This window comes from Lynx rufus, unplaced genomic scaffold, assembly GCF_022079265.1.
Source record: "Lynx rufus isolate CCGP_SWC_20201006 ecotype Redwood Valley unplaced genomic scaffold, mLynRuf1.p SCAF_23, whole genome shotgun sequence".
NCBI classification, from domain to species: Eukaryota; Metazoa; Chordata; class Mammalia; order Carnivora; family Felidae; genus Lynx; species Lynx rufus.
The window spans coordinates 16,130,349-16,271,248 of record NW_025814838.1 but is presented as its reverse complement, the minus strand read 5'-3'; the positions used below and the strand labels follow the sequence as shown (position 1 = coordinate 16,271,248).

General features: G+C 52.0%; 3 protein-coding genes across 5 annotated transcripts; 1 reads left to right on the top strand and 2 right to left on the bottom strand.

The window, feature by feature from the left end:
* Positions 1 to 39,424: 39,424 nt before the first annotated feature.
* On the bottom strand, positions 39,425 to 78,432 carry TEKT5 (tektin 5). Its single transcript, XM_047087129.1, has 7 exons — positions 77,857 to 78,432; positions 74,863 to 74,946; positions 74,122 to 74,192; positions 69,335 to 69,478; positions 65,121 to 65,343; positions 43,265 to 43,419; positions 39,425 to 39,641 (listed from the first exon to the last, which is right to left on the bottom strand). The coding sequence occupies exons 1-7, from the start codon at positions 78,430 to 78,432 to the stop codon at positions 39,425 to 39,427; spliced, it is 1,470 nt and encodes a 489-aa protein (XP_046943085.1).
* Positions 78,433 to 94,689: 16,257 nt separating this feature from the next.
* Positions 94,690 to 116,208, top strand: NUBP1 (NUBP iron-sulfur cluster assembly factor 1, cytosolic). 3 transcript variants are annotated; one of them, XM_047087433.1, is made up of 12 exons: positions 94,690 to 94,728; positions 94,807 to 94,911; positions 96,643 to 96,776; positions 102,618 to 102,713; positions 103,510 to 103,578; positions 106,132 to 106,164; positions 107,201 to 107,291; positions 107,908 to 108,062; positions 110,633 to 110,743; positions 111,005 to 111,107; positions 114,327 to 114,398; positions 114,968 to 116,208. In XM_047087433.1, exons 1-12 carry the CDS (start codon positions 94,710 to 94,712, stop codon positions 115,024 to 115,026), a joined length of 1,047 nt encoding a protein of 348 aa, XP_046943389.1. In that variant the 5' UTR covers positions 94,690 to 94,709; the 3' UTR covers positions 115,027 to 116,208. The 3 variants fall into 3 exon arrangements, with proteins under 3 accessions (XP_046943389.1, XP_046943388.1, XP_046943390.1); XM_047087432.1 differs by having other exon boundaries at positions 114,327 to 114,410; XM_047087434.1 differs by lacking the exon at positions 102,618 to 102,713 and having other exon boundaries at positions 114,327 to 114,410.
* On the bottom strand, positions 115,910 to 120,526 carry TVP23A (trans-golgi network vesicle protein 23 homolog A). The gene is made up of 7 exons (XM_047087818.1): positions 120,489 to 120,526; positions 119,063 to 119,179; positions 118,382 to 118,676; positions 117,778 to 117,867; positions 117,464 to 117,592; positions 116,350 to 116,478; positions 115,910 to 115,969 (listed from the first exon to the last, which is right to left on the bottom strand). Exons 1-7 carry the CDS (start codon positions 120,524 to 120,526, stop codon positions 115,910 to 115,912), a joined length of 858 nt encoding a protein of 285 aa, XP_046943774.1.
* Between the last annotated feature and the right edge of the window lie 20,374 nt (positions 120,527 to 140,900).

The window sequence follows — 140,900 nt, the reverse complement described above, 5'->3', positions numbered from 1 at the left end:
CATGGGTTCCCTTTTCCAGCCCTGGAACAGCCTATCACCCTGCTGGGAGAGATCCAGGGTGGGACTGTCTTTCTTTAGGTCCCCAACGTCTCCACAGATGGGCTCATGTGAGCTGGACACCTGTGAAAGCCCGGTGTGCCCACTCTCAGCTAAGGTTTTGGAGCTTCATTAGTTCTGGGCTCCTTGAAATGTCTCCTATTGCTTTACTAACCATTTCTTGGGTTTGAATAGCCCCTTCTTTGCTTCTGAAACACTGGAAACCTCCCCTCGGGTGTTGAGCAATGAGAAAGGAGACAGGGGGTGGTGGGGTGGACAACTGATGAGGACAGATTTTAGCTAGGACATGGCTACTTAAGGCACGATCCACGGACCAGCGGCAACAAGATCCCATGAGAAGCCTTGAACAATGCATACTCTCAGGCCCTACCCACTTAATGAATCAGAATCTACATTTTAACGAAATGTCCAGGTGAACCCCCTGCATGTTGAAGTTCAGAAGCATTGCTATCCTAGTTCTTCATCCAACAACTACTTTTTGAGGGCCTGGCACCTCGCCCAGTGCCGAGAGGTGAATGAAACACACAGGTGAATGAAAATGACACGGTCCCTGACCCAGTGGAGGGTGCAATTTGGTGAGGGAGCCATGAGATAAATAAGAAACAAACAGTCATATAATTATACGTTGTGGCAACTGCCATTAGGAAGTAAAGAAATACCAGTGATCACAGTATAAAAAAGGTTAGAAGATAAACAACAGACTTGGGAGAGAGAGTTATAGCAGACAGGGTAGTCAGACGGATCAGAGAAGAGAAGGACACTCTGAAGAGGTATCTTTTAAGCTTGGAAGGTGGCTGATCCTGGAGGAGGAGTTGGAAGATTCTAGAATGGATGCCCACGCCCTGTCCAGGATCGCTCAGTGAGTTGCAATCTGGAGCGTCAGAGCTCAGGTTGTAAGATCCCTAGAGAAGGAGAAGGCACTGATCGTGCCTCGGGACTGGGTCATCCCTTCCCTATGCAGCCCGAGGGTCCTCAACTCACCAACATGTGGCATGGCGCCCCAAAGCCTATGTTGAAGCTCTCCAGGCTTACTCTTCTCCAGGAGTATAAAAGTCTATTAGACACCGGTGCAATGGCTTGCAAAGTTATTCCAGCGTCTTCTTCATGGAGGATCCCAGATTTGGGAGCCAGGCCACTGGCAAATGAACCTTTGGTAAAGATTAAGGAAGGAGATTTCTTCCCCCCCGAAATGGCCTCTAAAAGTCCCCGCTTCCAGGGAGACTAACCAGATGGCTCTGGTGCCTGGCGGGGACCCACGGCATCTGTTGGGCTGTGCGCATGCGCCCAGCTCCTCGGGCACCCTCCCTCCCTGGCAGCGCCATCATCTGGGAGCTTGTTAGAACTGCAGCATGTCAGGCCCTCCCCGGACCGGCTGCCTCAGAACCTGCGTTGAACACGATCCCCAGAAGGTGCGCGTGCCCGTAACACTGAGGAGCCTTGCGCTGCCCTGTGAGGTCACTGAGGGGTGGGTCCACGTGCTGAGATCTCCGAGGATGGCTGCCAGCGGTCAAGTCCAAGCAGATCAGCAGAGCCAAGCGTTGGCCCGAGGAATCTCAAGACGCTCAGCAGTAACGCGGAAGTCTAGGAGAGTCGACCGCTGGGCATCATGGGCCCATGGGCTGTCATGGACCCAGGCTGGTCCCAACTGGTCAGGTGGCAGGTTTACCTCCCCCAAAGCAGGAAGCATACACCCTGGGGGTCCAGGAGATGGTCTGAGGCAATCCCTGGGCGTGGAATTCGTACCATTCAATTATGGCAAGTAACAATGCTATTCTCTTCCCCAGTCCTGTTCAGTGTCTTTGATGAGCACAAGGAGAAAGTCTCAGTTGGGTGCTACGATGCTCCAGCACCTACAGACGGAGCGTGGCCATTACATCCAGGCTCCGCCCCTCCGTGTGTGGCCTCCGTGTGAGGCCACAGCCAAGTACCACGGACTGTGTCGCTTGCACACCGGAAATTGACTGTCTCCCGGTTCTGGAAGCTGGAGGTCCGAGATCAAGGTGTCGGTAGGATTGGCTTCTTCTGAGGCCGCTCTCTTTGGCGTGTAGATGGTTATCTTCTCCCAGCGTCCTGACATCACCTTCCCTCTGTGTGTCTGTGTCCCCACCTCCTCTTATGAGAATGTCAGTGTAAGCATATTGGATTACAACCCACCCCAGCAACCTTGTTTTAGCTGAGTTACCTCTCTAAAGAGCCTGTCCCCGAATAGAGTCACGTTCTGAGGTGCTGGGGGTTAACGACTACAACATGCAAATGGCGGGGAGGGGGGGGGCAGCCACAATCCAGCCCCTATCAACTTCCCGAGTTGTGTAACTTCCACAGATCTCTCAGCCTCTCTGTGGCTTGGTTTGCCTCGATGATAAACGGGGTGATGGCACCCACCTCACAGGGCCATAGAGTTTCACAAATTAGCAGAGATGAAAAGCTTCAAACAGCACTTGGCACCAAGAAAGCCCCACAAGGGCAACAGGCATTCATTATAATGCATGGCATACAGTTGGTGCTCAATAATTATCTGCTGCATTCAAGATGGAATGATACCCTTCTAAGGAAAGAGGTCACAACTCAGAAGTTTGGTTAGAAGGGGGAGGGATGTGGGGGGGGGTGGGGCGAAACTGGCAAAGGGGATTAAGAGGTACAAACTTCCAGTTATAAAATAAGTCATGGGGTGTAATGTACAGAAGACGGAATACAGTCAATAACATTGTAATAAGGCGACAGGTGGTAACCAGACTTACTTGGGGATCAGTTCACAACGTATACAAATATTGAAGCGCTATGATGTACACCTGAAACGAACAGGGTTTTTCATGCCAATTATACTTCAATAAAAAGTCAAAACAAACAAAAAAAGCACTTTGGTTAGGCAAGAGCACCTAGGTAGAAATGAAAACTACTTTTTTGCTTTCATTATGTTTATTTTCTCCAGCGCACTTCCTCTCACAGGTAGGGAGTCTGGTTTTCAATCTATAGCAGTGATATAGTTTCCCTTTTAAGTAAGTCTACTTAACTCAAAAACACAAGTGGAAGGGCACCTGGGTGGCTCAGTCGGTGAAGCGTCCGACTCTTGATCTGGGCTCAGGTCACGATCTCCCAGCTCGTTGAGATCGAGCCCCACATCAGGGTCTGCACCAACAGTGTGGAGCCTGCTTGGGATTCTCTCTCTCCCTCTCTCCCTGCCTCTCCCCTGCTTGTGGGTGCGTGCTCTCTCTCTGTCTCAAAATAAATAAAAAAAACCCAGAAGTTGGTGTTTTGTTTTGTTTTGTTTTGTTTTGTTTTGTTTTGTTTTGTTTTGTTTTGTTTTACAAAGCAAAATCAAGGGTCAGCAAACTTTTTCTGCAAAGGGCCAGGTAGTAGATGTTTTCCGCTCCGGGATCACAGACCTCACAGCATTTCTGACAGGAGTTCAAAGCTCTGAAGCCAATCCTAGATGAATGGGTGTGGCTGCGCTTCAAATAAAACTATTCACCAAAGCTGATGTGGGACTGCATTTGGCCCCCAGACAGAGTTTAACGAGCTCTTAACTAACAGCACAGGCAGGAGGTGCAGAAATGGTGGTGATGATCGTGATACGGAGACGACCGAATTTAGGAAAACTTGTTCTGGAATAAACCTAGGTAATTAAGAACAAGGACTCAGAGGAAGAGAGGGCGAATCTTGGGGCCTCTTCTCCCATGTAGCCCCCAGACCATTTTTCCTGGCACATCTTTTGATCCTGTCTCTGTGCAACCCACACACAGGATGTTGCAGGATCCCCAAAGACATGTTTTAGGAGTCTTTCTAGTCACCTGAAGCTTTCCTCTTTGCAGTTGTGTGAGTGGCCGCCCATTCAACACACCCAGGGCTGGATGCGGGTGCACTCCGGAGGGGTAGGAGAACCCAGGAAGTCCCGCTCGGGCCAAACTCCTTCCGTCTTCCCTCCCAGCCGCACCCTGGGCTTTGCAGAGAAAGTTCATCCGGCTTCTCAAGCTGTCACTGGTTAATATGCAAATATTCTTAAATGGGGAACTTCATTAAGCCATTAAGGTCATTATCCCATTAGCCACCATCAGCCATTAACACCTTAGCTAGAGCCAATAACAACCAGCGTTCCAAAATGATAGAATTTGGACAGGACGGGTCCATAGGGGTGGAGCCCATTCCCAAATTTCCTAGACAAAGTAAAGCTTAGCTAGGAGAAAAAGCAAGACTTAATGGGTGCAAGACGCCCATTACTTTGTACTTTGTACTCTGTACTCCTCTTTATGCTTAATTTATTGAGCTTGTACTAAGTGCTAAGCACTTTCCCTGTCCTGGCTCACTTAGCCCTCACAACACCATGAGGAAGTGGGTACTGTGATCCCCATGTTACAGATGAGGAAACTGAGGCTCAGACAGGTTAACTAAATAGGTGGCAGAGGTCTTTGAGACTCCAGACACTTAATGACCACACTCAACCCTCTTAGCGCCCCCACTGAGGTTTCTCTCCTCACTGCCTCTTCGTTTATCTGCTTATCTCGAGCCCATCTCTATGCTCCGGCTACTCCATTCCAGCCCAAATGCTTCCTCCTCGCCCTCCACCAGATGAGGCGCCCTCAGGAAGCCCTGTTCAAGTGGCCATGGCATCCTTCCAGGAGCCAGGGACTCTCTGGGTCTCTTGTGTTGATGGTCCCAGACCAGAGTCTGTGCTCACGAGCCGGAGAGCCATCGGGAGACCAGCTGTCTCCCCAGAGTGCCTCTCCATCTCCAGATTGGGGGTAGCACGGTTCACCGGCTGGCACCCTCACCAGCCCACACCCAGACTCACCCAACCAGTCAGACCACACCACCCACGTGCCAGCCGGATCTGTGTGGACGGGCGTGTGGCAGGACCCAGCTCGTCTGCCTCGTCTCCTCCCTTCTTCCCACCCCCAGGTGCTTCTCCACATGAGAATGTTTTGTGTTTCTCCCAGAGGAGAGAAGCAAAGGCTTCTTTCTTCCCAGAAGCTTGGGGAGAAGAAAAGGGGAGGCCTAAGGCCAGGGACTCCCTGCTCCTGGGTAGCTTGGCTCACGATTGTGCAAAGTGACCCCAAAGTCCAAGTACGCCATTTGGAGGTGGCTGGGGCATTTCCTGCTGTCTCGGGGAAGGAAGACCAGGTTGAGTGAGTTCTGATATGGCCTCCTCTCCCCTCACCGGCCCTCAGCTTTCCCCTCTGGAAACAGGACAACGAATTCCCTCATGAACTCGTTGAAGGATCCCCTATGAGGATTCCCTGGGGTTAGACTTAACCCACGACCACATTCATTCCTTATTCCTTGAGCCCCAACCAAGTGCCCGGGGCTTTGCCAAGCTCGGGGAGGTAGGACTCCCAGAGAAGGGCTCTCACAGGGTTTATATCCAGCGAGGGAAGGCAGACAGAAGTAAACCAACAAGTCAGCAAAATAACCTGAGCCATCATTGTGCGCCATAAAGAAGGTACAACAGGAGGATATGGGAGACCCCGGCCAGTGGGGTAGGGCGGGCGTTCAGCTGGGTGATCTCGGAAGGGCTCTTCGAGGACACCCTTGGTGGAGGCTGAAATGACAAGAGGAAGCCAGCAGGGGGAAGGAAGGTCTGGAATGGGATGTTCCTAGCGGAGGGAACAGCAAGTCCAAATGCCCTGGGGTGAGGAGCAAAAGCCCTGAGGAGTAAAAAAGTGACGTGGAAGCTGTCACTGTGGTGCGTGATGGAGAAAGTGGTAGCAAATGAGGTCAGAGGCGTCGGCAGGGGATTCTAAGGATTGCGAGTACAGCAGGGGGCTCCGGGTAAGGACGTGCACGCCCTGGGAGGAGTCTGGAAGTGGGTACTGCCTTCCTCCTCCCCTCCTGTCCCCCCCCCCGCCCCCACCAGCTGAAACTCCAGTCTGGAGAGGGGATTTGATCGGCTTAGGTTGGGTCACGTGCCCAGCAGTGGCCCGGGCAGGGCAAGGCACCTTGCCGGACGGCCACCTCCCTGCCCCTGCTCCAGTTCTGCCGGTTCAGATGGCCAAGGGGGAGTTCCCAAAGGAGAATGGGGTGCTGCCATCAGGGCCAAGGGCCGACGCCCTGCAGGCAGAAACTGTGGGTGTGCACTCTAGTTCTGACCATGCCCCCAAGTTCTGACCTACCCTCATGCCTTCCCCTGCTGTCTGAGCCCACTCGCTACCACCACCCCGCCCCCGTGCCGGGGTTTGTGTGACACTTCTGGCTGATACCCATTTGTCACTTATAGAAACGCCCACCTCCTTTGTACCTTGGAAATGGGGAAACTGAGTCTGGAGTGGCAGGAAGCAGTTTGCCCCGTCATGGGATTCTGCTGCTTCTTTGAGGGTTTTCAAGAGAATCCCTGGCTCCCCTCCCCACCCCCCTGCCCTCTGCAGCCTTATTATGGCCATGTGGGGGTGGCCACAATAGAATGGAATGGATTTCCCCGGCCCGTGCAACCAATCCAGCTAAGCAGTTTGCATCACGCCTCCTGTTTCCCCATAGACAGTACAGCATAGGGGGCTGGCTACGCCTGGGTTTGACCAGCTGGGTGACCTTGACCAGGTCGCTAACTTCTCTGTGCCTTTATTGCCTCACCTGTAAAATGTGAACACAACTTAGTAGTGTTCAACACCTCACAGGACTGTTGAGAGATTGAGCTTAAGCCCTTAGAACAGCCCTTTGGCATGTAGTGCATTTGGGACGGTGACATGTGCATTTCTACGAACACCTACGGTACCTTGCACGCACTACGTGCTTGGAGACGATGTCGGTTTCTTTTGTTCATTTATTCAGCCAAAGGTTACCGAGCGTTTTCCAGGCCCAAGAACTCACAGCAAAAAGGCCAGACAAGGTCCCTGCCCTCAAGGAGTTTACTTTCTAGGAGTAGAGAGAGACCACAAAGAAAGAAAGAAAAACTAAGTTAAAAAATAAGACATTTTTCATAGTGATGTGTTGGGAAGAAATAAAAAAAGGGTGACCTAGACGGTAATGGGGGGCAGGTATTTTAGGCAGGGTGATCTGGGACTGAAGGGTAACAGGTAGAACAGAAGAATGACCACCGGTGGGAAGAGTACTTCATATAGAGGGGATTAATAGCAAGTCCAAAGGCCCTGGGGTAGGAAGGATCCGAGTGAGGAAAAGGAGGCTGTCGTGAGTGGGAAGAGTGGGGGGAAGAAGAAATCAGAGAGGCAGGGGCCACATTAAGCAGCTTTCACGGGCTGTGGTAGGCGTTTGGATTTATCCGCCGCGCAGCAGGAAGCCCACGATCAGTTTAAACCCGGGAGTTATGGATCCAACCCCTGTTTTCCCAAGGATGCTCTGGTCGCTCTGCGGAAAACAAATGGAAGCGGCAAGATCGGAAGGGGGGAGGTCAGCTGTGAGGCTCTCAGTTGTGAGAAATGGTGAGAACAGAGACCCACCCTTAGGTCCCTACAGACCATAGACACAGCCACCCGGAAGCACGGCCCACCAGCCAGAAGCCTGGGCCTTGTCTGCAAGGCAGCATCATTCCAAGAGGGACGGAGGACTCCCTGTATATCGTGGGTGCTCCCGGCAGACTGCTAGAGCTGAGCCTTCCTGCCTGGAACTCTCCTGCGGGATCGGCCTCTGGTCAGGTCAGCCAGTCCAGCGGGGGCCCCATCCTCTTCCCCTTCCCGCCTCCGGGGAGTGCCCAGGGCAGAAATCCGGCCCTGTCCACCCTGCACTGTGCTCTGATAACCTCCCCGAAAGGGAAGCCAGTTGTTTGGAAGGAAATGGTGCAGAATGAGGCGGTGGCCACGCTGAAAACAGGGCCGGGGCCTGTTTGCAGGGCCGAGCTGGGAACCTGAGGGCGGGGATCCCAGCGGTGAGAAACCGGGAGGCCTTCCCGGGAAGGCGGAGGTCAGATTCACCTAGGCACCTGCTCCACCTGGCCTGGGTGGGGGGTCGGGGGGCTTCAGAGGACATTTACCACCGTTCGAGGAGCGCCGTGCTAAGCAGTGAGACGGCTCTTACTCCTCAGTCCTGGGAAGTGGGCTCAGGAGAAAGACCACGATGGCTTGGAGGGGTCCCTGGAGCTGACCCAGAATGCAGGCTTCCCTTCCCTGTCGCTGCTTCCTTCTTCAGTCTGGCCTTCTCGTGTCCCCATCCCACCCGGTGTGATGGGGGGAGGACAGGAAGGGGCAGTTACAATCTTGTGTCCGCACGCTGCCAACCCCTGGAGAGATTTTAAAAGGGAGCCGACCTCCATCCAATTCAGTTAGGCTCTGGGGCGGGGCTGGGCACTGACTAGTCTTTTGGGGAAAAAAAAAAAAAAAAAGGAAACAAACTCCCCAAGGGATCCTAAGGTACAGCCAAGGTTGAGAACCTCTCAGCTTTGGAAAGTTTTGATTCTGTGCTTTTCAACCCTGACGGATCTGCCCAATCTCCATGGCAGGTTTTTTAAATAAACCCACGTCTGGGCCCCACCCCGGACCAATTAGGCCGGGATCACAGAGCATAGGGTGCAGACACTAGAGTTTTCAAAACAATTTTTTAATGTTTGTTTATTTTTGAGAGAGAGAGCGAGAGAGAGAGTGCGAGCAGGGGAGGGGCAGAGAGAGAGGGAGACACAGAATCGGAAGCAGGCTCCAGGCTCCGAGCTGCCAGCAGAGAGCCCAGTGCGGGACTCGAACCCACAAACCATAACATTGTGACCTGAGCCAAAGTCGGACGCTCAAGTGACTGAGCCACCCAGGTGCCACAAGACGCTATATTTTTTAAAAGCTACCCCAGGCGGTTCCAAAGGGCAGTCAGAGTAGAGAACCTGTGGTACAGTCCAATCTCCCAGGTGAACAGATGGGGAGACTGAGGCCCAAACAAAGGTGGCTGGCCCAAGGTCACATGGCCAGCTAGCGGCAAAGGCAGAGCTCAAAACCAGGACTCCGACTTCCCAGGTTAGTTAGGTGGTGCGCCCTCACAGGGGACATCTTGGAGGAGGTCTGTGTGGACCATCCGGGACCCGCTGCTTGCCCAGGGAGGCAGCACGGAAAGAACGGCCCCCAGGGAGGGCACGTGGGAGACTCCGTGACAATGGTGAGCTCTGTGGCTCTCTTACCTCACGCGGCAATTTACTTTGAGCTCATTAAAGGGACCATTTAGCCTAACCTCATCACGAGAGCCCTTTAAAAGCAAGAAGGCTGGGGCGCCTGGGTGGCGCAGTCGGTTAAGCGTCCGACTTCAGCCAGGTCACGATCTCACGGTCCGCGAGTTCGAGCCCCGCGTCGGGCTCTGGGCTGATGGCTCGGAGCCTGGAGCCTGTTTCCGATTCTGTGTCTCCCTCTCTCTCTGCCCCTCCCCCGTTCATGCTCTGTCTCTCTCTGTCTCAAAAATAAAATAAACGTTGAAAGCAAGAAGGCTTCCCTGGCCGGCGGCAGAAGGGGAAATGGGAGACTGAGACGGGCACTGAGCGCTCCCTCTGCCGGTGCAGGCTTGGAGATGGGGCCACGTGGGAAGGAGCAGAGCGTGTCCACAGCCAGGTTCTCCTCCAGATAAGTCAACATCTTGATTTCAGACCCCCAAGGCCCAGAGCAGGGGACCCAGCCCCGTCACACCTGGACTTCTGACCTATAGAACTGGCAAGCTAATGAATGAATGTTGCTTATTGCTACGAGGTTTGTGGGCATTTGTGGGCTTTTAAATTTTTTAAAAATTTATTTAAGAGAGAGAGAGAATGCACACGAGCAGGGGAGGCGCAGAGAGAGAGGGAGAGAGAATCCCAAGCAGGCTCCGCGCTGTCAGCACAGAGCCTGAAGGGAGGCTCGATCCCATGAGCTGTGAGATCACGACCTGAGCCGAAATCAAGAGTCGGATGCTTAACTGACTGAGCCACCCAGGCGCCCCTGTGGGAAACCAACAGACTCACTACACCTGAAGAAGGAGTTGCGGAGGCCTGACCCCAGCCCCCCAAACTAGACTTTCCCCAGAGCACCTAGAAAGGAGGGAAATTCCAAGAAGAGAGACTGAGATCAAGTTGGAGAGGCCCACTGCCAGAGAGGCCGGGCTGGCAGATCGGCCAAGGGGACGGGTACCAACAGGTGGGCAAGGAGCTCGGCCAGGGCCCCCCGCCGAGGCATGCCAGGGCGCCCCCCCCGCCGCCCCTCCCCCGGTTCCAGCGCATCTCAGAACTCGTGTGGGCATGTGGCATGAAGTAAGACTGATACCACGCCGTGATCTACAGGCGGGAGGGGAAGGCGTGGGCGCGGGGGTTGGGACACTGGCAAAGGACCAGTATCATTCCATAGACCCTACCCCACGCCTCGCGCAAGATCTGGGGCCCCTACGGGCACGACCTCGCCTCCTCCTGCACTTGCAAGGTGGAGCAGCGGGGCCCCTCCGAGGTGCGAGCGAGCAGACAGGCGAGGCCAACCTTGAACTTGGGCAGGGCAGAGCCCCCTGCAAGAAGTTTCTGCTTCCTCCTCTCTTTGATCTTTCTTTGAGGGTTTCTAGGATGACTTCCTGTACCTCGTTAAGCTGTCTGAAATCCCACCACCTTTCCCCCATTTAACATCCTGCACCCCCAAGGCCACCCCGTCCACTCCCGTCCCATCATCCTGTCTCGTCCCCCCCCCCAAAATCACCCTCCCACCACCTGAAATCATCTGCTTCGTCATCTGGGGCTTCAGCGTCTCCAACCGGCCAGGAGATCATCCGCTCAAGGCAGGCGGGCGCCCGGTCAGGCTGGTCCCTCATGTAGCACTCCGGGCAAATCCTGGGACTGAATGACGGAGGCAGAAGGAGACCCCTGTGGGGCTTCGGACGGAGGGGAAGGCGATTTTGGTCGAGAGGAGACATTCTTTCCTAGCCATCCCCTCCGGGATGTCCCTTCTGCAACCCTGCCTCCAGGCTCCTGAGATTCAGCTGACAGGTGCCTGCGTCCCCCGACTTCCTTCCGCCAGGCCAGGCCTACTCCCTGCCCCTCAGGGAAGCTCTGGAAGTTTCCTGATGCTCCCAGGGACCCGAGCTCAGAGAGACAAAAGGAAGGAGGGTGAGGCACGCGGTCCTAAGCTCCCAGGGGAAGCTTTCCTGCTCTGTGATTCCCAGGGCTTGGTGCTTACCAAGCCATTTGCAGGGCAGGGCCGGTTTGCTCGTTTCCGTGGCCCATCCATCACATGCCGGTTCCATAACCTACAATGGAAACAACAGAGCCCGCCACGCGTCTGCAAAAGCAGCAGCAACGACTAACAGCTACCCGGATTTGTAAAGCTGCCCTCCCCGTGTGGCGCTCGGCTCTTTGTGGGCCGGGAGCAGTTCGTGAGGTTTGCAGGTGGACTGCGCTTTGGACGACGGCAGGGGCGGGTGGGCGGGTGGGCGCTGGGCTGCTACGAGGCCCCAGACACCCGCCCAGAGGCTGGGAACAGCGTGACGGGGGAACCGGTGAGGGGACACCCTCATGTACACACAGTCTGTGACCGGGACCGGAAGGAGCCAGGGCAGGAAGTAGGAGAAAACCCTGGGAGGCGGGGCAGGGCGGGGTGGGGGGAGGGGGGGAGGATGGAAGGATCACCCCCTGACCCCAACCCAGACTCCATCTCCGAGGCCCTTCCCCAATTCAGGGGAAGCTTCTGCAGGGGAGGGAGTGCATTTGCCATGCTCGTCTTTGTCACCGCCCTACTTTGTCCTGCAGTCCTTAAACTTCTCTCGAGTTGTTTGTCTTGTACCTTCTGCCTCGGATTCCAGTGCTAGAGGAATGCATACTAACTAGCGACAGGAAAGCAGGGTCGGAGGCCCCGTGTCTCTAGGCCCAGCCTGGGGACAGACGGCTTCATTCTGCCGGCGTTGGGCCCCGCTGACAAGGTGGGGTGGCAATACCTTCCTGCCTGGTGTGCAGGGACACGGCAGCTGGAATTGCCCTGCCCGGCCCCTCCCCGGGCTCTCAAGGAGCCCCAAGACGCAGAGGAGAGGTGACCTCGAAACTCTCCCTGCTCCTTCCAGAGGGGGCCGGCCCCGCACCCTGCGGGCTGGCCGCCACGGTTTCTGGGCAGGGAGCTCAGGAATGCCTCTCCCCCCACACCTCGCACACAGTAGGCACTCGGGGTATTTGCCCATGCCCTACAGCCGGGCCCAGATGGAACCCGGCCCCACCCGGCGTCACCTCCGAGCCTCGGCCCGCGGTGGCTGCATTGTTCCAATTCCTCCAGGTTTGGAATGTCTCTGTTTACCATCAATGTCAACCTGACTCTAGAACATTCAGCTCTGAGAGGTCTGCTGGGGTCTGAGGGGTAACAGCTCGGCACAGGGACCCACTCCGGCAGGGCACAGCCGGGGTGGGTGTCGGCCGGCGGGAGTCCCGTGGGTCCTTGCTGGTCATCGGCCCTGGCTCCCAGCCCCTTTGCTCTCCTGGCGCTTTTCTTCAGCAGGATACACAGAACGACAGCTCCTCCTCCAAAGGGCCGCCTCCTCCTTCCGTGTCTTGAATCACACAGGTGTCTCCACCGCACATGACCTCTCCCACTTCAGCCTGTCCAAACCCTCCGGTCCGTGGGAGACCTCAGGTCCTCCAGCTAGCCTAGTGGATGTGCAGCCAACCTCCACCGATTCTCACTGTGTTGCCTCGGGCAAGTTACTCAACCTCTCTGAGCCTCCGTTTTCTCGCTCGTAAAGGGCAATTTCTTGCCTTCGTGGCTGCCTTCCTCTCCACACGGCCTTCGGTCGCTGGGGAAGTGCCCGTGGTAGGAGCCCACTCAAATTTGCAGCCCCCGTGTATGCAGGACGGAGCACTAGATCATGAATAGATCAGACGTCCGTGGGAACGGGAGGGGGGCGGTTTAGTGAACTGTGGCATCGCCTTCGCTTTCGGTGAACTTGGGGTCAGAGGCAGCTGAGTCTTTGGGAACGGCAGTGGCCGGACATGGGCTCGTGTGTCCGCAGGAGCTCGGGAGCTAGGGCAGTTGAGTGTCAAAGCATCCCCCGCGGTAAGTATTACCCGTCGCGTCTGCTAGACAAACCTCGCTTGTCTCCCCAACCCTTCTACCTAATATTGTTTTTTCAGAAAAACCTTTTCTGCTCACATTAGCCAGAGCGGATTCTGTCACCTGCAAGCAAGACCTTACATGAATTCACGGGGGGGGGGGGGGGGGGGGTGATAATAACGTCTACCTCCAGGGGCAAGCGTGGAGATTAAGTACTCGCACAGCCTTGGCGGGAAATCAGGAGGAAGCCAGTTCAGCAAGGTGACTACGTGCCTTGTATCTGGGGTGCCAGCTTCACGGTTTGGGGGACAGTGTGCTCTGCCTGTGTCCCACAGCACGCCTGCGTTACAGGCCGGCTGTCCCGCCCTCCCTGGGGGTGCTGTATGCAAAAGGCCCCCATTCTCTGCGTCCAGCATTGAGACAAGACCTGTTTCCTGGAGAGGCCGGGGCTCCCGTAGCTGGGAGCAGTCCCCATCCCCACGGGGAGTTTGGTGGTAACTGAGAGGCACTGAGGTTCCTGACCCAGGGGCGTGTCCTCAGGCCTAGGAACCGCTGTCTGGAGTAGACCAGGGACCCCAGGGTTCTAGCTAGTTAGGGACTTGGCCAGCCCTTACATGTGGTTCCCTCGCCCACGGTCGCTTCCCATGGGAGGCTTAGTGGGGGCATGACTTAGAACCTCTGCCTTGCAGCCCCGAAACTAGTGTCCCCCAAACTTCCACTCGTGGGAAGCTGTCCCCCCCCCCACCCTGCCACAGCCACTCGGGGGCAGGGCGGGCCCCTCGGGCATCCTGGAGCGACCTGCTGGTCACTGAAAGAAGTGTCAGGGGTCACGCCCACGATGTTGCTTGTCCCCACCTGCCTGGTCACCTTGAGACCACCTATGCCCTACCCGCGCAGGTCCCTGTGCCGAGCTGACCAGTGTCCCCCCAAAATCCATGTCTATCCGGAGCCTCAGAACGAAACCTTATTAGAAGTAGGGTCTTTGCAGATGGCATCAGTTGGTAACTGAGAAGAGTGCATGCGGGGTTAGGGTAGGCCCTGGTGCCCCTGTAAGAAAAGGGAACTTTGGATACGCACGCGGGGGAGAAGGCCATGGGGTGGCGAGAGCCGTTGGGGTGATGCAGGGTGCGTCAAGGGACGCCAAGGATGGCCAGCCGCCAGCACAGGCTGGGAACAGACCCCCTAGAGTGTCAGCACAGCCGACACCTTCCTATCTGACTCCCGGCCTCCAGAACGGGAGAGAACGCACCGTTGCCTCTCCGGCCACCCCGCCGTGGTAACTTGGGAAGCAGCTCGAGGAGACTCACACAATTCCTTCTTTTACACATGGGTTACGGATGGCACGGAGGGGCCAGGGGAGAGGGACCATGCGTGGCATTCTTCTGACCTGGGCTCCGTAGGGAGTGAAGATAAGCCACCCATCCCTTCCTCCCTGGGATGCTCGTAACTTAAGGACGGCTCGGATACAGTTGGGACATTTTGCACAAAGGATTTGGATTGCATTTGGATTCCTTCTGGGAAGGAAGCAATCAAAATGCGGTCCAATATGGATAAAACAGCAGCCATATATATAATTTTATATTTTCTCGTAGCCACGTTAAAAATGATGAGATTAGGGGCGCCTGGGTGGCTCAGTCAGTTGAGCATCTAACTCTGGCTCAGGTCATGATCTCACGGTTCGTGAGTTCGAGCCCCACATCGGGCTCTCTGCTGTCGGTACAGAGCCTGCTTCGGATCCTCTGTATCCCCCTCTCTCTGCCTCTCTCTCTTTCTCTCTCTCTCTCAAAATAAATAAACTTCAAAAGAACGGTGAGATTAAATTTAATAATCTATTTTCTTTAACCTCACAGATCCCAAACATCATCATGGCAGCATGCTTTCGAGATACAACATACCAAAAAGATATTTTACATCTTTTTGTTTTTTTAAACAAAGTCTTCAAATACACACCAGCCACGCTTCAGGTGCTCAGGGGCCACCTCTGGCTCGTGGCTCCCATATGGGACCATGCAGCCCAATTCCTTATTGCGGGATGTAGTGTGTTTTGTCTGGCGGCGAATGGGACAGTTCCGTTTCCACGCTTGTCTGTGTGATCGCCCCAGTGGCCAGTGGGGCGGGCCGGTAAGTCTGACTGCTTATCTGCAAGCCTTTGTAAGTCATCTCCACAGATTCCTTCCCCTAAAACCCGACCCCGCCTCCCCCCAAGTCTGTTTCATCCAAACCTGCACGACAAGCAGGGAAACAGGTTCCACACGGATCTGGACCTGGCACCTTCAGCTGCACGTGGGACGTAGGGCAGGTAGGGAGGGGAGGGATGGAGGAGTCCCTAAGCTTCAGGCCCTGAAATGCAGGTGCGTGAGCCTGGAAGAAAAGCCCCATGTACAGTCTGGGTGTCAGAAGATGTTACACTGAGTCCGTTGGAGACAGATTCGTCCACGGTCACTCAAGACCAAGGATAAAAACTGAGCCTCTAAGGGCCCCTGGGCGGCTCAGTCGGTTAAGCACCGACTTCGGCTCGGGTCACGATCTCACAGTTTGCAGGTTCAAGCCCCGTGTGGGGCTCTGTGCTGACAGCTCAGAGCCTGGAGCCTGCTTCAGATTCTGTGTCTCCCTCTCTCTGCCCCTCCCCTGCTCATGCTCTCTCTCTCTCTCTCTCTCTCTCTCTCTCTCTCTCTGTCTCTCTCTCAAAAATAAATAAACATTAATAAAGAAAAAAAAACCTAAAAACCCTGAGCCTCCTGACTCCCAGGCCAGGACTGTTTGCTAGAGTGCCACCCAGTTATTCTGAGTGGCCAGAGACTAAAGCAAAGTTTCTCCAAGCATGGTCCCAGGACCACCACTGTGGTTGTGCCCTGCGTGAGTACCCTAGCCGCTTCATGCCTCGGTTTCCCCATGTATAAAACAGACATCATGATGGTCCCCACCTCATAGGGTTGCCATTAAGATGAAGTGAATTAATTTGGGGACGTGTTCATGGAGTAAGCACTCGGTAAGTAGCCGCTCTATTATTGTTGTTACCAGTAGCCAAAGCAGCTCAGAGTGGGGACATTCTGTGTCACGGGACATGCCCAATTTAGCTCACTCTGAGTCCCTCTGGAGGCTCAGCCAGTGGAGACCCTCCTGACCCACCACCAGTGTGTGGGGAGCACAGGAAGGCACATCCAGTCCCTGTGAAGACGGAGATAACATGCTCCTTTGGGGACGCTGGGACACCGCCGCCTTCCCAGACTCTATACTGAAAAGCTGACTTTGCAAACAGAGAGGCTGAACGGTTCAGGGTGGTCCCGGCTCAACAGTGGACGGAGAGGGGTCCCTGGCTTCCCAGACGAAGGGGAAGAAAGGGCTGTGAGCGAGTGAGAGGTGTGGCTGGAACAGACAGCTGGCACGGGAGGGGGTGGGTGTGATAGCTCAGGCTCTGGGCCAGCCCACCCCCCACCCCAAGGTGAACTCGCTCCGTACATCTGCTCCCTTGCTTGACATCACTCCTTAACTATTAGAGCGCTCAAAGTCCATCATCCTTAGCATTCAGGACCTTCCCGGGCTGCCCCTTCCTCTCTCTTGCCACCTCTATCCCCTGGCTTTGAACTTGACGCTGGAGCTCCCTTCCTAAGACACCCTCTGTCACATACATCAGTTTGCACCTGCTGTTTCTTTCCTCTGCTCCGGAAGCTCTTCCCCAACTCGTCTCACCTGGCTAGGATTCTTGTTCTCCTGACAGCACCTCCTCCAGGAAGCCTTCCTAGACCTCCCCACTAGGGTCAACACTCTTCTACGAGGAGGAGGCAATTTCTGTTCACTTGGCCATTCCCCCTCTCTAGGCTGTCAGCATCGTAGGGGGTACCTTGGGGTGGAGCTGAAGAACCCTGAACTCCATTCCCTACCCCCACCCCCCAACCTTGACTGTAAACAAAGATTATCTGAGACCCTCTGTCACGGGCCAGGCCTGTGAGGGATACAGGGGGAAGAGGCCTCCCTGCCTCCGGGGGGTGTTACGAGCCTAACGTGTCCTTGTCCCAAATTCATATGTACAAGTTCTAAGCCTCATCCGGTCACACTGTGACCGGATTTGGAGACAGGGACTTTGAAGAGAAGATTAAGTTAAAATGAGGTCATGTGAGAGGGTCCTAATCCAAGGTCACTGGTGTCCTTACAGGAGAGGAGATCCGGGGGCACCTGGGTGGCTCAGTCGGTTGAGCGTCCGACTTCAGCTCAGGTCATGATCTCACAGTTCGTGGCTTCGAGCCCCGCATCGGGCTCTGTGCTGACAGCTCAGAGCCCGGAGCCTGCTTCGGATTCTGTGTCTCCCTCTCTCTCTGCCCCTCCCCCGCTCATGCTCTGTCTCTCTCACTCAAAAATAAATAAATATTAAAAAAAAAAAAAAAGAAGAAGAAGAGATCCGGCAGAGAAGGGAGACATGGGGACACAGGGAGAAAACAGGTGTCTACGAGCCAAGGAGAGAGGCCTCAGAAGAAACCAACCCTGTTCCTACCTTGATCCTGGACTCCCAGCCTCCAAACTGTGAGAAAATAAATTTCTGCTGCCCAGAATTTAATTATTAAAAGTAAGTGGAAGTTACCCAGTCCGTGGTACTTGGTTGTGGCAAAGCGTTGGACGAAGCTCATAGTTCCCCATTTCTGCCTTCATAAAACAGCCAATGGTGATCCCCATCCCCTGAGGCGGCAGAGGATTGAATTAGTGAAACGCATGTCAAGCGGGACGGACGCCGACAGATGCTAGCTGCTGTCTATCATTATTGCCTTTGTCAATGTCATCCAGCTGGGACAGACAAGACTCAGCATGAGAAACAAGACGTCATGGACTCAGCCGGTTAAGCGTGAGACTGTTGATTTCAGTTCAGGGCGTGATCTCATGGTTCGTGAGTTCGAGCCCTGCGTCGGGCTCTGTGCTGACAGCATAGAGATTCTCTCTCCCTCTCTTTCTGCCCCTCTCCTGCTTGTTCTCTCTCTCTCTCTCTTTCAAAATAAACTTAAAACAATTTTTTTTTAATCAAAAAAAAATGAAAAGAGGATGCCACAGATAGGAGCTGAGGAACTGGTGTGGGTGAATTTAACAACTTCGTGTCCGCCTCCCTGCTCTGGTGAGGGAGGAAACCAAGGCCAAGAAGGGACAAGGGACCTGCCCAAGGTCCCATGGGAACAGGAGAACACCAGGGCTGGATCAGAGCTCCAGGCCGAGCTCTGGCTGCACCATCCTGCTAGTTGTGGGTTTCAGTATTAAGCAACATTCATGCAGTTCTTGATTGTTCCACTTGCCCAAGGCCAACTCGCGGGTACTGGGGTCGAGCCTTCCTCCCAGAGACACAGGCTGCAGGGAGGAAGCTGTCCGGCCCCCAGGGTGTGTGTGGGGGGTGGGGGGAATGGTGCTCCTGGCTCTGCCTCCTCTCACATCCTCCCTCCAAGGGCCTCTCCATGTGTCCAAGCAGCCAAGAACTTCCCCCACATGTGGGAGCTCTGCCCAGGATCTGGGGCTGAGCAGAGAGCAGTGGGGGGCCCTCCCTCTAGACACTGGGGGCAGGAGAGAAGAAGGGCCTCAAGGAGCTGACCTTCAGCTGATCTAAGCCACAAGGACACAGAAGGCGGGCAGGGCCCCATCCTTCCCCTGACCAGCTGCTGCCCCCTGAGCCAACACTGTGTCATGCTGGGTTCCCAAGTGGAAGAGGTGAGTCCTGCTGGGCGGGAGCCGGGGCAGCGTGCTAGGTCACCTACAGACAGACAGTCAAGGTCAGCGGCTGCCAGCACGTGCTGGGCCACTGCCCTAGGAGCTCCTCTGTGGCTAAGAGCCTCAGGCATAAGAGACCCGTAAGTCCCCAGCTCTGTCATCCTATGCCTTCCCCACTCCCCCGCCATGCATCCTCAACCTGAAGTGCTCTTAGGATGGGGAACTCACTACCAACAAAGCATTCGATCCCACTGGTGCAGAGTCCTAAATCAACATTGTCTGACAGAAATATGTGAGCACACTGATGGTGTTTCCAAAAGTAAAACGAAATAAGTGCAACTCATTGTAAAAATGCATTTTCTTGAACCCAACATATGCAAAATGTGATCAGCGTCTCACCAACATTTAAAAAAAGGTAGTGGCATGTTTTACATTCTATTTTTTGCACTGGTGTTTTATTTTACACTTATGCACTTCTCCGTGGGGTTAGCTCTTCTGGCGTTCCACGGTCACTCGGGGCTGGTGGCTATACTGCTGGACAGCGCAGCTCTCCGTCCTGGACTTTTTCCTCATGCTGAATTAAAATCTAACACCCTGCCATTTTTACACGTTGGCTTTCTTTTCATTCACGGTGCTTACAGATGGACCAGCTATTTGATAATCACTAGGAACGACAAATACACTGTTATGCTCTTAACTCTGTGCCAGCCGGTGAGCCCGGATGCCTTATGTGAGTCCCATTTAAAACCCACACAGCCTGGGGCGCCTGGGTGGCGCAGTCGGTTAAGCGTCCGACTTCAGCCAGGTCACGATCTCGCGGTCCGTGAGTTCGAGCCCCGCGTCGGGCTCTGGGCTGATGGCTCAGAGCCTGGAGCCTGTTTCCGATTCTGTGTCTCCCTCTCTCTCTGCCCCCTCCCCCATTCATGCTCTGTCTCTCTCTGTCCCAAAAATAAATAAACATTGAAAAAAAAAATTAAAAAAAAAAAAAACCCACACAGCCCAATAGCGCCATTTTTCAAAGCATTAAAAAGGTCGCATGGTTAGCCAGTGAGAAAGCCAGGACATGGCCCCAGGTCTGTGATCTATTCACTTAGTCTCTAACACCACAATGTCCAGCATGGTCGCTGCCACCATCTGTTACTGCCGAGCATCTGAAACGTGGCTGGCCTGAATCAAGGCATGCCATAAGTGTAAAATACACACCAGATTTCCAAGACATGGTATCAAAAACCAATAAATAATTTTTGTGTTGACAACATGCTGAAATATTAAGGAAAATGTGGTCTTAAAATTGATTTCACCTGTTGCGCTGTTTTTTTTTTTTTAGAGTGGCTATTGGAAAATTTAAAGTTTCCTATGCATCTGGCATTGTATTTCATTGGATAGCACTGCTCTAACCTGTTTCCTTCAGAGCTAAATATTTTCCTTTCCTTTAATGGTTCATGCATGATATCATTTCTGATCCCTTCCCTGAGGTGCTCCTTTGGATCAGTGCTTCTTGCAGTGAACAATGGTTCAGCTGACTATTCTCCTGTGATCTGCCTGTTCATATCTTTTGCCCAGTTTGGGTTTGAGTGGTCTTTCCTTTTTTTTTTTTCCTGTTGATGATCAGACTTCTTTGTAATTAGAGGCGTTTACGTGTATGTGTCCATTGCCATGTTGCAAATATTTCCCCCCAATCATTATCAGGCTTTCAATTTTTTCTGTGGTATCTTTGGCTATGTACGTTTCTGTCTTTATGCAGCCAATTTTCAAATCGTTTCCTTTGGGGGCTTCTGGATTTCGTGTCATGCAAATCCAGGGCAATCTAAGATTTTGCCCACTCCCAAATTATCAAAAAGTATTATCTGCATTTCCCTCTGCTACATTCACTTTTTAATCCTTTTTGCTTTCATCCAACTGGAACCATTTCTGTTTGTGATATGAGGAAGGGATCTGACTTAATTTTCCACCAAATGTGTAGCCAATTGTCCTATTTAGTGAATAATTCATTCTTTCTTTTCTTTATGAAATGCCATTTTAAAAAATCATCTTTAGGCTCTGTTTTCCCTCTGTTGGCAGGCAAGTCAGCCACCAGCAGCTCCAAATTTACATTTCACCAGCTCAACAAGCTCAGCAAATAAAAGTTTTCTCTAGGTAGTCCCAGCATAAGTCCCAGGGCTGACTCTCAGCGGACATCTTGAACCAACATGATGGCTGGGGATGGATGATGCTGACTGGCCAAGTCTGACCTACTTGTCTCCTGGAGTAGAAGGGTGAGGACACTTGAAAAAATGGGGAGGGTGGTTCCCCAAAGGGAAATTGGGATGCTGGTGAGACAAAAACATGCCCAGCACAGTGTGCACTCTCCTAACTGGTCACTGGGTGCCCCAGAGCCCCAGCTCCATAGACATTTTGAGAGGAGGTCCTTAGGTCTCCAGTGTTCTAGCCAGGCTTCCCCTTCAAATATCAGCGAGGGTGGTGTCTGCCCCAGGAATTGAGATCTGACTCCAGATGCACTCTTTGCAGGGGGATCCCTGTCAGTCTGGAAAATCAGCCCAGTGGGGTTGGGGTGGACTGTTTTGCCCACTCCTGCCCCAGGACCCTTGGTCAGGTTCCTTCTCCCTGCCAAAAGGGGTGGGGCTCCGGGAGGGCTGGAAGAAGGAAGGGTGACAGCAGGGCACGGTCAGTGTCTACAAACAGAAAGTGGCTCTTTCCTGCCTGTCCCTGAGAATGGTACTGTCTGGGCTGGCTCAGGAAGTTGAGCTTCTGCAGGGAAGGTCCCCAGAATGCCTCTCTGGCCTCCGTCCAAGGGCAATCCCGGGGCCACTAGGGAAGAGCCTGAGGATCCAGAGATCAGGCTCTTCTGCAGAGACGTTTTACAACACAGGCCAGAGTGTTGATCTTGGGGAGCAGAAGCCTGTGTTTCTACATAGGATGACCCAGCCCTCAGAGCATCATGCCACTGAGGTGGGCATGGCAAGCCCCACCCTCTAAGCCTACACGGGAGCAGGGCGTCAGTGGGTGAGGCCAAAACCAAAATTCTTTTGGTAGCTCCCTGTCTCCACTGAGCTCTCCAAAGCACCCCCCCTAAATAATAATCATACACTAAGCAGAACAACAGTAGCTGAAAACACTATATAAAATGAGAATAAAAGTCTCTTTAGAGAACTTTGCTCCATCGGGTGACATAAAACACATCAATTAAACAAAAGCAGGCTGCTTGAGATGCAGGGTGAGGACACCCAGGTTCAAAGCTCAGCATTGCCACTTGCTGGCTGTGGCCTGGGCAGCTTGTTAAACACTTCATGCTTTTGCTGGTTGCTCTTCAAAATGAGGCTGAGGACAGCCCTGCCTCATAAGATTGTTTGAGGGGGCGCCTGGGTGGCTCAGTTGATTAAGCATCCGACTTTGGCTCAGGTCATGATCTCACGGTCCTTGGGTTCGAGCCCTGCGTCGGGCTCTGTGCTGGCAGCTCGGAGTCTGGAGCCTGCTTTGGATTCTGTGTGTCTCCCTCTCTCTCTGCCCCTACCCTGCTTGTGCTCTCTCTCTGTCTCTCAAAAATAAATAAAGATTTTTAAAAAAAGATCGTTTGAGGATCCACAAAACGAATGACTGCAATACATGACCAACACCAGCAGCAATGTGTTGGGTGACTGTAGCACATGGGAAGGGAGATGGATGGTAGCCATGTTGTAAGGGAGGGAAGGGAGAGTGTGGACTCTGGGAAGCCATGGAAAGTGGGTTTCGATTAGATGTAAATGTATCTTGCAAAACCTCTAGGACAGCCACTAAGCAATTTTTTAAAGAAGAATAACTGATAGGCAAGGAGAGGAAGAAAAAATAGAATCATATAAAACAATTAAAAATGCTCAGCACAGGGGCGCCTGGGTGGCGCAGTCGGTTAAGCGTCCGACTTCAGCCAGGTCACGATCTCGCGGTCCGCGAGTTCGAGCCCCGCGTCAGGCTCTGGGCTGATGGCTCAGAGCCTGGAGCCTGTTTCCGATTCTGTGTCTCCCTCTCTCTCTGCCCCTCCCCCGTTCATGCTCTGTCTCTCTCTGTCCCAAAAATAAATAAACGTTCAAAAAAAAGAAAATTAAAAAAAAAATGCTCAGCACAGAGCTTGATGCAGGACTCAATCCCATGACCCTGGAATCATGACTCGAGTTGATATCAAGTAGCTCAAATGACTAAGCCACCAAGTGCCCCAGGATGGGAAGCTTTTTTTTTTTTTTAAAGGAAGAAAAAGGGCACTGAGCATTGATTTTAATCCAACTGCACCATTATATTAAATGTAAATGGGCTAAATACACCAATGAGGAAACAGAGACTGGCAGAGCAGATAAAAAATAAGACTTGTCAACCAGGGGCACCTGGGTGGCTCAGTTGGTTAAGAATCCGACTTTGGCTCAGATCATGATCTCATGGTTTGTGAGTTTGAGCCCTGCATTGGGCTCTGTGCTGACAGTTCGGAGCCTGGAGCCTGCTTCAGATTCTGTGTCTTCCCCTCTATCTCTGCCCCTCCGCCACCCATGTTCTGTCTTTCTCTCTCTCAAAAATAAACATTAAAAAAAAAACCACCCAAGACTCAACCATATGTTGTTGACAAGAAACCCACTCTAAACACCAATAAATGGGAATGGAAGGCAAAGGACTACAGAGCCAAATTGCCCAGGACTGACCCAGCTACCTCCTCAACCTCACTGAGACTGTTTCCTCTGTTGTAAAACAGGGACAGTAGTTCTGATCACATAGAGGTGTCATGAGGATTAAATGGGCTAATTCATAGGAAGCATTTAGAATGAGGACTGGCACAGAGTAAGCACTGTAAGACGATAAGGTTTTCAGCATCACCATTCTTATTATCCATGAGCAGGTTCACGACTTGTCCAGCTCTCACTTCCAACCAGCCTTTCACCGAAAAGCTTCCCCTAAATAGAAACTCTAGAGCTACCATTGTTTCCTTGAGTTTTAAGACCAGGATCAGCTACATAATTTTCAGGGCCCAGTGGAAAATGAAAACGCAGGGTCCCTGGCTCTAAATTACTAAGAATTACAAGATCATGCGCAGGCAGAACATTAAATCAAGTGCAGGGCCCTTGTGAACTTAGGGCCTAGTGAGATTGCACAAACCAAAAGGACAAAGTCAGAATCTAGGATGCCAAACACCCCCCCCCTTCCCCCTCCCCTGGCCCAGCCTGCTCCTCCCCATCCAGATCAGGAATACGGTGACCTCCTGACTCTGAACACACCTCGCCCCTTCAGACCTATGGACCCTCAGCCCAGATGTAACCCCTGCACCCATTCTGAAGCAATGCTTTGCTGCCTCCTTTCTTTTCATATCCTGGACCGACCCACGATTTCCAGGGGGCTTCCTTTCTGGACCCACCCAAGCTGGGTGTCCAGGTTTGGTAAGGGGAAGGACAGAGAACTAAGAGTTTTTCTGGGATCCTTACTTAGTGCTTGGCTGAGAATCCCTGGTCCATACAGTGCCCACCCTCAGTCACCCAGTTGGCCACTCACAGCCCCTACTCCAAGGAGTTAGGGCTGGCCGGAGACTCCCAAGGTTTTGGGTTGTGTTGTTTTGTTTTGTTTTGACCTCTGGGAGCCTTGTTTACCAGGCCTGGCAAAGTCCAGGGGCTCAGCTCACTCTGGTCCCTCCCTGCCCTGTCCCAAAGGTCACCACCCAGGGGCCCTTGGCCTTCGCGGCACTCTCAGGGCTGCCCTCGGGGATGCGGGATGCAGGCGTGGAAGAGGGGTGCCTACTGGCACAGGCACTGGCATAGGCAGCCCCGAGTGCCCAGCCTAAGGCGAGTCCCAGCAAGTGTGGGCAGGAAGCAAACAAGCCTTTAGTGTCAGGCGGCCTGCCAGGCTCTGAACGCGCCCCCTCGGTCCTGGGCGGTGGGGTCTGATAGCAACCCCTCAGGGGACTGCAGGGCAACCCGCCCCCACAGCCTGTCCCCCTCCGAGCCTGACCCCCTACACCCGCCCCTGTTTTGCACACCCATCCCTCCCAGGCTGCGTCAAGGGGGAGGGACTCCCTGCAGGCCTGGGTGCTGGCCAGCTGGGTTTTGATCTGGAAGATACCACCCATCCCAGCCTGGGCAGGGCACTGGGAAAGCCTCTTGCTCCTCCGCCTCTTTCCATTCTCTGCCCCCTCAGAAATGAACCTCCCAGGCGTCCTGCCAAGCTCAAAATCCTGAAATGCAGGCAGCTGCCTTGTGGGGGCTGGCTGCAGGGTGGGAAGCCAGGAAGGGGGAGAGCTGGGGTGGGGCGGGCTCCCTCTGATGCACCGTGATCCCTCCCCCTTACCCCTCCACTGCTGCATAGATAGAGGGGCCCCCGTTCCGGGGCGGTGGCGATGTTTTCAGAACCCCAAATCCAGAGCTCGGTGCTCGCAGGAACACTGGTGGGCAGAGAGGGCTGTTTGAAATCCGGGACCCAGCAGGGTGGAAGGCAGGAAAGAGCTGTTCGGATAGGGAGCTTGACACTTGGCAGAGGTAAGGAGGGAGGGAAGGGAGAGGAAGCGAGTGCAGGGCACCAAATCAAGGGACTGTCTCTGCCCAGCAGCTACTGGATTGCAAGAGCGGACTTGTGTAATCCCAGAACAGGGCCTAGCATCATAGGGGTGCCAAAAATGCGGACCTTAATGATTGTTACTATTCTAATTGTTGTTACCCTGGCCTGGTTCCTCGGTTCCCCACAGGTGTGAACGGTTCGTTGGCCTCCGCCTGCGTTGGGGGTATGATGCCTTCCCAGGGAAAGGGGAGGGCTTAGCCTCAGGATGGTGTTGAGGACACTTCTGTCCTCTACCGGGGCCTCAACGGCAGAGGCCGGCTCCCGCTGCCTCTATCTCGGACCCCAGCGTGGGTGTGTCAATGTCCACTCTCTCTCAGCTCACGTCCCCAGGGGTCTGTCAATCTCTGTGGGCTTCTCCGGGTGAGCTAGTCTTGTGTAGACAGGGCAAAAGTACACTTGGAATTGAATTAAAGTTGGTCACTGGAACTAATTCCATTCATTCCGCAGTCATCCATTCATCTGACAAATATTTCCCAAGGCCTGTCACCTGCCAGACGTAGCGCAGGAGGTACGGTGGTTAAGAATTGAAGAAAAACATGGTGCCCATCTCCTGGCACGGAGTCGACGAGGGGTGCAGGCAGCGACCTCCCACGGTGATGGACCAAACCACCCGAGGGGCGCAAAAAACAGCACCCTGTTGGGTTCTGATGCCAGGGCTGGGGATGGGCCCAGGAAGCTGCATTTTTAAAAGTACTTCACGATTCTCCTTATTGAGATAGTTTGGAAACACTGCCCCAAAAGAACAGGGATTCTTTTTTTATTTTCCTTAGGGAGAGAGAGGATGCGCGCTGGGGAGCAGGGCAGAGAGAGAGAGAGAGAGAGAGAGAGAGAGAGAGAGAATCCTAAGCAGGCTCCACGCTCCGCAAGGAGCCCGATGACACATAGCTCGATCCCACGACCCGGGATCATGATCTGAGCCAAAATCAAGAGTCAGGCACTCTACTGACAGACACCCAGTCGCCCCGAAACAAGAATTCTCAACAGAGCTAAGCACTGGGAAGGAAGGGAAGCCGAGAGGGCCCTGCGGGGGGCTCCTGCTGTCCTGGTGAGCTGACTGAGAGCTGGCCACTGAGGCAAAAGGCTGGTATCTGGCTGAAGGAGGGAACAGGATGTGCAAAGGCCCTGGGGGGAAAGCGGGAGGCCAGTGTGGCTTGAGCTCAGGAGGAAGGCGGAGCTGGAGAGGTGGAGCAGAGTGAGGGTTGGGGGCACCCTAGGAGCGCTGGGGAGCCCTGAAAGGTTTTGGGCAAGAGATGCCAACATGATTGGTGTTCGAAGGATTTTTCCTTCAGCTGATATGCACGCTGAGCCTTACAGGCAGATTGGCAAAATCAGGCTTCTCTCGAAATTCCCTTCTCCTGTGGGGCGCTCTAGAGGGAGGAGGGGGAGCCCAGGTAGCCTGGAGGCCAGCCTTGGCAGACAGGAAGCTTTGGACTTGGTTTTTGCTCCCACCTTCGGAACCCACCCCCAGGGGGGAGGCTCTGGAGGGAGGAGTTTGTTTTCCAGTCCCACTGCCAAGATCCACCCCCTGGCTCCCTAGGCCCTCAGAAGCCGGTGCCAGGACCAGCCAGCACCCCATTCCACCCACCTCCTCTGCCCCCCCCCCCGGGATCTCCTGCCAAGATGCTAACAGAGCACAAGGGGAACACAGAAAACCAGACCCTCAGCCCCGCAGGACACGCTTTTCCTCATCCACGTACCTACCTGACTGAGCCCCTTCTCCCACCGCCTCGGGGCCTGCGGTGTGGCTGGCAGCCAGGAGCTGGGGGGTCCCAGCCCCTCCTCAGCCCTGCAGAAGCCAGTGGGTAGGGAGGAGGCACTCGGGGAAGGTGGGCAGTGCCCACGAGGAGTGGGCTGCCAAGGGTGGTTGGCACTGAGCTGGCCTGCACCCTGTGTCCATTCAGGGACTCCGCGGAGGGGGGCGTGGCGTGGCTCATGGGGCGGGGCTACAGGCTGGGCCTTATTTGCATACAACCATGAGGGGTGGGGCCAAGGCTCAATTGTCTTCATCTGCGATCTCCCTACCTGCACAGTAGCCACACCCACGTCTCCACTGTCTGTCCAGCATCTTTGCTTCTCTGGACCAGTTAAACGTGGAGGGAGGGCAGGAATGACCCCCCCCATCCAGTGAACTGATGGAAACGCTCCGGGGCCATTTGTGGGCAAAGCCAAGTCCCCTGAGATTTGTGAGAAACCAGGATGTGGAGGCAAGGTGGGGACGCACCAGCGTTTTCTGCTCCTTCCATCCCAAGGGTGATTCACCCCCTCCAATCCCTTCCTGGGGGCTTCAAACCTGCTCCCTCTCCTCTTGTCCCAGGGGCAGCAATGAGGACCCCCTCACCAAACTTACTGTGTCCCGTATGCTAGCTAGCAAGTCCTTTGAAGGTCCCATCCCCCCGGCCCCTCCCCCCTTTCCAGCCCCAGAGCTCTCTGGGTGGTGGCAGGAGGTCCCTGACCGACAGTGGACAAGCAGGGCCAGCTAGCCAGCCCCTGCTGTGTGCCAGTCTCTGCGGCCTGCAATTCATGTACCTTATCTCACATAACCCTGGCTGAGCCCCCTGTGAGTAGAAACCATGAGAACATTGTCCCCATTTTACAGATGAGGAAATCAAGTCCCGGGGCACTGAAGACACTTGCCCACAGTCACCCAGACAGTGAGCTGGAGAGCGCAGATTTAAACCCAGGCAAAGGGGCTTTGGACCCCTTGCAGGGAGTGCTTTTAACCCTCATGCTGACTCCACCTGGCCTGTGGGGAAAGGGGAAGAGGGTGACAGGAGACAGAAGCCCAGAGCACCCGGCGAGGTGACTGGGGGCAGGGCGAGGACCAGGTAAGGCAAGCCAGGAGCAAAGGGTCAGGAGGCCCTTGGTTCCGGCACGCGTGGACCTTGTCCTGGCAGGCCCCTGAGCCCAAAGGGCCTCCTTACACTCATGTGCGTGTATCAGTTTATTATGTAAAATGTCAAGATATTTTCCAATTTTTCCATCCACACGTTTTCTTACATCTAATGGAAATGTTCCAGAGTCCACACAGACATTTACTTAGGGAGGAAAATGAGGCTGGAAGGAAGGAAAGGCCACAACTCCTTTTCCTTCTCCGTCTTGGCTGAAACCGAGGTGAAATTCACACACCATAAAATTCACCGCCTCAAAGTGCACCACTCAGGGGTCTCTCCCACCTCCACCGTGTTATGCCGCCACCGCCTCTGCGGTGCCCGCTTCAAAGGAGGCCTGTGTGCCCATCGAGCAGTCCCCCCCACCCCACCCCCTTCTCCCCAGATCCCTGAGAGCGAGGCGCACCTGAGAGGGAGCCCCTGCTTGCAGTCCTGCCCTGCTAGGGCGTGAGGGTTCCCTGCCTGCTTCTCAGTGCCCTATCAGGATGACCCCTTATTGGGACAGCAGGCCACACACCCCTTGGGAAGGCCAGTTCTCAGACTCACAACCTCGGCTGATGGGTCTCCTTTATCTTCTGAGACCACCAACAGCACTCACTCCCGCCCTCCAACCCTACACACCCTGCGGGGCCTAAACCCGCCAGCCACGTGGTGGTGGTGGGGGGGGAAGGAGTGGGGGTGCCAGCCTGGACGCCCCCCACTCAGGCTATCCTGGCCTCCGCTCCCCACGGGTGCCCACACCCCTGCCTGCTCCCACAGGAGCGCCAGGAATCCCAAGCAGCTTAGTTGGGTGGGGAGGAGGGAAGGACCAGCTGTCTCTGGGACACAGAATTCCTCCCTGGAGCCTGGCTGCAGTCAGTCACATGGCACCGGAGAAGGTAGAGCAAGAGGCTTACAGTCCAGCCCCCAGCCCAATAGAGAGATCAAGAATGTTCTGTGTGTTTTTAGGGGAGGAATAGAAGGACTTCACATAGTTCCTTCGGAATTTTAATTGTGTGCTTTGAACCTGCCTACCATTCCTTCCCCTCCGCCCTCAGCCTTCGTGAGGGGGACACTTGTCAAGAGTGCCCTGGGAACGACGGGAGCAAACAGCCAGGACTTTGTGTGATGGTGACGCACTGGCATTTCTGGGCAAGACAAACACGCAGCCGCCTCCCTCCCAGCGCCTTGTGGCCTGATGCTGGCTGCTGTGTGTGTGGAGGGGGGAGCGTCAGCGGGGAGCCCCCAGGGGGTTGGGTAGGGCCAGCTTGTCCTGTGTCACTGCAGGCGAGTGACCTAGCCTCTCCGTGCCTCAGTTTCCTTGTCTGCAGGAACTCTAAAAGATGAGAGTGGAATGACTTGGGCCAGAGGGGGAGACACCTGGCATCTCACGAGCATCAAAAGGTGATGTTCGATTATTATTACCGACGTATGTTAGCCAAGGAGGAGAAATGCTGTTCCCCGGGCAGCCGCTGGGTGAGTAAGGCTGTGGGGGCCTCTCTTCCTGCGGGACTGGCCTTTGCCAGTAGCCTTGCCAGACCCCTCCGGGACTCTCGGTCCCCCTCATTAATAGCTGGCCTTTACGTGGGAGGCTGTGGTCAGCGGTTCAGACCCTGAAGTCACACAGCAGGGCTGAAGTCCCGTCTCGGCACTTCACTACTGTCTGTGTGACCATGAGCAAGTTTCTTAACGTCTCTGTGCCTCTATTTCCGCTTCCATAAAATGACATAAATAGAACCCATGTTTCAGGGCTGAGCAATGACTAAATGGGACAGCACTTGGAGAAACTGTCTGGGCCAGAGCAGTACTCAATATATGCAAGCTGCCATTTCTTTTCTTTCTTTCTTTCCTTTCTTCCTTTCCTTTCCCTTTCTTTCTTCCCTCCTTCCTTCCTCCTTTTCTTTCTTTCTTCCTTTCCTTTCCCTTTCTTTCTTCCCTCCTTCCTTCTTCCTTTTCTTTCTTCCTTCCTTCCTACCTTCCTTCCTTTCCTTTCCTTTTCCTTCCTCCTTCCTCCTTTTCTCTTTCTTTCTTTCTTTCTTTCTAAGAGGAGTGCTTCGTGGGAAATTTATATTTATATTTATTTTTAAATGTTTATTTATTTTGAGAGAGAGAGAGCGAGCACCAGAGGGGAAGAAAGAGAGAGAGGGAGAGAGAGAGAATCTGAAGCAGGCTCCATGATGTCAGCGGTCAGCCCAGAGCCCGACACAGGGCTTGAATGCACGAACCCTGAGATCATGGCCTGAGCCGAAACCAAGAGTCAGACACTTCACCAACTGAGCCACCCAGAGGCCCTATCTGAAGTACTAGTTTAAACACTGTTTGAGATGTATGATGTATGTTTTCTGCCCATGTCTTGATGCTCGTGTGGGCTCAAGGAACTCCTCCTGGCAATGCTGAGGCTTCCCTGGGGTCCTCACAGAGGGCAGGCTTATTTATGCTGGGGGCACTGAGGAACGGAGAGGTTGGAATGGCCTGGGCTTGGTGTGAGGAGAGAGGAGGGGCCGAGGCTGTGGAGGGAGGTGGGGGCGATCACGCAGGCGTGTGGAGCGCAGTCGGAGGCCTGGGTTTCACTAAAACCGCAGGGGGAGGGACAGCAGACTACTCAGCAATGACAAGCAACCAGCTATGGATGTGCACAAACGGACGAATCTCAAAAGAGTGACGCTGAGCGCAAGAAAGCAAAAAAGAGGGAGAGTACACAGCATACGATTCCACTTGCATAAAATCCTAGAAACCACAAGCTAGTCTACAGTGATAGAAAGCAAATCTGTGCCCCGCCGGTTGAGGGGGAAGGATGACGGTGGGGGGCGGGGGGGCAGCACTTGTCAGGGTGATGGGTTCATTCGCTATCTGGGCCGTGGCTGTGGTTTCTTGGGTAAATACGTGTGTTAAAACTGATCGCGTTGAATTCCCTAAATACAGGCAGCCTGCAACTGCTCACACCCTTCCCTGAGGCTGGGGGAGGCCTCTGGGGGGGACTCAGGGGAGAAGGGAAGAGGCATGGGATGGCTGAACGGACCTGGGGAGGGGTCTGGGTTGGAGCAGCACTTGGAGGAGCTGCCCAGGCCGAGCTAAGGGCGGCTGATCCCCGCGGAGCAGGCGGAGCTCAGCTTGAGGGAACAGGAGTAAGAGGAAACCCCGCAAATTCACTTTTTCAGGAGACGGGTGCACACTTGAAGCCCATTTTTTAAAAAAATCTCACTGGACTCCTCAGGGAGACAGTATGGTCTCCCCCTGGGATGCTGACAGCAAGCTGAGGATCTGAGTCCCACGAAGGCAGGACTTGGCCTGGTGTGGTCCCTACTGGGGCTGCAAGGCCCCGGACAAGTGTTGGCATGACCCAGGTGCTCGGGGAGTAGGTCAAATGAAGATGTGAATGAATGAGTGAGTGAATGAATGAAGACAACCTCCTATGGAGTAAGGCAGCTTCCAAGGGTGGCCCTCCTGTGCATCCTAACTCCCAGCCAACTTCATTCCCAGACCAGATGGTGGTGCAACTCTTGGAGCCTTCAAGGTCACCCTCGGCAAAGACAGACACAGTCTGACCCCTCCACTGTCCTAGGGGGGCAAGAGACACCCTGTGGTTCTAAAGCCTTTGGGATCACCTTTGTTAACCAGAAAATGAAAAATCCCCAGGACTCTTGCATTGCTACTGAGGTTTTACTATACTTTTCCTGGACTCGGCTTTGCCGAAATAGTGAAACAGGACTGGGAAAGAGAATACACGAGAGCGTTCAAGTTCGTAAGCGTCTGGCCTCCTGCAGCTCTAGCCTTTGTGTCTTAGACCCCATGCTCCTTTTAATGCACCCTGAGTGGGAAGCAGACCGCAAGGCTAGTCGCTTTGGGTGTCTGGCCCAATGATAAATGATAAAACGATGCACACGGGGGGAAGCGAGGTGTGGCAGGAAGTCAACAGGACAGGAGCCAAGCCCCGTGGTCCCCACTCCAAATTGGCTTCCTCTGCAGTCGTGTGACCCTACGTGAGGTCCCTTTTCTTCTCTAGCCCCTGGGTCTCAGTTTTGTAGGTTGGATCAAAGGGTTTTTCAGGGAGCGTCAACAACCAAGAAGTAGCAAATCAGCTCCCTAAGTGGTCAGCAGGCAAGATATGGGGTGGGGGTTGGGTGGGGAGCAGGACCAGTATGTGGCAATAGGGAGCAGTGGAGATTGTGTGCTCCCAGCTCGGAATATCAGCCACACAGGGGAATGTGGGTGTGGGGTAGTCAGATAAGCCTGCGTTTAAGTGAAGCCCCCAAAATACATTTTAATGCAGAATTTATTATTTAAATGTTCGTAATGAGTTCAATACAGTTTTGAAGGCTTCCTACAAATCGAGACTTAGGTCCATGCCCATCAGCCTTGTCATCCCCTACATCTGCAATCCTGTCTCCTCTCTTGTGGCCTCTCACTTTGTCTCCAAAGTCTGCTGAATTTCTAGCACAAGCCTGGTCTTCTGAAAGATGCTAAAATGCTGGATTAGTCCACAGGGGCAGGAGAAGGCCTCGATGGTGGGCACACACATGTGCACACACACACACACACACACACACCCCGTTCAGGGAATGGTATGTCCCCTGGAGCCAGGAGGGATGGGGAAAACAAGTCGATCGGGAACCCCCCCCCCGATCTCCCAATTTGTCCCCAGACCTGGCAGGGAGCCAGCACTGGGGGTTGTCTCTGGGATTTCCCGCCCCGGGCTCCCGTGGGGAGACACCCTGCGAGGCTGCGGTCGGCGTGCCAGCTTCTGAGGGCCACACCGGGACCTCACATCACGGGGCTCTGGTGCTGCAAACAGAAGATGGACTGGAAGGCTTACCTCCCCCCCCACCCCCGGTCCAAACGCAACTACCCTTTCTCCTAAAACTCAGCCACAGGCCACAGTCCAAGACGGATATATATACATTTGCATGTGCTTTTTGGCCATTTACGACTCTCTCAAGAAAGTGTTTATGGGACACACGCTATGTGTGGGGACTGAGGGTACAGAGGTGGCTAAAATCTCAGGGTGTCGCTGTTCCTCCAGTACACCTCACGCCCCCTCACTCTGCCAAAACCAATTCTTACAGTTCATCCAAAGCCTCCTGGCACCAAGTCTGACAGTCTGTCTTTTTTTCTTATTAAAATTTTTTTTTAGTAGAATCCGAAGCAGGCTCCAGGCTCCGAGCTGTCAGCACAGAGCCCGATGTGGGGCTCGAACCCATGAGATATGAGATCATGACCTGAGCTCAAGATGGACGTCTAATGGACTGAGCCACCCAGGCACCCCAAAATGTTCTTTTTAAAAAAAATGTTTATATATTTATTTTAACAGAGAGAGAGGGAGAGGCAGTGAGCAAGTACACAAGCAGGGAAGGGGCAGAGAGAGAGAGAGAGGATCCCAAAGAGGTTCTGTGCGGTCAACATGAAGCCAGACTCGGGGCTTGAACTCACGAACCATGACATCAAGACCTGAGCTGAAATCAAGAGAGGATGTTCGATGGACTAAGCCACCCAGGAGCCCCTTATTAAAAAAATTTCATGGGGAGGGTTGATGGGGGGTGGGAGGGAGGGGAGGGTGGGTGATGGGTACTGAGGAGGGCACCTTTTGGGATGAACACTGGGTGTTGTATGGAAACCAATTTGACAATAAATTTCATATATTGAAAAAAAATTTTTTTTTTAAATTTTTTTTCAACGTTTATTTATTTTTGGGACAGAGAGAGACAGAGCACGAATGGGGGAGGGGCAGAGAGAGAGGGAGACACAGAATCGGAAACAGGCTCCAGGCTCTGAGCCATCAGCCCAGAGCCTGACGCGGGGCTCGAACTCCCGGACCGCGAGATCGTGACCTGGCTGAAGTCGGACACTTAACCGACTGCGCCACCCAGGCGCCCCGAAAAAAATTTTTAAAAATTAAAAAAAATAATAAAATCATACCTTCTTATGACGTTAAAAAAATAAAATAAAAAATAAACGTGTTCTTTGCAAAAAAAAAAAAATTTCATGGGGCGCCTGGTGGCTCAGTCGGTTGAGCGTCCAACTTCGGCTCAGGTCACGATCTCACGGTTCACTGAGTTCGAGCCCCACATCAGACTTTCCGCTGGCAGCACAGAGCCTGCTTCGGATCCTCTGTCCCCCTCTCTCTTTGCCCTTCCCTTGCTTGTTCTCTCTCTCTCTCTCTCTCAAAATAAATAAAGGTAAACAAACAAATACATAAAATTTAAACATTTCTGAACAACGAGCACACCCAACATCACTCATCAGCAGGGAAATCAAAACCACAGGGAGGTACAACCTCACCCCCATGAGGATGGGTACCATCAAAACCCCAGAAAATAACAAGTGTTAACCAGGATGTGGAGACATGTGAACCCTTGGGATGGGATTGGTGGTTCCTCAAAAGATTAAAACTAGAATTACCATATGACCTAGTAATCCCTCTCCTGGGCACATATATACCCCCAAACAAGTGAAAGCAGGGTCTCAAAGAGATAGTCGTACACCCACCCACGTTCATTGCTGCGTTACTTATGGCAGCTAAAACACGGAAGCAACCTGAGCCTTCATCGACAGATGGACGCATAAGCAAAATGCGGTCTATACATACAACGGACTGCCATCCGGCCTTTAAGAAGGAGGAAAGTCTACAATGTGCTTCAACACAGATGAACCTCGAGGATATTATAGTAACTGAAAGAAGCCAGTCACAAAAAGACAAATAATGTACAATTCCGCATGTATGAAGTAGACTCGTCAAAATCATAGAGACAGAGAAGCGCCTGGGTGACTCAGTCAGTGAAGCGTCCGACTTTGGCTCGGTCATGATCTCACGGTCCGTGAGTTCAAGCCCCGCGTCGGGCTCTGTGCTGATGGCTCAGATTCGGATTCTGTGTCTCCCTCTCTCTCTCTCTGCTCCTTCCCCATTCGTGCTCTGTCTCTCTCTCTCTCAAAAATAAACATTAAAAAAAATCATAAAGACCGAAAGTAAAATGGTGGCTGTTGGGGGCTGGGGGGGGGGGTGCTGGTGAGTTAGTGTTTGACAGCTATAGAGTTTCAGTTTCACAAACACAAAACCAAAGCACGACTCTTCGGAGAACTGGATGATTCTAGGTATAGAGCAGGAAAAAAAAAATCAAGATGAGCCTAAAACATCTTGTAGGGCCAGAAAGTAAGGAAGTGCTCAAAGATCGGAAGGCGGTGGGGGATGACAAAGGCTCACAAGAACCAACCTGAATGAGCTCCCAGTGGCCAAGGCAGGAACAATTGGAGCGGCACAGTAAATGACGTATTATTAGGTCACAAGCCAAAGCATAAAACCAACATCCCTGAGTGCATGGACCCAAATAAACGATAGGATAAATAAGGCCGAAAGGGCATATTGAGGAAAGAATTACAAATGATGTGTGTAGATACTCTCCCTCCAAGATGGCGGCCTTAGTCCCCCTGCCCTCCAGTGTGGGCTGGGCTTAGAGACTTCTAGAGCATGGGAAGGAAAACGCAGTAACACATGGTGGAGACACCTGGCGGGCACCACCTTCTGCGAGGAACGGAGTCACCATCACCGGAGTCGTCACCCACCACGTGGATGTCGCAAAAGCCCCGATGTGAGGGGACGAGAGAGGCACTCAACCTCAGTGGTCTCTCCCCGCCCCCCAAAACCTGTAATGCCAGACTCGTCGTGAGAAAAACATCAGACAAACCCCAATTCAGGGACATTTGACAAACACCTTCAAATCCCCACAAACACGAGTACTCTTCAAAATCGTCAAGGTTACAAGAAACAGGGACCACCTGAGAAACTGTCACAGAGGGAATTTTAACAACTAAGTGCAATGTGCTCGGGGCGCCTGGGTGATTTTGGTTCAGGTCATGATCTCACAGTCCACGAGTTCAAGCCCTGCGTTGGGCTCTGTGCTGACGGCTCGGAGCCTGGAGCCTGTTTCCGATTCTGTGTCTTCCTCTGTCTCTGCCCCTTCCCACCCCGCCCCCCCCCCCCTCAAAAATAAACATTAAGAAAATTTTTTTTTCAAATGCAAAGTGGTACCCTGGGTCGGATCTAAGGACAACAAAAGTCTGAACCGCAGAAACAAATTCTGGAGTTTAGTTAACAGTAACACACTAATGTTAATTTTTCTAGTTTTGGCAAATGCACCTTAAGGACAGTTAGGTAAGATGTCGCCATCAGGGCAAGGCAGGTGAGGGGTACACGGGAACTCCCTGGGTCCTCTTAGAGACTTTTCTATAAATCCAAAGCTAGCGCAAAGGAAAGTCTATTTATAAAAGCACTTCCTCCTGATTAATAAAGGAACACATGTTCACTGCGGATAATTGTTCATACAAACAAACAAGAAACCAGCGCTTGCTTAGCATTGACCGCGAACATTCCGGTGCGTTTCAATAGTCTTTTTTCCTGTGCACTTTTGGCACAATTGAGGATAGGTTAACACCACCATCTTGTGCTCTGGGCTTTCAGCCTTAGAAGCACATTCCCTCCGTATTCAAGCGTTTCGCATTTGCCGTTGTTTACGTAGCTACACCATATTCCACGCCTTGGCTGTGCCTGCTTGGCTGCTCTCTCTGCCGCTAGATAGAACAATTTTCAGAGGTCTCTTAGAGCAAATTAGCTGTGACGCGTACATCTGGGTCTGCATTTGGGATAGCTTTCTAAAGAGAGTCTTAACAAAGACGTTCGTGAGTGGAAGGGCGTAGGTATTTTTAAGGCTCTTGACATTTGTTGCCAATTTGCTTTCCAAAAGCATGACACTCAAGGGTATCCGGGCCAGCGGGATACTTAGAACACCTGCTTCTAAAGGGCTTTCTTTACCCCCACGCTTGCCTGTCCATCTGCAAGTCCCTGGACACCGTTTCCCCTGGATGTTGTTTGCCCCTCTCGGTGCTCCCCGTGCCCGTGTCCTCTCACCACCGCAGCCTTGAATTCCAGCAGTGCGTCTCTGTCTCACTCTCAGGACCTCCCTACCCTGGCCCGTCTCTTCCGGAGGCTTTGGGTATCTCCCCGGTCCCCAGACGCAGCCTCGGTTAACCTCTCTGTTGAGCTCCGAGACCACATTCCCAACTTCCCTCCCCTCCTGACTCCTCGGCACCAAGGAATTATTTCTAAAACACCAACCTGCTCACTTCACATCCCCACATTAAAGATCCTACGGCCTCCTGCCTGCAGGAGGGCCTCCTTAGATCCATGCATTCAAGGCCTTAAACAGCATCGAAACTCATTAGTAGAAAAAGGGACTCTGTCCTCTTTCAAGCTAGCTTACCTCAAGGACAGTCTCCACAGGATGGTAGGTCGTCTTTAACACCTCTTTAGGACTTGCTGATCTCCTTTCTAGAACAAAAGGAGAGACACCTTGAGACAACATCACCTTGGGCGGACAATACTTCCTGAGCCAACATCATTAGCAATATTTTGTTTTGTTCGACCCTGGGCACAGGCTCCTGTCTGCAGTCATGCCACAAACTTGCCTTTGAAACAAATCTAAGTTGGTTTTTTTCTTTTAAGTGTAACAATCTAAAAGATGGAGTGAATAGGGGCGTCTGGGTGGCTCAGTCGACTGAGCAATCGACGCTTGGTTTTGGCCCAGGTCATGATCTCATGGTCGTGGGATCGAGCCTTGTCGGGCTCCACGCTGAGCAAGGAGCCTGCTTGGGATGCTCTCTCTCCCTCTCCCTCTCCCTCTGCCCCTCTCCCCCACTCCCTCTGTCTCTGAAATTTAAAAAAATTTAAAAAAATTTTTTTAAAAGATGGAGTAACAGTAAGGGTGGTGCTTGGTCACGGCAGACTGAGCAGGTGTTACTTTTACTCCAAGGGTGGTCCTTGGACTATCAACCCCACGCGGCTGTTTGTCAGAACCTCAGGACTCAGGTTCTGCCTCAGACCCACGGCCTCCGAGCCTGCACTTAGCAAGGTCCGCGGGTGATCCGTGCACGCGCACCAAACTCTGGGAAGCACCGACGTGAATAACAAAGCTTGGGAAACACCGGCCCCAGGAAAAAAAGTGGAAACTCTTTCGAGATGATTCCCGCGCCTCTCCAAGGGCTTCTGCGCCTCGGACCATAGCTGCCTGCCTTTATTCAGGCCGTTCATCTCACCAAAAATCCCACCCTCTAACAGGACTGGGTTTTTTTTCCCATTTAATTGAGGTGAATTTCACGTGACATAAAGTTAACCACTTAACGCGAGCAATGCTATGGCATTTAGCACATCTGCAATTTGTGCCACCCCGGTATGTAGTCCCCACACATTGCCATCACTCCCAAATAAAACCCTGTAGCCACGGAGCATCGCTACCCATGCCCCTCTCCCGGGCAACCACCAATTGGCTGTTTTAGGGATTTGCCCATTCTGGACGTCTGCTATCAATGGAATCACACGATACGTGGCCTTTTGTGTCTGGTTTCTTTCACTTACCATGATGTCCCCAAGGCTCATCCGTATTCTAGCAGAGGTCAGCGTTTTAGGTGTCTTATTTTATGCAGAACAAAATTCTATTGCTTGGACAGGGTACCTCTTGTCTATTTATGGACATTTGGGTTGCTTTCACTGTTTAGTTATTGCGATTAACCTACTATGAGTATCCGTGTACCAGTGTTTCTTTGAGTACCTGTTTCCAACGATCCTAGATATATACTTAGGAGTACAACAGCTGGGTTATACGCCAGTTCTCCGTTTAACTCTTCAAAGCGATGTGACTTCTGCCTAGAGCTCTCTCTCAACCCTCACCTGCCTCTTCCTGCCCCCCCCCACCAGAACTGATTTTACCTCCTTTTTCTCCCATAGCGATTTCCAAAACACCCCACATAGCAACGCTGGGATTCACACCCAGGACTTGTGGCTCCAAATCCTGGCTTTTTGCCCGGCCCCACACAGCAGATAGCGGCCTCCACCTTGGACTGACCTCATTTTGTACATGAGGGTGCTCCGGCTGGGAGCCCGTTCAAGGCCACCCAGCTCCTAAGTGACAGCTGGGTTCTGGCCAATCTCGGCTCCGGTATCCGGTCTTCAGATCCCGTGGTCTACACACTGTGCTCCTAAAGGGACAAATGGGTTGGTCTGTTTGTTTTTTAAATGTGGTCTGTTCCATTCCCAGGGGTGCCGAGACCCTCTCAGTGCTCCGTCCCCAAGAAATCAGTCTGTCTCCTCCCGGGATCCGCTACGGGGCCGGTTTCTGCAGCAAACAATGACCTCCAACATCTTTGGTTTGGGCACATTTATTTGGGCTCTTCGTACATTTTTATATATATATATATATATAGTTCGGGGTCTTTCCCATGATAGGAGGAAAGGGAGGAAACGACACTTTATTTTATTTTTCTGCCTTTTCCATTTTCACCCTGTGCAGGGAATGGGCGCAGAGCAGGATGCCAGGGGCCGGGGGCGGCCCCTCAGGTGTAGCCCACCAGGCGCGGGGTGCAGGGGAAGGTCTTGCGCATGCTCATGCACTTTTCCTTGTCGATGCACAGCGTGTTGGCCTTGACGACCAGCTCGTGCTCCAGCCGGCACTTGGTCATTACCAGCAGCTGCAGCGTGTCCTGGGTCTCCCGCAGCCTCAGCCTCAGGGTCTGCAAGGTGTCGTCGATGGTGAATACCTCGTTCACGAGCCTGGGGCGAGAGCAGAGAAGGCACAGTTGGCACCTGCCAGGGGTCGGGAACTGTGCCAGGTGCGGGGAGGCAGCCCTGAGAGAGACGGACGAGGCTCGGCCGTCAGGGAAGACAAAGGTGGGACAGGGAGACAAGGCGGTTCGTGACAGGCGCTGCTGAGGTCGAAAAGCGCAATGGAAGACACGGAATGTTTGGGGCAACAATCTGGTGGGTCCTCATTGAGTTCAGTGTCGACTTACCACATGACCCAGCAATGCCGCGCCTCGGTATATACCCACGAGAACTGCAAGGAGACCCTTGAACAGATATTTGGACGAATACCTGTGTGGCACTAATCGCAAGAGTCAAAAGGTGAAAACAGCCCCACTGTCCTCCGACTGGAGGAATGGCCAACCGAAAGGTGGTCCATCCATATGATGGGATATTATTCAGCCCTAACACGGAGGAACAAAATCCTGCCACCTGCTATGGAGGGAGGACCCTTGAAGGCTCATGCTGAGTGAAAAGAAAGCAGACACAAAAGGTTATGTATTATGTGAATTACATGAAACTTCCAGAACAGGCAAATCCACAGAGACAGAAAGATGAGTGGTTGCCCGGGGCTGGAGGGAAGGTTTGTGGGGTGTCCTTTTGGGTGGAATGAATGAAAATGTTCTGGAGCTAGATAGTGCGTGTATCTGCACAACACTTTGAATGTTGTTGGTAGATTTTATGTTGTATGTATTCTGTTCCATTAAAAAAAACCAAAAAACTCTACTAGCTTGGCTAGCGCCATGTGGATAAAAGATGGTCAGGTGGGGTGTCCCTTCTTGGCGCCCTGCTTGGGTCCCCATTACTGGCTGGGGCACCCGTCCTCCCAGCTGCCGTGTGCACTGGCTGTACATATTGACGTTCATAGGTCCACGCTTCTCCAGAGAAGCCAACGGCTCACCATGCACCATGGTGAAGCCAACGGCGCACCTGCACCATGCTCTCTGGGCGCCACTGGCCACGTGGGGTCCGTGGGCACTTGCAATGCAGGCAGAGTAAGGGAGAAACTTGTTTTTGTTAATGGTATTTCATTTTAACTCACTGAAATGTAAATGGAGAAGCCACATGTGCAGCTGGTGGCTACCCAACTGGACAGAGGGCAGGGCTAGAGCATAGAGCACAGCAAAATCCAAAATCGAGGGGCCTGGGTTGTCCTCAGGGCCGTGGGAGGCCCCTGGGGGGTTAAATGGTGTGCGAGTGTTGGAGGGGGTGTGAGTCGCTGACTCAAATTTTGGGAAAATCTCCGGGCCACCGCCTAAAGATGAGATCGGAAGGGGCAAGAACGGGGGCGGGAGAGGCGTTACGAGGTTGTCACAACATCCCCATGGAGTGGGTTGAAGGGTGGACCCCAAAGATGCGCCCAAGTCCAAAACCGCAGGGCCTGTGAAGGTGATACCATTTGGAAATAGGGTCTTTGCAGGTGTAGGTGATCCTGAGGTGAGGTCAACCTGCATTCAGGATGGATCCTAAGCGCAAAGACGGGGCCCCTTATCCCAGGAAGGAGGGGGAGATGCAAGGCACAGAGAGACACGTGGGAAGAAGGCCGTGAAGACAGAGGCAGTGGCGGTGATGCGGCCCACGCCGAGGGCATCACGCACGCCCGGCAACACCAGAGGCCAAGAGGAGTCACGGTGCACACTCTCCCTCCCAGCCTCCAGGGGAGCCTGCCCTGCCACCGCGTCGTTTCACACATCTGGACTCCGGAAGTGTGAGCGAATACAGAAGCGTTGTTCAAGCCACCGGGTGTGCGGTGACTTGTGACAGCAGCCGTAGGGACCTGTGATAGCGGCCCAGTCTCGGGGGCTGTGCCGTGGGTCCCGCCTCTGTGCTCAGGCCCAGAGGACATGCTACCCAAAGGGCTTGAGTTGGATATCAGGGTGGGCTTCCCTGTGGCGGCCCTGGGCTAGGGACAGGTCACATAGAAGCCTGGAAACTCTTGGCTCCCTGGGCCTCTAGCCCAGCGCTGTCCAACAGAACTTTCTGCAGCCGCGGAAATGTTCTGCGCTGTCCAATGTGGTAGCCTCTGGCCACCCATTTGGACTGTGGCTCGTGGACGTCAGGAGCTGAGTTTTAGGATTTGTTTCATGTTCATTAATTTAAATGTAAATATAAACGGGTGTCCGTTCTCGGGAATGGGCATGGAAGGGACCTGAGCCAGGAGAGGGGGCCAGAGGGGGAGGGGCTACCTATAGAAGAAGCAGGAAAGAAGGCCCAGAGGTGGAGAAGGAGGGATGGGGGCGGGCGGCGAGGAGAGTAATGCATAGACGGGGACACTTCAGCTGCTGGAGAAGGCAGATGGCTTGGATCCTATTATCTGCTGAGCTCCCAAAGCCCTCGTGCACACACATACATATGTACACACGGACACACACAGACACACGTGTGAGTGCACGCACGCACACTGCCCGGGGCTACTGAGCCAAACATGGCCCACCCACGCTCCCCGTCTACCCCCTTCGGGGGCACAGCTGGTGGACACAGAGGCAGGGAGCTTGTCCCCGAGTAATGGGCCTTCCAGGACGACATCTGGTCCCTGAAAGCCCTGTTCCGTGAAAGTCCCCTGGGGGTGGGTTATCAGACACCCCTTGGCCCCAGAGGGTGCCGGAACCAACCTGAACATCTAAGAAGCGGGAACTTGTACATGAGGGATCGGGAGAGCTTCCCCCGAGCCCTCACCCGGGACCTGGACCCCTGCCAGCCCAGCTGCAGGGCGACCCCGGGCACGGCACCCACTCCCAGGGTGAAGAACTTCCAGTCATTTCCAGGCCAGCGGCAGGCTGGGGAGCAGGCAGCCAGGTCTTCAAGTTCAAAGCCTGGGGCCACTTTCCCTGTCCACTCCCGGCCAACAAACACGCCCAGCTTTTCTGTTTCCTGAATGATTATCTCAGGCTGTGCCCACATCAAACACCATCACCTGGAGCCACCCAGTGTTTTCTCTCAGAATGTTCTTCCTCCTTCCTCCCCGGCTCTCTTCTCCACATCTCGGCCCATCTAGCTCAGGAGGGGGACAAGCCACAGAGCCCTGGGGCTTTTGTCACGCAGCAGCAGCTAGCTAAGCCAGCGTCCCTAGCACACAAGGCACCCTGGTCACACAAATTTCCGTGTCTGATGGCCTGTTCCTGCCTTGCCCGGCCGTCATCCCATTCCAGACCCCAGCCCCGCGCTCCCAAACCCCCGTTTCGGGGCCTGCATGAGCTTTGCAACCCCTCTCCAAGGAGAAGGGCCTCTCCTTCACAAAGCGGGATGGGCGGGATTAAGCTATTCCAGCGTTCGTGGGTGACAACTTTACAAAGAGGGAGACGGAGACGGAGGGAGGTGTGCTGGAGCCCCTCCCAGGGGCTGGCAGGGGCACGGGGATCTCCGGCCTGGGAGGCTCCCTCTGCGGAGCTCTCAGGGGAAAGCTGGAGGGTTCCCAAAGCACAAGGTGGCAGAGACTATCCAGGGGACCAGAGAACTCTAGCCCCCCGCCCAGTGTCCTGCTGAGTAGTGGGGCTACACATCCTGACTGGTGGGAGGGGTGTCCATTTTTCAGACCCAGGTTTCCTGGGAGCTCGCGGGACCCACCCCTCCGCGTCCTGGCCTCCCCCACTCACTTGAACTGTGGGATGTCCCTGCACAGCTCCACGTTGGGGCGCCAGGTCCGGCACTCCAGCCTCGTCTGCGCCACCTTCAGTGGGCACTCCTTGGCCATGATGGACCTTTCCAGAAGCATGATGGTATTCTCAGCCTGGAAGATCTCCTGCAGCGTCTGCGGGGAACACGTGGGGTGTCAGGGAAGGAGCAGCCCTGGGCGGCAGAATGCCTCAATGGCTCTTTCCCAACCATGAGGGCTGTGGGGGCAGGGACTGTGTTCCTCGAAGACAATCTCAGGATAACAGCTGGGGCACTTCTGGTCACCCAGGACGCTGTGGACACTGGGGAGGGGCAGGTGCCAAGGCTGGTTGTGTTTTCAACCTCCAATACCCACTGGAGTTAGCCAATTAGTGTTCAGGCAAAAAAGGGACAGAGAGGGAGAAAAGCCTTTAAGCACAGTAAGGCGCACCAGGGTGGCTCAGTGATTAAGCATCCGACTTCGGCTCAGGTCATGATCTCACAGTCCATGAGTTCGAGCCCCAAGTCGGGCTCTGTGCTGACAGCTCAGAGCCTAGAGCCTGCTTTGGATTCTGTGTCTCCCTCTCTCTCTGCCCCTCCCCTGCTCATGCTCTGTCTGTCTCTCTCTCTCTCAAAAATAAACAAATATTAAAAAAAAATTTTTTTTAAAGACTAATACAATAATCCAAAACAATAGCTAATCTCTGAACCGCTTTAATCCGAATTAATCTAGGTTGTTCTAGATCTTTTTATAATCCAAAATGCACCTTTCTAGTAACTAGATCAGTAAATAAACTAGAAAGGAAGAAAAGAAAGGGAGAAGAGGGGAAAGAGGCTCAAAATTTTCTATTTATGTGTAGAAATATTTTCCCCACTCTAATGCCCTGTAGAGAAGACATCAGCTGTAGCTGGTGAAGTACAGATCCCAGGAAGGGACAGGAGAGAGGCTCCTGGGGGCCCGGAATGTTCTATATCTTAACCTGAGAGGAGTTCCATAGCTGTAAACACGGGCGGAAGACCCTTGTCAAAATTAATCAAGCTGTGCACTTCACTGGAAGACTGTCATACTTCAGTAGAAAACAAAGCTAAAATCGGAAAAAGGTCATTTGCAGGAAAAGATTGGCAAGGCGTCGACATTCGTGTTGGGGGACTTTTATAGGATTCTCTCGACGTCTGTGTGTTGGAAATTTTCCATAATAAAAAGTAACAGCATGAGAGGACGAATAAAGAACGGGCACCAGAAGGAACCTGATCCTGCCCTTGGCCGACATAAGCACACCAGAACTGAGAGTACTCAGCAGATGTCACCTCACTGCGGCTGACATGTCCACTCTCCTCCCTATCATCACCGTCAGTGGCTCCCGTTTCCCTGGGGACCCCTCCTTCCAGAAGATTCTTTGTGGGTGGGCTGCACTAACACCCCTTCCAGACTTGGCAGGGCCGGATGGCGCCCCGTTCTGACAAGCCTGCCTTCCGCTGTCTGTTTGTCCGTCTCCCCCGCTAGCACGTACGCTCCAAGAAGTTGGGGGCTTGTCCATGCCGTACCCCCATCGCCAGGAACAGTGCTTGGTGCAGAGCGAGGGCTAGCAGATAAAAGCCAGCACACCCAGTTAAAGGTGAATTTCAGATTGACAACAAAGCACCTTTTTAGTATATGTGTCAGCTACCACGCCAGATACACCTGCGCTAAAAAAAAATGATTTGTTGTTTCTCCAATATTCCTGTTCAACTGGGACAGGCTGCTTTTTATTTGCTAAATCTACAAACTCTCCTCACGGCAGGAACTCAATAAACAGTCACTTAATGAACGAATGAGTGAGTGACTGAGTGAGTGAGTGAGTGAGTTACAGGGAGCACTGGAAGCCTAGATGTTTAGCCAGCTCTCCCCCATCGTCCTTGTCCACCCTGAGGCTTGGGAACAGTGTACCCTAAACTTTATATGGGTCCGGTCCATCTCAGATTTCAGTATCGGAAAACACCACTGGCACATGAGTGTGCCTGCCTCCTGAATGGAGCAGGGATCACAAGCGTGAGACCCAGTCCCCGCCTTCGAGGACATTACATTCATATTGTTTTCCCTCTTTTTGTGAGCTAGGAAATGCTCACAAGTCATAACCTACTGACTATAACCCGATGACATAACCTGATGACTATTGTAGCTGGGCTGAGCCCGTATTCTACGGGCACAAGAAATTAAAAGGCAATTTTTTTCCAAAGAATTAAAGTCCTGACTTCCCTATCAGCTTAGGGAAAAAGCCCGGAAAGAGCGTGTTTTGCTATTTCAAGGTAACAAAAGGATGTCCTTTTCCTATTGGGGTGGAGATGGGTGGCAGGGCTATGGGGGGTCAAGGGGGCCACTGACCCTCCTTCAAAGCCCATGAGGAGGAAGGCTGGCCTCTCACCGGGTCCTCACGGAGCCACCCAGAACCAGAGTGCCACTGACCACATGTTGGTTAAACATTATCCCGTATGTTCTGTGCTCGGCACATGAGCACATGTAAACACTCAAGTGCAGAGACAGCTGTTAGAACTTGTGGGGATTTTCCTTAAAAACCTGCCCCTTTGTGTGTGTGTTGGGGGGCGGGGGAGAGGGCTGGCACAGACGTGCAAATCTCCAAAAGCACCACCCCAGCCTGGTACAGAAGAAAATCAAGCCTTCTAGAGCTGAAAAATGCTTCTTGGCATCACATTACCCCATGCAGAAAACAGCCCCTCCCTCTCAGATCTACGCGTCTGTGGCCTGTTGGCAAGGTGGGGTAAGGAGGACATCACTGAGGGTTTGGCTGCTGGGGTGGCTGCCAGCCGTGCCCCCTGCCTGAGCCCATGAGGACAGCTCCCAGGATGCTTTGCTTCCTCTTTGCTGCTGCTAAGACACCCTTGAGCTGCTCCCAGGCTGTGTTTATGTTGGTTTCTCCCGTTGGCTCTCTTTGTCCCCTGGTCCCCAGCTCAGGGCTCGGCCAGCCTCCCTGGGGGCCTGCAACTTTACAAGAGGCCTGACTCTTGAGTCGAAGGGTGGTGCTCACACTCATTCATGTGCTCAATCATTTCTTCATTCACTCATTCTTCTACGGTCTCGCCGATCCACTCGTCGACTTACCAAATGTTCACTGAGCACCTATTAGGTGCAAAGCACTTGTAGGAATCAGACACAGCACTGAACACAACAGACAGAAAACCCATCCCGGTGGAGTTTACATTCTAGTGCAGAATTCACTCATTCGTGTGCTCCTTTATGCGATAAATATTTATTATACGCAACACACACCGCTTGTGAAGCACCGACAAGGCTTTGCAACAACCGTAAGTGCTCCCTTGAGCATGGCAGAAATTCAAGTTCCTTCCACCCTCTCTCTGTTAGGAAAATATGCATTGGATGTGGTTAGTGTGCAGGACATTGGTGGGGGACGGGGCCACCCAAGGGGCCTGCACTCCATGTTCTCCAGGAACTCTCTCGCCAGCACAGCGGAGGGACAGGGACGCAGCAGCCGCACCATGAACTGAAATTCATCGATTCTCTTTCAAGCCTGCCAACCACTTCCAGGGGGTCACGCGAGCAGAGGTGGAATCCAGAGGCTTCCGCAGGCAACAGGCTGCAGCAACATTTTAACAAGTTTGCTCTACTTGCCTTATATGTATTCTTGTAGCTCCTGTCCAGTTATGGCAAGCGCCGCCAGTTTTCCATTTACACAAGGGACGGAAATACGTTTTAAATGAATGTGTTTTTAAGCCCCTTTCAGGGACTGGATTTAAACTGAAACATAAATAATAGCCCAGGTGGCCGGTGGATCTGGTGACATCAAGAAGGTGGCCCAGGAGCGACTGGATTTGGGAAACCCTGTATCACACTGTCTCCCAGGCACACGGATGCAGCAGGTGGAGCGGGGCTGGGGAGCTGGGCGGGTGGTCACAGCCCAAGTCCCCTGCCTCCCTCTGCTGGCGTTGTGGGGGTGCTGGGTGCTGAGTGTTGTTTGTATCTCCAGGCCACCACCTCCCGTGTCCCCTTTGAATTTCTTGAGCAGACCTGCTGGTGCATTTTCCAGAATAGTAGGGGTTTTCCAGAATCGGCCCCTCTAGAATCCATCAATGACTCACACCCAAAGCAAATCTGCCCAAACTGTTCCCCATAACCTGGTGTCCAGCCTCTGTCACTCACAGCCAGGGTCCTAGAAGGGAGGAAAAAGCCACACACACACACACACACACACACACACACACACACACACACACTCTCTCTCTCTCTCTCTGTCTCTCTCTCTCTCTCTCTCTCATTCTGTCTTGGGGACAGCCCCTGTCGCCCACCCCAGTCCTACCCACGTGGGCAATGACTCAGCCTCCACAAGTTTGAGGAATGTGACCTCCAAGGGCCAGGAGCCAGAGACCAAGTGGACTGACCAGGGGCAGGAGCCTGAGACACAGTGGCCTTGACCTTCATGCCCAAGAGGAAGCTAAGAAGTTGCCCGGTGCTCATGTAGGCACCAAATGCCAGCCTGGCCCACCAAGCTCCAGGTCAGCCGGGTCCTTGGACCCCAAATTCCCTAACATCCCGTGGGAGAAGAGCCCTGGGTCTAAGAGGATGACCCACATATCCCAGTATATCCCCTCCTGGGTATATACTGTGGGAACCCGAGACTGTCAGGAATAAATGTATCAAGGATGTTCCATGCGGTATCACTCGTAGTGGGCAGGAAGCTGGCAATGGATGCCATTGACCATGGAGAAGGACGAGTAAGAGATAGCAGACGGGCACTGCAGACGATTTTGGTGGCCATTAGGTGTAGACTAGGTGCGGGTAGGACCAGGGGTGGGTCTTTAAAACTACGCAAGGGGAGAAAAGAAGGCAAACGAGTGAACTCTATTACACAATCCCTTTGGAGAAAATTAAAAATCCCTGAACCTACAACGGCCATGCACATTTTGTAAGAATACATCTCGACCAAGAGGTCCACGTTCAACAGTTAAAACGGTCATCGATGGGAAAGTCGTCTATGTGAGAAAAGGAGGAAGCAGGAAGGACAGGATAAAAGGAGGGAAAAAGAAATAAGCAAGGGGCTTTTTATAAACAGGATGCACCAAGAAGTGAGGAGTATGATAAAGTCATCTCTCTTCCCTGGGGTCAGAAAGGAAAAAATTCCCACAACCCTACCAGATTTAAAGTTTCCTTTTAAAATAACTTCTGTAGTTTAGGTTTTTTTTTTTTTAATGGGAGAAAGCCAATTAAAAAAAAAATACCATCTGATAGTAAAGGGTACTGATTCTGGACTTTGGCTGCATGTCAGAATCACTGGGAGGGTTTTAATTTTTTTTTTAATATTTATTCTTGAGAGAGACAGAGATAGAGAACATTAGTGGGGAAGGGGCAGAGAGAGAGAGAGAGAGACCCAGAATCTGAAGCAGGCTCCAGGCTCTGAGCTGTCAGTACAGAGCCTGATGCAGGGCTCGAACTCACGAACCAGAAGATCGTGGCCTGAGCCAAAGTCAGACGCTTAAACAACTGAGCCACCCAGGTTCCCTGCTGCGATGGTTTTAAAAAATACAGATGCTTGGGGTGTCTGGGTGGCTCAGCTGGTTGAACTTCTGATTCTTGGTTTCAGCTCAGATCATGATCTCACGGTTCATGGGATCAAGCCCCATGTGCGGCTCTGTGCTGACGGTGTGTAGCCTGCTTGGGATTCTCTCCCTCTCTCTCCGTCCCACTCACTCTCTCTCTCTCTCTCTCAGTCAAAATAAATAAACAAACTTTACAAATATAGATAGATAGATAGATAGACAGACAGACAGACAGACAGACAGACAGACAGACGGATGGATGGGCCCTTCTGCCAGCAGTTCTGATTTCGTGGGTCTGGGTATCAGGATGTTTCAGGAGCTCTCTGAGTAATTCAAAAGTGCAGCCACAGTCAAGCCCCATTGGTTCAAGCGGTACAGAGACACATGAACATTATGTCTCCAAGGGAAGGAAGCAGGTTAATGACCACAGTCATGGACTTGGTGTTGTCAATCAAGGCTGTCTGTCTTGGCAGGAAGCCCCAAGTGAAGTCAAGTGATCAAGTTCATCCCCAACACTGACCGAGCAGGTCGAAGGTACTGTTTGAGATGTGCACGTGGGCTTGGGCTTCCAGAAAGGGGTCTGGGGAAGGAGTAGTAGCCTCATCATAAGGCTGAATCCGAAGCCAACCACTTTAAAAACCTGACACTCCAACCCCCAGCCCAGAGCTGTGCCCTTCTTTCACCGTGGCCCGGGTAATCCAGACCCCGGCCCAGGCAGGCAGGAAGCCCAGTGCTCGGGCAGTGTTTCAAGGTGGGAAGGTCTGGGCAAACCCAATACCCTGATCCCAAGGTCAGGATCCCTCAGACTCAAGGCACCTGTTACATTCATACGTGTGTGTATGTGTGCGTGTGTGCACACACACCCTCATACCCACCCACACACACAGAATGAGTGTCCCAGATACCGACACCTCCCTTTACACACCGTCCCCTCTGCCTGGATACTCCTTCCCCAGACACCCACATCGCTCGTTCGCCTCCTTCAGGTTGTGGCTAGAACGCGCAGAAGAATGCAACCCCCGACCCTGGCCGGCACTCCCAACCACCCAAACCCCTACTGTATTTCTCTCCAGTCCTTACACCTGCTGACATAATACATGTTTTATTCATTAATGTTAGTCCTCTCCCCTGACCAGGAAGCAAACTCTGGGGCGCCTGGGTGGCTCAGCCAGTTAAGCGTCCGACTCTTGATTTTGGCTCACGTCATGATCTCACGGTTCCCAGGATCGAGCCCCGTGTCAGGCTCTGTGCTGCCAGCGTGGAGCCTGCTTGGGGGTTCCCTCTCTCCCTCTCTGCCCCTTCCACGCTCACACACTCTCTCTCAAAAAAAAAATAAATAAATAAAAATTAAACAAAAAGAGGACAGACGTTGGCAGTAGCCTGCCTGACAATATCCAAATCCTAGCCCACGCTTGGTGACCTCAGCAAGTGTCCAAGGATCTCGGAGGCTTTCCGGTAAACTGGGGATGGTAATACCCCCACTGCACAGAGTGGAGGTGAGGGCACGGGGTGGCCAGCCCGGGAGGAGCTCCCAGAAACCCCAGCAGGCGTGTGAGAGCCCCCTCCACTGCCCGGCACACGGAGCCGTAAGACACACACACACACCCATCTCCGGAGCCACATGAACAACAGGGGGTCGTGACCTGCTCTTCCAAAAGCAAGCATGTGCGTGCATGTGTGTGTGTTTCTCCCACAAATATTCCTGGAAAGGACCACAAGAAAATCATCACGCCCCTTCCCCATCTTTCCTTGGCCAGGTAGAGGCATCTCTCTCTCTCTCTCTCTCTCTCCTTCCCTCTTTTTCTCTCTCCCCAGTCCCTGAGCTCTGAGGGCTTCCCAGAAGCACCTCCTCTCCTGCAGGCCTTAGGGGTGTTAACCTTTCTGCTCCCACAGAGCCCAAGAAGCAGGGGGCGGGGGGGAGGAGCTCGCGGGGCAGGGCGCAGCCTGGCTCAGAGGCTGGGCGGGCCGCCGTGCGATTGGCCCAGGGGGGTCACCCCATGGGAGGAGTCTCAGCGGCCGGGGCCCAGAAGCTGGCACACGGTTGGGAAGGAGGTGGCGACGGTGCAGGGCTCACCTCACTCTGCTCCCTAGGCCCCAGCTCTGTGCCCTGTGAGCTGCAGGCCGCCTGCCAGTGGGGGCTGTAAGGCTGAGGGTCGCGCAGCGCACGGAGGGTGGGGAGGGGCAGGTCACTTGGTGCCACCGCGCCCCTGTGCGGTCACACAGAGCCACGTTCAAATTCCAGCCCCCGACGGGGAACGGGTCACTCGATCCCCCTGTGCCTCGTGCCAGAAAGTCCCCCACGTCCCCTGAGCCCCTTCTCACTGAGCCAGACGCCGGCAGGGGCGGGGGGGGGGGCTCCTGTTCTCACCTGCAAACCAGCACGACACTAGCTCACCCCCAACGTTGCTGTGGGCATTAAATGAGATAAGGTGGGTCAAGTGGTCAAGATAAGGTGGGTCAAGTGGTCAAGATAAGGTGGGATAAGGCACTGGTCAAGTCCAGTGCCTGGCACTTGCACAACCCCCACCCTGCAATGTTCAGTCTGTTAGATTTGTCCTTTGGGATCTTTGGTCTTTTTCTTTTTCTTCTTCTTCTTTTTTTTTTTTAACATAAGACAATAGGAAACTGAGATTCACTTGACAGAATTTGGCTCTGCAGGCAACTCAGACTCCCTCAGACCTCCAGTCCAGGGCTCACACTTAACCTCCATTAACCCACTTATTTGGGCGTAAGGGGTCAAGGCAGGGGTCGCCAGTGCAAGGGAGGAGGAATGTCCTCTTTCTCAGCTTCCGGAATGTGGCTCAGAGAGGGAGCCGGTGGGAGGCAGATGGTGGGCCACACGCCCTCAACCCTCCTCCCCCAACCGAAGTTCTTTCTGTTAACCGACCCCCCTCCAGGCAGATCCCCAGCCACCAGGGTCTCCGTGCAGGGGGTCTCAGAGGTGGGAGCCCCACGCGGGAAGTCAGGAGACCCAGATTCCCGTCCAAACCCTAACACAAACCAGCTGTGGAACCAACACCCCCACTCAGCCACTGGGCTGCACTGGCGATTTCCTCATCCGGCAAATGGGGACCGGGGCCTACGCTCCTCCACCGGCTAGGATGCTACAAGGCTCCTGGACCAGGTGATGTGCGCTATACCTCAAAGCATCATGGGTCTGCCCCGTGCGCCTGGACCCACTTCCCTGAGACCCAGCCTGAGACCTGTTAGCTGCAGGTATGGCCCTCTGTGTTTTGTTTTTTTTAACGTTTATTTATTTTTGAGAGAGAGAGAGAGAGAGAGAGAGCAGGGGAGGAGCAAAGAGAGAGGGAGACACAGACCTCGAAGCAGGCTCCAGGCTCTGAGCTGTCAGCACAGAGCGCAATGCGGGGCTTGAACTCACAAATCGTGAGATCGTGACCTGAGGTGAAGTCGGACGTCCAACTGACTGAGCCACCCAGGCGCCCCTTGATTTGGTTTTTAAGTCTTCAAGTCAAGTTTTAGGTCTTCAAGCCTTCAAGTCAATCCCCTTCAGACGTCAGGGAGTCCCAGTACACAGCCTTCTGGAGCATCTTGAGGATGCTCTAGATAGTGGACAGATGTTTCCGGAAAGGTCTGTGGGGTAGGTATTTCAGGTTTTAGGAGCCACACGGTCTCTGTCACAACTACTCAACTTGGTCACGGCAGTGCAAAAGTAGCCACAGACAACACGTAAATGTATGGGGTGGGGGGGTCCTGTGTTTCAATAAAACTTTATCTACAAAAACAGGCCAAGAGGGGGCAGAGTTGGCCCCGGAGCCAGAAGTTTGAGACCCCTGCCTGTAGCCCATCACAGAGGGAGCCCCAGTCATCAGAAATGGCCCATCTCATACAAGGCTAATGCTCCTCTGAGGTTTCCTGCATTTAGAGAATAATTTCTCTACTGCTCTGCTACTCAAAGTGGGGTCTGTGTACCAGCATCACTGGGTTCTGAGTGCTTATTAGAAATGTTGGGGCACCTGGGTGGCTCAGACATCCGACTCTTGATTTCAGCTCAGGTCATGATCTCACGGTTTGTGGGTCTGAGCCCTGAGTCGGGCTCTGCGCTGAGAGTGCAGAGCCTGCTTGGGGTTGTCTCTCTCTCCCTCTCTCCCTGCCCCTCCCCCACCAAGATAAGTAAATAAACTTAAAAAGAAATGCAGGGTATAGGCCCTACCCCCGACCTACCAAGGGAATCTGCATTTTAACAAAACCCTCAAGTAATCCCATGCACATTAAAGTTTTAAGATGGCAGGACAGCGCCGGATTCGTAGCTGGAGGCAGATCTCTCTGGCCGCCATTTGCAGGGTGGACAGAGGGGACCAAGATGGCCAGTGGGCAATGGAGAGGCAGAGGACCCACATCAAGGCGGGATGGAGAGACACGGAAGTCACAAGGTCACGGGACTACTGAGAAAGCAAAGCAGGGGGCACTGGTAACGGATGGGAGCACGCCAAGGGAGGAGAGGCCAGATTTCACACACCTCAGCCTGCCCAGCCCCTTAAAATCAGTAGGAACCGCCTAGAAGACAGGTGGGGGCACCACCAGCCTGTGTTCGAATGCCCACAGCACCCTGCTGAGCATGTGGCCTGAGCAAATCGCCAAGAGAAGGAGACAGAGAATCCCAAGGAGGCTCTGCGCTGTCAGTGTAGAGTTCAACCCGGGGCTCGAGCTCACCAACAGGGAGCCGAAATCAAGAGTCAGATGCTTAACAGACTGAGCCACCCAGGCGCCCTGACCAGAGCACTTTCTGTCTGTTCATCTGTCCCTCCATGTATTCGTCTATCTACTTAATTATTTACTGCCCTTTTTTTTTTTTTTTTTGCCAAGCCTTAAGCCAGGAGACCAGGGCTCCTCAGCCTTTGCACTACTGACATTTGAGGAAGGGGAGTTAACACAAGAAAAGCCATGAGAACCCTGGCTACACACAGGAAGTTTAGTGTTTAGAGTTACGGTTAATCTTCTCTTTTTCCCTCTTGCACCCTGATGGCCAAGCAGACCGTGATCAGCCACCCTCAGCCCTTGCAGGGGAGCAGCTGAGGGCAAACCTCCCCCCCTACCCCATCCCTCCGTGTGCGCAATTGCCAGGTCCGCCTAGGCCAAAACCAACCTCGAGGCTCAGCAGAAAAGTGCCCTGATATTCCTGGCTGGAACAGAAATCCATCCAAAGGCTCTGAAAGTCGGGGGGAGGAGGGGAAGGGGTCCAACGAGGTTGTTGGCCATGTAAAACTGTCTGTCGGCGTCTTGTCTTGTGACAGCAGAGAAAGCATCTAAGGCCAGGAAATTATTTTTGATGTGGAGGAAAAAAAAATTGCATTTAGCAGTTCCAGCCGGCCTGAGGCTTCTGGATGCTTTGTGCAACCTTGCAAATTCATTGTTTTCCAAATTGCGCGAAGCCAAGAGGTTTCCAAGGAGATGCCTGGCTCAAAGGCAGCTTTCTCAGCTCAGGAAGGGAGAAGGCCGCTAGGAATCCTTTTGCTGGTCAAATGGTGGAAGGTTTTCAAGTGCAGCCAAGGCCAGGGGCAAGGAGAGTGAGGACAGGAGTGTTCTGGAGCGACCACACCAGAAACTCAGGTCGTGAAGGCTCCGGAGCAAACTCGGCACCTTGACATGCGGAGACAGATATGTCTTTGTTGTGGGGGCCTGTCCTACGCCTTGTGGAGTGTTTATCGTTATCCTTAGGTTCTACCCATTATCTGTCAGTCCCACGCCTGCCTCCCAAAACCTCTCCAGACACTGGTAAATACCACTGGGGAGGAAATTCACCCCGGGTGAAGAGCAGGATAGATGTTGACTAAGCCCTGCTCCCGTTGAGGGCTGTCCAGAGGTGGCCAGCTGCCTTCAGGCAATACAAACACCAGCTGCTGAGAGGCTGTCTGAGGTCAGGGGTCCGGCAAGTCCTGGAGGGGTTTAGACACTGGTGGAGTCTCCCTGCTAGAGAGGACACTTGTGTGAGTAGGAAAATTCATGGCAATCCACTAGCGCAGGCTTTCAAGCGTCTCCTTAACATTTATGACAATTTCTAATTAATTGTTTATTTTTTTAAAAACCAGTCTCCCCCAGTAGAACGGAAGCCCCCTTCCGGGCAGGGATCTCACCCGGTTCGCATTATATCCTCAACACCTAAAGAGTCTAGTACATAAGATGTGCTAAGTAAACAGCTGCAAAGGGAGGGGATTAACACCCATCCGTTCCACGTCTATGCCTGGGATACACCTGGAGAACTTGTTAAAACTCAGATGGATGGGCCCCAGAGTTTCTAATTCAGAAGGGCTGGAAGGGAGCCCAATAATTTGCATTTCAAATACATTATTGGGTGAGGCTGATGCCTCTGGTCCAAGGACCACACTCTGAGAAAACACCGGTCTGAACTCAGAACCTCTGGTTCTCCATCTTGGCTGGGGGTAGCTCACAAGGTTGGATGCCTGGGGCCACACCCCAACCACTTAAATCAAAATCCCTAGAGGTGAGACCCAGGCATGTGGGTGGTTCCAGTGTGCAGCCAAGCACAAGAACTGCTCACCTGCCCCTTCCCCTCTGATCTCACAGCTGGCAGGATTACTCCTGTCGCATACATCGAGACACGGAGATTCAGAGGAGTTAGTTACTTTCCCAAGATCCCTTAGCTGCACCAAAATTCATCCCTGGTCTTCTGACTCCAGATGCCATGTTCTTTCTGCCACCATGCCGTTCCTCCCTCCGGATTGGAGATCAGACTATGGTTTGTTTGTTTTTTTTTTTACCATCTTTCCAGCTGATACTCACGGGGCACCAATACGGTCACCGACACAGCTGTTTTTTGTTTTTTTGTTTTTCTCCCAAACGTCTGCCAAACATTACTGCTCCCATTCGAGAGATGGGGAAACCGAGGCACAGAGTGGTGAAGCAATCCGGCCTTGGCCATTTAGCCAGAAAGCGCTAGAGCCAGAACTCAACGCAGCCATCCACACTGCACCGTGGGGCTGACACACGGGGGGGATGAAGGATGTCGAGATGCAAGAAAATTCTGGACCTGGACAAGGCAAGCAGATGCAACAGCTAGGAGCATACAAGAGGCTGGGCGGTGGCTCCCGACCAGACAAACAGCCAAGGACCCAAGAGTGGACAAGTCACACCTTGGAAGAAATTAGGAAACCGCTAGGTGCTCTCTGCCTGGGCCAGGCTGCCTCTTACAGGCTTCCTGTCTCCGCAGAAACCAATCCCAGCGACTGCCCCACCCCCGGCTTCCAGTCGAAGCGTGTGATTGGCTGACACCAACTAAAGCTCTGGCGGTGGGAGGAGGGAAGGAATAGCTTCCCTGAGCCTTGGCGGCGCTCGCAGAGTGACCTCAAGACAGCTTCCTTTGTATGGTTCCCCCCAACGGACCCTTGCTGGTTCTGTCCCATTCTCTCCCCACCTCTCCTGTCCCATCCCTCCAACTTCCTGCGTTTGTTGGACACCTTCCCAGCTCCAGACCTCTGCTCTGTCTTCCTGATGCCAGCAGCTTCTCTCCCATTTGTTCAGTGTCAGTGCGGACAGGTAATGGGTGATACGGTCCCCCCACCCCCAACCATCACCCTGCCATTTGGCACAGGCCTCAGAACCGCCCATACCTGAGCTCTCGGGGGGGGGGGGTGCCCCTCACGCTGAGTGTCCCCAGGCACACGTGGCCCAGGTACAGCAAGGAGACCTCGGATCCCTTCTGGGGCAAAGCAGAGCATCAGGCAGAGACCTACCGCATGCCGCCCCGAGGCTTCTCCGGAGTTAACCTGCCACAACCCACATACCATCTTCACAATTATTTCCGATTTTTCTTCAAATCAACTCCCTTGACAAGCGTTACTTGAAACGGGATCTTTATTTTATTGCCACAAGTGGAAAACGAATCTCCCTGGCCATTAACAGAGGCTACCATACCAAGAGAGAAAATGGAAAAAAGCAGCGAAGTCTCACTCAGTTCTGTTGCCTTTAAAGGTTCAAAGCCTGCCCGAGACTGGATGGCTGTCAGATAGAAAGACGGTCAAGGCAAATCAGTATCACGCCAAGGCCTGATGCCCTCGGCAGGCCTGATGGAGAGACCCCGCAAAGGGAACTTTCTCACCGAGCTGCAGTGGTGTTCAAGGCCTGGCCCTTGCCCCCCCCACACCAGACTGCCCTCTAAACTGGGCCAGTTTTAGAAAGAGCCGTCAGTAGCTTGGCTGTGGGTACCCGTGCTGGACAGGATCCGGCTGCTTGCAAACCACCAAAGTATTTCCCACTCCACAATGGGTTCCAGACCTCCTTGGACAAACAGAGGGGCTGGCAGAGGGGTGAGGCCCTCACCCCTCAGACGCTGTGCCTTCCTGCCCTGGCCCGGCCTCCCAGGGAAAGCGTGTTCTGCTGGTGTTAATGACCCCTTGGAAAGCAAAACTCCACAGACACCCCAGAATGAAAGCAAAGGCTTTCAAGGTTAAAACTCACAGTCCCTCTGCATTCTGTTAAACTCTTTCCGTGCCCGGCTGCTTTATTCATCTGCTCTCCGGCATTTCCTCCCACGCACTGAGCAAAACAGGCCAATGCACGAGCCTACTGGAACCCGGGGAGGGGCCCAGATGAGCGAAGTGGGCAGTGATGGGATGCGGTGGGGACCAGGAAAATTGCAGGGCCCGGGCCCTGTCCGAAAAGGTGGCGGCCACGCAAGTCCTGCCCGCTGTTCCCCTGTGGAAACCTGAGCTCAGAGTTGCTAGAGCTACCTGTTTTTCAATGGAACCTGAACTTGAACTCACGAACCGCGAGATCACAACCAGAGCCAAAAACAAAGAGTCGGACGCTTAGCCGACTGAGCCGCCCAGGCGACCCTACCAAAATACTGAAAGCAAAAAAGCCAAAAAACAACTCTAGCAGAGTATGTAAAAACATAGGGACATGAACGTCCGTAGCACCTTTATAGGTTGCAGCCCGAACTGGAAACAACTTCACGTCCTTCAACAGGTCAACGGATAACTGCTGAACGATAAGGAGTAAACTAGGACCCTCCCTTGTGCTGAGTGAAAAAGCCAAATTAAAAAAAAAAAAAAGTGTACAGGGTAGGTGTCCCTTTATAATGTGGTCTACAAAATGCAAATTCGTCTGTACTGACAGAAAGCAGATCAGTGGTTGTGGGGGGTGGGGAAGAGATGACAGGCACAAGAAAGCCTTTCATACATTGACTACCTTGACTCAGGTGATGGCCTCGTGACATTTATTTGTCAAAACCACTCACATTGTACGCTTGAAATATGTGCGGCTAATTACGCATCAGGGATAAATAAAGCTGTTAAAAGAAAAATGTGAGGGGCCGAAGAGCAGGCCCAAGACTCCTAGTGTTTGTCCTTGGACTTAAACCACCCAGCCAGCCTTTACTTGATGTGCCGGGCGCCATGCATTTCGCGAGGCGCTACGTTGCAAAGGGGAGGGGCTGCTGAGAAGTTCTCAGGACCACAGTGGGGCAGAGCAGCCTGCTCAGGGTGAACATGGGGATCCACGGACACTGGCAGTTTCTATCCAGACAGAGGCTGCACTCTCGGGCCAAACTCCCAAGGTTTTCGGAAGAATCCAAAGCGGTTGAACTTTTTTTCAAGGTAAACCAAATGCCCTCTTAACTAGCTGCCAGCTAGTCCATGGAAAGTACCAAAGGCAAACAGGGCAGCAGGGAGGCCACAGCAGTAATCCAGGCAAGACATGGTGGAGGCTGGGCCAGGGTGGCGGCAGAGGGGGCAGAGAGAAGCAATGAGATTCTGAAAATAGAACCAACCGGATTTGCTGATGGAGCGGACGTGGGGTGGGAGAGGAAGAGAGGCATCCAAGTGGTCTCCAAGGTTTGGGATGGAGCGCCTGGAAGCACCTGGAAGCACCTGGAAGCACCTGGAAGCATCTGGAAGCATCTGGAAGCATCTGGAAGCATCTGGAAGCATCTGGAAGCCGGAGCCACAGAGGGAGATGGGAGGGCTCCAGGTGCAGCAGGGAGCAGGGTGGAAGTCCTCAGGGTGAAGCTTGCTCCTGTTTGCTGCCCTTGATGACAAGAAAGCCCACCACGCATGCAGGGAGACAGCTGTCCACGGTAAGTCGAGAAATCCGACTTCTCTCTTTGACAGCCTGACAGAGGCTGCGCTTCTGGCTTATCCTGGTCCCCCAGCTCCTGGCGTCCTCATTTGCTCCGACCACACCAACGCTCAAGATGGGAAAATGGGATTTTGACTCGTCAAAATCATGACCCACCGAGGGGTGGCAGAAACCCCAGGAAGGGCGTTTGCCTCTGACCCGCAGGAGGGGGTAAGCAGGCCCCATCCGTGAAGGGAGGGCTGACAGGGCTCGGCTCGGAAGCTTGGAAAGCAGATGCCATCAGGGCAAATCTGATTAGACTGGAGGGCCGAGGTTTGCCTTTTAGAAGGGTTTGGTTCCCCCTAGTATTGAGTCTGGAAGGGAGGAGGACAGGGAGGATGAAGAGGGAGGGAGAGAAGGGGAGGAGACGGCTGCATACCCAGAGGTCTGTTGAAGCCAACTCGCTCTATCACCTCCAGTCCAGCTATTTCCTCCTGGCAGCACTCACACCCTCGTCCCCCGCCCGCCCCAGCCTGTTCAAACCACAGACCCTCAGGCCCCTGACCTGCTCAGCCAGAATCTGCCTTTCAACAAAATACCCCGGGTACTACCGACCATTAGCGTACATGCAGAGATATTTGACACGCAGGGGTCTACACTGCTGTTTTCACCTTCCCCCTCCCACCACTCGTCACACAACAATTCTTTCTTCAAATAAACTCAATTGTTAAAAAAAAAAAAAAAAAAAAACTTAAATGCATTGATTCGAGTATAAAATTTTACATCACTATCATCAGGGGAAAATCAGCATCATCTGCCGTAAGTGCAAGTAACCATAAAAATGGACGAAACCATGGAAAACCATGTTGTTCACACTGGCCAGGGGTACCGGCCACAGTGTGAGCCACAGTCAGTTAAGCGTCTGACTCTTGATTTCAGTTTAAGTCATGATCGAACGGTTTTTGAGTTCGAGCCCCACATCGGGCTCTGTGCGGACAGTGCGGAACCTACTTAGGATTCTCTCTCTCTGCCCCTACCCAGCTAATGCATGCATGCTCTCTCGCTCTCTCTCTCTCTCAAAATAAAGAAATAAAATACACTTAAAAAAAAAACTGGCCAGACATTGCTGCCTGCCCCCAAGTTCTCAGCCGGAGGCTGGCGCTCTCTGTTTAAAACAGGCGAAGAAGGCATTCTAGCATCCGATCAGGACTTCCCTCTTGAGATCACTTAAAGGACTGAGAAAAGATGGAAGGAGGAATCACTTTCTTGCTCGTAACACACACAGCATCACCTCCCCTGCCAGGGCCTGGCTCCCATACTTCAGGATCAGTACTGTTCTATGGCAGTGTCCCCATACCTCCCCCAACCCTGCGCCTTTCCCCCATATTGAGGGTCCGCCTCCTACGAGGCATGTTCAACTCCGTCACTGGATGCAGGTGAGGACTTATGCTGATCTGGAGCCCCCGGGGGCCCCAGCTCTCAACAGCAGCAGCCTGTTCCCAGGCCATCAACTGCTTCAGCCCGGAGAAGTCACCAGCCTCTCTCCTAGCAGAGGTCAACAGGACTGAGGCACATCACAGGCCCGAAAGTGCAAGGGGGAAATTCAAGGACGGGGCCCAGAATGAGTTACAAGGGCTGGGCTGTGGCCTTGAGGACGGAACCCTAGGATCATGGTACACTGCTAAGGCTGTCTTCTAAACCCCTGTTGGACTCAAAGTCTGCATGGGGAACTGTGTAGACCTGGCCGTTCTAAGTGGATTCCTAGGACCACTTGGGCAAATACTTGCTCTGTAGCACAGGTACGGATGGGGCCCTAGAATTCTCCGGAAATGCTTCTTGCCAAAAGGAATCAGGCTGAGCTCAACAATGAACAGTTAAAACTTTGTTTTTTTAAGTTTATTTGAGAGAGTGAGCAAGCACGTAAGGGGTGGGGGGGGGGGGAGAGAGAGAGAGAGAGAGAGAGAGAGAGAGAGAGAGAGAGAGAATATCCCAAGCAGGTTCTGAGCTGTCAGCGAAGAGCCAACACGGGGCTTGAACCCACGAACTGTGAGATCACGACCTGAGTCAAAACCAAGAGGCAGACGCTTAACCAATTGAGCTGCCCAGGTACCCCAGAACAGTTATAACTTTAAAGGGAGCACCCTCAGGGGCGCCCGAGAAGCTCAGTTGGTTAAGCGTCTGCCTCTTGGTTTTGGCTCAGGTCATGATCTCACAGTATGTGGGTTCAAGCCCACATTGGGCTGTGTGCTGACTGCTCAGAGCCTGGAGCTTGCCTCGGATTCTGTGTCTCCCTCTCTCTCTGCCCTCCCCTGCTTGCACTCGCTCTCTCTTTCAAAAGTAAATAAACATAAAAAAAAATTTTTTTAACGACTATTAATAAAATTCCACATGATTGCAAAAAGTCTCTGATCAGCAGGGATGAGACTGTTAGTAATAATCCCAAACTTGCCCGGAGAAATTTAGGGAAAAGGCTGTGCTCCCCACCTCCACCCAAAAGATAGTTTTCCTTCTCCATTGATAATATAAATACTTTGAGTCAGCTTCTATCGAATGTTTACCACACGCCAAGCACTGCACACAAGACTCCACACCTTAATCCACTTTGAGTAATGTCCTCAAGGAGGAATTCTCGTTCCCGGTTTCACGGGTGAGAAACCAGCCCCTGAAACCAACCAAAAGAGCTTCCCGCGTCACCTCCAGGCCTCAGACTTTGTGCCACGAAACATGCCAACGTGCGGCATTTGACCCACAATAAAAAATGTCTCATTAAAAGAAAATGCTTGTGCAATAACCGAAAGGTGGAAGCGATCCCCAGGTCCCCCTGGAGAAATGGATCCACGGTGTACACATCTGATGAGATACTGTCCAGCCTTATGACAGAAGGACATTCTGACATGATCTGCACGGAGGGACCTCGGAGACACTGTACCCAGTGAAATAACCCCGTCACAAAAGAACAAAGGGTGTATGATTCTACAGGTGCAAAATACCCAGAGCGGTCAATTCATAACAGACGGGAAGTAGGATGGCAGCTGCCAGGGACACAGGGGACGGGGGAGTGGCCTCGTGGGCAGGGAGTTCATTAAACACGGGAGTTCTTTTCAGTTGGGGAAGATGCAAAAACGTTCCAGAGACAGACGGTGGTGGTGGTCGCACAACAATGAGCGGGAGCTTTGCACGAGTGAACTCTACACGTAATAATGATTGTTACGGACTGAACAGTTTGTGTCTCCCAAAATTCACGGCAAAACCTAATCCCCACCGTGACAGTAAAAAGACGTGGGGGTCTATGAGAAGTGATTAGGTCATCAGGACGCTCACGAATGGGATGGGTGTGCCCTGATTAGAGAGACCTCCGAGAGCTGCCTCAAAAATCCCTTCTGCCGGGACACCACGAGAAGACGATGTCTGTGGCCCAAGAACCGGCCCGCCACCAGACAACGAATCGGCCAGTGCCTTGATACTGATGCTTAGGATCATGAGGGATAAATGTCTGTTGTTTCTAAGTCTATGGTATTTTTGTTAGAGCAGCCTGAACAGACTAAAACAATTGTACATTTTTTGTTATGTTTGTTTTACCACAATAACAGGACAGTTCTTCCCGGAAGAAGGAAGGAAGGAAGGAAGGAAGGAAGGAAGGAAGGAAGGAAGGAAGGATGAAGGAAGGAGAAAGAAGGAAGGAAGGAAGGAAGGAAGGAAGGAAGGAAGGAAGGAAGAAGGAAGGAGAAGGAAGGAAGGAAGGAAGGAAGGAAGAAGGAAGGAGAAAGAAGGAAGGAAGGAAGGAAGGAAGAAGGGAGGAGGGAGGAAGGAGGGAGGAAGTGAGGGAAGAAAGAAGGGAGGAAGGAAGGAAGGAAGGAAGGAAGGAAGGAAGGAAGGAGGGAGGAGGGAGGGAGAGAGGGAGGGAGGGAGGAAGGAAGGAAGGAAGGAGGGAGGAAGTGAGAGAAGAAAAAAGGGAGGAAGGAATGAAGGAAGGAAGGAAGGGAGGAAGGGAGAAGGGAGGAGGGAGGGAGAGAGGGAGGGAGGAAGGAAGGAAGGAGGGAGGAAGTGAGAGAAGAAAGAAGGGACGAAGGAAGGAAGGAAGGAAGGGAGGAAGGGAGAAGGGAGGAGGGAGGGAGGAAGGAAGGAAAGAAGGGAGAAAGGAGGAAGGAAGGAGAAAGGGAGAAGGAAGGAAGGAAGAAGGAAGGAAGGAAGGAAGGAGGGAGGGAGGAAGGGAGAAGGGAGGGAGGGAGGAAGGAAGGAGAGGGAAAGAAAATTGAAATTAAAAGCATTATTCACGGATCATTTTTTTTAAAAAAAACAACAGAAAATTCAACCTCGTACGTTCCTCTCCTTCATCACACAAAGATCGAAGGGGTGTCTACTATGTGCTGAGAGGTACACTAAGCAGGGGGACTCCCTTGCTGAAACGGGGGCGATGCCCTGAAGAGACGCAGACAGACAAGTGAACCAACCAATACAGGAAAATCACGGCCACCGACACAGCGCTTACTATGTTCCAAGCACCGGTTCAGCGGGTTTATATAATCCTTCTGGCAGCTCGGAGGTCAGAACCATTATCATCTCTATTCTAGAGAAGGAAACTGAGACACAGAGAGGTTAAGGAACCTGTCCAGGATTGCAGAGATGGTGAAGCTAGGATTCACACCCAGGCATTCCATGCTTCTAACCCCACACTGTGGGCTGGAAGGAGCGATGATAAACTACATAAAATGCCGTTTGTAGTCAGCAAGCTACAACCAGTGGTCCACATCCGGCCCGCTGCCTCGTTTTGTAAATAAAGTTTTATTGGAACGCGGCCGTGCTCGTTTGTGTACCTACTGTCTGTGGCCCATCTACATGAACAGAACTGAGTCTGTGACAGAAACTGTACGGTCTGCAGAGCTGAAAATAGAATCGGGCCCTTAACAGAAAAAGTTCCTCAACCCTGTTCTGGAAAGATTAACAGAAAAATGTCCAGTAAAGGGGGGAGGGAAGGCATGGACGCCAACTCTGTCTTCTGAAGGTATCTCACATCTCTCCCCTCCCCCACCCGTCTGAGGCTCCCACCCTGGCACAGGCAGCCATCCCCTTGCCCCAGACGCCTTCCAGAGCCTCTTAACCATTTCCCCTTGAGCACTCTTCTCCTCTGCAGCCCTTTTTCCATCCAGGAAGGAAAGAGATCCACCTGGGGATAAGATTGGAGCCCAGTGCCTTTTGCTTAAAACCCTTCGAAGGCTCGCTACTGTTCTCAGAGCAAAATCCGGACCCCTCACCAGGACCTGCCAGGACCGTATGACCCGAGCCTGCTCCGTGCTCCAAGTTCATCCTCCACACATCCTTTGCACTCACTGCCGCTCTTGGGAATGAATAATCTTCCCAACATCCTTGGCTGCCTAACTCCCTAGTGACCTGCTCTTGATGAAACTGTCACCTGCTACCGGAGCTATAGAGTGGTGTATGCGGAGGGCTTACACCGCCCAGCAATTTCCATTGGACCTTGCCTGCAGGCCCCTCACTGCCCCCCAAATATACATACAACACACCTTTGTGGCTGTAACTATTTTATGAATGCAGGTTCAAGGCTAGTCCCCTGCCCTCCCCCCCACCACACCCTGCGATCGGTCATCCCTAAGTCCTTCCTGTGTGCACATTTCACACCGCTCTCTTCCAGAATGCAAGCGCCAGGGGGATCAGGGCATTGTTTGCATGGCCCCTCCTTTCATTCCTAGCCAGCGGCCAGCAGGAAGCATAAAATCCAAGCAGGGAGGACCCCCCCCCCCCAGAGGTGAGGGGCGGCCTGTTGCATTCGCACAGGAGCAGTGGAGAGGGCAGTACGGGGGAAGCAGGAAGACAGTAACAACATTAGCCGACCCTTCACCCCTGACGCTGGGGAAGCCTTTGAGGTAAAAGGTTACATTTGCAAAGATGCTGATGTGGGCGGAGATTTGCTCGGGCCCATTTTCTGGGCCTCTGATAACCGCACCCACTCTCACCGGTCACGTTCAGCTGCAAGGCCCCGAGATGGAGTGAAGGACCCCAGGGGCTGTCGGCAGCTTCTTGGGTGCTGTGGTGACAGCCGGGCCAAGCTCATCACCAGGGTCACAAGGAAAAGATTTATCCCAGATGCTTGAATGCCCCTGGGACGCTCAGGGACCCTCACCTTTACTGGTGGACAAGTTGGTCGACCCGGGACGGTGGGACGGGGCAGGAGGGCAGGTTGGCCAGATGCTGCTGCCGCCCTCGGGAGGAGGTGAGGATTCGGAAGCGTGGACGGTGGCCCTGGGGCGTCTCGCTTACCTTAGCCAGCTGTGTCTGGAGCTTATTCTTCACGTCTGTCACCTCGGAGATGCGGGCGCTGAAGGCCAGGTTGGTGTTAGTAAACTGCTTCCACATCTGGTCTGACAAGGTCTCCAAGAGGTTCTCAGCCTCCTCCCGCAGCCGGATGGAGTTGGCCCGCATGTTCTGTGAGTGCCTGATGTTGTCGTTACTGAACTTGGCCCAGGTCTCGGGCACGGAGACCCTGCAGGGGGCACAAAGACGAACTGAACACAGGAGAGGAATCGGGGGGCTGAAGACAGGCCTTGGGGAACCCCCGATCTGGAGAGTCTCACCTTGGGCACCCCTGACATCTGGGTCGGGACCATTCTCTGTTGGGGGGTGGTTCACCCTGAGCCCCTCTCTACCCACTAAATGCCAGCAGTAGCTCCCCTCCAGTCGCAACAACTAAAAATGGCTCCAGACATTGCCAAGTGCCCCTTGGGGGAGGGGACAACTGTCCCCTCGCCCCGGTTGAGAACCACAGGGCTAATCCAAACCCCCCACTTCACAGAGGAGGCGGCTGCAGCCTAGCAAGAGCGGATCTCCCAAAGGGCACTTGGTGCCTTGTCACAGAGCAGAGATTCCTTCGAGAAGCTCCTTGTCAACTACCCTCCCCGAAGTCACAGACACAGGCCGCGAAGCAGGCCTCAGGGGCACATGCTGACTGCAGGGCTGCTTCCGTTCCGCATCGATCACTGCACAGACTCATTCATTTGACCAGAGTTCTCTGAATGCCCACCACATGCCATGATCGTTCTAGGCACTTGGGACAGAGCCATACACAAGAACATCAACCTCCCTGTCCTCAGGGCGCGAAGTTGCCAGTAGAGGAAGAAGGACATTAAATAAAGATCTGTACACACGGAAGGACTGTAGACAGAGAGGGACTGAGGGAGGTGGTCATTACGTGCCCGTCAGGGTCATAAAAGGAAATAAAAAGGACGCTCAGAGGGCATTGAGGCGCCCTTGGATGAGCAAGCTCACAAAACCGTCACCACCCAAGTCGGGAAGGGCAAGGGGAGAGGGCGAGGAAGGGGTTGGGGAGCCCTGGAGGAGCACACACCCTGGCGGGGGAGGGGTGCTGGAAGAATAAACCCCCAACATCCTTCTCTCCCTGCCCTCAGCCTCCCGCTGGTGCCCCCCCTACTGGCCGAGCCCGAGTGGGAACCCCATGGAAAGGCGGTCTGCAGCAGGCAGTCTCCACTTTGGGACCGCCCGCAGGGCGGCTGAAGGATGGATCTCAAGGCAGCCCCGGAAGGCTTCTCAGAGGCGGTGAAGCCTAAGCGATTCAGTTTCGACAACAGAAGGTACTTCCTGCCTGCGTACGGAAATCCTTGCAACATACAACCAATGTGTTGCATGGGGGTCCTCTCTGGGAAGCCCATGAGAAGGAGGGACACGCACTTCTCTGAGCGGACTCCAGGTCTGGGGTCAACCAGACTCAGTACCTTTTTTTTTTTTTTTTTTAATGTTTATTCATCTTTGAGAGAGAGAGAGAGACACAGAGCTCGAGTGGGGGAGGGGCAGAGAGCGAGAGAGGGAGACGCAGAAGCCAAAGCAGGCTCCAGGCTCCGAGCAGTCAGCACAGAGCCGGACGTGGGGCTCGAACCCAGGAATCGTGAGATCATGACCTGAGCTGAAGTCGCACGCTTAACCCACTGAGCCACCCAGGCACCCCCACTAGGTACATTTTTAAGGTCTTTTCTAGCTGGGAAGCCTCCAGTTCTTAAATAAATCATCTTTATTTTCAGGCAGTAGAGAAAAAAGAGACTCAGTTTTCTGAAAGAGCAGTCTCTTTTCAGACATTTTAAAGCACGCTTAGATTGCATGGTGAAGAGAAATTAAAAAGCAAACATATAATATGTGATTGTCTTGTCTGTCCTTTGCAGGAGTTAAAAATCAAGCCGTAAAGGAGGTCTAAGCCTTCTGGAGATGGGAGAGGGTGCTGTGTCTGATGCTGACCTTTCATCCAACAAAGACTTGAGGCTCAGAGAGGTAAAGTGCCTTTGCCAAGGTCACACAGCTACTCACCATCAGTCCAGGAAGAGGGAGGCACCAGGGACAGCAGAAAGAGACTGCAGATTGACTCTGTCTCCTGCTGCTGAACGGGGCACTGTTCAAGGTCAGGAGCAGCAACCTCTAAGCCCTTGCCCTCCCCTGGAGCAGACAGCTGTGCTTCTGAGAGAAAATAACCAAATAACCTGCTCAATCACACTCTCCCTGGGGGGGATGCGCCAGAGGCAGCTTGTCGGCTGGTGTGCCTCCGTAGGGGGGACGTGGTTTCTGGAGCCTGTGTCCTCTAGATGCAGGAGGCGGCAGGCTTTGCCAGGAGGCAGGAAGGTGCCCAGGTAAAACACACAGGCTTGGTGCCCAAGGTGGGCTCAGATTATCGCTCCTCGGCCTTTTGCCTAAGATCAAGTGCAACGTGGGCTCAGATGGGTCCAGTCACTTCAACTCTCTGAGCCTTAGCCTCCTCATTGTAAAAAGGGGATAATAATGGTGCCTACCGCCTCCCCGCCCCCGCCCCGGGGTTGTTGAATGACTAAATGTGAAACCCCTATCTTGGCCACCGGCAACAGCAAGCCCTTGATAAGTGTTTATCGTTCATAAGATGCTGTTTGTAAAGTGCAGTGCCCAGCAGGCTCCGAGTCTCGGCCGTGAGCTTTCAGGAAGGCATCCATTTGGGAAGGGAATCCTCCAGACTCCAGCTGCGGCTGAGGGGGCCGAGGCCCCCGAAGTCCTGCTCGCATGGCCAGCCAGCCCCACAGGGGAGTCGAGTCGCCTTGTCAGGAAGAGGAGGAGGGTCCCCAGAAGCTGCTACTGCCGGCAACCCCAAAGGGTCATTTCAACCCTTGGGTATTTACTAAGGTCCAGGAGGTGGCCCCGGGCTCCAGCCAAGGAGACGACCAAGAAATTCCTCTCCTTTCTTCCCTCCCTCCCTTTCCCCTTCCATTCATTCATTCATTCAGGTGAATGCACACCTACTAAGTGCCAAGCACAATTTCATGTGCTAGAAGTTTTTTGCTGGTTTTTTTTTTTTTTAAGAGACCAAAATAGGGGCACCTGGGTGGCTCAGGTGGTTAAGCATCCGACTCTTGATTTCGGCTCAAGTCATGATCTCATGGTTTGGTTCATGAGATAGAGCCCTGAATAGGGATTCTCTCTCTCCCTCTCTCTGCCCTTCCCCCACTCCACACATGCACTCTCTGGTGCGCGCCCTCTCTCAAAATAAATAAACTTAAAAAAAAAAAATGAAACCAAGATAGATACCACCCCCCCTCCACCTGTACCCAGAGCACCTCTCTGTCCAGCCATCATGACCCTGACCTCGGACTGCCAATCGGGAAAGCAGGCCCTAGTTCTGCATGAAATTCCATCAACAGTGACATGCCCATGACGTTGTCAGGTACACAGAGGCACCTAGCCCAGAGCTGCTGTGACAAGTAAATGGGGTCACGCAGCAAGCACTCAATAAATATTAGCTGCTGTCACTCCCCCACACCAGGCTCTGTGCTCCGCGCTCCCCACACCCACCTTTTTATTCTCATAGCAACTCTGGGAGGTGGGCACTGTTTCTATTCCAGTATAGATGAGGAGATCGGAGCCCAGAGAGATTAAGTACTTTGCCCCAAGCACTAGTGGGGAGGCTGAATCTGAAGCCAGGCATTCACCGGAGGGCATCAGTTACTCTCCCAGCTGAGCTTGAATGCCTCCTCCTTCTGGTTACACCCGTTCTGTTTCGGAATTTATTTGGTGGAATTGCCAGTCAGGGTGCCCGGCACGCCCTGGCCCAACGGCAGCGGCTGTGGGACCCTCACTAAGCCAATCCCTTGCACCCTCTCGCTGGAATTTGAATCTTGGGTAAAAGGGGGCAAGAACAAAGAGACAGTAGTGCGCTGACAACACAGCTGATGAGCTCCCACTTCCTGGCTCGTTCAAGCTGCCAGGACCTTCCCTTCCAGCCTTCTCCTGGAGTCTGTGGCTCCCCCACAGCCTTCCAGTAAATTCCATCTTGTCTGAAGTTAGCCAGATTTGGATTCTGTGGCTTGCAACTGAGGATCCCCACTCAACCACTTTGCCTCTTACTTTACTGGTGCACAATGACCTTTTGTGGTTCTTGGCAGGAGCAGACCCAGAAGCCCTCAGTTCCACCAAGCTTGGCCAGAGAGGGGGACCAAGAACCCAGGACTTACGTGCCATCGACTTTCTCCATGCCGTGGAAGAAAGTGATGCAGTCTGACGTGTTCCTCAGGTTATAGCACTTCTCATCGATAAACTGGGCCGAGCTTTTGTCCTCAAGGTCCCTCTCGAGAGCGTGCTGAGCATCTCGGTTATCCCTGTGGGGGGCAGGGATTTGTCCGTAAACTGTGCACTTGCCCAGAGTCCCTCACGCGAGGTCAGCCAGGAGGGTGGTGCAAAGTGGTGAAAGCCAAGTCCCTGGACTCCCAGGAGGGTGCTTGATCTACCCTCAAATGGCTTCTCCGCCTTTTTCCCCCCTTAATGCCCCCACCGCATACCCAGCGCCTCCCTGTACTTCTTCCTTCGCCCCAATCCAAGCAGATCCGTTGTCATTTAGAACAGGGATGGGCAAACATTTACTGTAAAGGGCCAAATACGAAATATCTTAGGCTTCGTGGGTCGTATGGTCTCCGTTGCAACTACTCAACTATGCAGGAAAACAGTCTTAGGTCATAGGTAAATGAATGGGCGTGGCTGTGCCCCAATAAAACTTTACAGAAACAGGCTACGGGCCAGATTTGGCCCTCCCAGCTGTACTTTGCTGACCTGACTTACAAGATACGAATTCACACTTTGGAAAAAGCCTGGAGTCAATTTAAATCCCTTCGCAGATCATGGTGTCTGACCTTCTGCCAGGCACAGAGGGAAGAGACATGATTAAGACCCAGTCCCTACCTTCAAGGTGCTCACAGATTTGTGTAAATTCAGTACAAATGAATAAAGAATGAGAAGGGCAACAGTAAAGGTTTGAAAAGGGTACAGAGTAACACAGAGAAGGAAGCCACCAACTCAGGGTGAGGAAGCTTCTGAGTTGGGTTTCCTAACAACAGCAGACAGGTGAACCGAGTTGGGTTGAGGGGATGAGAATTCCAAGCTCAGGGCACCACGTGTGTAAAAAGCAAAGAAGGTAGAGACATCCAGGTGTTTGGAGACCTGTAAGCAGCGTATGAAGGCTGGCAGAATCAGGGACAGGGCGGAGTCAAGGATTTGTGCCGCACCAGGAGCTAGGCGGAGTCAGGAACTAACTGGACAGTCAAAAAAGGGTGGAATCTAGAGACTGGGGAGAAGTCAGGGACTGGGCAGAGTTGGTGACTAGGTGCAGCCAGGGATTGGGCAGCCAGGGATGGGCGGAGTCAGGGTCTGGGTTGAGTCCGTGGTGGGTGGAGCCAAGGAGTGGACAGTCAGGTATGGGTGGAATCGGAGAGTGGGTGGAGTCAGGGACTGGGCGGAGCCAGGGATGAGACCGTCAAGGAAGGTTGGAATCAGGGACTGGGCGGAGTCAGGGACAGAGCAGAGGTGAGGAGAGGACAGTTGGCAGGCCGAGTGCTTGCACCTGCAGGGTTAGTATCTTGGCCAAGAAGCTTCGATTTAAAGGCCACCGTGTGCCAAACTCCAGACCCTGGAGAACCACTTCCGTGATTCTTGCCGTATTCTCAAAGTACCTGCACTATTATTTACTTGTTACTTTTCTTTTTTAAAATATAAGTAAATGTGTTTTAAAGGGAAAATCTACCTCACTGTCTTTAAAGGAACATCAGTAGCCCTATTAATGGGTCACCTCCAACATAAATACTAAGTAAACACGAACAGAATCCTAGACAGAATCTGTTGTCTCCAGAAGGTTCTAAGCCCGAACCTTTTTGTTTCTCTCTTGACTGAAATAAGATTAGTCTGTGTTAAAGACACACAAGCATCGACTAGGACTTTTGCCTTGAAGTGACGGGGAATAAGGAAGGGAATAACCTTCCCTAAGCCAGGCGATGTCTACACCACCTAAAGTGAGTGTGTATGTGTCCGTCTGTCTGTCTCTCTCTGATCTTTACCTCTTTCTGCCTCATCTTTCTTGGTTTCTCTCTGTCTTGGGGACTTTGTGTCTTTCTTTGCCCCTCTCCCCTGTCTGTCTCTGTTCATCTTTTTTACATTTTCTTTTTCTGCTATGGATCCCGATGCTGGTGAGGGGTTGCAAAGAGGCCAGAAGCAAGGACAGTAAATCCTGGCGGTGCGCTCCCACCTATCAAAATGCTCAGGAAGTCATGCTGGGACAGGAGGAACCATCCTGAGGTTCCTGGGGCCTTCTGAATTAGCAAAGCCATGGAGAAAGGGGGCCCTGTCCTGCCTAATGAACTGGAACATGAAGACCAGAATATGCTAGAAAACATCTATGCCAGAGCATCGGAGGGGACCCAGGGCCTCAGAATCCCTGGTCAGCTGGTCCAGCTTCCTAGCCCATGCTAATAAGCCTAGAGAAAAGGGGGCCACCTCTGTCTCCCCTCCTTGGCCCATGACATAGAGCCCACCCAGTGCCACGGCTCACCCTGATGGCGGCCTATGAGGAAAAGCTCGAATATGGCCTCTGCCCCGCCAGGAAGTGCCTTTTGTGCTTTGCCACGGAGCATCTGGTGAGGTAAGGACATAGTTCTGCCCAGATGCAGGCCTGAGGCCCCACCTACCAAACCCTGAGTCAGCAGCCCAGTGCCAGGGCGGCCGCCACCTGAGCAGGTCAGCGATGGAGCCTCCCCACAGGGGCAAGGCCACACTGAGTTCTACCCCATCAGTGAGGCTGTGGCCAGTTCTAGATTCATTAGGGTGCCCCGGAAGCCATCCTCTGACAAACGGGCCACTGCCCGAGGTCAAACAGCCTCTATGGAGGGTGGCTGGTCCTCAGTCCCAGCAAAGGGGAGGGACGCCTCTCCACCTGCTCTGGTTCTCTCCTCCCACCCTCCCTGCCTGGGCTGCCTTCACCTCTCTGCGTCTGTCCCCAGTCTCCATCTATTTTCCTCTTTCTGTGCCCATTCCTCTCCATTTCTCTGGCTGTCCTTACTCTCCCACATCCTGTTCATTGCTGGGGTCACACCGCAGTCCCCTCCCACCCCCAGTCCTGTCTTAGGATTTCCCTTCTGGGGCCCAGCCCCCCAATTCCAAGTTTCTGGGCTTTTCTTCCCCCTGCTGGCTCGAACTCCAGCCCTCTATCACCACAACACCACGGTCTGCCATCGCTCTATGTCGACCACAAATGGAAAACCACTCTTTCTTGTCCAGAATGGGTGATCGTAAAAACAAGGGCAAGAAAAATACAATCAAGACATGTGCCTGCCCAAAGCGCTCCCTTTGTTAAAATGTTCCCTTTAAAATCCAAGTATGGGGGCACCTGGGTGGCTCAATCGGTTAAGCATCCGACTTCGGCTCAGCTCATGATCTCACTGTCCGTGAGTTCGAGCCCCGCGTCAGGCTCTGTGCTGACAGCTCGGAGCCTGGAGCCTGTTTCGGATTCTGTGTCTCCCTCTCTCTCTGACCCTCCCCCATTCATGCTCTGTCTCTCCCTATCTCAAAAATAAATAAATATTAAAAAAAAATTTTTTTTAAATAATAAAATGCAAGTATGTAGGGGTGCTGGGTGGCTCAGTCAGTTGAGTATCCCACTTTGGCTCAGGTCATGGTCTCATGTTTCGTGCGTTTGAGCTCCGCGTCGGGCTCTGGGCAGACAGCTCAGAGCCTGGAGCCTGCTTCCGATTCTGTGTCTCCCTCTCTCTCTCTCTCTCTCTCTCTCTCTCTCTCTCTGCCCTTACCCTCACGTGCTCTGTCTCTCTCTCTCTCAACAAAAATAAACATTACATAAAAAATTTAATGAAAATAAATAAATAAATAAATAAAATAGAAGTATGTAAGCGTTATTTTTTTTTAAGCAAATTAATTTACAGACAAACGTGCGGCAAACGAGAGTGGAACATGGGAGTGGAAATGTCAGAAATCAGGACCCAGGCAAACAAATGACAGAACTCGACTCTGCTTTCGTCCACCCACCTGTGCCTGCAGCCACTGCTGTATTTGCATCTCATTTCGGACCCCACCACCTCTGACGGCGACCCTGACCGCACCCTCAGGTCACCGCCCCGGGTGCTCTCTTACCCCCGGTGACTGTCTCCTGTCACAGCAAGCCAGAGCAGCAACCCCCAGGGCTCATGCGCAAGCTGCCCGGCACCCCTCAGCATCCCAACCAGGCTACCCACATGCCCCACGCAGCTGGAGGGGAGGCTCGGGCTCTCTTGCTCTCGGTGTCTGAGTAAATGACAAGGAGAAACCAGCAGAGCAGCGTGGGCTGTTAAGGGTTAAAGGCAGTGCCCAGCTCCTGTGTCAGGAGTCCGGAGGGAAGGCTGCCTCCAGGGGACCCGGGGGCCAGGGGCTCAGCTATGGGCCCCAAGCCCTGTAAAACTCGGGCCTCCTTTTAATTAAGAGGGGAGCCTCCTGGCCTGTCAGGATACTGGCTATGTCATCTTCCAGGAACAAAAAGCCGATTTCTTTTGAAGACTCCTGGCTCCAGGCGTCCACCAGATCCCTTCCAGAGATGCCCTGGCCACTCACCTTGGTGCCTGATGCCACGCTGCTCTGCCATTTCCCACAGTTCAGAACTCACACGCAGAAGCCACAGGCTAAGAGGGGCCTCCGGGAGGCCGTTTCTTTTGTCACGACCCCAAGGGCAAAATCAGAGCGACCAGGCGGGGCACAGCTGCCCACTGAAATTAGCCACGGGGAGGGGGGCGGGGCAGGCATTTACAGCCCCGAAATTGGCAAATGCTGCGAATCCGAATTCTACTTTCTTTCCCAGAGAGCCTGTTGTCAAACTCTCACCAGCACATGCTGGCCGAAAGAACCATCTAGAGACCGAGAGCCGGTCCGCTTGCCCTCGGAAGCCCGGGGAGACCCAAAATAGATTCCAAGAAGGGAGAGAGAAGGCAGCTCTTACCGCATCTGGATATCAATTCTTTGAGCTAGTTTTCTCATGTGTTCTTGGCAACATTTTAGCAAATCCACTTCCTGCAATGAAAAATGTCAAAAGGTCAGGGCACTCTGCCTCCCCCCCCCCCAGTGGCCCCACCCTCCTACCCCTCACTGCCCACCTTTGACCCCACAGGTGAAAGTTCAGGGTGGGATCCATTTCCTGCCTCATCGCAAGCACGTGATCCCTGGGCCAGCCGGCTAAGGGTCAGCTGTGGAGGCTCCACATTCTTTAACTTACTTGCTTCCTTTGTTATATAATTCCAGATTAAAAGAAAATTTAGCACCTGCTATGTGCCAAATGCTCATCGCTAGATTACTTTATCATTAAGTTAAATAATGCATATGATATGGTACAGCGTGTGACAAATAGTGGCTCAGGAAACGCTGGCTTTTTTAAAAAATTTAAATCCAAGTTAGTTAACATATGGCGTAATCATGGTTTCAACAAACGCTAGCTTTTATTATTGTTATTTATTGGTATTATTATCATGATGCCCATTTGGAAGGGTCCAATGGTCTCATTTCTCCCTGTTCTACCCCCCCATCCCCTGCAACCTCGGCCCCCACCAAAGCTTTCTGAGCCCTGACTTTGCTTGGGGTGACGTGTGACTTCTTCTCCTGACAGGCAGATCAGAGACCTCTCTGACCAGCGGGGGGCCCCCTCCTCCCCCCGGGGGGTGCTGGGCAGACCCAGGAGGCACCTTACCTGGATAAGGTTTTTCTCCACGTTGTCGTGGACCAAGTCAATCCCTATCCTTTTCTCTCGATGGTACAGACACTCCAGGGCCACCTGTAGGGAGCAGCAGGAAATAGTGTTTTCCCCGCACCTGTATATAGACCCTGAACGGAGGTGACTCACAAATACATTTGCCATGATCTGTCTTATCCCCAGGAAACCCAGATGCTTCATCACTGTGCATGTGGGTACGCTCCCTGCATGGCTGCGCGTGTGGGTAAGCTTCCACACCCCCCACTTGTCTCTCGGTGGGGACCGTGAGATGCCATGACTGAGGATAGGTATGATACTGCTGCATCTCTCACAGATTAGCTGTTTGGGTGAAGTCAGCTCGACAAATGTAAAGCCCTAAAAATACGGTCGATCGGTATTACCTATGCATATACGTGAAAACCCCTTTGTGAAGATCTGTCAGCGGGGGGAGAGCTTTGGAAAGCGATCAGGCCCAAGGGAGACACAGGCAACCCTGTCGCACAGCCGCACACCTGGAGGCTCATGTCGTGGGGACAAGGGCAGAGAGGAACAGAAGACGGGCCTCCGAAGGGGCTGCTCAGGGGAGCTTCCGCAACAGGGGGCTGAGAAAGGGTGGTGATTGGGCCGCCGGCCTGTGATGTCACAAAGAGTAGCAGAAGTGTGAAGGAAGCAGACGAGCACCGCATCTTGGTGCTGGGTGGCAAACACACCTGCGAACTCTGAAAGGAGAGGGGTTCACTGATTTCACAAGGATTTACTGAGCCCCTCTTCTGACCACACCCGATCAAGGTGCTGGGGATACCACAATCAACCGATCAGATGGTCCCTGCCGTAACAGAGAGGAGACAACACACACAAGTAAACACACAGAGACACAATCCTGTGATTAGGGCTTGGATGAGAACAGTCAGGGTGATGTGAGTGCGTGGGAGGAACGGGTGGGGGGTTAGCCAGGAAGGACTTCTCTAAGGTGGTGACAGACCAAGACCTGAATTAGCAGCCGCAGCGGAGAAGAATGGAAACAATGTGCCCGGAAGAGGGAACAGCAGATGCAAAGGTCCTGAGGTAGGAGGGGAGCACACAAGAAGCCACTAGAACCGGAGACGTGGAGGCTACTGCGGTGAGCACGGGCTGGGCTGCGCAGGCTCTAGAGCTGGTGACAGAGGGGGTTTTTGTGAGAGAGTGTGGAGATCCAGTTTAATATTTAAAATCGCCCCTCTGGCTGGAAAATCGGAGGGAGGGCAGGAGTGGGGAGGACAAGAAGGAGGCAGTCACCATTGTCCAGGGAGGTGGAACTGAAAGGTCTCGGGAGCAGCAGAACATCATCCTATGTGACCGCAATTAGCCCCCAGGGCACGAGGCAGATAATGCCAGTTCCTTACCCAATGTCCACTCCAGGACCCAGTGAAAACCACTCACTTACCCAGACTCCTCTGCAGCCACGGAACCCATGAGAGTTCTGGCACATGGGCCAGAAATGGAAACGCGTGGTGCTTCCTTCCAGAAAACTCTCATTCCCTGACACGGTTGCACCTTTGCTCTTTGCCCTACCCCTATCTTTCTGCCTCAGATGAGAACATCAAAATGCTCCTTGAAGCAGCAGCAAGCACTACGAGATATGAAATCTCCTTGCGAGCAGTAGGACAAAAGCCACATGCTAAGGATAGCAGAGCAGAAAGACGGGCACCTGGGTCCCTTCCGGCATCACGCGGAAGCTGCAGCAGCCCGCTTTGTTTCCCTCTAGAATTCTCATTATGGCAGAACAATAAATTCCTTCTTGGCCGAGCCGCAGGCCAGTACCCATTACACGCAGCCAAAAGCAATCCCAACCGATCTGGGATACGGTTGGAGCACAAGAAGTGTTCAGAACGCCCACATTCAGGTATTTATTCGTCTAGTCAACAAATATTTGCTGAGCACCTACTGTGTGCCATGCACTGTGCTATGTTGGGGAGACGTTCAAAACATTGGCCCAGACCACGGGCAATCAGCACAGACACTGTTCACTAAGGACCAGCACAGACACGCTGCCCTGCCCGTCACAGCCGGGTATCAGTCTGGAACACACCGGTGACAAGGCAGACAGAAATCCCTGCCCAGGGAAAAAAAACAATCAGTAAATATATGTGCGGGGCACCTGGGTGGCTCGGTCGGTTGAGCGTCCGACTTCGGCTCAGGTCATGATCTCACGGCTGGTGGGTTCGAGCCCCGCATCAGGCTCTGTGCTGACATCTCAGAGCCTGGAGCCTGCTTCGGATTCTGTGTCTCCCTCTCTCTCTCTGCCCCTTCCCCACTCACATTCTGTCTCTCCGTCTCTTAAACATAAACATTTAAAAAAAATAGAAAAATAAATAAGTATATGTGTAAGTTACAGAGTATGTTAGAAAGTGTTAAGGGCTTTGGAGAAAAACACGGCAGTTAGTTTAAGTGTATCTTCTAAAGACCAGCACGTGCGTGCACACACACGCACACACACACGCGCGCGCGCTTGTGGAATGTCTCGATAAAACCTCGGCAGTTCTTTTTTTTTTTTTTTTTTTTTTTTAAAACCAGATAGTTTTATTTTTTTAACGTTTATTTATTTTTGAGACAGAGAGAGACAGAGCATGAAGCGGGGAGGGTGAGAGAGACTGAGACACAGAATCTGAAACAGGCTCCAGGCTCTGAGCTGTCAGCACAGAGCCCGATGCGGGGCTCGAACTCACGGACCGCGAGATCATGACCTGGGCCGAAGTCGGCCGCTTAACCGACTGAGCCACCCAGGCGCCCCGGCAGTTCTGATGTAAGCCCAAGGAGCAAAGGAAATCCGGTTCAGTCACAGGAACCCTGATTTGACTGGAATAATCCTGTGCCGCAGAACTGATCGCAGACCATCACGCAGCTGGAACTCACCTGCAAGGTGCCTGTTGCCTTGACCTTCACTCGGGAGGAGCAGAAAGCCGGGGCTGCGTCTCAGCGGCGGCCTCACCCCCCCCCCCCACCCACACTCACCTGCAGTGGACAATTGAGTTCGTCGGCCGCGCACTCCAGCCGCCTCTTGACCGTCTCCATGCCGTGGGTCTCGTTCAGAAGCCTCTCCAGCTCGTAGCCCAGCTCGGACTTCCAGAAGCCAATGTCCGACAGCCGCTGGCCCAGGTTCCGGCAGGTCCCCTCCTGCATCTGGCGCGTCAGCTCGTCCTTGTCCTGCATGAGCCGCATGGAGTCGCCCGTCAGCCGGCTGGCCCACAGCCGTGAGGCCTCGGCCCCTCGCATCTGCAGATCGTTGGACTTGTCCCAGTCGCGTGGGCTGTAGCGGCAGAAGAGCGCCGAGCGGAGCGCCGGCAGGATGGTGGGGGGCCTCAGGGGGCTGCGGCTCGTGGCTCTCTCGTCCACGCAGGTCTGGGCGTTGGAGACCTTGTAGAAGAGGCTGGGTCTCCAAGACTTCAGGTAGCGGTAGCCAGGCAGGGAATAGGGCTGGTAACATTCCTGGGTCTCCGGGGCGGGCCCAGCGGGGGGCAGTGCCCTGAAGGCACAGGCTTTCTTGGGGCCACAGTAACTGGCAGTCTGAGAGGTTCCCAGAAACTCCATCCTCCCCCATCAGCTGCGCTTGGGCAAAACTCTGCGGGGCCACCGCACCACAGGAAGGGGAAGGCTCTTCCCTTAGGGATGGGCAGGACCTCTGTGACTCGGGACTGTTGTCATAAAGCCTGGGGGAGCGGGGCGTTGCTGGGACGCTTGCTCATTTCAGGCCAGCTGGGCCCTTATTGTCCCCATCAAAGCACATGCAAAAAAAAAAAAAATAATAAAATAAAGTGAATTGAGTTTCTCAATCCACACAGAGGTGCAAAAATAGCCTTTGTCTATTTTTCCATAACAATCGAATGTGCCTGTCCCACCTAACTGCCTATGGGAGCAAACATGATGTAATCCACTCTGGCAAAGTCTTAAGGGCTTAGGGCCAGTCTGGTCCAGGTGAGTCGTCTTCCTGTCCTCTTTGTCCCCAAGACGGCACCAAAGTGGTGCGTCCATGGCGTGGCATAGTACTCAGCAATAAAAAGGAACCTCAAATGTATTAAGCTAAGTGGAAACAGGCTCAAAAGACCACGTCCTGTGTGATCCTGTGTAGATGGCATTCTGGAAGGACCGATGCATAGGGCCAGCAGACAGATCAGGGATTGCCAGGGGCTGGGGGAGGGGATAAGACTGACCACAAAGGATCAAAGGAGCGTGAGAAAACGAGAGGGTGGGGACAGCAGGTCATGTTCTATACCTTGACTGTGGTGGGGGCTATACAATTGTCAGTATTTGTCAAAGCCCACAGAGCTGTCCTCCGAAAAGGGTGACTTTTACTGTACATAAATTATACTTCAGCAAACCTTAACTTCATAAAGGGGGCTGGGGATGGATTGCAAGGCAGAGACCCTGTCTGTCCGGCTCCCCCCTAAGTCCCAGCACCCAGCACGCCGCTGCCTGAATGAATAGGCATCTAGAACCGAGAGGTTGTTGTGCCGGAAAGAGGCTTCAACCTTCTGTTCCCCACCAGTATTTTGATCCATCAAGAAACTTGCCCCCTTCCTCGGCTGGCGGGAGCGGCAATGAGAGGTCAAGGTACAGAACAAGGGGGGAGCTTGATTTGTGGGGGCCTCTTCCACTCCTGAAACAGGAAAGAAACTAACCCTCAAATAAACGGTCCTTGTCAGTGAAGTGTGACGGTCCATGGGAGGTTTCCCCGACTTGTCTAAAATTCCTACAGATGATGGTGGCTAGGAGAGACCTAAGGCAGAGAGGAATAACATTAAGCAACTTCTGTACAGCTGATGCTTTACATATACTCATTTATTCTCTGCAGCGAACCTAGAAAGAAAGGCTTAACACCCACCCCTATCTTGTATGGTGGGCTGTCTACCCCCTCCATACTGACCATGCTTGCTTTGTAGCAAACTTTGTACGATCTTTAAGATGAACTCTCATGGGGCACGTGGGTGGCTCAGTCGGTTAAGCGGCCGACTTCAGCTCAGGTTATGATCTCACGGTTCGTGAGTTCGAGCCCCGCGTCAGGGTCTGTGCTGACAGCTCAGAGCCTGGAGCCTGCTTTGGCTTCTGTGTCTCCCTCTCTCTCTGCGCCTCCCTTCGTTGCTCTCTGTCTCTCTCTCTGTCTCAAAAATAATAAACATTAAAAAAAAGAAGAAGAAGAGATACCCCACACAGGAAGGTCCTACACATTGAAGGCAGGCAAGAAACAGACCAAAAAGATTCAGGGTGTTTTGTGAGCTCTAAACATTCATGTTCAAAAATAATAATGTGAGCAGTATCTACGATGGGTATAAAGCAAAATTTAGATTCTTCTCATCACCCCTCGCTACTTCCAGCTTTCCCAGATAGAATTACCATTATCAGTTTTTTCTATCTTTCCCGAGATCCACTATGCATGTACAAGCACACACACGCAGATTCTGGTTGAGTTGGGCTGGGGTGGGGCCAGAGATGCTGTGTTTCTTACAGGTTCCCAGCTGAGGCTGGTCCGGGGACCACACTTGGAGTAAGGAGGCTCTGAAGGAAGTTTTACAAGGGAAATGACCTTGTTTTCGTGTTCCTTGTCATTGTATCCCCCGTGCTTAGTAAAATACCTGGAACGTAGTAGGTGCACGATTTGGGCTGGTTGAATGAATTTAGAAAAATGGATGGATGAGGGGGTGGATGGAGAGACGGACAGATGGATGGATGGATGAGTGAAAAGAACTTCAGAAGCCATTAAGTGAGAAAGAGAAATTGAGGACAGTTGGCCACAGCTCAAATAAAAAGGAATGGTAAATGTGATAACCCAGTCCTAAAGACTCAGGGAATCAACTTCCAAAAATCAAATTCCAAAAAGTCAGGCCTTTTGAGAATAACTTTCAGGGGACTTCTAAGCAACCTCAGGTCAAGGGTGGGGCAGTGGCGTTTTCAAGGTCCATCCATGTTGTAGCAGATAGGAGTACTTTTATTCCCTTTTTAAAAACACTTATTTATTTTTGAAAGAGAGGGAGAGCAGGGGAGGGGCAGAGAGAGAGAGAGAGAGAGAGGAGAGAGACTCTGAAGCAAGCTCAATGCTGTCAGCGCAGAGCCCGATGCAGGGCTCGAACTCACGAACCGTGAGACCATGACCTGAGCTGAAATCAAGAGTTGGACACTTAACCGACTGAGCCACCCAGGTGCTCCTTTTATTACTTTTAAAAGCTGAATAGGGGCGCCTGGGTGGCGCAGTCGGTTAAGCGTCCGACTTCAGCCAGGTCACGATCTCGCGGTCCGTGAGTTCGAGCCCCGCGTCGGGCTCTGGGCTGACGGCTCAGAGCCTGGAGCATGTTTCCGATTCTGTGTCTCCCTCTCTCTCTGCCCCTCGCCCGTTCATGCTCTGTCTCTCTCTGTCCCAAAAATAAATACACGTTGAAAAAAAAAATTTTTTTTTAAATAAAAAAAAAAAAAGCTGAATAACATTCCATGGTGTGGACGGGCCACTCTTGTTTACTCATTCATCTGTCGGTGGACATTTAGGTTGTTTCCACTTTTCAGGTATCATGAATAATGCTGTTGTGAACATATGTGTGCGATCCTCTTGATTATATATCAAGGGGGGGAATTGCTGGGTCCTGTGGTAATCCTCTCGAAGTTACTGTTGAGTTTTAATAAGATGTAACGTTCAAATTCACGCATTTTTATTGCTTCTTCTTTATTAAATATAGTACACGTAGAAGTTCATTCAGGGAACCCCTGACTACCCTGTCTGCCCTCCTACATGCAGACTCCCTGGGTTCTGTTTTGAGAGTAAGTTCCTAACGGTTGGGAATCAGGGCACTCTCTTTGGGTGCGGTTTCCGTCTCCAACCCCCTGGCGTGCTTTGTACACCTTTGTTCAGATAGCAGACCAGAGATACGCGAGGAGAGCCGAGATGGGAAGAAAACAAAACTTGGTTACCTCCATTCTGTCATTCTGTGTGACCACTTGTGCCCACAACGTACAATGGTGAAGCAGAGTGTGACCTTCGAGGTATAATAATTTTATTTGGAAAGAGGACATTAAAATTTTTTTTAATGTTTTATTATTTATTTTTGAGAGAGAGAGAGTGTGAGTGAGGGAGGAGCAGAGAGAGAGGGATACATAGAATCCAAAGAAGGCTCCAGGCTCTGAGATGCCAGCAAAGAGCCCGACGCCGGGCTGGAACTCGAAAACTGCATTATCATGACCTAAGCTGAAGTCAGACGTTTCACCAACTGAACCACCCAGGCACCCTGGAAAGTGGACGTTTTAGTTCACACATGAAATCTTTCCTGAATGCAGAGCCTTTAAAACTGAGATGTAGGGGCGCCTGGGTGGCTCAGTCGGTGAAGCGTCCGACTTCCGCTCAGGTCATGATCTCACAGTTTGTGGGTTCGAGCCCCAAGCGGAGCTCTGTGCTGACAGAGCCTGAAACCTGCTTGGGGTTCTGTATCTCCCTCTTTCTCTGCCCCTTCCCCTCCCTCAGAAATAATAAATGAATAAACTTAAAAAAAACAAACAAACCTGAAATGTAATCTTGGTATTTGTCAATCATATCAACAGTAACCAGGAACGAAAGTACTACTGGGAACACTGTGGTTCAGAGGACCAGGGTGTTCAAACAATTAACCACTTCGGGTGTCAAAGATGCTAGGTGGCCACTGAGTAGAGACCGCTTATCCACCTCTTCAAGGTTTTTTTGTTTTTTTTTTCCAATCGTTTTCCAAGCATGCTGATGGGAAACGCATTCTCTTTCTGGAATCTCTGTGGGAGGTAGGCAGGGTGGGACTGGGAAGATGAGAAGGAGGACACTTGAGAGACACCCCCTTACCCCCAGTGGGGCTCCCAAACTGGAGACACCACGTCCAGCACTGACTATTTTAATGCAATCTCTGCCTGCAAACCTGCTATTTTGTGATCGCTGCCTGGCTTCCACGGGCCGTGAAGGGACGGCTTCATGTCCCTGAATTGAATGCGAAACCCAGCCGTCTATCAGACCATCTTACTTAGGTGTTACTGAAGCAGCACAGTCTGGTTAGAACTTTCTGCAGCGATCGAATCAAATCAGCAAGCATTCCTTGGGCGCCCCCTGTGGGTAAGCAGCGATCCTTCACCTGCGACGAAATTTGTGACCGGAGGTGGCTGCAAGCAGTGCTGAAAAAACCAGCAAAATGTGGGGAAGATAGAAAATCCGGGAAGAAGCTGTCTTCAAGGCAGCCTCTGTGTGAGACCGTATCTCTCAAAAACAAAAGCGCATTTTACAGTAAGGCATTTTCCCCCCACTTTGAATTTCAAAAGGTATCTTTTTGGCGCTTAGAGCACCAGCCCTGGCTTTCTGGTAATCTTTCTGGGAATCTCCCTGCAGATACATGCCTGCATGCGTGCTAAGTGCGTGCATATATGTATCTGTATTCCCGCTGCATTGACTGTGGCAGTGAGAAAAAAAGCAGAACTGACGTCCATCAGTACAGGATGGCTAAATAAAATACAGAACACTCACTGTAAGAAATACGCTGCAGCATAAAGGGTAGATAGGCCTGTAGGTGCCAGTAGGAAGAGATTTCTAAGATATAAGCGAAGGAAGAAACATACAGGACCGTTTACATGGTACGATACCACTTACAACAGGTACATATGTACTTGTACAAGCAGAAACACTTCTGGAAGGATACGCAGGAACCAGTGCTAGAGTGCTTACCCCTAGCATGGGCAAGAATGAAATTGGGGGGTTAGGGGTACAGAGGGAGGCTTTTAATTTTTGATTAAGCTATATATGTATATGTATATATGTATATATGTATATATATGTATATGTATATGTATATATACACACATACATGTACATATACACACATATGTATATGTGTATATATGTGTGTATATGTATATATATATAACTGAAAATAAAACTATAATATATATATAGCTTAATCAGTTAGATTAGATTAGCTTGATTAGATTAAGATATATATATATCATAGTTTTATTTTTGTGTATATGTTTCATATATACTAGCATATATAGTATATATTGTCTAGTGCATATTATATATGAGATACTTATAATTTATATTTATACTTATAATTTGCATACTTATAATTTAATAGGACTTCCACATTTGGTCAAGATCACATAATAGAGATTGGCTGTACCCCTCAACTGAAAAAATTCAAAAACACTCAAACTATATAAAGGAATGATTTTTTTTTTTTGAGAGAGAGAGAGAGAGGGCACAAGTGAGAGGCAGAGAGAGAGAAGGAGAGAGAGAGAATCCCAAGAGGGGTGAAGAGACAGAGAGAGAGAGAGAGAGAGAGAGAGTGAGCAATGATTTTTTACAGTTTATTATTTTGAGAGAGAGAGAGAGTGATCAGGGGAGGGGCAGAGAGCAAGGGAGAGAGAGAATCCGAAGCAGGCTCCATGCTGTCAGTGCAGAGGCCTACTCAGAACTCGATCTCCGGAACTGTGAGATCATGACCTGAGCCGAAATCAAGAGTCTGATGTTTAACCAACTGAGCCACCCGGGTGCCCAGTGATTTTGACGTCAGTGGACAACAGGCCATGAAGGACAGTCATTCCTGAGGGACGAGAAACACACGAAGTGAGTCCGACAGTTACCCCAGCTCACTGCCTGGACACAGATTCCAAGCCACAGCACAGGTATGGGGAATGCCCTGAATGGAGGGGACAGAGCTGGGAAAGTGGAATGCCAGGGTGGCTGGAGTCTGAAGGACAGAGCTCCAAAGAGGAGAGGGCTACCTAGAGCGAGCTCCGGAGATATGCAGAGGGGGCCCCCTCCATCAGAGCATCATCAGAGCACAGGTGTGCGGACACAGCCCTGGGCTGGGGAGAGACTCATTTGGACAGATTAGAGGGAACAATCCCCAGAGCTGGGAATAGCTCTCCATCCCACCGACCACAGTAGAAAATTTCATCATTTGGGCAGCCTCAAGTCAAATACTCAGAAGGGTTTTGCCTCAGTGTTAGGGCAAAATTAGCCACGGACTTAAATACGTCTCTGGTCCTGTCTAACAAAGCTTAAAAGCAAGATCTCAAACGATAAAAATGTTTCTATGGGGCGCCTGGGTGGCTCAGTCGGTTAGGCATCCAACTTCCGCTCAGGTCATTATCTCACGGTTTGTGAGTTCGGGCCCTGCGGCAGGCTCTGTGCTGATAGCTCCGAGCCTGAAGCCTGCTTCAGATTCTGTGTCTCCCCTCTCTCTCTCTGCCCCTCCCCTGCTTGTGTGCATGCAGTCTCTCTCTTTCTCTCTCCCAAAAATAAATAAATATTACAAAATGTACTTTTAAGAAATATACAACTGCATTACACGTATTCGAGAGGTTAGGGAAAAGATAGGACATGTTGAATGGAGACATGGCAGATATATATACACACATACACACACACATGAATTGAACATCGAGAGAAGGAAGTATAATGTCTGAGATGAAAAATACACAAGATGGGATTGAAGGTGTGTTTCAGTTACCTGGGGCTGCCATGACCAATTACCACACGCTGGGGTGGCTTATGAACAACAGAGACATTTTGCACAGTTCTGGAAGCTGGAAGTCCAAGATCAGGGTACCAGCCTCCTTGGCTCTGGTGAGGCTCTTTTGCTGGCTTATCGATGTCCCCCTTCTCTCTTTGTCCTCACGTGGCCTTTCCTCGTGTGGAGAAAGTGAGAGGTCTGGTGTCACTCCTTTCTTATAAGGTCCCTAATCCCATCCTAAGACCCTACCTCATGACCACACTTATCACCTCCCCAAGGCCTACCTCCTAACTCCATCACTTTGGGAGTCAGGGCTTCAACATATGCATTAGGGGTGAATCAACATATGCATTAGGGGTGAATGTGGGGGAACAAGCATTCAGTCCATAACGAGGCAGATTAGACAATGCAGAAGAAAAAAAAATCAGTGAGATTGAAGACACAGCAATAGAAAGTTTCCAACAAGTAACAGAAGAAAGAAAGACGGGGGAAAAAATAAGTATAAAATATTTCTGAGAGAAATGAAAAAGGACCTAAATAGAGAAATGTATTATGTGTGTGGAAGCCTCAATAGCATTAAGATGTCAGTTCTTCCCCAATTGAAAGTTAGAATCAAAGCAAACCCAGCGGAAATCCCAGCAGGCTCTTTTTTGGGGGGTGGGGGTGGGGGTGGGGGGTAGAAATTAATAAACTGATTCTAAAATTTAAATGCAAACTCAAAGGACCTAAAATACCCAAAAACAACTTTGAAAAGGAAAAAGTAGGAGGATTTAGACTTTCTGACTTTGAGACTTATTATAAAGGTACAGTATGGTATCGGCATAAAGATAGACAAAGATCAATGGAACAGCACAGAGTTCCAAGAGATCAATGCAGAATAGAGAATCCAGAAATATACCCACATATTCACAGTCAACTGACTTTCAACAAAGGCACAAAGTTAATTCTGTGGAGAAAGAATAGTCTTTTCAACAAATGGTGCTAGAACAATTGGATATCCATACATATAAAAAAAATGGATTTCAACCCACATCTTGCACTGTATACCAAAATTCTATACAAAAACTAACTCCAAATGGGTCACAGACCTAAATATAAAGATTCTAGAAAGAAACAGAAAATCTTTGTGACATTATGTTAGGCAAAGAGTTCCCAGATGAGCTATTGAAAACAATCCATAAGAGAAAAAACGGACAAACTGGATTTCATCGAAATTAAGAATGTCTCTTCAAAAGCCATTCTTTTTTTTTTCAAGATTTTATTTAAAAAATGTTTTTTAATGTTTATTTGTTTTTGAGAGAGAGAGAGAGAGAGAGAGACAGTACCAGCAGGGGAGGGGCAGAGAGAGGGAGGAAGACGCAGAATCCGAAGCAGGCTCCAGGCTCGGAGCTTAAGGACAGAGCCTGACACGGACCTCAAACCATGAACCCAACAGTGAGATCGTGACCTGAACCAAAATCGGACGCTTAACCAACTGAGCCACTCAGGTGCCCCAAGATTTTTTTTTTTTAAGTAATCTCTACATCCAACATGGGGCTTGAACCTACAACCTGGATATCAAGAGTTGCCTGCTTTACCGACTGGCATCCAGACACCCCAAAAGGCATTCTAAAAAGAAGACAAAGACAAGCCACAGACTAGGAGGAAATATTTGCCGAACATATAATTGATAAAGGACTTGTATACAGAACATACAGTATTCTTGAAACACAAAATGAAACACCCAAAAAAGGTTTTTAAATGGGCTTAAGATCTGAACCGACATTTCGGTTTAGAAGATATGCTCACGGCAAATGAGCACATGAAAAGATGTTCAACATAATTACACACTAGGGAAATGCAAATTAAAGCCACAGCAAGATATCACTGTTCACCGACTGGAATGTCAACGTGTTTAATCCTCCCGACAACTAACCCTTTGAGGTAGTTAATATTATTATTGCTATTTGACGGAGGAAGAAGCTGTGGCCTGAAGAAAAGACACAAGAGCTGGTAAATGGGATTTGAACGCAGACACCCGGATTCTAGAACCCTTGTTCTTGGAAGCCTACACCCGAGGAGGCTTCCCTATATACACGAGATCTGAACCTTATTTTTCGACTCAATTGTATATTAAGTGCCCACGGTGTGTGTAGATATCTCTTTGTTAGATATTTTTGCTGGATCCAAGGGAAGAGGTAGAAAATTCTCTACACCTAGTCTTAATTTTTCCGGGTCTTGCCTGACTACTTTGATCATAGGCGGGAGGAGAGCGCCACCCACTGGTCAAAGGCGGAACTGCAGGCACCTCCCTTGCACTTCAAAAGGGCATGTTTTCTCCACCTGCCTGTGTTTAAAATGCTCCCGTCCTGCTGAATGAGCGTCTAAATGCTAACCAGTTTGACCCAGGTGATAGTCTTGTTTCATCCACTAGCCTGCAGTTTGATTTCGGGCAACTTTCCCTGCCTAGGCCTCTGTCCCCCCGTTTGCAAAAAAAACTGTAGTTCTCACCTACAACCCTAAGTTTACTTAAACACGAGCCTGTATTGGAGTTTTGCTCTCGGGATGGTCTGTGCTTGGTGTTTTACCTGAATTATAGTGTTTTAGCCCCCACAGCAACCTCACGGAGCAAATGCTTTTATCATCCCCATTTTACAAACCAGCAAACGGAGGCTGCAGATAGGAAGGCACCTGCCCAGTGTTATTCACCTCATAAGATTTGTAGTCAGGAGCGGCACCTGGGTGGTTCAGTTGGTTAAGCTTCCGACTTCGGCTCCTGCCATGATCTCACGGTTTGTGAATTTGAGACTCGCGTTGGGCTCTGTGCTGACCGCTCACAGCCCAGAGCCTGGAGCCCACTTTGGATTCTGTCTCTCTCTGTCTCTTCCCCCCAGTCCTGCTCACTCTCTCTCTCAAAAATAAACAACAACAACAACAAAAGAATTGGAGTCAGCATTTTTCCTCCCCTTACCAACAAGGGGCTCCTAAAACCCTAGCAATTTCCAAAGAGAGAGATTAAGGTGTCTCTTGTTATGTTAACGAAGTGATCTCGGACCTCCAAGGGAGGAAGGGGCTGGTTGCCAGGGAACCAACTAAGCGTTTGCGGGGTTAGAACTTTCCATCCCTCCCCACCCAACCCTCCAACACCTCCCGGGGGCTGGAATTTGAGCCAATCACCAACGGCCAATGATTTCATCTAGCGTGCCTGTGTAATGGAGCCTCCATAAAATCCGAAAGGACCGAGTGTGGAGAGTTTCCAGTTTGGTGAACTGGGGAGAGAGCCGTGCCTGGAGAGGACACAGACGCTCTTGCAGTCTCTCCCCGTAACCTCACCCCGTGCATTTCTCCGTCTGGCTGTTTCTGAATTCTCTCCTTCTACAAAAACAAAAACAGTAATCTGGTAAGTGACAAGTTTTTTTTCTGAGTTCTATGGGCTGTTCCAGCAAACTAATCGAATCCAAAGCGGGGGAGGTCCTGGAAAAGCTGATTGGTAGCTAGTCAGGTCAGAAGACCAAGCAAGCCGGACTTTGGACAGGCGTCTGAGGTCCGAGGAGGTTGGGATCCCCACTCCACAGCCGGGCAGTCCGAAGCACAGGTGACAGCCTAGGCTTGGAACTGGCTTTTGGAGTCAGCGAAGGGGAGGGGTGCGGGTGGGGAGGCAGTCCTGTAAAAGTGGGCCCGCCTCCTGCGGAATCGAATGCTATCTCCGGGTAAAGAGCCTCAGAATGGAAAAACTGAGTTGAATTGTTGGACCACCTGGCTGGCGCCCACAGCATTACTTATTGGTTTGGGGAAACCGCAACCCCACACTGGAAACGGGGTTCAGCACCCCTTTACATGCCCGGGCCCTTGCCCAAGACTCTAACTTAACAGGTGTGGGGGAGCAGGTCCTCGGCAGAGGAGCCCCCAGGTGATCATAGTATGTGGGTAGGTTGAGAAACACGACCTCCAGGAGGTATACACACGCATGTCCCAGCCCTCCCAGTGCTCATTTGAGCCCTAACAACTTCAGAAGTATGAGACTTGGCTTTCAGAGCAGTTTTAGGCATACAGAACAATTTATCAGGCAGTTCAGAAAGTTCCCAAACGTTCCTTCTCTGCCTCCCCCACCCCAATTTCCCCTGTTATTAACACCCGGCATTGGTGTGGTCATTTGTTACAATTGGTGAACCATAATATTGATACGTTATTATTATCTAAAGTCTACAGTTTGAGCTCACACTAGGTGCTGTAAGGTTGTGAGATTTGACCCCTGCATCATGTCAAGTGCCCACTTTGATGGTGTCACACAGTAAGTTTCCCTGCCCTGAAAATCCCCTGTGCTCTGCGGGTTCGTCCCTCCCTCCCCAACCCCTGGCAATCACTGATCGTTCTGCTGTGTCTCTAGTTTTCCAAACTTATTTTTAAAAGCATTTAAAAATGTAGCTAATTAAATCTTTTGGCACTTGCTAAGTTTTCTACATTGAAAACGACAAAATTTCCAGCTTTCGCTTTGTTGTTTTCGTCCTCATTGCCATCTTCAATCAGGGGGACCGAAATAAAAATCTTAAATTTAAAATCTATCAAACTCCCCAAACTAAGTAAATGTAAAGGAGATGTAAATATACTTTGAAACGCTGATTCTGGGAGGTTTGTAGCATTCACACTTCCCAAGTTACTAAAACAGAAAACTGGGCACAGGCTTCTGGAACACTCTGTGTTCAGGAAAGGAGAATGCCGTGGATTCCACAGGCCAGAAATGACTTCCGTGGGATGATGTGGAAAGCTGAGACGTCACAGGACGGGGCAAGGGCCAGCAGGTAGGACATTCCTGTCAAAGGACCTGTGTGAGCCACAGAGTGATGGCTTGGGGTGCCCGGGGAAATGTCTGCTGGAGAGACATTTTAGATAGAGCTTGGCATGCACACTGGCACCCGGCGAGAAGTGGGGCCGGAGGAATAAACTTGGTCATGGAGGCCACTGAAAACCACATCCAGATGGGTGCTAGCCTGGGCCATAGGGAGCCATTGAAGGTGTCAGAGTAGCAGAGTAACCCAGTCTGAACTGTAAGGGGAAAGGACCGTAAGACGTGTAGGAGAGAAACCCCGAGAAACCACAGAGATGATTCTGTGCCGGTCTGGGTTTCCTCTCCTTCCAGCACATGCGACTGACCACACTCCCCACACCTTTTTGGGTATGACCATGTGTTCGTTGGAACGGAAGGTATGCAAATAGAGGACACTTCTGGCTGGAAGCATTTCAGAAGCAGTGTGTACATCACGCTATCTGGTTTTCTTTTTTTTTTTTATGTTTATTTTTGAGAGAGAGAGAGAGTGAGAGCGTGCGTGCTTAAGAGAGAACAAGTTGCTGGGAAGGGCAGGGAGAGGCAGAGACACAGAATCCGAAGCAGGCTCCAGGCTCCGAGCTGTCCGCACAGAGCCCGACGTGGGGCTCGAACCCACAAACCGTCAGATCATGGCCTGAGCTGAAGCTGGACACTTGGCCGACTGAGCCACCCAGGCGCCCCCAAATCACACGATCTTTAGAGGCTTGTGTTCAGAGAGTGTCGACAGGAGATGGTCGGGCCTCTGGCCTCTGTATCGTCGAGGAACTGCAACGAACAGGTCTCTGCCAGTGAAGCTGTACAAGTAGCAGGAGCAAGAAACCAACTGTTGCCTTGAGCCTCTGCGGTCTGGAGGGTGTTCATCCCGGCCTAGGCACAGCCGCTAGGCACAGCCTAGCGAGGCCTGCTAAGGCCCAGGAGGATGAGGTCCGGGAGGAAGGCAGCAAGGAGACATCACGGGTCTGTTGCTCCCCCAAACTTGAGGGCTCAAAACAACTAGTGTTTATTTGGCTCATGAGTCTGGGGGTCGACTGGATGGTCCTTTTGCACTCCCACATCCGTGGTCACCTGTGAGTCTGGGTAGGTGGCTCTGTCCCACCTCTTACCGTTCACAGACCAGCCCAGACGTGTTCTCCTGGCGATGGCAGAGGGGCAAGAAAGGGAAAACGGGCAAATGTCTGTTTTCTGTTAGGTCACGTTGGCTAACACATCACGTTGGCAAAGTAAGTCACATGCCTGAGCACAGAGTCCGGGAATAGAAGGCCCTGTTCACAGTGGGAGGGCACAGATGCACCAAGGGGGGAGGGACTGGGGCATTTGGGCAGGGAGGCCATCGCGTCACACACAGGTGTGTGCCATGGGACTTGATCCCTGATCGGACCTGAAGGGAGACGTCAAGAATGTTTCCAGCGATGGCCACCAGTCTTGACCGCCATTTCTTTTATGCACCTGCCACTCTACCCATCAAGATGTGGCCTCTGTTTCTCTGCCCCTTGAACCTAGTCTGTCCTTGTCACTTGATGTGACCAGCACGGTGTGGGAAAGTGACCCTGCACCTGTTTGCAGACTTGTACAGCTGCCGTGGAAAGGCGCTCAGGCTAAGACCACTGAATGATGAGAGACCGTGTAGAGATACGGGGGCCGTGTGGAGGGAAATGGAGGCACACCTGAGAATCTTCTCTGTTCTCCTCTGAACGATGCCACACGAGTGAGCCCAGATAAAAACGGAAGACTCGTGAGAAATAAACCATTGTTTTAACCACTACATATATCTGGGCTGACTCTTTACACAGCAGTGGATGACTGATACAAGGGACATGGTGAGAAGAAAGCGAGGCTGATGCTCAGATTTTGGACTCAAGTTCATAGGGCAGTGGTGGGACTGTTCTCTGAGATCAGAACTCCGGAAGGAGGAACTAGTTTAGGGGAAAAAGTTGTGGATGGAAGTTGGTTACAGCTGAGGGACACCCATGGAGTAAAATCCATCAGGTGTTGACTGGGAGACATGTGTCTGAACTTAGGAAGAAACGAGCTGAAGACTGGAGAATGTTTCCTACTGGATAGTGGAGGATGCCATCAGCATAAAGCTGGTCATCCTGGGAGGATGTGGACAGTGTGACCGGAAATGGGCCAAGAACTGAGTGTTGAGGTGTACTCGTGTTCAGAAGTGGTTCTCAAGCTTTAGTGAATATAATTACTACCTAGTGAGTGGGTAAAGATGAGGATTCCCTGGCCCAGCCCTTGAAGTTTTTGATTGAGGGCGTCAGGATGGGCCTGGGAATCTGCTTTGCAGCCTAGTTGCTGCCCATCTGCTCCCCCTCCCACAGATGGAAAATTCCATCCCAGGTGAGACAGGAGTTTGGGGAGAGGAGGAGAGACCTAGAGCAAAGCTGAGAGGTTTATTTGATTTTACTTAAAGAGTTTAGTTGGAGCACGAGAGGGAGGGAAGGAGAGAGAGAGAGAGTCCCAAGCAGGCTTCATGCTCGGTGCAGAGCCTGATGCGGGGCTCTATCTCACGAACCATGAAATCATGACCCGAGCCACAATCAAGAGTCGGACGCTCAGCCAACTGAGCCACCCAGACGCCCCGATTTCACTTTTCAGTGTGGAAGGAGATCGTTTCTATAGCCTGGTGGTGAGGAATGAGTAGCGAGACAGGGGTTGAAGCACAGAAGATCTTTTCTTCGCTGCCACCGAGCAGACTCGCTGCGTGGGCGGGCCCCTGGGTCACGAGAGACAGAAGAGAGCTATGAAGCAGTAGGGCTGCTGGAAAGAGCTGGGAGGAATACGCTGGAAATGTCTTGGGGGACATCAGTAAGGAAGATCTGAAGTGGGGGGCTGGCCTCAGGCCTCTGCTGTGTGGTCGAGGGGAAAAGGGCCTGTGGTCACAAGAGTCGAGTTGAGGCCTGCTGGCTGGGAGGCCCAGGGCCAAGTCCCTTCACTTCTCTGAGTCTCACAAAGAGGAATCTGCATCCTGGGTCCCAACGTGTGGCCTAGTGGTCAAGAGCCCGGGTCCTACTCTGTTGGAAGCCTGGCTGTGCAGCCTCCTGGCTCTAAGACCTCGGGCAAGTCCCTCTCTCTGACCTGGTCTTATCTGCAAACTGGAGATCCCAACAGTCCCTGCCTAAGAGGTCAGAATTCCTCTCTGGGCTTGTCCACACTGTTCATTCCGTCTGAGACCCCACTTGTCAATGCCACCGCCCTGTCCTAATCTATGTATCCTGCTCAGCTTTAAGGAACTCCTCCCTGACTCTTCCCCGTTTGTGTTCTGCCATAGCATTTATAATTCTGTAATTCCCTGCTTTATTATCTGCTGTCCCAACCAGACGGGCACCAGAGCGACAGGAATCAGGGCACTTTGGTGGCACCAGCACCTCGCACGGAGTCACCTGGCATATGTTACGGATGACCTCGCAGGCTCTGGAGCTGGGAGGCCGAGGTTCATCCCTCTGGTTCCCTCGCCATGAACTGTGTGACCTCAGGAAAAGTAAACTATTTTGACCGTGAGCTTTTCTCCTCCAAAGGCACAATTTTGGAACACAGATATAACGGATTTAGGCAATAACGATGCTAAAACCAGAGTGGCACGTTGATGTGCAGGCCAGTCACATGCTCTGAACGAATCACCTCCCAATCTTTATTCATTACAAATGGAAAAGGGTACCGTTCGCTGGAGTAACTGCAGCTTCCCCAGGTGACCAAGCCCTCACATTCCCACTGGGAATTCGGGGCATCGAGCTGTGATACAACAATAAAGCACATTACCCAAGTATGTTCTGCCGAAAACTTCTAACCTGAATCTAATCATAAGGGCAGGGGATCAGACAAATCAAGATAATGGGGTATTCTATAAGGCAATTGGCCTAGACTATCCAAATTTATCAATGTCCTGAAAGACAAAACAAGGGCAACATGGGAAGGAGGAAGGCTGTTCTCTATTTGCAAAGACTAATGGGGCACCTGGGTGGCTTAGTCTGTTGTCTGACTCTTGATTTCGGCCCAGATCACGCTCTCACAGCTAGTGAGTTCCAGCCCCCGGTTGGGCTCAGTGAGGAGCCTACTTGGGATGCCCCCCACCCCGCTCTCCGTTTCATGTGTACCTGGGGGGGCTCGCTCTTATAAATTCAAACTTTTTTAATTTAAAAAAATGAAAACAATTTAAAAGGGGCTAAAGAGAGAACAAAAGGAAGATACGACCTTTGATTGGATCCAGGATGGGGATGTGGAGGGCAAGTTTTATCTGGGACCATGGATTAAATGGCTCTTAAATTTGAATATAAAGTGTATGTTAGCTAACAATTTTGCATCAGTATTTCTTGGGTATGAAATGGCATTGAGATCACGTAGGATAATGCCTTTGTTCCCAGGAGCTAGGTGCTGAAGAATTCCCAAAGGATCTCTGCAGCTCAGAACTCGCAGCGGCTCAGACAAGATCTGCGCATGCACACAGCCCTCTTGCTGAGACTTATTTCGCGTGGCTGGAGAGTCAGATTGGGCTCCAAGGGGCGGAAATACGTAAGGGCGGCTTCCGGTGACCCGCGCAGACGTCGAAGACAGCCGGAATGGAGGAGGTGCCTCAGGGTGAGCGCGCGGAGGGGGCATGGATAGGGGGGCTGGAGGGACAGGAACCCCTCTAACTGTGACCTTGTCCCCATGCAGGCTGTCCCGGGACCGGCAGCGCCCAGGCGGGCCGAGGGGCCTCATGTCAGGGGTGCCCCAATCAGCGGCTCTGCGCCTCCGGGGCCGGCGCCGCTCCGGACCCAGGTGAGGCAGGGGCGAGACCTGAGCCGGAAGTGAAGGGCGCCAGCCGGGAAGAGGTGGGGCGTGCGGGGACAGCTGATGGTTGACGGTGATGAGGGACGGCCCAAAGGTTGAGTGACAGAGGCGGGACCAGGATGCCTGTTAGGAGGGGTGGTCCCAGAGGAGGCGGGGCGTGGAAAAGTCATGGTTGGGGCGGGGCCTTCAGTCATGGAAGAGTAAAGGGAAGTAGCGGGCTGGGGCGGAGCCTGAAGGATCAGTGAGCGGAGTCCGGGCGAAGTGTGGGCGGGGCCGGAGGTTTGAGTGACAGTGACCGGCAGTGGTCGGAGGAGGCCTTCAGCACGAGGAGTAGGGTATAGACTTTGAACTTGGGGGGTGGGGGAGGCGGGGCTCGGGCTTATTCTTTGGACAACATCGTCTTCCTTTCAAAAAGGAGCAATTCTCGCGTTCATTTAACAGAAATATGCATCCATCACCTCCTGGGCACAATGGTCTGTGTTGGGGGTACTGTGACTGAGACAGACGGGGTCGCTGCCCCAGTGGATGTTAGTTTAACAGGCGAGACCCACAGTAAGCAACCAGCAAATAACTTATCACAACAATCAGTACGAAGGGTGATAAATGGGAGGGTGGGGGAAGACTCCGGGGCCTTACAGAAAGATCTTAAAAAGCAGGAGGCTGGGAGAATTTTGAAGGTGTTCAAAGAGACTTGGGTTTGGTTCTTGGGTCCCACAAACAGTATGACCTTGAGCGAGGGTCTTAACTCCTCTGAGCCTCCATTTTCTCCTCAAAAACAGGCAAGGGGCACCTGGCTGGCTCACTAGAGCCTGCGACTGTCCATCGCAAGGTCATGAGTTCAAGCCCCACGTTGGGCTTGGAGCCTACTTTTTATTTATTTTTATTTTTTTATATATTTTTTTAACGTTTATTTATTTTTGAGACAGAGACAGAGCATGAACAGGGGAGGGGAAGAGAGAGAGGGAGACACAGAATCTGAAACAGGCTCCAGGCTCTGAGCGGTCAGCACAGAGCCCGACACGGGGCTCGAACTCACGGACCGTGAGATCATGACCTGAGCCGAAGTCTGACGCTTAACCGACTGAGCCACCCAGGCGCCCCAGGAGCCTGCTTTTTAAATAAGTGTGTGTAGGGGCAGTAGTTCTCTCATGGGGGTATTTTAAGGATTTGCAGGAAGGTGAAACATTGAATGTGTAGTAAATGTGTAGTATGTGATCGTCATCCGTGGTCATCCTAAGTGCCTGCTATTTGTGAGAGTTTCTTTGCCTTGGCACTACCGAACTTTGGATCTGGATAATTCTTTGGGGGGTGGGGGACCGTCCTGCCCGTTGTTAGACATGTCACAGCATCGTGGCATCTACGCACTACATGTCAATAGCACCCCTTCCTTGTGACAACCAAAAATGTTCCCAGGCAGATTTTGTCCCCGGTTGGGACGTGTTAATGTGGGTGAAGCTCTTCTAGAGCTGGGAATGTAGCAGTGGATGCTGCAGACAGTCTCTGTCCTCCTGGAGCTGATGTTCTAGAAAGAGGACACAGACCGGTCAACCGATAAACGAGATTTCAGATGTGCTAATTGCCTTATTTTCTTGGCAGTCCTTATTATCGCCGTTAGCTAGGTTGTATTTCGCCCACAATCCCTTGAAAGAGCCCCAAGGATTTAGCTCTGACAAGTCCCTTTGGTCAGAGGCTTCATCACCTGATTTGCTTTCTTTGCAGCCGTAGAAGAAATCAAAGAAAAATTGAAGACCGTGAAACACAAAATCTTGGTGTTATCCGGGAAAGGTGGTGTTGGAAAAAGCACATTCAGTGCCCACCTTGCCCACGGCCTAGCAGAGGATGAAAACACACAGGTGGGACCTTGGGCAAAACTGGGAGAGACTCCTGTGTGAGGGTTCCTGAGGGTTTGTAGAGAACGGTTTCCTTAGACTAAGTTGGATTGGCTTCCTTGGAATCTAGATCCTTGCAGAGAGAAGGAGGAAAGCATAGCTGTTAAACAGTAAAGTGAAGTATTTTGTTAGGTTCTCCAGCTATGAAAATGGATAGCAGGTGGACATTTAATCTCTTGGTGTGCTGATGATTTTGTCAAATTCAGACTTCTTTCTCTTTATTAGCCCCTTTCTGCCTGTTTCTAGGCCGGGAGTCTACAAACTATAGCCCAAGGGCAAATACAGCCCCTCTCTTTTTATGGCCTGTGAGCTGGAATGGTGTTTACATTTAAAAATGGTTGCTTTTAAAGTGGTAAATAGCATCCTTGATTTTGCCCACAAAGCCTAAAATGCAGTTTATCCTTGAACAGCAGGGGTTTGAACTGCATGGTTCCACTTACATGTGGGTTTTTTATGGTGCCATAAATGTATTTTCTCTTCCTCATGAGTTTTTTAGTAACCTTTTTTCTCTAGCTTACTGTAGTGTAAGAATATAGTTACAATGTAACACAAAAGTAAGTGCTAATTGACTATTAATGTGTAAAGCTTCCGGTCAGCAGTAGGCTATTGGTAGTTAAAATTGGGGGGAGTCAAAGGTTCTGTATGGATTTTCGACTGCACAGGGGTTGTCTTGCTCAAAGGTCAACTGTATTTTCTATTTGGCCTTTGAGGAAGAAAACGTCTGCCAACCCCTGAACCGGGCCACTCACTCCTGGCCAAGTGTACACATGGGCGTGAAAACTCCCAGCTGCCTGGGCCTGCTCTCTGGATTTCAGCCTTAATGAAAGGTGTGATGTGGTGAGGAAGAGGGGGGAAAAATGTTTTTACCACAAAGTTCAAACGGAAATTTACAGTCCCTGCGATTTTTTTTTTTTTTTCAACGTTTATTTATTTTTGGGACAGAGAGAGACAGAGCATGAACGGGGGAGGGGCAGAGAGAGAGAGGGAGACACAGAATCGGAAACAGGCTCCAGGCTCTGAGCCGTCAACCCAGAGCCCGACGCGGGGCTCGAACTCACGGACCACGAGATCGTGACCTGGCTGAAGTCGGACGCTTAACCGACTGCGCCACCCAGGCGCCCCAGTCCCTGCGATTTTTAAAAATACGTTGAATTATTCATGGGAGTCGAGATAATTTTGCATTGACCTTAGAAAAGTGACCCCCCTATTCACTTTTGTTGCCACTTTATGCCTAATAAAACCATGGATACTGTGGTTTATGATTTGTGTGTGTGTGTGTGTGTGTGTGTGTGTTTTAACACAGAACACATTCTGTGTTTTTGGTTTTTTCTAGAATGAAAATTTGTTTAAAATTCCAATAAATACTTAACGCCTCAGAGTTACTAGAGTAGCCTGGGTGTCTCTGAGACTCCAAGTCTCTGGTAGGTTGACCCCGAAACGACAGCCCTCGCTGAAGGCTTGTGGCTTGCCTGGCCCTGTGTGTGCTGTGGGTCAGAGAGCCTGCCTTTCTCTGGACGTGAATTGGCAACTAACTGCGCTCTCGTGCATCAGGATACTCTTCAGGGCCTATGTGGAAAAACAGTTGCATTTTCTTCGTGCTGAAAGCCATTTCTTCTCTCCGTTCTTCCCGTGGTCTTTGTGCCTCCTTTCGTACATGGGCTTATCTTTGGGTATTAGTTTTCTCTTTGTGCGTTTTGAATATGGAGTAATTTTTTTATACACGAGGGCTGAGTTTCAGTTCAGATTTCTTTTCTAACTCTGATAAATGGCCCTCCGCTTTTTGACTTTAAAAAAAAATAAAAAAGTGCCAGAAGGGAATGTAGAAGTGCAATTAATTTAATATCGAAGTTTCAAAACTGCCATGTGTTTATTTTTAAATTCTGAAAGCTGGGTGAATTTCAGCGTTTTATCCTTGTAGGAGATAAACCATTCTACGTTAGTGTGAAATACCACCGTAAGATCTTAACAGAAGGCTTCATTTCTGCAAAAAAGCCAGCTACAGTGGGTAGGAGATCAAGCCTACCATTTTGACATGCCCTCAATATACACGGGGGCCACTGAGACACCTCACCAGTATCCAGGGACTCTAGGAATACATTTTTCAAATCACTGGATTAAGGAGTTAGAGTTTGCGGGGCGCCTGGGTGGCTCAGTCCAGTGAGCAGCCGACTTCAGCTCAGGTCATGATGTCACAGCTTGGGAGTTCAAGACCCACGTTGGGCTCTGTGCTGGCAGCTCAGAGCCTGCTTCGGATTCTGTGTCTCCCTCTCTCTCTGCCCTTAACTCACTTGCGTTCTGTCTCTGTCTCTCTCAAACGTAAATCAACATTAAACAAAAAACAAAAAACAAAACAAAAAAAAAAAGAAATTGGAGTTTGCTCCAGGGGTTGGCAAACTTTTGTGTAAAGAACATTTTACACAAAATGTGAATATTTTAGGTTTCGCAGGCCATAGGAAGGCCTACAAAGACTAAATCGTTTCCGTAGCAAGTATTTAGTCCTGCCCTTAAACTTATAAGTGCAGCCATAGACAATCTGTAAAGAAACAAACCTGGCCATGTTCTAATACAATTTTATTGTCACTGGTACTTGAATTTTATAGCATGAAACTGTGTAATTTCTTCCCCCTCTCCACCCTTCTAAAAACGTAATAACCATTCTTACTTTGTGGGCTGTACAGAAACAGGTAACGGGCTGGGTTTGGCGCCCAGATTGTAGTTTACTGGCCCCCAGTTTGGTTTGTAGCACCAGAAGCACCGGTGCTGGCAGGGGAAGTGCCTCTTTGGAGGAAGGCTGAACCCTTGGGGAGGCCACAGGCCGGGAGTGAAGCGGCTGGGCTGGGTCATCTGAAATGCTCGGTGTTCTCTGACTCACCCAGGCTCTGAATTCTCCCTTCTTCCTTCTTCTTGTTCTGATGGTTTGCTGGTGCTGGAGCTGTTCTGCCGGCCTCCAGTGGCTGAGGTGGGCTTCTCTGGAATTTGGCGTCCACCCTCCAAGATGTGCTCTAGGGATTTCGGACATAGGAGAGAGAACTTGGAGGGACCCCTGGGCTTGAAGAAGGCGGCCTCTGGACTCTGGCAGGGACTGAGGGAAGTGTGTGTGGCAGGCAGTCTGGTGGGGTTCCTCCAGGGAAGGGAGCCACAGACGAGGCTGAGCCAGACCAGGGAGGCTTTGAATGACCTGGTAAGACATCTGGCGAGCAAAGAGGTAGGATTTGAGCGTTGTGTTAAGAGCATTGCACTGAAGTCGGCCAAGCATGTGACTGAGTATCATTAGAGGGTACAGGAAGCCAGGCGGGAGGCGGTGTTTGTGGCTGCTCCTGGAGGACCCGGAGTAGGGCAGTGGGTGGAACAGTGGCCAGGGAACAAATGAAGGGAGAGTCCAGGAGACTGAAGAAGCAGGGCCTTACCGCTTTTGGAGAAAGGGCGGGATCGGAGCCCCAGGGTGGTGGGTGCTGTAGAGTGTGGTGGGCAGGAATACCGGCTCTGGAGTCAGACCGCCTGGGTTCCCATCACAGCTTCGTCCACACCGCTTCTGTGACCTCGGGCAGGTTCCCAGGCTCTCTGCCTCCGTTTTCTCTGTAAAATGAGCGTCAGGACCGAAGGAAGTAATGGGTGTAAATGTAAAGGGCTCAGTATGGTGCCTGATGGCGTGGGAAGTGCTCAGTAAACTCTGTGACGGCCATCCTTACTGCTTCGTCCACCAACTGGAACAGGAGGGGGAGGTGGTGACGATTTCGACTTTAGCCTACCCCAAGCACCGTGCTGAGGAGGTTCGAAATCTACTTGTTGACTGATTCTTCTGTCAGTCCCTTGCCGTTTGAGGATCACATTTACATTGGCCAGTTGGTCAGCCAAAAACTGTGATGGTTTCCCTGAGAGAATATCCACATTAACCAGAATGCTCTCTGCTTTTAGAAGCAGTCAGGCATATTCTTAAACGGCTCTCCGAAGATGGGCTTTAACCAGGCCAGAGGCAAGTAACCACTTGGAAGGAGACTGTTGTTTACACACACAGCGATGCTTCCACTAGTTACGTTCTGAAGTAGTTGTCTGGACTCCGCAACTGAAGGGAAACACACCATCCAGTGTGGAAATAGGGCTGATAGGCTGGATTTCTTGATGCACTGGTGGCTTACAAAAAAAAAAAAAAAAAAAAAAAAGTCTGCACTTAGGAAAGTGTATTTCCCCATAGATCCTTCTCATGACTGGGAACGTCACTGTCTCCAAAGGCTGGAGGCTGTTGACGGACGGACAGTAGACTCTGCATCTATTGTGTTGATTAATCTCAAATAGCACATGTTCCTTCCTTCCCTAAATTCAGGGGGGCAGTTCTGGTCCCTTTTCTGTCCACTGTCTCAGGGAAGCGCATCCCTGCCTCTCAGCAGGACTGTTCTGTGTTAGCACTCAAGGCAGGCAGGTGTCCCAACAACTTGTTAGCGAAGGGTCTTGAGCCACGAGGGAACAGAACTAGGACGACGCACCCCCCACTCCCCCTGACCACCGGCAGTCTGGGATTTTGTGAGTCGTGGTGAAGGGAGCAGAAGCTTCGAAAGTGACACCTCAGCTGGGAGACCACAAAAGCTCACACACAGTCTTTCTGCGGCAGAGTCACCAACTCCCACAAGGGACCAAGTGGTCATCTTGCTTTGTGATCTGAAAGGGGATTATAGCATTAGCGGGCCCTCTCTGGGGGCTTCTGGACTGAATAAGGCATGTGTCCGGGGCCTGTAGACTTTAGAGCTTGGAAGGGGTCCGATGGTCTCCTGAACATTGGCTTCTGGGATCAGGAGCTATGACGGTTGGGGTGGAGAGAACAGTCCACACGGGTGGCTGGATGGAATGCCATCAGGGCTACAGCTTCCCTCCCATCACCTCTTTTTTTTTTTTTTTTTAATTTTATTTTATTATTTTTTTAAGGTTTATTTTTTGAGAAAGAGAGAAGGAGACAGAGTGTGAGCAGGGGAGGAGCAGGGAGAAGAGGGAGACAGAGAATTCGAAGCAGGCTCCAGGCTCTGTGCTGTCAGCACAGACCCCAATACCAGGCTCGAACTCACGAACTGTGAGATCATGACCTCATCGGAAGTCAGACGCTTAACCGACTGAGTCACCCTGGTGTCCCCATCACCTCTTCTTAAGGGGAAGTTTGGGATCCTGATGGTACCCTGTTCCCCCAGTCGCTGGCTGGGAGATCGTTGTGGCAAAGCCTGCTTGTCTCATCAGGCTTCTAGAACCTTCCACAGAGGCCCCAGTAAGGTTTACTCAGGCACATTTGTCTCTACTAGGGTTCTCTGGCTTGAGCAGAAAGGGAGTTAGTTGGATCGGTTCTGGGCTAGTGACAGGTTCAAAAGGAAGTGTGAAGGGGACAGGATACATGGCCGCCCAGAGCTCTGGATAGCAGAGACATGTCAGTCTTTTTGGACACCACCAGGGAAGAGAATGCATGGGATGTGTTTCTTGCACTCCTGCATCTTTGCACTCAGGATTTGCCCCCTTGGTTGTGGGGAGCCTGGTTCCCCTAAACTGATAAAATCGTTCCCCTAAGAAAGGGTGCAGAGACTGAGTGAGTAGAAACCGAGAATGCGAGGAGAGCCTGTTAGGATTGCAGTGATGGTGTGATTTCCTGAGTCGTGAGGCCCTGAGGTAAAACGTCTGGGTCATTAACACCCACCAGCCTCGAGTGCCAGTGTGAAGGGAAGGAAACCGGGTCCTCAGCTTGAGAATCGTTGGGCTGCGTTCTCCAGGTGGCCCAGCAGGGGGCGGGGGAGCCAAGAGGCTGATCTGATCCTGAATCGGTTCCTGATCCAGGGTGAGCAGAGTGAGGAAGTGGAGGCTGGGGTCTGCTGGGAGCCGCGAAGAGGAAGCAAGAAGCGGATTTGGAGCAAGTTCAAACGTTACCCGGAGGTGCTGCACTCTGGATTGTTGACGTCGAAGTCTTGAGAGGAATGCCAACCCTCCTGCTCTTCAGAGGGTTCCTGAAGGCGTCTCCCAGCCTGTCCTGTGTCACGCGGAGAAGCTGGGGCGTTTGGGGTGGGAGGAGTCCTCCCAGCCTTCACACAGCTTCCCTCGACTTCCTTCTTACCTTCAGTGTCCTGTTAGGCGTTAAGGGGAAGCCATCGCTAACTTTCATGATCACAGTGCAGTGCAGCTTGGTCAGAGGTCAGCGAGAGCCTCCACTCTGGCCCTCCTCTCCAGGCCCCACGGGGTCACGGAAGCGGGCCCGGTGTTGGAGTCGGGAGACCTTGGTTTACGTCCCAGCTCTTCTTGCTTATTGAACAAGTCAGTGGGCCTCTCTGAACCTCAGTTTCGTTTTCTGTAAAGCAGGGATAATGATACCCACCTCCCCTTCTGGCACACGGTCAAGGCCGAGTGAACAGTGAGCAGTGGCTGCACCCGAATCTTTGACCGGACATGGGGTTGTTAGATCACCCTGGAGTTGGGCCAGACCTGGGGGTGGGTGCTGAAATCATTGGCGTTGATGGACTGTGCCGCGTTCTCTTTAGGAGTTCTCGACTGTGTCTCCGTCGCCTGGAAGATGCATGCTGTAACTCCCCTGAGATTCCATTTGGTCCACGTCTGACTTAGTTTCTATCTTCTGCACTTCCTCTTTTCCTCAAGCCCCGTTTCTTTCCCAGTAGTGCACATCTGGAGGACTGCACACTCAGTTGCATCACTGCTCTGGTCTCTTCTTGTTTCCCAGGTCGCCCTTCTGGACATTGATATATGTGGGCCATCGATTCCCAAGATGATGGGATTGGAAGGAGAACAGGTGAGAACTGTAACGCACACCACAGCCAGTATCCTCACGGCACACGGCTGGGCCAAGCGGCTGATCCCAGACGGAGCACAGCCGTGCGTCTCCACCCGGCCATGCTGAAACCAGACAAACATTCACTGGTCCGTCTACGTGAACGACAGCTGTGAACGGTGGGGGGGTGGGATTGTATATAAAGTCCACCCACGCCCTTTGAGAAGTATTAGTTTCAATGCCTTCTTGGAGGGGAAGGGAAACACGAGTGAAATGCAGAAGTAGGACACAGAAACTTCACTCTGCCTGGGGAAGCTAGGCCGGTCTTTGCCAGGGGTCCATACCCTTGGAAATAGGGGAATGTTTTTGCCCTCGTTGTCACCCCTAGGGAGCTGAGGCTGCGAGGCGGGCAAGTGACCCGGAGGAGGACCTCAGCCCTATAGCAGTCTGTACAGGTGCTGATCTCTCCCTCCTAGGTGGTAAGAAGCAGTCCCAGAAAGGGTCCCCCTTGAAGACAGTGCATTAAAGTGAGGCCGGAGAGCTAGGATGTTCCCAGGGTGTTAGATTGGCTCATTCTTCACATAACTGCTGGGCACCGTGCGCGAGCTGGGGGAGCGTAGTCAACAAGGCAAATAAACATCCAGCCCTGGTGGGAGGGGGGCAGCTGACAGATCAAAGATAATGAGAGCAGGGTAGGGGGGATGGGAGGAGCAAGGGGAGCTGCTGCTTAGGAGGGTGTGGTCCAGGGCATCCTGCTGGGGAAGAGCCTCCTGGGCTGAGGGAGCCAGGTGCAGGAGCCCTGGAGCAGGAGTGTCACCAGCACAACGACTAGTGGCAGGGTGACGGGTCGGGGAGCTGGACAGTAGCCAGAGGCAGGCAGGCCGGGCCTATGGGCGCTACTCAGGGCTGGGATTTGCTGCTGAGGGCGCCTCGCGAAGGGGCATGACACCATCCAGGAGGGAGGAAGAGCTTAGGGGTCCAACACGTGTGCTCATGTGCCATCAGTAACCAGCTTCTTCGCACACGCCCACAGCCCGGCTCTGTGTTTACTTGTCAGTTACGGGCACGTAGCACTGAATGTACCAACAGGTGAGTATTTTATAGACGCTGAATTTTTTACATGGTGAGATAAAATCGAAGTGATGCTGTTTTCTTCTCATACCCTGTGGGGTTATTATGTTTTTTACCCCCTCTTTTAAGCCTGCCATTGTGGAGGATGAGTTTAAATAGGGAAGAAGGTTTGTTGTTTTGTTTGTTTTAATCTTTGTTTATTTTTGAGAGAGAGAGAGAGAGAGAGTGCAAGCGGGGGAGGGGCAGAGAGAGAGAGGGAGACACAGAATCCGAAGCAGTCTCTAGGATCTGAGCTTTTAGCACAGAGCCTGATGCGGGGCTCGAACCCATGAACCGTGAGATCATGACCTAAGCTGAAGTCGGATGCTCAACCTCTTGAGACCCCGGGCGCCTGGTTTTTTTTGTTTGTTTGTTTGTTTTAAATGAAGACCTGGGTGAAATAGGTGAAGGGGGACCAAGGACACACCTGTTGTGATGAGCAGAGTCGCAGACGGAATTGTAGAGTCGCTGTGGTGTATTCCTGAAACTGATGCAACGCTGCATGTTTGCTGGAATTAAAAAAAAGAAAAGCTAAAAAACCCTTAAAGCCAGTCATCAGAGACCACCTGGTTTATGGTTGCATGTCTGTGAAATGTCCAGAACAGGCACCTCTGTAGAGACAAGGGTGGGTGGTGGTCATCTAGGATAGGGGGGAGGTGGAAGGATCGGGGACGACCGCTAAGGGGTGACGAAAATGTTCTGAAACTGACTGGTGGTGGGAGCCCAGCTCCCGCGAATATCCCGAAAGCCACTGAGCTGTTGGCTGTGGGAGACTGACGTGGCGTGGGAATGAGATCTCCGGAGAGCGTTTTAACAGTAGGGCCCCTGTGCTACCCGGCGACACAGCTGCTAAGACTGCCGTGTACTTGGAAGTGGAGTCAGGTCCAGCTTGAAGAGGAAGAGGCGGGGCGGGGTTGAACGCCGGCTGTTAATGAACGTCTGCTGGAAAGAGAGTGTGAATCATGAAGTGGCCCCTGAGCTTCCTGTCGACACCTCTCCCCTGTCCCCTCCCCGCCCCCCCCCCCCCCAGTTCTTGTGCTCATAGGCTGACACCCCGGCCACCGACGGGCCAGGGTCTGTGTCGCTGCTTCACACCTGGCCTTTTACAGAGACAGCCTTGCTGCGCCACAGTCTCCTGCACATCCTCGACAACCCCCGCCTGGTTGCTGTCACACCTGTAAAATACCCCCGGCCCCAGGTTATATTTGAACCTGACTAGACATAACCAGCCAGGGTTTCAAAATAACCCAACTCAGGGAGGGTGGGGGGTTGAGAAATAGAGCTTGTATGACCCATGGCCTCTCCCCAGCTGTTCACTCTCTAGTAAGGATTTAGTGGTAGCATTTGAGAGGATGAATTGTTTTATGAAGTTGTTTTCTTAATGTGTAAATCGGTCTGTGTGAGAAGTGTGCCTCAGTGTGTCATTTCTTATAAATGCGTGTGTCCATGTTTGTGTTTGTGCAGGTTCACCAGAGTGGCTCAGGCTGGTCTCCAGTGGTGAGTTGGTTTTGTTTTGTTTTTCAATGTTTATTTTTGAGAGAGAGAGTGTGCATAAGTCGTGGGGGCGGGGGGTGGGGAGGGAGACACAGATTCCAAAGCGGGCTCCAGGCTCTGAGCTGTCAGCACAGAGCCCGATGCGGGGCTCGAACTCCCGAACCGTGAGATCGTGACCTGAGCTGAAGTCAGAGGCTTAACTGACTGAGCCACGCAAGCACCCTATTATTTCTCTTTGCGTTATTTTCAGGGTAGTGTGTCCTGTGTACGTAGCAGATGTGGGTTGGGCTGGCAACACTTTCCTCAGCCCAACACTCAGTCAGCAGATACTTACTATCGAAGGACTGTTTTAGGTGCAGGGAATACAGTTAAGATCAGGGACTGGCAAACTGTTTCTCCGAAGGGTCAGATAGTAAATATTTGCAGTTCAGGGACGGTACGCTACCCGCTGTTGTAGTGTGAGGGTAATAATACGTGAACAAATGACCACGGTTGTATTCCAATAAAACTTGACGTACGAAAGCAGAAGGTGGGCAAGATTTGGCCTGGAAGCTAAGGTTTGCCAACCCAGGTGAGAGCAGTTAAAGGATGCTTCAACTGAGGTTAGGCTGCAGCACAGGGCCCCAGGGGGCCTCTTTCAAGTCCCCCCCCCCCCCCCCCCCCGCATATGGTAACCCTTCTCTCCCTGCTCTAAACGATTTGTGGGTTTAAAGAATGAATAGACCCAAGGCACCTGGGTGGCTATCGGTTAATGGCCTCACTCTTGGTTTCAGGTCAGGTCGTAAGTTCACGGTTTGTGAGGTCAGGCTCCGTGCTGACAATGCAGAGCCTACTTGGAATTCTCTCTCTCCCCGTCTCTCTCTCCGTCCGTCCCTCCCTCTCTCAAAATAAATAATAAACTGGCAAAAAATAATGAGTAGACCCATAAGTCACGTGGTCATTTAGTTCCCCAAATGGTTTTTTCATTTTGAGCTCAGATAAATGACAAGGAAGTGCCTTGCCCTGTGGTTTTAAATGTTTCTTGTTTCATCCTGTTTAGTTCTTGGAAGACAACCTGGGGGTGATGTCCGTGGGTTTCTTGCTCAGCAGTCCTGACGATGCCGTTATCTGGAGGGGACCAAAGAAGAATGGTTTGCCACTCCACTTTTTCTCTTTGCTTACCATCTTCCAAGGGCAGCCTGGCCCGTCAGGATGGCAACTGTGATCTGCCGGGCTTTTGCACTGTATCATTTGTAAGCATCTCGTGGCCTCTGTTGTTGCCTTCACTGGTTGAAGAGAGCCTAACAGAAATACCAGGGGCTGTTTGACAATTTTTAACATCTATGATGGGATTTTTCTCCTTAAGACCGCTGTAACTCTGAAATTATTTTCACTGTGGTTTTATAGTAGCTTTTCTATGCCCAAGAAAGGTGTGAGGTGACATCATAGCAAGGTGATTGGGCCACTGAGGCTTAAGGTAACCATGCAAAAGTGTCTTTTAGGACAGGGCTCCTGAGCCCAGGCCCTCGCGACTTCTGGGGCCAAGAGAATTCTCTGTTAGGGGAGGGGTGGACTGTGTTCTGCCTTCTAGGGTGCCGGCATCCCGGCCTCTAGCTGCCAGATGCCAGTAGCGCGCCCCACCCCAGCCGTGGGCAGACACCCTGATTTAGAGCACAGACCAAGTGTACGTGAAGATCCTGAACCGCCTCTAGAGGGTCGTGAGTACGGAAACGAGAAAGAGAAGGGCCTCACTGGATCTCTCTCCAGGCATGATCAAGCAGTTCCTTCGGGACGTGGACTGGGGAGAGGTCGACTACCTCATCGTGGACACCCCGCCGGGCACGTCGGACGAACACCTCTCGGCCGTCCAGTACCTGTCCGCGGCACACGTCGATGGGGCGGTGATCATCACTACTCCTCAGGTGAGCGAGCGCCCGGGCAGAGAGGGCGCCACGCTGTGCCCCGTCGAACGGTTTCTTTCTCGTGCGGTCTCGAGCCCCTTTTCTTGAAGCAGCTCCCGCCAACACGTGCTCCGACCGCCCTCGGTTCGGATCTGCAGAAACTTGTGAAACGTTTTGTCTGTGGTCCAGGCGTTTGCTGTGTACGAAATGAGCATGCCGCAGTTCTGTCCACAGATCAAACAGCGGCTCGAAATCGCTTTGAAGTGTCCTTCACCAAGCCCGCAAGGCCACTGGTGCTGTTAGAATTCAGCCTGTCCCTCGTGGTCACCTCCCCCCTCACTGTGCCCCTGCATCCATCCCCCTGCAGTGCTTCTGTTCGCGTCTCCGACAAACGGAGGAAGTCTGGTTTTCCATACAGCCATCTTCGGGTATAGGCAGGCTTCTGGATAAGCTGCTACAGCCCTTGCCCCTTCTTTAGCGACGCCCGGGTCCTCCTGTCCCAGTCGCACGCAGGCCGTGCTGGGAGCACGCTGAGGAGAGAGCAGTAGCGTCAGCCTGAGTGAGCCCAGCGGTGAACAAACACGGTCAGGTTTGCGATGTGCTCTGTTCTTGTCATTGCTCTCACGGGGTCCCAAGAAACGAGTTACGCCCGTCACGGTACTCTCCTCCGCTCCTAAGAAAGCACAAGAGAGTAGGTTTTTGTCTGCGAGGCAGTCAGTATCACCCCTTGTCAGACCTGCGCCGAGCACGCACTACGAACACGCCCCGGGCCAGGCACCAGGGAGGGAAAAGGCCGGTCCTCCCTCAGGGCCTGTGCGGTTCACGGAGGAACGTGGGTGCCGGACGCAGTGCATTTGTGGCGCTCCGACAAGCGGGGGTGACCACGGCGGGCCACGTGGGGGTGCCTGGGTCAGGGAGCAGACGACGCGACAGGCGCGAGAGAGGGCTCTGGTGCTGGTCAGGGGGCCTCTGCGGGGCGTGCAGAGGAGCAGATGCGCCCCTCTGGTGGCTGCAGCGGAGGGAGCACCTGTTCCAGGGAGCGGCAGTGGAGGGAGGGTGGCTTTGTCCTTAGGCTGGTCGGGGCCACTCCAGGCCGGCCACACGATTGAGTGTGGTCCCAACAGGTTACCGCAAAGGAAAAGCATCTGTTCGGAATGCAGCGCCATGTCGTGGGATGTTGATAGCGGGGAGGCGTTAGGGGGGTGGGCGCAGGGAGCATACAGGAACTCTTGCTGTTCAGTTTTGTTGTGAACTGGTTCAAAATCATCTGTTGAGAAACCACAGAAATCCACTTTGCATCAAGGTGGCTTCTTCAGGGCTGCCTGGGTGGCTCAGTCAGTTGAGCATCCGATTTTGGCTCAGGTTCACGAGTTTCAGTCCCACGTTGGGCTGTCGGCTGTCGGCTCAGCCTGCTTTGGATCGTCCGTCCCCTTCTCTCTGCCCCTAGCCTACTCACGCTTGCTCTCTCAAAAATGAAGAGACGTTAAAAAAAAAAAAAAAAAAAAAAGGCTAAGGCAACTTGACTGTGAAAGAGAGCACAGACTGCCCCTTGGGCTCAAGAAGAGAGGCACAGCAAGGGCAGAGGCTGGCCCTTCTCCTGGAAGCCATGGAAGAACACTCCACGTTTGTGTGCCCTTCCTCCAGAACCTCTCGGCAGAGTGTGACATGACAGTAGGGTCTCCCGGTTTCTCAGAGCCCTTCACAGCCACCGTTACAGGCAGCGGACCCTTTTGGGGGGCGTTTTTGACACAGTGGCGCCACCAAGGCGAGAACGACAGAGGTGCAAGGAGATGCGGGGACTCTTACCAGCTGACCTTCTCGCTAAATGTCTTTGTGTCTCTCCCTCCGTGCCAGAGAGACCGAGAACCAAAGGTGTGCTCAGGAGAGAGGGAGGACTGGAAGCCTTGAGCCTCCGGGCACCCCCCACGTGGTAAAGCCACAGACGTGTCTGCAATACTGTGGCACCGGGGCGTGGAGAGGGTACTAAGCAAGGATTACACACAGTGCTCACGCTGTCAGACGAACTTTCAGAGTTCAGAAGTGAATCCGATCTCAATACGAGAACGTGCCTTAGTTTCTTGTCCATAAAGCTGTGTTCAGAAGTCGAGATCAGAGGTTAGCAAACCTTTTTTTTTTTTTTTTAATGGCCAGATATAAATATTTTAGGCTTTATGTCTCCTACATCCTGTCACAGCTACTCCCTTGTACCACTGGAGGACAAAAGCAGCCTGGGATGAGATGTGAAGGAATGGGTGTGGCTGCATCCAGAAGTTTATAAAAACAGCAGGCCCACTGTCCCCTGATCTAGACAACAGTGCACAGTCGTGTACTGCTGAGAAAACAACCCTGAAGTGTCGTAAAAGGTTATTATTCTGCACATTCATTGTACGTTTACCATATGGCTGTTCAGGTTTATCCTTTCGGGGTTTGTGGGAGTCCATGCCCCGAACAGGCGTCAGCACATGGTCGGCCCCAAATACTTACTAAACGTGAGACTTTCTGGTGCCGAATCCACTGCGCTGCCGCCCCTGCCCGCACACGGTCTGTCTTCACTTTGATCTTGAAATAAATGGTGTTTTGAACCTTGACAGGAGGTGTCCCTCCAGGACGTCCGCAAAGAAATCAGCTTCTGCCACAAGGTGAAGCTGCCCATCATCGGAGTGGTGGAGAACATGAGTGTCTTCGTCTGCCCCAAGTGCAAGGTGGGAGTGGGGCGGCCCGGGCCCTTCCTCGTAGTGGTGGAGGAGAGCCCGGGACATGGTTTCTGTGTCACAGTTTCTGCTTTCCCCCTCATTTTGGGAAGTGGGATCACACACACACAAAATACTGCTGATTTAAGGAAAACTCTGCTGGGGTGGTTACTGTTTCATGTTCAAGCAGCCATTTTTTAAAGTTGCTTTAAAATGTCCAGTTTTAATTCTGAAAACAAAGTCCTAACTCTTCCCTTTTAACTTGCCTCATAGAAAGAGTCTCAGATATTCCCACCAACGACGGGGGGCGCAGAGGTCTTGTGCCAGGATCTGAAGATCCCTCTCCTCGGAAAAGTGCCTCTGGACCCACACATAGGTGGGTGAGTCTGAGCGCCGATCTCAACTTTGTGTCGCCAAGCGGGGTGTTCACACCCCGCGCAGCCGTGACCGTGGACGGTGGGGCCACAGATGAAGGGCCTGCTCTCAGGTTCTCACCTCCAGGCGAGGGAAACCGTAGGCCGCGTGGGTGTGTAGTCAGAGTAAACCTCTGGGTCATGAGGGGGCCGCGTGGGGCCTGGAACATGGGTCACGACTGTCTGCAAGATGCTGGAAGGCCATGGGAGAGGAATTCACCCAAGGCGAGGGGGCCGGAGGAGGACTGGGCAGGGGTAGGCTGGGCGGTCCCGTCTCAGGAATTAGGTTCTGAGGTGAAAGTCCTGAACACAGTTAGCCTGGAAAACCCCTTAGGAAGACTTTCTGCCTCTTGGGAGGTCCAGCACAGCACTGAGGGCCCTGTCTCTCAGCACTAGGTGAGGGTGTTGGTCTGCCTTCAGGGGCTATGTTACATGAAAAATGCCCCCTTTTTAAAAAGATTATTTTAATGTTTATTCTTGAGATACAGAGACAGAGCAAGAGCGGGGGAGGTTCAGAGAGAGGGAGACACAGAATCCGAAGCAGGCTCCAGGTTGCGAGCTATCAGCACAGAACCCAACGTGGGGCTCCAACTCATAGACCGCGAGATCGTGACCTGAGTTCAAGTGGGACACTTAACCCACTTGAGCCACCATGTGCCCCCAAATGCCCCGTTTTTAATGCCAGAGTCCCACACATCCCCTCTAGACAACCCCGTGAGCGGCAGTGAGCCTGGAGGAGGGAATGGTGGACCCCATCCCCATTGTGTGTTCACTGTTGCTAAGTGGCATGGTGGGGAGGGCAGTCCACACCTTTTGAGTTATACCTGCCTCCACATTTGTTTCCCGGGGACCGCAGAGTTGAACTTGGGTATGTCGGCCGTGCCTGTGATGTGCAGAAGCGGTGGGGTGGGAGCACGAGCAGAGGGGCCTGGGCCTGCAGGAAGCCAAGGGGCGAAGGCTGGAAGGCAGGCTGGAGCCCAGGTGTGGACAGCTTTGCAGCCAAGCTTGGCCGCTGGGCCTTCAGCAGTTGGGAAATGAGAATCAGACCCTGAGCCAGGGCACAGGGGGGAGTGCTGAGAGGGAGACCTGGAGGCGGCTCTGCAGGGGAGTGGGGAGGAGGGTAGGACTTGCCCAGGGCTGGGCATTGCCATGTAGAGGAAGGGACGTGCAGGAGAGGGAAGGGGACAGGACTTGATGGTTGGGGAGAAAGTTGGCTGAGGTCTCTGCCATCTAGGAGCTGGGGCCGATGGGCAGCCATGACCATGGGAGACACGGGTGTGGGGAGGGCCAGGTTCCTACTCCCGTGCTGCTTCTTAGAGGCAGGGGAGGCTTGAGGGTTGGCAGCAGGCTGGGGAGCTGGGTGGGCCACGCCCAGGCAGGCCAGATTGTTGGGGGGCTGGAGGGAGGTGGGGCCGCCCCAGGACTGCGTGCCTCTCTGAAACCCTGGGGCCCAGGAGAATATCCCGGGAGCCTTTGCTCCCCCTTGAGAAGCACTCTGTGCTGGGGGCCCCCCAGGTACACTGGAAATCCCAGCTGTTCTTTTAGGGAGGGACAAACACCCAGGGAGATTAACCACTTTGCGCCGACCAGGGGTGGTGCTGAGTTCTCCCTTTTCCCTCGGGTGGTCAGAGCACAGGTCTCCTGCTAAAGGTCCCCAGCGGCAGCTGGAGCACAGGGGTGCTGCTGAGGGACAGGCTGGGCAGTGGCTCCAGGCGCACCCACTGCTGTGAGCCTGTATCCTAGCTGGAGTCCGGGTCCCTCAGATCCCTATGATAGGATGGGAGGGGCCTGGAAGAGCCTGTCCAGGCTCGGGGAGCCCCAAGCCAGTGTGCAGGTCCCAGCCCCTGTGAGGGAGAGAGGCAGGGAGGCAGCTGCCCTCCTGCCTGACTCCGTCCACTAGTCACAAAGAAGCAAAGTTCTAGCACTTTACAAGAGCTGCTAGCAGAGGCCCCCGGGGGCGGCTCAGTCTGAAGCTAAGAGAATAAAGTGTCTTCTAGGGAGCAGTCCTGTGTGACGTTACATGTCCCTGAGCCTCTCTTGTCGTTGAAATCATGAGACCAGCGAGGAAAGGGGGTTAGCACGTTCGTACAGTGGAAAGGAGGACAAGGCCGTGAGGGCACTGTGACCCTCGGGAACTCTTTTGTCCAGCGGGAGCCAAGGTGGATGCCCGGACACAGACAGGAAGGGATGAAGCGTGCACTCCAGCCTGGGTGGGAGCCCTGGGGCAGGAGGTAAGGCCACCTCACTCGCCCTGGGGTTCTCAGCCCCTCCCCGGCCTCAGAGTCCTGCTTCTCGCCCCCCCCCCCCCGCTGGCTGGAGGCTCCAAGTCCTGACAGCCGCATCTGTAAGAGGGGGTGATAACAATGCCCCCCATCCCTGCCGGGGGGGCTGCTGCTGCATCGATGTCCCCAGAGGACACCAGAAAGCCTCAGCAACACGCTCTTCTGACAGGACTGTTCTTGGAGCACAGTCAAAGGAAAGGGGAGCCTTGAAAATGGGGAATGAACCAGGGTACCTTTGGAAGGGGAGGGCCTACTGGGGAAGGGAAGACTTGAGAACATCGCAGCCATCACGGGACTCTGCTGGGATTCCCCAGACCTAGCCTAGCTACCACATTTCTGCCATGGTCCCAGGGTAGCCCGGGCTCATCTGGGCTCCACCTCTGCCAACCCCCTCTCCTCTTGGATCCTCCCTGCACCCTCCCCCACCTCGGTTTCCCTGGCCCTGTGCCCAAGTACGAGGGGAAGTGAGGAAGGGATAGTTCGGCACTTGGCCTTGCCACGGCCCACCTAAGGTTGGGGGAGCAGAACCACAGACCTGCTTCTCCGGCAGTGCTGGGTAGGCTGATGGGGTTCTGCCCAGGATAGGGGGAGAAGAAAAGAGCACCTGCCTGGCAGGGTCTCTGACCACTGCCAGAGGTCCCTGCACCGTGGCACCTGGATCCTAGGACCCCACTGTGTGTCCTTGGGAGGGTGCCGGGGAAGCCCAGCAGACAGGTGGCCGCTGCCGTGGGAAACGCACCGGGTGGAACCCACGTCTTGTACACTCCTGTTCATTTTGTGTGTTTCTCAGCTTTGCTCTTGTCCGGTGAGGCTCAAGGCCTTCCTAAGGTCACATGACCAGAAAGAACCCCCAGTTTGTGTGGCCACTGTCTTCACCGATGTTTTTTCATTTATCTCAAGGTAAGAGTTGTGACAAAGGACAGTCTTTTTTGATTGATGCACCGGATTCCCCAGCTGCTTTAGCCTACAGAGGTATCATTCAAAGTACGTGTGCGTGTCGGTCCCGGGAACTCAGAGGGCTGTGGGGCTGAGTGGGAGAAGATCCTGTCTAGGGTCATCTGTGGAGCATTAGGGTCACTGCCATGCAGCCTCAGGTGGGGACAGGAGGGCTAGTAGGGGCTGGGATGACCCTCAGCCCAGGAAGCCAGGCGTCTGTGAGAAACTGGTTAAAGGAAAAAAACAAACCTGTGCCGACCTGACTACATTGGTGGGCGGCCATTGGAAGCCTGGATTTTAGGGGGGCTGGGAGGGGTCAGTTGTTAAAGCTTATAGGCTCATGGCGCACGGTGGAGTTCCTTTTACCTAGGAAGATGGTGTCCGGGGCCAAGACCAGCATTCCCAGGATTCTTGATCTGTGGAATGAGCCGATGGGAGACTTCAGCCAGATAGGACCAGGGATGAGCGCTTTTGAAGAGTTAGGGCAGCAGCAGAACAGGGCTGTTTTGGGAGTTAGGCCGTCTGGGGGTTCAGCCCTCACCAGCACAGGCACGGCTGCCGGAGGCACTGCCTCATCGTCACTGCTTCTTTGTCTCGTGTTCCAGAAATCCAGGAGTTCTGTGGTCTCCATCAGCCAAAAGAAGAGCACCTCATCAGCTCCTGAAACACAAGAGAACACTCAAGACGCACTCCAGCCTGAGCAGCGTGGGGACAAAGTGGGGTCACAGGCAGAAAGGGATCAGACTCTGGTATGGCGTGAAGTCGTTTTCTTAGAGATGCTTGAGTCATAGGATCTGTATACTTTTCAACACACATAAAGGCATTCTTTACAAACACGCCTCTTAAAAATAAGAACCTCAAACCTCTCCCCCAAGGCCTGCTTCCAGGAAAGAGCCAACGGCTTATTGGTCGGGGAACTCTCTGCTGGAAGCTTGTGCAGTTGTAGAACTTCTCCCTCAAGCCACTGCTGCCTCAGAAGATAAGCCTGAAAAAGAACCCCGGTGATGGAGGTGTGGCTTCACTGCAAAACCCAGTCATGGCTTCAAGTAGCACAGTCCAAACGCTGCTTCAGAATGAGGGAAAAATTAGTCCCCAGAAGCCTTTGAAAAGCTCTTAAATCACCCACGGAAACACAAGAGGTCATCTGTGTCTGTACCTAGTGCACACTATATCCTGTAATTTCCAGCATCCTATAAGACAGCTTATAGGGTTTTTGTTTTTTTTTTAATTACATAAAAGGAGACACCCATGTAAATTCTAGAATTCTCTTCATTGCCAGGAGACGTGCGGGAATGGACACTGAGGGAAGAGTAAATTCCCGTTTCCCATCTCTCTCGGGGCGTGGGCAGACAGATGGGCAAATCCCTCGTTCTCTCCCTCTCTTTCTCTCATTTCCTGCCCCCTCCCTCCATGCCTGCACATATGGTTGACTTTGTATGTGTTCAGTGTGAGGAAAGGGCAGGGGGGAGGCCTGCAAAACCCGGAGGACACAGGCTGGCTCGGCCCTGGCTCTGTGCCCAGGCCCCCACCTTGATCCCACCTCTTACCTAATGCTTGTGAATCTCCAGCCCCTTGAGGCCAGGCTTCTGGAAGTCCCTTGGGCTGGCCTGCAAGGGGAAAAGTCAGCTGTGGCTTTGTCCTCACAAGTGAGGGGCCTGATTCTGCTGATTCAGGGGCCAGAGCAAACCCACGATGTAACCAAAAGCCCACAGAGCTCATCGCTCAATGTCTTGGTCTAAAGCAGCCCTGGTCAGATTTTAAGATGGTTCAACCAGTTGTAAGAAGAGCCTGGTCAAATTTCAAAGATTACTCTCACGTGTAGAAATATATGCAAAGTTAAAAAATATTTTTGTGTGGTATTTTTAGGGGGTACTGACAGGGTAGCTTGGTTGATACAGAAAATGTTAAAATTGCATTGGCTAGTGGGCCTCCTTCCCTTTCGGCGTCTGGAGTGCAGGGGTCCGGGAGGAAGACTCCAGTAACTCACCGTCTGGAACACCATCTGGGACAGAAAACTGGCTGTGATTTTGCTGATGTCCCTCTCACCTCCCATCTTACAAAGGATGTAGCCATAGAGGTTAGCAGCTTGGAGAGAAATCCCAGCTATCACAAGGGCCTGCATGCAGACAAAGCAAATTCTTTTAAGAGCATATATTGAACCCCACCCCCCCCCCCAAACCACATAGAAGCAACTCTGGCCTGTACCTAGTCACAGCCAACCTTCTCTGAGCACTCGCCGATCATCCTAGATACCTTGTCAACAACCCAAGAGGTTGGTGCCGTTATCATCCCATTTTACAGGGAAGAAAGTGAAGCCCAGAGAACCAAAGTTGCCCACAGTCCCAGAGCCGATGCAGGGCTGGACTGGCATCCCAACTCCAGAGCCCCTGCTTTTAATTATACTGCTGCTCCTACGGTCTGTGGGTATTTTGTTTTCCCAGTAAGTGAGGCAGATCACAGCACTGAGACGGTAAGAAAACAGAAATGAAACTTCGTAACTCTGAGGTGAGCTTATTCCTATTGAGGAAGGGTTCCAGAGTAGGCCAGCACATGCTTTTGCTTTCAACCCCTTCCTCAGCATTATTCCTAGGCATCCAGAAGATCCAGCCCATGGCCATCGGTGGGGGAGTGGATAAAGCAAACGTAGCGTGGCCGTATAGGGGGCAATTACACAGCCATAGAAAAGGAAAGAAATACTGATAAATGCTGCAACACCGATGAACCTTGAAAATCCCATGTTAAGTGAGAGAAGATCACAAGCAATCATGTTCTAGAATTCTAGTTATACGAAGTACCTGGAATAGGTGAGCCTATTGAAACAGAAGAACCAGGAGCAGGGCCAGGAGGGAGTGAGGGCTAAAAGGTACAGGGTTTCTTTCTGGGGGGATGAAACTACCCCCACACTGGCTGTGGTGTTGACGGCACCACAGTGAATCCCCTGGAAACCCTGCGAATGGCACACGCTAATGGGTGAATGGCCCGGTACGTGAACCATCTCGGTAAAGCGGTTTCCAACCAACTGGCAGACGACAACGGAACCCGCTCGTGCCCCCTGTTGCATGCAGATGGCGAAGCCACGCCAGGGCCAGGCGGTGCCTTACCAGCCACTCGAGCTTCAAGGAGAACAAGGTGCTGAAGAAGAACACGGTCCAAATCAGCGGGCAGATGACGAGGCCAAGCCAGAAGATGCGCGCCTCCGCTTCTGTGGCCACGCTGCGCTGCGGGGACGCCTGCCGGGGAGGGAGGGCCCCGTCTTCAACGGGAGCGCACTCCCGTTCTCGCTCTTGGCATGCGGCGGCCACCAGGCGCAGGGCCGATGGGGGCGGCAACCAGACCCGCATGGAGCCCAGAGGGGACCCGCGCAAACTTCCACAGCCACGTCCCCGCGGCGAGGCGGACCCGTAGCGGACGGTACCTTTCTGGCCTCAAAAATCCAGCGGCCCTTCCCGTCTTCGTCTATGTGGTTCCACCAGCGGAGGCCCACCAGCAGTCTCCCGGTCACGTTCTGGGGGACATGGACAGAAGGACCCCAGGCACGCCGTAAAGAACGAGTCGTCTTTTCACTGACAGACAAAAGTCCGTTCGTGTTGAACTTGTCCCGGGAGCAGGGGGAGAGGGGAACTGAACCGTGGTAGGTTCTGAGAATCCGTGGGAGTCTCCTAATTTTCAACTCAGTTTACCTGTAAGTGACTCCCCCCACCACCACACACACACACCCCAAAAATACGTGGCATATTTTAAATGTATGCCAGGTTTGCCAAAAATCGAAAGCCAGGTGGAGCTGTCACTCGCATAAGACACGTCCTTGCAGCGATGACAACTGAGGACCAGAACCATCGTTCAGCTCTGAACAATGGGTTTTAACTTGAATTTCAAGTAATGTCGGCTCAGTATGTATTTGCAGTTTCAACGAAAGTACCTCTCGGCTCAAATCGGCCACGTGCAGCAGGAGGGTCACCATCTAGAAACACAGCCCTTGTGTTTCTGGATCGATGGCATCATGAGCGAAGGGGCCTTACCTTCACAGACCAGAAGTCAAAGGACAGGAGGAGAAGCACAGTGACAAAGCAGCCCACAAAGCTTCTGCTGAACCAGTCACAGCACACATAGGTGACGATGGCGCTCACTCGGAAAAACAGATGGAAAAAGGTGGCCAACGGGTGCCTAGGAAAGAACCCAGAAGCCCCCTCACTGCAAAGGCCAAGAGGGCAGTCACCGAGCTCACTCTGTGGGTTCTGACTTTCTGCGTTGTCCCCAGTGCACTGCGAGCCCGACTCAGGCCGCAGCTCTGCAAACGTCCCTAAGTCACAAGTTCTGAAACAGTCATTAGTACACTAGCATCTCTCCCCTCTCGAAGAATCCAGTACTTTCCCCTAACTCGATTTCAAAGATCACTTGCCTTCTTCGAAACTTGGGTACCTCTGAAGTGAAACAGGACAGTGGTCACTGCCTCCCCACCTGGCAGTGATAAGGACCAGTTCCCTAAAGGTAAAGGTTGGGTTATTCCACCAGTAACAGAGCAGTCCACGTGCAGCCCATGGGTGCAGTCTCGTGTCACCGGGGAACGCGTGTTCCTGGAGAGAGGGAAATCCTGACTCGTCTCGCAGCAATTTATAAAGAAAAAAGTCTGAGAGACCAGAGACCCAAGGTTAGATGGATGACGAGGCCACCCATGCATCCAGGGCGGAGAGAACAAAGACCTATAGGGGTCAGGCAGGTGCTGGCGGTGGGTGACACGGACCAGGTAGGGGACCCTTCTGGCATCTACTTTGGTAGAGCACGGGAAGAAACAAGCAGCCAAGATGGAGAAAGCAGCCCTGCAAGGGGGACGGTGGTTGGCAGTTAAAGCACCAGCCAGGGCTCTGGAGGGAGGGGAGGAAGGGGCAGGCCTCCTCACCCAGCTCTGCTGGATCTGGTATTTGCACGAGAAGCCAGAAATTAGAAGTTGCAACGGGAAAATATTTTTAAAGGACAGAGACTGATACGATTAATAAAATATCACAGGCGGTGTTTCATACTGGCCCATGAGCCTCTAACTGGCAGTGGCATCAGGCAGGCACCTGCTCGTTCTTTCTAAGAAGGACCGCACAGAATAAGCGAACTGGGTTCCTGTGTAACTGTGCGGTTTCTGACTCTCAAGGGAACGTGAACTGATTGAGAACCGGAACTCATAGTGGCTTCTGAATTTACTCCTGGTGTTCCAAAGGAGGAGCGAGAGGTGCCAAACCACCGGCCATTCGCCAGAACACTTCTCCTCTGTGCCTTTCATATCCTGAGCTCTCCTGGTGGCCGGGGTGCAAGGCAGCCGGGGACATGTACCTAGCCCTGAAGAATCGGATGTGATCTCATAGATTCTCCAGATCTGGAATATTCCCGAACATAAGACCCTCAGCAGTCTCTGATGCCCTTTTAACCTTAAATCTTTTTTTTTAAATGTTCGTGAGGGAGTACACATACGTGAACGGAGAGGGCCAGAAACCGAGACAGGATGTGAAGCAGAGAGCACAGAGCCCGACGCGCGGCTTGAACTCGCAAACCTTGAGATCATGACCTGAGCTGAAATCAAGACTCAGATGCTTAATCAGCTGAACCACCCAGGCGCCCCTAACCTTAAATCTTGAGAATCTTTTAACTAAATGTCTTAATACAATCTTAATGCCTCCACCCTGAAGATAAAGAAGTCCTCTTTCCAGAAATGATTCTCGGCAAATATTTGTCGTGCCAAGTCGTGTAGTTGAGTTTATATTGTAGAACAGTGTAGACCTAAAAGACGTAGGAGACACCCACCCATGTCCACAGATCCAGGCTAAAACCTGGAAGTTCATGCATTCGAATAAATCCCCTGCCCACCCACTTTTTTTTTTTTTTTTTGGTTGTGGTTTCCTAACGAATGCAGAAAAATTCCCATTGTTGGAAGGTTCTGCTTAGTTGGGTACCCGTCAAATGATTTCCTTAATTTATAATGGAAAGTACTATTATCGTGGCCATCATTACTCAAAGGCCAAAGTAGAAAAGGATGCCTCCTGCACCCTCAAATACGGCTTTCATCCTGTCCGATGCAGGCTGTCCTCTGGGCCGCCCTCCAAACCCTCCTTCGGTCCGCCTCTGTCCCCCGCCAGCGCTCACAGGGGGAGCTTCCTGGTCTTGAGAGCAGTGAGGGCCATGGCTTTCGCCTGTCTGCCTTTCCCTGCCGGGGGACGGCGGGGGGGAGGGGGCAGTCTGCCACCCCCTGGGGTTCTCTCTGCCACCTCCATGGCCACAGAGCACCCTGACAGTCACCTCCACATCCCAAGGCCACTGGCTTCCAACTCCACCCTCCCAGGAACCCACCCGCTTGCCCCTCAAGAGGCAACCAGTCCTGAGGTGCTAGACTGCCCGCGTTCAAATCCCGCTCCGACCTCGGAGCGGCTCTGCAGCCCTCCCTCAGCCACGTAACCTCTGGGCACTCAATCTCCACTTCTGTAAAATGGGAATGCCAACACCAGCCACATCCTAGCTATTAAAAGATCAAGTGGAAGGTGGCACGTCAAAAGTGCTTGAAACACAGATTGTGCTCAGAGTCCGTGGCCGGCTTACCTCAGCCCTCAGTCACTTGAAACCCATCCACCTCCAAGGAACCGAGCTGTGAAATTCCCCTCAAGACCACAACTTTCTCTCTCACTAGCCAGGGGCAGACCTTCGTCTCTGCAGGGATCCCCCGAGACTCCTGACCTCTCCATATCAAGCCTGCCCCCCATCCCTCCATTTCACTGAAGAACCTTCTCCATTCCTCAGCTTGAACAGGTAGCGCTTTCCGCTCGCTCGGTAGGCGACCCTCGACAGGCCAGGCCCAGAGGAGAGGAGAGGAGGAGGAGGAAGGGAGAGGAGAGGAGAGGAAATGAAATTGCTTCAGGTGTGGTCAAGGGGGGCGGGGGTTGAGTCCTTACGGGCGTGTGTTTTAGCGTAAATCCATGTTCACAGTTCTGTGCCCCACAGCTGCGGTCTTCCCCTCGGAGGGGACGTGGAAGGTTCTCGGCCCGGAAGACGCGTGCAAGCCACCTGAGGAAGCATCAAGGTGTGCGCCAGGCTACTACTCCCTCCCAGGGCAGGCGGGGCCGGGCCTGCAGTGCAGCCCAGACCTGAATTTTGCAAAGGAAAAGCACCACTGTACCCTGGACTCATAAACTCTGGCCCAGGAGCCCAATCTAGCCCACTTCCTGTTTTGTAAGTAAAGTTTTATTGGAACACAGCCACGCTTACTCATTCGCTAGCCTGCCAAGTCGACAACGTTCTTACCCAGAAAGTATGCCAGCCTCTGCCCCAGACCGGCATGAACAATGATGATACTGGGCGCTATTCAAAACAAATCAAAATAGGGGCGCCTGGCTGGCTCGGTGGGTTGAGCATCTGAGTCTTGATTTCGATTTCGGCTCAGGCCGGGATCCCAGGGTTGTACGAACAAGCCCTGCGTCGGGCTCCACGCCGAGCAGGGAGCCTGCTTGAGATTATCCTCTCATTCATATTCTGTCTCCCTCCCTCTCTGTTCACTGGAGAGCTCATGCTCTAAAATAAATAAAAGTGAAAAAATTTTTAAAAACAAACCAAAATAAAGCTAATTGCTACTAATGGCCCCCCACCTCCCCCCCCCCCACACCCCACATCTTTTTCTCTGGAGGTGGTTGAGGGGAGAGTGACTGAGGTGACAAAGGTGCCGGAGACACTCTGTATCTCCATCTCGTCTGGACACATGTATAAAAGTTCAAACCAGGGGCACCTGGGTGGCCCAGTTGGTTAAGCATCCAACTTCGGCTCAGGTCATGATCTCACGGTTCTTGGGTTCGAGCCCCACACTGGGTTCTGCACTGATGGTGCAGAGCCTGCCTGAAATTCTCTCTCTCCGTCTCTCTCTGCTCCTCCCCTACTTGCCCCCTCTCTCCTCCTCAAAATAAACAACCTTTAAAAAAAAAGATCAGGGGCGCCTGGGTGGCGCAGTCGGTTAAGCGTCCGACTTCGGCCAGGTCACGATCTCGCGGTCTGTGAGCTCGAGCCCCGCGTCGGGCTCTGGGCTGATGGCTCAGAGCCTGGAGCCTGTTTCCGATTCTGTGTCTCCCTCTCTCTCTCTACCCCTCCCCCGTTCATGCTCTGTCTCTCTCTGTCCCAAAAATAAATAAACGTTGAAAAAAAAAAAATTAAAAAAAAAAAAAAAAAAGATCAAACCATCTACTTTAGCGTACTTTATGTACATTATACCTTTGAAAAGTTTTGCTTGAAGCTCCTGACCAGAGAAATCTTTGCAAATCACCCTAAAAACTCTACATGTGATACAATCCAGTAATCATGTTGCTCAGGATTTACTCAAATGAGTCTAAAACTTCAGTCCGCACCTACCACAGGACACAGTTATTTACAGCAACCTTATGCATCACTGCCCCAAACTGGGAGTGACCCAAGATGTCCTCAATAGGTGAATCGATCGTCTGTGGGTCCTTCCACACAGGGGAATGTTATTCAGCCCTAAAAAGCAATGAGCTCTCAAGCCATGAAAAGGCCAAGAGGAACCTTAGATGCATGTTACAAAATCAAGCCAGTGTGAAAAGGCTGCTTACTGTAGCACTCCAACACTAGGGACATTCTGGGAAAAACTGAACGGTAGACACAGTTAAAAAAAAAAAAAAAAAAGTTGCTAGGGGTTGTGGACAGTGGGGGGAAGGGAGAGAAGAATACAGGGACTTTCAGGGCAGTGAAATACTCTCCACAACACAATGGTGGATACATGTCATTATGCTTATGTCAAAGCCTAGAAAATGCCCACCGCCAGCACGGACCCTCATGTAAACAAGGGACTGTAGGTAACAATGCCGTGTTGGTTTCTAACACATCCAAGACACTAATGCAAGCTGTTAATAGGGGAAACTTTGGGGCGGGGGAGGGCTCATGGGAACTCTGTACTGTTTGCTCAATTTTTCTGTAAACCTAAAACTGCTCTAAAAAATGGACACAGAGGGTGGTGGATGGGGGTTGGGGAGAGGCTGTGTCTAAACAAAGTAAATAAAATAAAATAAAATAAAATAAAATAAAATAAAATAAAATAAAATAAAATAAGGGGAGGTCCCACAAGGACACAAGTCCCCTGTCCCATTTTTTTCTTCAAGGTTAATTTTGAGAAGGTGAGCAGGGGAGGGAAAGAGAGAGAAAGAGAGAGGGAGAGAGAGAATCCCAAGCAGGCTCCGGGCTATCAGCGCAAAGCCCGACAGGGGGCTCGATGTCACAAACTGTGAGATCATGACCTGAGCTGAAATCAAGAGTCAGACGCCTAACCGACCGAACTACCCAGGCACCCCTCGCATACGCTTCTAAGGAAGGTCTGACGTGAGGGGGAAAGGTTGGTTTAATCCCAAATTCAGCAGAGATTGAACAGTATCTTAAAAAATTGTCTTGTGTTTGTTTAAATTACTTTGAAAATCATGCTCTGGTTTTTAAAGACTATCTCCAGCTTGAATTCCTCAGCAAACATTCTATTTTACGTTCTCTTCCTTCAATTTAAAACCTCCTCCTTCAGGGGTACCCGGGTGGCTCAGTCACTGAAGCATCCGACTCTTGATGTCAGGGTCGTGAGTTCAAGCCCCATATTGGGCTCCGCACTGGGCGTGAAGCATACTTAAAACAAAAACAAAAACTATATATATTTAATTAGATTACAGAATATACATTTTATATATATCATATATATGATTTATATGATATATATGAATATGATATATATCATATATATCATATATATGTCATATATATCATCCTTCAGACACTAGGGAAAGCTCTGCTTTTCACTGGGACAAAGGATGAGGAAAGACCGTATCTTTACTCCTTGGTTTACTCTGCCACAACCAACCAACCAACCAAGCATATGAGGTTGTGCCTAGTATTTGCGTCCCAACGACCCAGGGGCTGGAGTGGATGCAGGGGTGAGGATGTAACACTGGCCACGTGCTGATCCCAACGGAGGCTCACTGTTCTCTGTACTTTTATGTAAATTAAAATTAAAAAGTAGAAAAAGAAATCAGAGGCAACCTCAACTTTGCATTGAGGCAAGAATAAACCAAGCCCACGAATTGATATTCTGGGGGTTATCTGTGGTCAAAATAAAAATCCAGACCTAAAAATCCCCAACTGAGTAATTGACCATTACAGCTGGATGCATGAGGAAAATTCCAGAAAGCAGGTCCTTTCTTCTGGGCTTACCAACTCCTCGCACCAAAAAAAAAAAAAAAAAAAAAAAGGAAAGAAAGAAACCACCAACCAACCAACCAACCAACCAACCAAAGGCCACTCCTACTTGCAACATAAATGCCTGCCCAGCCCCTACCCAGAGACAGTGGGGGCAGGGAGAGCCAGAGAACCTAGACCCAGGCTCGCACACCATCCTTGCAGAGTGAATGTACGGCCCTGGCCGAGGCTCAGGGCCTTGGTTTACTCATCTATAAGATGGGAGGACAACATCTGCCCCAGGTGCCTGACGTTCCTGGACAGGAAATCCCTAGGACACCAGAGCAGAGGGGGCATGAGGTGGCTGTGGCTAATCACTCTGCTGTTTCTCATTCATGGTTACAATTTGTTGGGGGGGGGGGTGGGGGGCGGGCGGGGAGAAAGCCTGGGCTGGGGATGCTCCTTTTAGACATCCTCTGTCAGAGGTTTTCCCCCAACTGTTAAAAATGAGCAGCGTGCTATTTATTTCTTCAACCCCGACGCCCACTTAGAGTCAGGTGTCTCTTCCGCTCCCAGCAGCGTGCCAGCACGAAGACGTGGGAGGAAGGGGACCCCCAGGTGCAACGCTGCCCGCCCATCCCTCATCCGCTCCCCTCGACTGCTGGGGTCTCACTGGAAACGTGTGATCAGCAGACCCCCACCAGGCCTCCTGAGCCCCCATCTGCATTTTAACTACACCTCAGGGGACTCGTGGGCTCCTATCAAGGGGCCCTCCCTATTCCTTCCTCAACATGGACTCAGCTCCAGGAGCAAAAAAACAAACAGGTGTGGGTCCCTCCGGCCTCTAAAAGCAGGGACCCCTCTGTGCCCTTCCGAAAACCCGTGGGCCTGGCCAGCTGGGGGGGGGGGGGCGAAACGTCTGCACAGAATCGGAGGTTTCTTCTCCAGAATGCCCCAGAGGTAGTGTTCACACCTCTGTCCTGCAGAGTCACTCGTTGCCTCAAGTGACAATGTCCCCCTTCCACCTCTGTCAACTGAGCCCGGGACAGGCAGGTTTTGAGACAGTTGGGACGCCTACACAGATGCGGACCGCTATGTCCTCACGGCTTGGATTCAAAGGTCAGCACGACAGAAGTCTGAGTGTTTTAGCAAATTTAAACAAACAAAATAACCAGACTTCCCTCTGGTTGCCAGGGTTGTAACTTGTTTCTGTTCTTTATTTCTTCTTAAAGAGGCATCCCAACTTTAGAGGCTGGACAGGCTTAGCAGCAAGTTAAAGTGGACCCCCAGAGACAAGTCAGTGGGCCCCTGGCTGCTCGGCCCATGCGGGCCCTCTGGGGGGATCCTCCCCTCTTTCCCGGGAGGGCACCAAGGCAGAGACACCCGCCCCTCCCCCAGCCACAGAGCCCAGAGTTTTCACAACAACCGGAAGCCAAAACAACGGAAAACCTGTCTTCCGGCAAAAACCTGCACGTGTGTGTGCACAGCGGCAACCTTCCCGACGGCCGAAACGTGTCCAGCGCTAGGTAGATGAACAAAATAGGACCGACCCACACAGCGGGACATTATACGGCCACAGAGAGGAAGGAAGCATGGACACAGGCCATCGGGAGGACAGACCTTGAGAGCGTGAGGCTTAAGTGAAAGAAGCCAGACAAAAAGGCAGAGATACTGTCGGATCCACCTGCGCGAGGAATCTAGAGCAGGCAGGTTCACACAGCCAGCAAAGCAGGACGGCGAGGGAACAGAGTCATTGCTCAATGTGTACCGAGTTTCGGTTTGGCAGACGGACGGCGGTGACGCTTGCACAACAGTGTGAACGTACTTACCAGCACCGAGCTGTACTTGGAAATGGCCGCAATGGTCCATTTTAGATGATGCATATGTAACCACAATAAAAAAACATGAAAAAAAAGAAGGGACGAAGGGCTAACACCTGTAAAACGCGGAGGAACCTGGAAAACAAACGGAAATGCTGAGCCAAAGCAGGCGGGGCACATAGGGTAGGATTCCACTCCTGGGAAACATCTGGAACAGGCCAATCTAGAGGGACGGCAAGCACAGGAGAGGCTGCAGGGGAACGGGGAGTTTGTGTTCAATGGGCAAGGGGGTTTCCTTTTGGGGGGATGCAAAGGTTCTAGAACCAGACAATGGTGATGGTTCCACGCCTGTCACAGAATCGTTCACTTTAAATGGTTAAAAATGGCCAATTTTACATGATGTGTAGTTTACCACAACTTCCAAGCGAGAGAAAAGAAATGGGGAAATGAGAGCCGCCCTCAGGAGCTCTCCCAAAGAAGGGGGCGTGGGGGGAGCGGTGAGTAGCGGCTCTGGGTACAAGTTGGGACACGCTGATCAGCGGTCTGGCCGGGTTCACATCCCAGCTCCACCACCGAAGACCTGGGTGACCCTGAGCAGGTGGCTTAACCTCTCTGTGAGAGTCCCGTTCTCCTCACCCATGAAACGGGGCGAGAAGGGCTGCTGGGGTGGGGGTGGGGTGCCAATCAGGCGTAGTTCACGTGAATCACGTGCCCCAAGCGGAGCAGCACGTGCACGGCAGCAGCGATGACTGCGGGGAGATGCGGGGAACCCGCGAGGGGACGATAAGGTCCCTGAGGGCTTGGGGCACTGCCTGGCGGGCAGCGGGGCTTCAGTAAATGCCAGCTGCTCCCAGACACAGTGCATCGGGGACTCGCCATTCCACCCCCTTCTTCCACAGATGGATCACCTGGGTCCCTCGTTCAATCAGGATTCTGATTCGGGAGGGCAGGGGCGGGGGTGGGGCGAGAGTCTGCATCTCAATGAGCATCCAGGTGACGCCAGTGCTGCTGGGGCCTCAGAGCAACCTGGGGGTGGCAGGAACCGGGGAAAGCAGCCACCCGCTGTATTCGTCTCCTGGAGCTACTGTGAACAAAGCACCGCCAGCGGGGTGACTTAAAACAACAGAAAGTTCTCCCTGCCCACCCGGAGGCCAGAAATCCAAACTCACAGCGTGGACCGGGCTGGTTCCGCTGAGGGCCGTGGGGGACGATCCGTCCCGTGCCGCTCCGCTACCTTCTGGTGGCGTGCCTGGGCTTGTGGCTGCCTCACCCCAATCTCTGCCCCCAGTGTCGCACGGCGTCCTCGGCGGGCCTGCCTTCCAGGGGTTGGCTTTTTATAAGGACACCAGTCACTCTGCATTAGCAGCCCACCCTGCTCCAGTGTGACCTCATCTTAACTAATCCTATCTGCAAATGCAAAGACCCTCTTACCAAATAAGCTCACCTTTTGCGGGACTAGAGGTTAGAACTTCCACAGATCTTTTCTGGGGGGAGAGGAGACAAGTCAACCCATAACACCCACCTTGGGACAACTGAGCCCAAGGAAGCCAGGTAGGAAGGGGACACAGAGGCATCTTGCAGATGAGGAAGCCAGGAAGCAAGGTGAAGTGAATCGCCCCAGGCTCTGAGCAAAGAAGCATTTATGTAGGTAACGGCAGCTGGAATCAGGCCCCACCTCCCCTCTCTCTGGCTTCACGCCCCAGAGGGAACCGGGTCTGCCCAAAGACGAGTCGGGAAGGCTCGCTAAGTGCTAGCAGCTGCTCTGAGCGGCAGACTCTGCACCAGAACCCAAGTCCTTCGTTTCAGCCTAGAGTTTCCAGGCTGCCGCACCTGTCAGCTGCCCCCCACTGAGCCACAGACATTGGTGAAACCGCTCCCCCCAATACATCCACTAAGAGATGAGTCTGGGTCCACCTGACACACTGTGTGGCCACAGAGCCTGGGAGCTGAGGCCAGAGACGCACCAAGACGCTGGCCTCCGGACTCCACGCGGGGGATTCCAGGCACAGATGGACAAACGCACACAGGCCCGGGGCATCCGTACACCCCAGGTAGCAAGGAGGCTGTCAAAGACCATGGAAGTCGGACAAAAGACTCAGAAACCGGCTGGAAGAGGCTCCTGCCCGGCCACCGGTGGGACCATCTGAGAAACAATCTGCAACTCATCTGATATTTACAAGCCCCCAGCTCACCTATGGGAGAAAAAAGAGGACGCGCTTGTGTCTACAACACAGGAGAATGAAGGGCAAGAATCTAACACACAACGTGCCCTGTCTCTGTAATGTACACCTGCCAATGACCAAAACGTCAACGAGGGGGAGACTGTAGATCACTACAGTTCACACGGAGAGGACTCAGGGAGGGACAGAGCTGAGGACAAGCAGGCATCAGGAGCCCCCGGTGGAAGGACACCCCACCCCCCGCCCCTTGAAACTGGCGTCAAATCAACCACACCGGAATCCCATCCAGCCTCCGGCTCCAACTACTAACATGCAAGAAATCTAGGGGGCCAAGGAAAATACTGAAAGACAAACAAAATCCAGACTGGAGGAAGCTCTACAGACCATCAAAGCAGTGGCAAAGGGTTAGAAAAGACAGAAGGAGACTGGGGAGCCTATGGGTTAAAAGGACCTAAGAAATCCGGCAACATGGGAATGTTACAGGGCTGCAGTTCCAACAAATAAGTAAATAAAATTATGAGACAATCAAGAAACTTTGGACACTGGCCGGATATTTCACAGTATTTGGGAATTATTATTTTAAAGTGAGGAATGCTACTGTGGTTCTGCTTTCAGAAGTAAGTTTTCTCGGGGCGCCTGGGTGGCTCAGTCGGTTAAGCGTCCGACTCTTGATTTCAGCTCAGGTCACGATCTCGCAGTTCATGGGATCAAGCCCCACGTCAGGCTGTGCACTGACAGTGCAGAGCCTGCTTGCGATTCTCTCTCCCTCTTTCTCTGCCCCTCCCCTGCGTGCACTCTGGCCCTCTCTCTCAAAATAAATAAACTTAAAAAAAAAAAAGAAAAGAAAAAGAAAATGTCCTTTAAGAACTAAAAATAAAAATGAGTTTTCTTTTAGAGAGAACATCAAATTATGCTTGAAGTGACGTGATGTGATGTCTGGGGTTTGCTTCAAAATAACCAGGGGATAATTCAAAGGACTGGCCATGAGTTTATCATTCCTGAAGCTGAGTGATGGGTCCATGGGGTTCATGATTTTATTCTATGTGGTGTGCGTGTTTGGAACTCTCTATAATATATATATATATATATATATATATATATATGTACATAATTTTTTTTTTTTAAGTAGCCAAGGAAGTAGATGACTGCCTTGCAAATTTCAGTTCTCCTATTTACTGTGTGACCTTAGACAAGTGACTCTACCTTCCTGGTCCAGCTTCCTCCCCTGAAAAATGGTGATAATCATATCTACTTCATACCAGTGCCTGGAGCCCGGGGGGCACTCTGTGCCCACACACACGTCCGTTCCTTCTTTGGGCTGGGCTCTGTAAGTACCCAGCCTCTGAGATGTTCCCCAGTGATCCCAATCTCCTGGTGTTCACACCCTTGTATAGTCACCTCCCACAGTGAACCAGGGCTGGTCTGCATGACTGATAGAATATACTACAAATGACTGTATGTCACTTCTGAGATTGGTCACTTTCTCTTGCTCTCTTCCTCTCTCTCCCTGGGAGAAGCCAGCTGTCTTCTGTTGTCAGCACTATGGAGAGGCCCACATGGCAAGGAGCTGAGGCGCCCAACCAACATCCATGTGAAGGCGCCATCTTGGAAGTGGCTCCTCCAGCCCCAGTTGGACCTTCAGATGACCTCAGCCTTGGCTAATCACTTGACTGCAGCCTCATGAGACCCAGAACCAGAACCACTCAGCTAAGCTGCTCCCACACTGCTGACCTTCACAGTGTGAGATAATAAATGTTTGCTGTCTGAACCCGCTAAGTCTGACGTAATTTGTTATGCAGCAGGAGCTAACTGATACAGGCTCCAATGTTGAAGAGTTTTAACCGTAACCCACGTTATGTTTTGTCAGGTGGTTTCAAAGGGAGGAAGGACAAGGAGAGTCAGGTTCCTCTAAGAATCCAGGTGGTAAAATGAAGGGTCCCAGGCTTACTTGGAGAGAGGTGGGGGTAGGGGGATGAGGCCGTGGGGGCAGATGCTGTTACGCTCACCTCTTTTAAATGGGAGACCTAGAGTTATTAACCGAGGGAGAGAAAGGACTGATTTTCCAGAAGGCTGGAGTAGAAGCCAGCACAAAGGTATTTTAGAGCAGGTGGCAGGCACCTCAGAGAAGTCGAACAAGGTAAGAAATCCATATTGTTACTTGTTTTTACCCTGGATCTGAGTGGGGTGCTTTCTTTGGGCACTGAAAATAGAAAGCAGAATTCACCTAACTCACCCATGTATGTGCTTTTATTTCTCAAGAGCTACTGGATTTTGCCAGAAAGGGCAGCATGTGAAGGCATCAAATGTTAGCTATTGTGTGAGGTTGGGTCTCTTGCCTGAATCTTGGAAGCTTCAGTTGCCTCATCCACAAAATGGAGAGAATCCGGTCTTTCCTTCCATTTTGGCCATTTTAACGTTTCTGGAATCAGGACGTACGCACAGATGGACGCAATTATTAACATGGTATTCGTTTCTTGCCCCACACCCCCAACAGCTATAACTGAACGTGCATCTTACAGCACCTTGGAAACAAAGGCCGTGGGTGGTAGGGCCCAACTTGTAGGTTATTTAATGGGAGAACAGAAATCATATTAATTCATATTAATGAACTTAACTGTTAATTCATTCAGCAGATACTGAATCACCAGCACGACCCGTGGGAGCCCTGTTAAACTGGGTTCTTTAGAATTTGTGTGACATTTCAAAACATACTTGTTGTTTCTGGCAACAAAAGAATTTGCCAGATCCAGACAGAGCGGTTTCTGCATCCAGATTTGGAACCGGCTCCTCTCTAAGGAACCCTGGGTTCTTTGGCGAAGAGAATCAAAGACCATTCTGGGGGCTGGGGTGCAGCTCAGAGGTGGGGGAGGGCAAAAAATGCCATTTCTGGGCCACCTATTCAATAGTGACAGAGCTTGAGAGGTGCCTGGGTGGCTCGGTCGGTTAAGCATCTGCCTCTCGATTTTGGCTCAGGTCACAATCTCACAGCTGGTGAGCTCAAGCCCCACATGGGGCTCTGTGCTGATGGTGCAGAGCCTGCTTGGGATTCTGTCTCCCCTTCTCTCTGGTCTCTCTGTCGTCTGTCTCTCCCTCCCTCTGCCCTTCTCTTCTGCTCGCACGCGTGCTCTCTCTCTAAAATAAAAAATTAAAAAAAGAAAGGCTAGGAATATTCCAGAATAACTAAATGCAGTGGGTAATCCTGGGTTGGTATGCATACACACCTACACACACACACACACACACACACACACACACAGCAAAGTATTAACAGCTGGTAAACCCAGGTCAAGGCCATGTGTTAGTTCTCTGTACTGTTCTTGCTTTCTGATGAGTTTGAATTTATTTCAAAGTAGAAAGGTTTTTAAGCCCTTTTCAGGATGTTGATTCAAAATATTTTCTTTAAAAAATTTTTTTCACATTTATTTATTTTGAGAGAAAGAGAGAGAGAGAGACAGAGCACAAGCAGGGGAGGGGCAGAGAGGGAGGGCGAGAATCCCAAGCGGGCTCTGCACTGTCAGCCTGACGTGGGGCTTGATTTCACAAACCGTGAGCTCACAACCTGAACCAAAATTAAGAGCCAGTCGCTTAACCAACTGAGCCACCCAGGTGCCCCCAAAATATTATTTTCTATCAACGTATGCTGTTGCTGTGTTTTATGATTTCTTCATCTGGGGCCCACAAACCATCACATCGAGAACAGTAAGTTTCGTCACTGCTGTGCATGTGTATGTATGCAGGTGTTTGTGGGTCAATTTGGTGCCCAAACAATGACTAATGCTGCAATGAAAACTGTAGTTTAAGTTGTCCAAGGACATGGAATTAAACTTGCAATCAATATACAAATGTTTTGAACTGGTCTTCAAAATTGTTTAAGAAATAAGTAATTTTTAGGGGCGCCAGGGTGGCTCAGCGATTAAGCATCCGACTTCGGCTCAGGTCATGATCTCACAGTCCATGAGTTCGAGCCCCACGTCGGACTCTGTGCAGACAGCTCGGAGCCTGGAGCCTGCTTCGGATTCTGTGTCTCCCTCGCTCTCTGCCCCTCCCCCGCTCACACTCCGTCTCTCTCCCTCTCTCAAAAATGAATAAACATAAAAAAATGTATAAATAAACAAGCAAATAAATAGGTAAAATCAAACTCATTTAAAATACTTTCCTGGCCTAAGAGAGTATGTCGGAGGCTTGGAATCAGTACCCCTGACTATTCCTCTGCAATTTCAATTGTAAAGTACTTTAAAATCCAGGGCAGAGAGTCATGTGTCTTGCAACGCAGGAAGAAGGTCAGGATCTGCTACAACGAGCTGTGGCTGCGTCTGAGTCACCCTGAAAGTACCTTGCTCCTGTAATGAGCGAGGAGTGACTAGGCCGCCCCGGGACACCCAAGGCTGAGCCCCGGTGTGAGAGGATTTCCTCAGGGCCGCAGAAGGGCCGGCCCCGGAGCTGGCCCATCACATTCTCACCCAGATCCACTGAGTTGGTCTCTACTAAGGAAATTCACGAGCACCACCTGGCAAAATTGAGGGCTAAGCTTGGTTTCTGTACCCACCCTCCCGTGCCGAAGACAGCGGGCACACTCCCTGTCATCCACAAAGGGACAACCGAGAAAAATCTCCCGAGGGGCCTGGGACACAGAAAAGCTGTGCTGCCGGAGGTTTCCACACCCATATCCACAGGGACTGAGTCGGCATCTTCAGGGACGGGGCCTGAGGACCCGAAGTCTTGCCCCTTCTTTGAGGTCCCCGGAGATGCTGATGAAGTTGGGACCCCGAGACTCCAAGACCTGCATCTAGGCTCCCGCCCCACCGCTTCCAACCATCTCTCTCCGACCTTGGACTCCCACCCCCGGAGCTGGAAGAATCTGCACAAAGGTCCGTCTGAGCCAAGTCCCCAAGTGTGTGCCTGGAGTTCAGCCAGTCCAGGCCACCAGCAACTTCCACTCTGGCCCCTTCAGCAGCCTCTTAACACATCTCGCTGCTTCCACCCTTGCCCTATGGCCACATGCCAGTCACAGGCAACTTTCTCAAGTGTCGGTCGGATCACACCGTCCCCTCCCTGCTCAAATCTCTACAAAGATCGCCCATCAGACGCAGATGAAATTCCAAATTCGCCACTGGGCTTTTCAAAGCCTCACATGTCCATCCCCCTAATCAATCTCCAACTGTCTCTCCCTCTCACTCCTCACTTCCTACATTGCTGGCTTTCCCTTCCTGGGACTATCCCTCTCTAAAGTTTCTTTGTTTAATAGATACTTGCTTAGATGGTCACTGCCTTCTCCTTAGTTAAAATGTCAGTTCCGTGAGGACCAGAACCGGGCCTGTCTGGTTTTCTCTGTGTTCCCCCAGCACAGTGTTCAGCACACAGAGGCTCTAGAAAGTTTCTGTTGATTTAACGAACAAATGAAGTGCACGCAAGAATAAACCAGTGGTTCTCAAAAGGGAAGTGATTTTGCTCCTTTTGCAAAAGCAATAAATATCTGGAGACATTTTCGGTTGCCACAACTCGGGGACCGCTACGATCCAGTGGGGTAGTGGCCAAGAAACGCTGCTACGGTGCACAAGACAGTCCTCTCAACAAAGAATGTCAGCCCCTGGGAGCAGCCGGTGGCTCAGTCGGTTCAGCGTCTGATTCTTGGTTTCGGCTCAGGTCATGATCTCACGGCTCAGGTTCAAGCCCCGCATCAGGCTCTGCGCTGACATTGCAGAGCCTGTTTGGGATTCTCTCTCCCTCTCTCGCTCTCGCTCTCTGCCCCTCCCCCACTCACACGGTCTCAGTCTGTCTCAAAATAAGTACCTAAACTTAAAAAAAAATAAATTAAAAAAAGAACGTCTGGCCCCACACGTCAGTAGCATCAGCCCAGAATAAATGAATGAGTGAATTAAAGCCTATGGGTCCACACGGTTAGCCTCCTGTCCGATATCAAACATCAGAACCTGACCACCATCCCCCAGTGCCCTCCCTGATTGTGTGGGCCACACTTGAGCAAAAGTCTCCTTCTGGTGATTTTATTGTTGGCGGGGCTTATGCAATCGATTTCATGTTAGCAAGAAATGTAAGTAAGGGGAAGTTAGGCTGCTGTTGATACAGGAGTTAATTTCAAAATATGAATTCTGTGCTCTAATCAAAGAGAACCGAAATTTGTCCAGTTCCCTGATTCTGCAGGCTGTTTTCCTTGGTAATCATGGACCTTCCTTAAAATTAAACCCTCAGCTCTTGGTGGGACCTGCTTACGTGTTGTAATTCTAGATGTTTAAAATAGATTTCAGAGTGGGGGGAGGGGCAGCACGACCTCCCCAAGGTCACTGGGGACAGGGGTCCGGGGGAGGGGTCCTCACTGAGGCGAACACTTTCTGGGATAACAAAGAAAAACCGAAATTCTTCTCCTCCTTTCTGTGTTGGAGCATGGGGTGTGTGTGTGTGTGTGTGTGTGTGTGTGTGTGTGTGTGTGTGGCAATTAGAGATGCACCTGTGTTGATTTCAGAGCATTGCAGGCGGCCGCCAAGGCTCTGTCTGTGGTCACATGCCGACTGCTCCTTCCTTACCTCTCACCCCACCAGCTTCCCTTGGGTCAATGTCACACGTAGAGGGGTTGGGAATGCTCTGAGTCCCCTCAAATGCAAATTTAACTTATCCAAATCCAAACCCTAGAGGGAGGGAGGGAGGGAGAATAAACCAATCAGGGTTCTCAACAGGGGTAATTTTGCCCCTAGGAGACATCTGGCCACTCTGGAGACTTTCCTGGCTGTCACTTGGGGATAGGGTGCAATGCTACTGTTGCTAAAATCGTACAATGCACAAGCCAACCCCCACAAGGCAGAATTATCGATCCCAAATAGCAATTAGTGCTGACGTCAAGAAAACCCGCTCTGAACACCGGGAGCAGTGCAGCACTCCCACGGACACAGGGGACAATGTAACGTATTCCCCAGAGGAAGCCCCACACAGAAGCCCTACAAGTGCTGTTCCCACGGTTCCTCCCAAGTGTCCCTCCCTGCGTGAGCATCTGGCCCCCTCAGCAGGGTGTGATGCAAGATTCAGACTCTAGGGCTCAAATCTGCAGTCTCCTAGCCGCGCGCCCCTGAGCAACTCCCTCCAGTCTGTCAATTGCCTTCGCCCTGAAAGCACTAAAAACCACCGTATCCATTTCACAGGTTCGCGATACAGATTAAATGAATCGTAATTGCTGGGTCGGTGTTTGCTATTACTATTACTTTTCATTCCCTCTAACTTCCCCTCAAAAACAGCCAACAACTCCATCGGTGGCTCATCTGGATAAGCAGGCTTTCTATCCCGCCTGGGAGCACAAAGCGACAGTGGAGAGGCTTCCTGAGAGGCAGAACATTATTCTGCTGGACGGACTGGTCAGGGATTTGCGGGGGTAGTTTTGACTCCTGGTGATTTTTGCCCGAGGGCCTGGCCCCCGCTAACATGTGACTCCCTGGGGCATCTGGGACCACGGGACAGCATCCTCCTCAACTCGAGACCCTGGGCCGGGTGAGGACCAGCCATGCAACACCGACGGAACCCCGCCAACAAACCAGCCCTGACAATTAGGACCAAAATCAGATGTAAGAACTCTGTCCGCGGCAAGAGGAAACCACCCTACTCAGGGGGATCCGCGGGACCCCATGGCCTTTGGGTCTACGCGCATTGTGTAAAGACGGTGCCTTGAGAGTACAGACATAACTTTCAACAGGAGACAGTCTCCTGCTCCAAGGACAGCCGCAGTGTGATGTCCTGTTCCACCTGAGGACACGCCCCCACCCTGGCCCTGCCCACAGCAGCAGGACACAGAAGTCACACAGAAGGCGGATAACAGGCACCATTTATGAAAGCCACACAAGGCGCCAGGGGTCCCACTCAGCCGGCTATATACGTCTGTCGCCTCACCTAGTCCCCTTTACGCAACCCTACGATAGAGCCAACATGATCCTCACCGGACAGACGAGAAGATGGGGATCTAGGAGGTGCTCTGACTTGGTCAAGGTCACTGCGAGTACAGGGTTACCATCAGGTCTTCCTGGGAATGTCCTGGGTCTCCCAGGGCAGTGATGTATTTGCCCGCTGGTAGCGTGGAATTGCCCGTGGGTTGGAGGAAATGACCTGACAGGCAGGCCTGGACTTCAGCGAACCCTGGCTGGAGATGGGTGGACTCAAGATCCAAACCTGGGTCTGTCTGATCTCGAGTCTGGGCTCTTCCTAGTCCTCGAGGCGGCTGGAAGCCCAGAGTACTCAATCAAAGCGGGTCTGTAACACAGCGTGGCTAAAACAGAGAGTCTGCTGTAGGGCTCAGCAATCTCCCTCCTAGGTTTATGCCCTAGAGAGCTGAAAAACAAATGTCCACAGGAACACTTGTACACGAATGTTCACAGCAGCACTTCTCGTAAGAACCAAAGAGCACAGGGGCGCCTGGGTGGCTCATACGGTTAAGCGTCCGGCTTCGGCTCAGGTCATGATCTCAAGGTTTGTGATCTCAGCCCCACGTCGGGCTCTGTGCTGACAGCTCAGAGCCTGGAGCCTGCTTCGGATTCTGTGTCTCCCTCTCTCTGCCCCTCCCCAGCTTGCACTCTCTCTCTAAAATAAATAAACATTAAAAAAAATATTTTTAAAGAACTAAAGAGCAGAAATAATGCAAATGGCCATCAACTTACGAATGGAAAAACAACATGTGCTTTAGCCATACGATGAAATATTATTCAGCCATAAAAAGGAACGAAGAAATGTGCAAACACGGTCAAACCCGGAAAACACGACGCTTAGCAAAAGAAGAAAGACAAAAGGCCACATGCTGGGTGATTCCATTTCTATGAGACGTCCACAGCAGGCAAATTTGTAGGGGCAGAATGTAGATGGATGGTCGCCAGGGGCTGGGCGGGGGGAGACGTGGGGAAAGTAAGTGCTGAATGGGTACAGGGTTCCTGTCTGGGGAGATGAAAAAGTTCTGGAACCAGTCAGCGGAGACGGCTGCACAACCTTGTGAATATACTGAAAACCACACTGAGGTGTATTCTTTACAAGGGTGGTCTATGCACTCAGTCGGTTAAGCATCTGACTCTTGATTTCGGCTCAGGTCACGATCACATGATTCGTGACTTCGAATCTAGCATCGGGCTCTGCACTGACGGTGTGAAGCCTACTTGGAATTCTGTCTCCCTCTCTCTCTCTCTCTGCCCCCTCCCCACTTGCTCTCTATCTGTCTCTCAAAATAAATTAAAAAACATAAACTTTAAAAGCTGGTTTATGATATGTGAGTTATATCCCAATTTAAAACACACACAACACAATAGGACACCAAAAGCAACAATAACGGAAGTAAAAATAGACAAAGAGAACTACGTCCAACTAAAAAACTTTTGTGCATCAAAGGACACAATCAACAGAATGGAAAGACAACCTATGGAATGGGAGAGAATATCTGCAAATCACATATCTCATAAGGGATTAACATACACAGTATATAAAGAAGTCCTACAACTCAACGGCAAAAACTCCACCCGATTAAAAAATGAGCAAAGAGGGGCACCTGGGTGGCTCAGTCAGTTAAGCATCTGACTTTGCCTCAGGTCACGATCTCCCGGTTCATGAGTTCAAGCCCCGCGTCCAGGTCTGTGCTGACAACTCAGAGCCCGGAGCCTGCTTCAGATTCTGTGTCTCCCTCTCTCTGCTCCTCCCCCACTCATGCTCTGTCTCTCTCCATCTCTCAAAAATGAATAACATTAAGAACAATTTTAAAAAAGACATGAACAAAGGACTTGGATGGACATTTCTCGAAGGAAGACATACAAATAGCCAACAGGCGCAGTAGAAGATTCTCATCAACAATCACCAACGAAATGTCAATCGACACCCCATGAGACACCCCACATCCATCGGGATGGCTACTATGAAAAAAAAAACAGAAAATAACAAGTGCTGGTGAAGATGTGGAGAAATTAGTCCTGCCCATCACTGGCAGAATTGCCAAATGATACAAGTGTTATGGAAAATGGTACGGAAGTTCCCCAAAAAATTACACACAGAATTTCCTCAGGACACAGCAGTTCCACAGCTGGGTATGCAATGAAAGCAGGGTCTGGAAGATATATGTGTGTATCCACGTTCCTGGAGGTACTATTCGCAAGAGCTAAACCCAAGAAGCAAGCCAGGGTCCACCGACAGAAAAACGGAAGGACTCAGTGTAGTATATCACTGCTCAGCCTTTAAAAAGGAAGGAAATTCTGACACCTGCTAAAATATGGACGCACCTCAAGGACATTTATGTTAAGTGAAACGAGCCAGGCACAGATTCTATATGATTCCACTTACACGAATTATCCGAAGTTGTCACATTCACAGGGACAGGAAAAAGAAAGCTGGTTGCCAGGGACTGGGGCGGGGGAAAGGGGGAGGTGTTTAATGGGTACTGAGCTTCAGATCTGCAAGAAAGTTCTGGAGAGGTGCTGCACAACAGCACAAATATATTTAATGCTACTGAATGGTAGGCTTAAAAGTCGTTAAAACTGGTAACTTTCAGGTTGTGGGGTTTTTCCACAATTAAAAAAAAAGGAAAGAAAGAAAGCGAGAGAGAGGGGGAAAGGAAAGGAAAGAAAAGGAAAGAAAAGGAAAGGAAAGGAAAGGAAAGGAAAGGAAAGGAAAGGAAAGGAGGAAGGAAGAAAAGGGAGACAGAAAGAAAGAAAAGGAAAGAAAAGGGAGAAAGAAAGAAAAGGAAAGAAAAGGGAGAGAGAGAGAAAGAAAGAAAGAAAGAAAGAAAAGGGAGGAAGAAAGAAAGAAAGAAAGAAAGAAAGAAAGAAAGAAAAAGAAAAGGGAGAAAGAAAGAAAGAAAGAAAGAAAGAAAGAAAGAAAGAAAGAAAAGGGAGGAAGAAAGAAAGAGGAAAAGGAAGCCAGTGAGGAACACAGACACACACACACACACACACACACACACACACACACACACACTCAGAGAACTTGGCTAACAGTTCCTCTACCTGCCCAGGTGTGCTGTGGGATCGCATCCTCCCCCGATACTGCCAGGTGCCCCCCCCCCCGCCAAGACCCCCTTCCACAACACTGCACCTCGATGACCTAGAACTGGGGACAGGAAGGGGAGGAACAGGTCTGGTCTCTACCCCATGGCTCAGCACCTGATATCCAGCAGATGTTGCCTAATTATTTGCTCAACAAACTGTATAAAATCCACACGGTGAGGTCAAGCTGGTACAATTATACCCATTTTACAGACAGGTTAAGGAGGCTCAGCGAAACAAGGTGACCTTTCCAAAACCACAAAGACAGCAAGCAGTAAAAGAAGTGGCCCCAATATCCCAGACTCCTGCTATAGGGCCCCTTCCGTCACGTCACCTCCCTTCAAAGTCAACCTGGCATCCATTTCAACAGGACATTCCCAAGTGATTCCTGCCCTGTACCAGTGACTCTTAACTTCTTTGGATCATGGGCTCATTTGGCAATCTAATAAAAGTCTCAATCCTTTTCCTAAAGCAACACATAGGAAACTTAGACACTAGTTTTCAGAGGGTTTCTGGACCCCGTGAAACCCCTCTATTGACCACGTTTAGAACCCCCTTTCCACCCTGCTATCCAGGAGCTCATTTATCCTCAAGAATTTCCAGCCATCTCCATATCCTTGATCATCAGAGTCAAGGAGAGATGCTATTTTAAATTCACGTTCCCAGGCCCGTGCCCTGTGGATCTGGTTAAGTAGGTGCAGAGCTGGGCCCAGAAACCTGCATGAGGCACACCAGAGGATTCTGGGATTGGCGGCTCTGAGACACATTTGGGTTCGTGAGCTGTGGCCCCCCGACCTCTGAATGCTGCCCAGATGATCCCTCCAGCTCCCAGCCTCTCTCCCCAGCTGCCCACGAGACCCGGCTAGTAGACATTCCAGTACAATCCAACAAGGACTTCCTGAACCCAACATCCATGACCCCAGAAGTGTTCCTTTGCAGGGATCACTAGGCCAGAAACCCGGGCGTCGCCCTTTACTGTCCCTGTCCCCATCCTACATCTTGACCATCACCAAGAATGGCTGATTCTACTGCCTATGTGCCTCTGGCCACCCCTACTGCCCTCCATTACCCCTGCCAGCACCGCGGTCCAAGCTTCTGCTCCCTGTTTCCACCTTCCTCTACCGTCCATCCTCCGTCCTGCAACTCCGATCCTGTCACCGCCTGGAGCAAAGCTCTACAGTGGTGACCAAACTCTAGAACTGCACTGTCCAATATGGTAGCTGCATGTGGTTAGTGAAATTTAAATGTAATTAGGGGCACCTGGCTGGCTCAGTTGGTGGAGCATGGAATTCTTGATCTCAGGGTTGTGAGTTCGAGCCCCATGTTGGGTGTAGAGATTACTTAAAACGATAC

What these genes read in the sequence shown, in the direction of transcription:
- TEKT5 (XM_047087129.1), bottom strand. Translation starts at nt 78,432, where the DNA reads ATGGAGTTTCTGGGAACCTCTCAGACTGCCAGTTACTGTGGCCCCAAG. An exon ending in ATGGAGAAAGTCGATGGCAC is followed by an intron (nt 65,344 to 69,334) that starts GTAAGTCCTGGG and finishes TGCCCCCTGCAG; the next exon opens with GGTCTCCGTGCCCGAGACCT. An exon ending in AGGGACATCCCACAGTTCAA is followed by an intron (nt 39,642 to 43,264) that starts GTGAGTGGGGGA and finishes CTCTCGCCCCAG; the next exon opens with GCTCGTGAACGAGGTATTCA.
- TVP23A (XM_047087818.1), bottom strand. Translation starts at nt 120,526, where the DNA reads ATGGCCCTCACTGCTCTCAAGACCAGGAAGCTCCCCCT. An exon ending in AAGACCAGGAAGCTCCCCCT is followed by an intron (nt 119,180 to 120,488) that starts GTGAGCGCTGGC and finishes TCCCCCTTGCAG; the next exon opens with GGCTGCTTTCTCCATCTTGG. An exon ending in CCTTGAAGCTCGAGTGGCTG is followed by an intron (nt 116,479 to 117,463) that starts GTAAGGCACCGC and finishes GTCTGCATGCAG; the next exon opens with GCCCTTGTGATAGCTGGGAT.
- NUBP1 (XM_047087432.1), top strand. An exon ending in TGGGATTGGAAGGAGAACAG is followed by an intron (nt 103,579 to 106,131) that starts GTGAGAACTGTA and finishes GTGTTTGTGCAG; the next exon opens with GTTCACCAGAGTGGCTCAGG. An exon ending in GCCTCTGGACCCACACATAG is followed by an intron (nt 111,108 to 114,326) that starts GTGGGTGAGTCT and finishes ATTTATCTCAAG; the next exon opens with GTAAGAGTTGTGACAAAGGA.